We start from the raw sequence: 141,081 nt of genomic DNA, 5'->3' as shown, positions 1-141,081 counted from the left end.
GTTCCGGCTGATTTGTTGGTCCCAAGCCCTATCACAATTCCTCATTCACGCCTACAGCAGGGGTGAGGCTGGTATGGGGTTGGGGGAAAATGGCCTGGCCAGCTACACTCAGAAGCCCTGCAGCCTTAGGCCAGCTTTTCCTCCCCCACTGTCACCCTCCTTCCTAATCACAGGGCTCCGTCAGCACTGCACCCTCCTCCTCCCAGGCCACCGGGTGTCATCGCCTGCCCTATCTTCTTCCTGGAGGTCCACAGTCTGACGTGGGTCTGGGAGGCCGCAAAGAGGGCAGAGCCTACAGCGTCAGACAGATCCGATGCTTCTCACCCAGCCTGGCCTGGTGCCTGTGGTGCGAACCCAGGCGAGTCACTGAACCTCTTTGGATCCCAGTTTATTCATCTGTAAAGTGAGGACGTGAATTCATCCTTCGACACGGTGGTTGCAGAGATTAGATGTGATAATGTACTTAACAAAGTAATTATTAATAAAAGCTAGCTATGATGATGATGATTTCAGAGACAGGAGAGATTCCTCAATGGAGAGTAAGGAGCCCATCCAGAGTGGGTCACTACTCTAGGAAATCTTGAGAAGGACTTTTCTGCGCTGTCCTATATGACAGCTACTAGCCACATATGGCCATTTAAATTAAATTACATAAAATTAAAATTTAGGTCGTTAGTCACACTGGCCATATTTCAAGTGCTCAAAAGACACATGCAGCAAGTGGCTAGAATACTAGACAGATACAGAGCATTTCCATCAACACAGAAAGTTCTATTGGACAACGCTGCTAGACCAAACTCCTAGCAAGGGCCAGATGCCCAAAGCTGCATAGCACGCTGTGCTTGTACCACTCTGCTTGGTACCTTGGTAGCCTGTTCTTGCATCTACCACCCATTTACTCCTTTTTCTACAGGGGCACCAAAAATAAGGGGAATTCTTGGTCCTGAGCAGCCCTTCTAAAACTTGTAACTTTGTCCCTCCAAGTCTCTCTGAGCTGTTTCCTGGTGGAGTTTCCAAGTCTCTGCCCTGCCCTGGCCATCCTCTAGTACGGAAGTGAAGTCCCTGCCCACGTCTGCAGGCGTGGGTCCTGGAGTCTCCTACTGTGGGTGCAGATATAGGGACGGGCTCTGCACTCCCGCCCTTTTCTAGTTAAATGTGTGACCTTGGCAGGTCCTCTCCCCTCAGGGCCTGGCTCCTTTATACGCTCCCTAAGGGTAGGCACCCTGCCACTTTCCTCACCCAGTCCTATAACAGTGGCTGGCACACAGTGAGTACTTGACAGATCTTGTTGAATATGTAACACAAGCCTACTTACTACTTCCTGGTCTTCCTGACCCCGATAAATAGCTACCATCCCATAGCTACTCAGGGCAGAAGTCTCAGCGGCACTTCCCTGCTCCCCACATGCAATCCATCAGCTGGTCAGCTCAATCTCCAAAGGAAATCCTTCTGTCCAGCTCCACTGCTCCCACAGCCTTAGTCAAAGCCACTAACCTAATGCAAATGTGCTGCTCTGGGGTCAGAAATACCTGCATTTGGAAAAATGCTGAGCACACACTGAGCACTCAATAGATGCTAATTCATATTATTATTACTATTAATAATTACATATTATTAACTGATTTGTTAAATAGTTCATTCCCTTTTTCATGGGTGAGGGGCAGATTAAAGACAAACACATGAAATAATTACGAAAGGGGATTAGTATGAAGGAAAGCAAGCATAGAGCTGAGAGCTAGATTAAGTGGTGGGAGGCCTACTTTATTTAGCTTGGGGGAGGTCTCCTGAAGGAGACAACATTTAAGCCAAAACCAAAAGGTCGATAAGGAGGTTTTCTCATCAATGGGGAAGAATCTTCTTGGAAGAGAAAACAGCATGTGCAAAGGCCCTGAGGCAGACAGTAGCAGAGTCAGGGTCAGACAGTGCTAGATCCCTGAGGGGACCCTGTCTGCTTTAGTCTGGCTGGACTCTCCAGGACCTAGAAAAATGTTTGGCACAGAAGAGACACAGAGAATATTACTGCCCTCAGGCCTGCCTTAATAAATGAATGAATGAGAGAGGCACAGGATGAGGCCGGAGGTGCTAGCAGAGCTCTGAGCCCTGAGGTGAGGGCTTTGGATTTGATTTCAAGAGCAATGGGAAGTGCCTGGAGGGTGTTGAGCCTGGAGCGCCAGTCTCGGCTTTCACCAATGTTTGCTCCCTCTCTGCTGATGCAGAGGGGTCTGTGTGCCCCCTGACAGGCTCCAGGGATGGATGAGTGTGGCATAGGAAGTTAGCATGTGAACATGCTGATGGACCTGACTCCAGACACAACTGTTTCCAACTCCCAGGAGTTTCACAACAGAATCTTGAGGGGCCAGACCATGATGATGACTTCCTCCTGACAGGCCAGACACTACTGCTAACAGAGCCATTTTGGACCTTCCGAATGACTCCCTTGGCTCTCAGCAGAATATCTGCCAAAGCGGGGGAGAAAACACTCAACCAAAAACAGCCTTCTGCCACCTTCTAACTGGGTCATTCCTCTTCCCAGCTACATCTGAGAGATGAGGTGTCACATGGAGCTTCTGCCTTGAGAACCAGTTTTAAATAGCCCGGCCCCTGCTGTGCCCTCCCTCCCCCTCCAGGCTCTTATAGCTCTGCCCTGACTGGCCTCCATCCCCATACCCCCCAACCAGGGCTGGAATGTATATGGGGAGGGGGCTCAGGTTCTCATGCCAAGGGTGTTGCTTTACTTGATAGACTCTCCTTAGGCTGTAGTGTCTGGGTTTGAACCCTGCGCTGCTGCATCCCAGCTGTGTGAGCAAGCCACTGGACCCTCTCTAAGCCTCATTCAGTTTATCCGTAAAATGAGGCTACTAACAGATCCTCGCACCTCTTAGAGTTATTATGAGGCTTAGGTGAAATCACCCATGCAAAGTTCTTGGCACAGTGCCAGGCACACGGTAAGGACTCACAATTCTCAGCTTTATCATAAACTCCTACTATGGGCAAGGCATGGTGAGAAGGATGGGACTGATTAGAACTGGTCCTTGAGGGCAAAACAGATGGTGGATAGTAGGGATAAACAAGACAGTCCGTTGCAAATGATGTTAAAACAAGGGCCTGATACAGTGCGGGGAGGGGAGAAACCAAGAGGGGCTTCCAGAGGAGGTGGCCTTGGAGAAGGAGCAGCATTTGAGCTGGTGAAGATGTAAAAGAGGGAAGGGAGGGTAGTTCAGGTTGAGGGACCCAGACTGGAGAGGCAGGGAGTGTGAGATGTGCGCTCAAGTGTACCTACTAAGGACTGGCAGAGATGGTCAGAGGCACCCACGTACTGAGCACCTACTATGTGCCAGGCTCAGGGCTGTGCTTTATAGGTACCATTCCATCAAGGTGCAACCCTATTATCCTAATGTTACAGTGGAAGAAACTGAGGCTCAGAGAAATAATCCAAGTTAATTTGCTTGACGTTAACGCAGCTTCTAACAAAATTGCAATCCTAGTTAAGGCCCAACTCTTAACTGTCCCCAGTAAGCATCTCTATATATCTAGGTAAACTAGTGGGCGAGTGGCTTCAATAGTAGGCTGGGGGCCAGGTATCAAGAGGGCTCTGAATGCCACAGAAACGGAGCTGGATTTTACAGCAATGAAATGGCATAAAATAAAATGGCAGTTCCATGGCAGTGGGGAGCCATGGGGTGCTCTTGAGCAGGGGAATGTGCCTTGAATAGGCAAATCTGGTAGTGGTTTAGAAGACAGCTGGGGTATCAGAGAAAGGCTGAGGATGAGAGGCCAGTCGGGGCAGAGCTATAAGGGTGGCTGTGGCAATGAGCCAAAGGAGAGGGTCTGGAAAGTGGTGGGGAGAGTGGGGTTCATCCCTCCACGGGCCTCAGTTTCTCCATCCGAAAGCTGAAGGCGTTAGACCAAGATCTAAACCCTGCTGCAAAGTATCATTATCTGAGTGAGTATCTCCCTAGCTGTGTGGGACCTTAGCTGTCCCAATGGGCCATTAACCTGTGAAGCACTGCTTCTTCACAAGGAATGGATGCTGAGCCTTCAACAGAAGGATGACTTAGAATCCTTTCCATGAAAACACTGGTATTTATAGATGCGAAGGGGGAAGGCAAAAGAAATAGAACCCCTTGTAGTCATTTCCTACCCTGGCCTGTCAAGCCACAGCAATCACTTGGAACAGGTTAATATTTTGATTATGGAATGAAGGCCAACAGCCTCTCCCTTATCTGCCCCATTTTCACTGACCCCTCCTTAGAATAAAGCTAGGGGCTTAGTCCCAGCCTCAGCTACACCAATCCCCCAGGTGAGGATGGCACTTCACTAACCCAGTGGGGAGAGGGGAGTAACCAGGCTTCTGCCATTGGCATGAGCTGCTTAGCTGGATGGTCATGGGTCCCATCTCCAGGGCTGGGACATCAGAAACCTGTGTCAAAGCAGAGATCTCACCTCTCCTCTCTTCCCCCAGAGTCGCCTTATTGTTCCTCATACTTGCTCTGTTTATTCATTCAACAAAATGTATTGAGCACCTAACTAAATGCCATGCACTAAGCTAGATGTCTGACATATAGTGTTGGGTCAAATAGACATGCTGTGGACCGCATGGGCTTTTACCTTGGCGGGTGGGTGGGGGAACAGACAATACACAAGCAAATCAGCAAGGGAGTAATTGAAAGCAGGGCCAGTGCTCTGAAGGACACATAGCAAAGATTATCGAGGTATAAGGGGAGCCTTCCTCGGAAAATCATGGAAGAGATCTCTGAGGAGGTGAGCATTAAGCTGAGCCCTGAAGGGTAAGAAGGAGCTAGGCCTTACAAAGAGTCAGGGGAAAGAAGTTTCTGGGAAGAGGGAATAACATGTACAAGACCTGCAGTAGGGCATGGCATGTCTGAAACACTGAAAAAAGGCTGGAATGACTAGAGTTTGGTGACCAAGGGGAGAACGGCCTGGGGTGAGGTCAGGGACGCAGGCAGGGGCCAGATGCTGATGTTCTAAAGTCTTGTAGATGTCAAGAAGGAGTGTAGATTTTGCCCTAAATATGATGGGAAACCTTTCAGAAAATTTTAACTGACTCATCCAATATCTATTCCAGTCCAGCCTCCACTTGTCTGAAACTAGAACGTTCCTTAAAGTTTCTGGGCTTCATTCCCCATCTGTATGTCTGGTCTCTAACTGTCCAATTCAGATATTATAGAATGCTAGAGGCTCAGAGGGGAGGAAGAACGGACTGGCCAAGAAGTATGCCTTAAGACCTGGATTGGGGCCAGAGGGGGGTGTGTGGCACGCACTGACCTTCTCTGCCTTCTCTCTGCCATCCGAGAGAACAGCATGCGCTGACACAGGAAACCCCCGAGAGACACTGAAACACTGTCTCTTCACTGCCCAGAAGGAGAAACTGAGGCCAAAGAAGGGAGGGGCTTGGGGAGAATCTGTAACCCCACCCAATTCTACTCCATCTCAGGAGCACGGGTCAGTTAGATGCCTCCTGGGCAGACAGGCAGCTTTCTCACTTCCAGAAAGCCAAGGTTCCTGCCTCCTCGGCAGAATGGGTCTAACCTGGCTCCCGGAGCAGTCGCTTTCCTCAGGCGCCCCCACACCTCCCTTGGCCCTTCCTTCTACTGGGAGTAAAGAGAGAAAGGTCTTTTGCCTTTGGGCAGAGTTACTCCTAGGCCCTTTATTTACCTGGGACCAACAGTTCCCAAATAACTTTTGAGACCAGAAGCTGAGTAGTTGGCCTGGCAGCTCCTGTGGCCAGAAAGGAGGTGATTTGCGTGACTTCACACAGCCTAGAGGTTCCCCCAGGACTCTGCCTGTCCCTCACTGGCCCTCTCTCTCCCCCTCACACAGTGATGGCCTCTCTTCAAGTCCTGCCCCTTGGAGAACCTCCCCATCCATCTCCAATGTCTCCTAATCAGCAGGAAGCAACACCTGGACTAGAGGAGCAGGAAAAGTGGGCTTCCTTCTCCAGGGAACAGACACCGAATTGCAGGAGGGTCAGTCGTCCCAGATACCTTCTCTCATAAAACCTAATTCAGGCTTCTCAACTGGGGTTTATGGATAAAGCTTCTGGGGGCCTCTAGAACCCATGAAATGGTCTGCCATATTCGGCAACACTTTTTTCTAGGGAGAAGACTTGTACTTTCTACTAGATTTTTCAAAGGGGTCCTTTTGTGACTCAAACAAAGGTACAAGACCTTTCCCTTTTATGTCACAGATAGTAAAACTGAGATCCAGAAAAGATGGCTGATGAAGAGAAGCTGTTGTTTAGAGGATTAGAGCTCAGGCTTGGTGGTCAATCTGACAGGGTTCAAGGCCCAGCTTCACCATTTACTGGTTATATGGTCTTGCACACATATTTACCTTCTCAATGCCATAGCTTCTTCTGAAAACTGGGGGTGATAATAGTATCTTTGATAATGTTATAAGAATTAAATGAGTTAATACATGCAAGAGATCTTACTTAGGTCAGTGCCCGATCCATTAGAAAGTGTTCCATAAATGTTAGCTGTCATAATTTAGCCAAGGTCACAGAAACAAGGGGCAGAGCAGGGGCATAAGCTCCAGTCCTCTGAGGCTTCTGTTGGCAGATAGGAGGTTCTGTGTCCTTGGGCCTCCCAAGAAGGTGGTTCTATTACAGCCAGACCTGTAGCTATTGATCAAGCCCTCCCCAGCATCTGCCCCCTGGGTGAGCTGGGCCTGTGTGGAGACACGGGGGTGAAGAAAGAGAGGGGTGGGGAAGTCCCAGGCTCACTCCCAGCTGTGGGAAGGGGAGGGCTGGACATCAAAGGGTGGGCAGGCCAACTTCCCGCCCCCCAGGCCAGGTGGCCTTTGTCAGGACAAGCCTGACACAGTCAGGACAATGGGGTATCATGTTCACTTTCCGGCCAACAGGAGTCACTACCGAGCCACCGCACAGCCTGTTACATGACAAAGGGGGGACCTATAAAGGAGGTCAGGCCGCCCCTCATTAAAGCTGGGCCTTTGTCCTGCCCCCTCCCCTGCCTTTGAAGAGGGTGGATCAGAGAGGCCTGCCTGGGGGCAGGAGGTTCACAGGCTCAGGAGCCAAACAGCAGCCACCTCCCCAACTGCTCCTGCTTTCCCCTCCCCCAGGGTCAAGAGTTCAGGAAAAGGCCCTGGGATAGGAAGGTAGGGAGCCCCCCACCCGCCAATATAACCAAAGAGGGTTCTTTTTCAGTCCAAAGGATATGACCCACCAATCTCTTAGCTGTCAGGATGGGGGGTACTGAGACCTGGAAAGGAAAGTGACCTGACAACGTTCTCCCAATCAGTGCACCGCGCATTCTGGGACGGGTTTGCAGCCTCTGCTTGGGGTTGGGATAGGGGTAGAAGAAACAGATGATGACCAGGGCCAGAGTTGCTAAAAGAGCCCTGGGATAAAAGTCTGGGGATCTGCGTTCTAGTCCCACATTTACCACGCAACCACATAGCGTATCTTCACTTCTCGTGGTCTCAGTTTCCCTACCGAGACAGAAAGGTTGTGCTTACTCAGGCTAGGATTCAGAAGGGGAAGCTGAGAGAACAGTTCCCCAGGGCTAGAGTGGTCAGGGAGGCCACCCTCCGGGAATCCAAGCAGGGCCAGGGCAGAGGTCAGACACCAGGTGGCCGTGGCCTCGCCCTAGCACCTGCGGGCGCCCAGGAGAACCGAGCGGAGGCGCAGGGCCAGGGAAGGGTCCTTACCGCTGCCACCGACGCCTCCGGCTGCCACACTGCGCCGCATCCACTCGTAGGGAGTCCGCCTTTGCGCTCCGGGCGAAGACGGTGCGCCCGGGCCGCCGAGGGGCTGCGCCAGGAGGCCTGGGCCAGGCCCAGGGGGCGCGGGCACCGGGCTAAAGTCCGGAGGGGGCCCGAATGCCAGCGGGACTGGGCTAGCAGCGGGGGCCGCGGGGCCCGGGCCATAGGCGGCCGCCCAGTCGTCCTTGGGCGCAGAGAAGGGTGCGCTCCAGGCCGCAGGGGGCGCCGGGGCCGGCTCCACGTGAGAGTAGCCGGTAAAGTCGGGGTACTGTGGGGGCCCGGGGAGCGGGGGCGGGGGCCCGTAGGCTTGCGTGCCCAGGCCCAGGCTCGGGGGCCTGGCGGGGCCCGGGTACACCGGAGAGTCTTTGTCCAGCACATAGCCCACGTACATGGTGGCCGCAGGGCCCCCCGCGCATGCTGGGCCCTGGAGCCGCCGCTGCCGGCCGCCCCGACGAGCAACAGCTCACCTGAACTCGCCGGCTCGGCCGCGGGGCCGCCCCACCCAGGCCTTTTATAGCCCCAGGCCGCCAGCGGCCCCAGCCGAGGCGGGTTTGCATTTCAAAGCGGGGGGAGCCTCCGGGCCACGAATCAAAGGGGGAAACCCGTCGGGGGCGGGGGTTCAAAAGGAGACAAATTGCCGCCCCAAGCGGGAGGTGGACCGGCCGGGGCCTGGAGGGGTGGGAGCTCGGAGCGCGCTTCCTGGGCGAGCTTCGAGGCACGCTAGGTGTGGGAGTCTCCTGTGAGGTCGGCCCTAGTGGCCCAAACACCTCGTCCTCCCTGGGGAGAAAGGGGATCAGCGGGGATGCAGGGGGGACCCCAGGCCAGTGTCACACAGCCACACAAGTCCTCTGGCACACTCCAAAGTGAGCAGCTTGAGGTGAGGGGGGCAACCTGACTTCAAACAGGATTCCGGTCTGTAAGGTGGAGGGTCCTTAATCTTTTGGGGGCAGGGGTCACGACCCCTCTGAGTCTCCGGTGAAAGCTGTAGATGTTTTTACTAGGAAAACGCACATGTGCACATACACGAGTCTGCATACAGTTGGGGAGTTGGCTTGAGTTGGCTCTCCAGATCAAGGAGAGTTGATCTCTCCTACCCTTAAGGAGGTGGGATAGGAGCATCTTTGAGGGACATTCTAAGGAACTTTTCACAATTCTCTTGCCGATCCCCTACACGCCCCCCCCTTTAATTTTAATGAGAAATTTCAAACATACGCAAAAGTAGAATTGTATGGTGAGCTGCTGTATACTCATCTCCCAACTTCATCTATTATCAAGACTTTGTCACGTATTTCGTCTCCCCCGCTCCTTTTTTTGCTCAAGTATTTTAAAACACACTTCAAACATCATGTCAGTTTACCCCTACGTACTTCAGCATGCATCTCTAAAACACGTGGACAATTTCATTATCACATCCAAAAAATTAACACAAATCCCTGGGTGTTATCTAGCACCCAGTTCATAGTCAAAGTTTTCCAGTTCATTAAAAAATGTCTTTTTAACAGCTGTTTTGCTGGTTTGTGTGAACTAGGATCCTAAAACCCTGATCCATTTATTATAGCTGGGGCCCCCTTGGTATTTTAAATACATTGTACCCCCTCACTGCAATTGAAGTCTGGCAAATATTTCACAGCTACCCAAGTCAGGGGTGGTAAAAGTTGAGGGGCAATGAGTGAACTGGGAATGCAGAGCAAGGTTGAGGGGTTTGGGGAAGAATTCATGAAGAACAGTATTCTGGGTCAGAAAGTGTGGAGGAGATGGGTTCCCTCCCCACAGTGGGTTCAGTGCCAAAGAGCTGCTCAGAAACCCCCTATGGGATTTGATCGTCTGACATTTCTTGGGGCTCCCTAAATGTCCACGGACATGTAGCCCCCAGAGGTAGACAGAATCAGGGGTCTTGGCTGTTCAACCTGTCTCTCCCTTTGGTGACCACATTGGTGGGGGCAGGTCAGCATCATTTCAGGGTTAGACCCATGGGTCAGGATAAGGACACAATTTACAGGGCCAAGTGCAAAACAACAATGTAAGATCCCTTATTAAAAAATGATTCAGAATTTCAAGATGGCAACAGCAGAATGTTCAACCAAGCGCAGGGGCCCTTCTAAATGCTGGGCCCTGTGTGACTGCACAAGTAACCCACCCATGAAGCTGGCCCTAGTCAAAATCTTGCTCTTGGGCTCTGATGGATAGAGTGGGGAACGTAAGCCTAGGGCTCCCCTTCCTGCTCAGAGGAACTCTTTCTATTGTACAGGTAGATGCACCGAGCCCAGAAAGGAAAGAGACAGTCCCCTCCCCTTAGGCCTGCTCTTTCCTGAGCCCTGGGTGTTGGGAAGGGTGGGGCAAACTGGTCCCATTTGCTGGATGAGGAAAGGAAGCACAGAGATGTCCACGTACCTGGCCAAGGTCACATAGGTGAAAGATTGAGCACAGAAGCTGGGTCTCCTGACCCCACTGGTCTTTCTCGCTGTCCAAAGTTCCTAAGGGGTCCTCAGCCCTGTCCCGCTGCTCCTCCCAACCAGCTAGGGGAGGAGAGCAGTGGCATTATAGGTTCCATAGCATACTGACCATGGAAGACCCTTAGAGAGCCAACTCACTCACTTTACAGATAGGGAAACTGAGGCCCAGAAGCCTAAAGAAAGAAAGGTTATTTTTCCCTAAGTTCCCACAGCTGGTCAATGTTGTACTGGAAATAGACCCAGATCTTCTGACACCCAGCTCAGTGCCCTTTGACTATATCTATCTGAGATTGCAGGGTTGAGTCTTTTACCAGTGCAGGAGTAATAACAACTGTTGCATTGCTATTTATTGAGCATTTACTAAGTGTCAGGCCCCATGCCAAGTAGTTTGCGTGTACAGGTATTCCCTCATTTGTTGAAAGTTCGCTTTATGCCACTTTGCTTTTATGAAAGACCTACATTAGTACCTGTTTTCTCTAATAGAAAGAAATCTAAAGGCATTTTTTGCTTTTACAAAAAAAGATGAAAAGCACAAATAGCGTTCAGTGTTTCTTTTGCAGCGAGCCAGGATAGAGGAAGCTTGTTCCCCGATCAGTGAGAATGGCCCCACCAAGCTCCTTCCCCAGGAACAATACTCAGCATCTCAGCATCAAGGCACCGAGTTTGAACTGTGTCTGTATGCATCTGTGCTTTATCTCGACTTATTTTGTGCATCTGTTAGCAAGGTGTGTCCTAAGGTAATTGTTTCTTCGCTTTATGCCATTTTGGCTTATGGAATGTTGGGGGATGGAAGACCTGTATTGCCTCAGTTCACCCTCAGACAGCCCAGTGAGGTAGGGTTGAGTGTTATCTCTATTTTGCGGATGAAGCACCTGGAGTTCAGAGAGGTGAAGTCACCTGCCTGAGGCCACCCAGCAAGTCAGTGGCCTATCTGGAAGTTCTTTTCTTCCAGCTGAGACTGCCTGGGAGGATAGTGAACCTGTGAGTGCCTCTCCCTGAACCTCTACCCCCGGGTTTTGCTTAAACAAATACCTGGCTCTTCTTCCTCCTCTGGCTTCACCATGCAAAAGAGCCTCAGCTCTCTCCTCACCCTCACCCCTAGGTGGATCCCCCCAATCAGAGACCTCAGCCAGCCCTGATGTGACACCCCCAACTTCACCCTCCTGAGGACACCGTAACCTTGTTTTAAAAAGACCCAGGTTCTCCTCCACTTGCCCTTTGACTTGTCCTTGCCTCCCTCAGTGTCCTCATGTGACTGGGTGGCTCAGACACTGGTCCAGTCGTAGCTCTGTGACCATGTGTGAGTAGAGAAGCACCACCACCCTCCGTCCACCACGTCACAGCCTCTTCCTCTCTGACAGCCCCTTATCTCTGGGAGCGGCTGTTTATTGGATCCCTCCTTCCCTCTGGCTCCCTGGGTGGGCCCCTCTCCCCTCTGGAAGTCCTCCCTTTGGGCGGCTCTCACACCCCCCCACCAGGGCCTCGTGGGGTGGGGTGCACAGACGATGGACTCATAAAGATCTTGGTGATAGCTTGGTTTTTAAATCAGGTTTATGGCTCTGTTAGAGAAAAGGTTCTGGACTCAGCTTTCTGTTGGAAGTGGTTTGCGTAAGAGAAGCTGGTGGGCACAGGGGCCAGCCTTAGGCCTACCTAGGCTGTAGCCCAAGGGCTTTGCCTGGACGCCAATCCCAGCCACGCCTCACCCTCACTCTGTGACCTTGGGCAAGGATCTCTCCCTCTCTGAGCTGTTTCTGAGGTGGAAGTGAGGATGGCAATTCCTGCCCTGCCCCATTCCAGGGGGCAAATGTGAGTCTCTCCGGTGGGTGCTTGCGTCAGGTGGCTTTACCTTCCAGACCTCTCTCCCCTCCAGGCACCTTTTCAATTCCTGCCCCTCCAGAGGCTGGGGCCGCCACCTGCTGGCACTGCCAGGGTACTACCAGAGGGCTCATTGGCTGCCTGGTCTCACACCCCTCCCTGTGGGGAGACAGGCCTGGAGGAGGGAGGCAGTTTCTCCACCCCACACACTTGCACACTGCCACTTAGGGAGCAGAGGGGACAAAATGTAATTATCCAAAGAAGCACTGTGTCTGATAGGAGATAGAGAATCCAGGGAAGGAAAGGAAAGTCACACAGTAAGTCAGTGGTCAAGCTCTGGCTGGGGCTCGGAAGTTCCGACTCCCTGTCAGGTGCATTTCTGTAGACTCAGACGGAGAGTCTTGCCCCTGTTAGCCCATTCTCCACAGTGCACCTCAGTGACCTGATCTCATTAGTCACCCGTTTAAAATGCTGGAGTGGTCCCTCCTGACCCTCAGAATAAAAGCCAGAGTCCTCTTGGGCCCCCAGGCCCTGACACCTGGCCCCTGAGTACCTCTCCAGCCTGTACCCACCATGTCCCCTCTCTGGGCTTCAACCATTCCTTTCTTTCTGTTCAAGCACACCAAGCTCTTTCTGGCCTCCATTCTTTTGCGGATGCTCTTTCCTTTACCTAGAACACTGTTCCTGTCCCAGCATTAACCTTGGGTGTCAGTAGAAATATTTCTTCCCTAGAGAAGCCTTAATCTACCTAAACAAGAATCCCCATCTACCCAGCCCATTGTTCTCTTCCTTTCATCAGACATCACAATTTGTTATTATTAATTTGTGGTTTCCTTGGTGTTTGCTTGTGAGCTCTAGCAGGGCAGGGCCCATAGTAGGTGCTCAATGAACTTCTGTTGCGTGGAGAAATGGTGCCAGGAACAGGACGGCCTGGGAGTCAGCGTCAGAGGCCTCATTCCAGACTTGCTATGTGCCTCTGAGCAGGTTCTGGCCTTCTCTGGGATCCAGTGTGTCTGTGCAGAGAGATTTGTGGCTTCTGAGGGTCCTGCCGTTCTGATAATCCTTAAGCCATCTGTGTACCACAAGGGGCACTGAGGCTGTGTTCCCTGGGGCGCTGAGGCTGAGGCCAGCTGGAGGCTGGGGACAGGCCGAGGTAGGTAGAGTCTCGAAGCCCTTATCTCCTGGGACCCTGTCAGGTCTTGGTGGCTATAGTCTGGTCCAGTAAGAGCAGTCCTAGTTATCTAGGGCAGGAATGTGGCCTAAAGGCCTGCCACTAGTCCCTCTGCCCAACTAGACAAACAGCCACTATGCTGAGTGTCCAGGAGGGGGAGGGCAATTCCCACTGTGGGCCTCTTCTGTCTCCCCAGCTGCACGTACAAGGACCTACCTGCTCAAGTGTACAGGGTGGAAGGATACTGAGCCGGGGGTCAGGAGTCCTGCTAACTTTTCTCTCTCTGCTAACCTTGGGCAAGTCCCCTCTGTTCTCTAGGCCTCAGTTTCCATTCCTGTACAATAAACTCACTCTTAGGACTCTTCGGACCATGACATCCAAGATGACCGTGCTGATGATGCCTGGGACATGTGTGCTGCTTCCTCGGCCGGAGCCTGGGAGCCTGGGTGGGGGGGCAGTGCTGGGAGCGTGGGAGAGCCAGATGTGGTGGCCGCTGGCCCTGCCTGAGTGAGAACTGAGCCAGCCTACTGGGAATTCTCCCACTCAGGCGCCCTTTCAGGACCCCTTCTCCCCTCACACCCGCCCCATTGAGAACTGTGGCTTCCGGCTCTGTCAGGCGTGGGTGGGGGTCTGGGGGGTGGTTTCGTTCAGCCTGGTTCCCTCCTCCAGGAAGAGCATGGGCCTGAGAGTCTAGACAAAAACCTCAGTTCCAGTCCTGGTCTTGCAGTCATTTTCCATCACTGGGCCTCAGTCATCCCGGCTGTACAATGAGGGGTTGGCTGAGCTTTCCTCTTGCCCTGATGGAGGACTGCTATGACAGCAGCTCCCAGAGACACCTGAGACTCCGTCACCTTTTGTGGCTCTTTTTGCTCTGCTGCATTCCTTGTATAAAATGCCTTCTGTGCATTACTTATTCACGCCTCTCAACAACTCTGTGAGGTAGGCACATGTATCCCCATTTTATAGCTGAAAACACTGAGGCCGAGAGAGCTCAGATCATGTAATTTGTCCAGGGTCCCACAGCTAGGAAGAGGCAGAGCTGCGTCGGAACTACAGACATCAGAGCTCAGCTTGAACGTGCTGCTACACAGTGGGGAGGAAGTGCTGGACCCCAAGGCACAGAGCGCCCCTCTCCCTCTGCACTATATCCCACTCTACGTCAGGCAGGACTCCCACACTCCATGCTGTGCCCACCCACTCTCAGCCCAGCCTCCTCCAAGACAGGATTGTTTGAGGCTGGACCAGGCTCCCGGCATCTGGGCAGGTGGGAGACTGCTCATGGCAACTCCTGACCATCCCAGAGCAGTGGTGCTGCACTGCCCACTGCCCACCCCTTCAAAGTGCACAGAGGAAAATGAGGTCCAGAGAAGGAGAGCTCAGCCCAGGGGCACACAGTGATGGGGTGCTGCTGGAATGAGGGAAACCCACTATTTCAATCATACACTTCCAGACACTGTACTGAGTAAGCCCTTTAAGTGCATTACATATCGCAACAGTCTTATGAATCATTCCTCGAATTATCCATTTTCCAGAGGAGGAAACTGAGGCTTAGAAGCTTAAATGACTTCCCCAAGGTCACGTAGCTTGGAACTACAGAAGCTAGGATTTGAACCCAGCTTTGTCTCTGGTTCTCAAACCTGCCCTGCCAGTCATGACCCTTTTGTCTCACCTGTCCCGCCCTCGGAGAATGCCCTGTTGTGTCCCACATGGCTCTGCATCCCCCCAGCCCCATCTCAGCTAAAGGGAGGTATAACAGCACTGGTGTCTGCCAAGGGTTAATGGTAGTAGGGCTAAGTGATTCCAGATGGGCCAGCCGGAAGACTGGGCTGGCCGGAAACTGGCGGCCGCCAGCTTCCCGGGGGAGCCACCACCAGCCGCCCCCGCCCCTCTGCTGCATCTCTGGCCCCCAGCTGTCCCCTTGCCCTGGGGCCCACCAGCCTCCTCTTCCTAGCCAGAGTCCAACTCTAAGGAGCTTGCAGACAGAGCATCCCAAGGGCCTTCCAGCACAGTGAATCCTCCCATGTGTACAGATGGGGAAACTGAGGCTCAGGGAGGACAAATACCTATCCAAGGCTACGCAACAAGTTCACAGCTGGGTCTCCTGACTCCCAGACTAGCTTTTGGAAGGACTAGGGATTGCAATGCCTCCTTGCTGCCACAGAGCTGTCTTAGTCCCAGCAGTTGGGCCAAGACTTTGGAGGTGAGTGACCAAAGCAAGTGCTAGGAAGGGACTTGTAAACACCAAACGAGTTTTGGGCACAAGAAATCCCTATATGGCCTGACCCTCTGGGTTCGGAGTCCCCGTATTCCCCTATGACCTTGCCGCTACCAAGCTGGGCCAGCCCCTCTTTTGGGAGGCTCTCATGGCCCCCACCCCTTGCTCTGGGGCCAGTCTGAGAACCGTTATCCCTATGTGGCCCAGCCTAGATGCTCTGCTGTGCAGTCTCCAGGACAAGACCAAGAAATGACTGCCAAGAGAGGTTACTGTGGTTGGCATGAAATCCCAGCTCAAGCAAACCCCCTGCCCTGTGAACAAGGCCCTGGGGGAGGCAAAGATAGAAGCAAAGAAGGGCAAAGACAGAAGGACAGAGGGCAGGATGGAAGGAGCCCTGAGAAGAGTCAGGCTCTGCTCATGTGACCTGGGACACCTTTCTGTCCCTCTCTGGGACTCAGTTTCCCATGTGTACAGTAGTGGGAGCCGGGGGTAACTCAACACTCTTAAGTCCTTTTAAAATGATGGTGCTTGGCATGTAGGGGCCAAGAATTTGTGGCTAGAGACACTTTCTGATCTGAGGATATGAGGATGGGAGGAGTGAGGGATGAGGGTCTGGCCGGGGCCCTGGAGGAGATCCTGGTGGGGAGGGAGGGCAGGAGGGTAGAAATGGAACATAACAGGTACTCGGAAATACCTGTTGAGTGACTGAATGAGAGACAGGAAAAGGGATAACCTAGGAAGAAGGCAGGATAGCAGGGCCAGTCTATACTGAAATGTAGTCCTTCCACTGTGTTGGTTCCACTGTACCACACGAGACCCGATTCTGCTCCAGTTCTGACATTGCTGAGTGAGCTTGGGAAACTCATTTCACTCCTCTGGGCTTCAATTTCCTCATCTATAAAATGGGGAAATAACCCTTTCCTGGGGTGCCAGGGGCTTTAAGATGATAGAAAGAGATCTGTCTGGAAATCTGAAGTATGCTTAGTGACCTTGGGCAAGTCTCTTTTCCTCTCTGAACCAATTCACCGCTGGGCCTTGGTTTCTTCTTCTGCGAAGTGGCTGATAATCTTGGAAGGTCTTTCCATCTCTTCTAAGTCATCTCTTCTCAAAAGTCCTCTCTGATTCCCTCCACCCTCAGTTAGCTGACCCTCTTCACTCCACTCTCAGATGCCTGCCTTCCCTCAAGTGCCTACCTGTGCACTGTCTGTCTCTCCCACCAGCCTGGGCACTTGTGAGGTCAGGGACTGTATCTTACTCACTCTGCATCCCCAACACCCAGTGCAGTGTCTGGCACATAGTAGTTGCTCAACATACTGGTCAATGAATGAATGTTGACTGAATCAACTGTATAAGGGATCAGACCTCCCCTTACAGATGGAGAAACTGAGGCACAGAGAAGGGACCTGCTCCCAGGTGCCAAGGTAAGTGGAGGCTGCTACCTGAGATGGGCATCAGGAGAGTGGGGCTGGGGCACTCTTTAATAAAAGTGACTCAGCGTCTGGCGTGGGCTGTGGAATTTCTAAACATCCCCTCACATCCTGAGAGAGCAGGCGACGGGAGGGAGCAAGCCGAGGGAAAAGAGGAAGAAAAACAAGAAACTTGGGGGGAAAGAAAGAGAGAGGGAAAAAAACTGAAATTGAAAACAGACGCACGCGTCCACCCTCCCCGCCCCACCGCCCCCCTTCTCTCAGCTGGGCCAATCAGAGGCTGCCCTGCAGCCTTTCCCCCAAAGTAGGGGGGGGGCAGGGAAGCCGGCAGTGGTGTGAGCGTTGGGGGCTGCCAGCAGCCCGCAGTCCCTGCCCGCCCCGTCTGGGACCCAGGATCACTCTCTGAGCAACTTGGAGTGGGAGAGGAGGAGGACGAGAAGGAAAGAGCTGGGGCCCCTCTGACCAGCGCTGCAGGGCAGCAGCCTGTGCGGAGCGACACAGACAGCCAGACCCAGGGCGGCCCCTCCTGGCAACCCTGCTCCTCCCGAAGGATGCCTTGGGCGTGAGGCCACTCCTCACCCCTGCAGCCCCCCACTTCCTCCCCTCTCCCAAGGCTCCGGGAACCTACCACGGTCCTTTCTGCTCTCCCACCCAGCTGTTGCCCTCATTTCGGGCCAGCAAAGACTCTCTGATAACTGGAGAGGCAGTGAGGAGGACTTCCTGGAGGGGGTGACAGCCCAGAGCCCGGGACCTTGTGCACATCAAAAAGTATCAGCAGCAAGGTAAGTGCTTGTAGAGTGGGGAACCCCAACTCCTTGTACTGTCCCCAACTCCAGCCTGTGCCTTCTTGGATAGGTCAAAAATGGAAAATATTTTTAACAAAACCAGATGGGAGGAGGCTGGAGGCTATGGGCGGGGGACATCAGCGCTGGAGGGACTAGATTTTTCCTCTCTCCTGCTCAGTCTGCGTCTGGGGAGGGTGGCCCCAGCCTCCTCAACCCTGCTGCCCCCTGCCCTCATCAAACAAACCCCAGAGGTTTCTGGGTGCTGAGTGGGGGCCTCCAAAGCACAGCAGTGCCTGTGGGGGATGGGGAGAGTAGGGAGGGGCATGAGAAGGAAATTGGGAGATGGCAAGCAGGGCACACCAGAAGGGGATCTAGCAGGGGACCGGGAACCTCAGAGCCATAACCCCTGTCCCTGGACCTAAGCCTTGTCCCTAAGAATCTGTCTGGCTCTAGGCCAGTGGCCGCCAGGCAACCTCTGGGGATTTAAATGGATTTGCAAATTTTCCAGATTCCTAAGATGTCCTTCCAAACCCCCAGCGGCTGGGAAAGTGCAAAGGCGAGGGGGCTGGCACTTGGCAGGCCATGTTCATGCAACTAGGGCTGGGGGTCTTGGACCCGGCTGGCCATCAGATCTGGGGGCCCCTCTGTGAAGAAGGGGGGGTCGGCTGCTGGGCCCTTTCTCCCGGTCCCAGGCAGCTGCTCAGGCCTCCTGGCTGTCTCCTTCCTTCTGGACACTGCCCTTTCTCCACTCTATCCTAAAACGTGAATTGGACCATGATTCTTTCTGTGACTCTCCCATGTAGAAAGCCCAACTCCTAACCGCGCTGCCACTGATTGACACTTACTGCATGCCAGGACGGTGCGGAGAGCTTTGTAAGTGTGGTTTCACGTACCGCTCACCAGCAATTCCAGAGGCAGGGACTGATTTTACGCCTGCCTTAGGGGTGGGGAAACTGAGGCTCATAGCAGCCACAAAACTGTACCACACAGGAAGGAAGTGGCAAAGCACGGGGAGGTAGTGATCTCCTTGCCCCCTCACTCCACACTTGGTGCTGTGGTCCTATTCCTTCCAGTCAGATCCCAGGATTCCCAGAAGGAATTTGCATAATCTTGTCTGTGGACTGTGCTCTTCCTCACCACTTCCACTTTCCCTCCCTATTTCACCTCCTCCAAGCAGCCTCCCAGGTTCCCCAAGTGCTCGCCATGCCCTTCGTGCTGGAGGCTTGTTGCTTGGCCCTTTCTTCCTAGTTGTGTTCTGTTTGCAAATCAGAGAATGGTCAGGCCTCTCGCTTCCCCATCTTGTGTTCTGTCCCCAATTTCCCCAGGTGGGCAATGGGGCTGAGAAAATGTGCTGGGGAAGGGAGGAGGGACCCACTGAAGACTTTCTGTTCCCAAGTGTGAGACGAGAACCCAGGCCTTCTGTCGTCCCTCAGAGGCCCTTCCAGAACATTGTGTGGTTCTTCCTGAAGGCATTTTTTTTTTTTTTTATGTCAAGCGTGTCCCTGCCTGCCTCTGTGATCCCTAAGTGCACAGAGGCCTCTAGCGTGATCTTTTGAAGTTAAGAATCCTTCCCTGCCTCCAATCTGGAGGTCCCCGAGTCCACGACACTCGCGGACAGGAGGACCATGTTGGTCATTGTCACTGAGTGCTGACCCTGTGCCAGGTGCAGAACCTGGGACCTCACATGCCTTGGAATCCCCACAGCAGCTCTTTGGAATCAGCATGATTCCCCCTGCTTTGCAGACAAAAGCTCAGAGGCTCAGAGAAGCTAAGTGACTTTCCCAGGGTCACACAGTTAGTAGAGGTGGTATTTAGGTGCCCGGTCTGCCTGGTCATAGGGGAGCGTGACTCCATTCTCCCACATAGCCTGCTCTGCCTCCAGCACGGTCCGAAGCAGAGGGTTCAGTAGCAGCCCGGACCTGCTCCTGGGTCTGCCCGACCCTGGCTCTGTCTGGAGTGGGGAAGAAGCCCATCTGGTCAGCACTCTCCCCTCACCCATGCTCAGGCAGCCCTCCCTCCTCTGTGGGAAGAAGAGTTGAGACTTGTAATTGCCCACAGATGTGGGGCAGCGGAAAGCACCGTGGATTCAGAGTCAGGAGAGCTGGCGCTTGCCCTGGCTTAATTCAAATCCACTGTGTGGCCAGCCTTAGCCCCTCACTTGTTCTTTCTGGGCTGCCTCCGCATCTGGAAGGCAGTGGGTACCGTGGGTAAACAACACCAGGTCTGAGTGTCAGTTGGCCATGAGTTAACCCCCGATTTGACTTCTGTCTGACTGTGTGACCCTGGGCTACTGCTCTGCTCCTCTGGGCATCAGCCCCCAGCTGTGAGCAGCAGGACGCTACGTGGGTCCCATGAGATAACAGGGTAGGTAAGACGCTTAGCACAGTCCCTACATTTCACAGACAGGACCTGATACCATTGGCTAAGAGAGGGCCGCTGCTCTCCTGCCTCCTGCCTCCTGCACAGGACAACTTGGCTGTGAAATTGGTCTGCAACCCATAAAGGACTATGCCCATGGAAGGGGCCTGGCAAACGTGTGTATTCTAAAGCCTCACTTCCATCCTCCAGGTACAGTGGGCTGAAGGAGGGGATTTTGCTCAGCCTGTTGAGTGTGGTGAGGAGGAAGGGAGGATTGAGAAGGTCCCCAAACATCCCTGAAATGCACCTCCTGCCTACCCCATTTTTTGCACACGGTTCAGAACCCTGTGGGTAGTGGACCCTTGGAATGGAGAGAGATCTCCCTCCACTGTTTTCCACAGCCACCCCCCCCCCCCACTCCCGCCCCATCATGCCTCCCCAGGGTCAGAGCTGGTAGCGCCTCAGCTGGAAAGCAGTGTGTGCAGGATGATATAACAGGGACCAGCCCTTTCTGAACACTTCCACTGTGCTTTACGTCCATTACTGCGAAGTTCACTGCTGCATTCCTGTATTCCTCAGCACTTAGAACAGGCCTGGCACTCAGTAAGTGCTTAAATATTTGCTGAACTATTTTCATCATCGCAATAACCTCCAGCAGTAGATATAAACTCTCTGTTTTAAAGCTGAGGAAATGTCCAGAGAGGTTAAGTCAGTTGCCCAAAGTCCCACAGCTAGGAAGTGGTGGAGCCAGAACTTGCACCTGGGTGTTTCTGACTCCAGCGCCCTGAGGAGAGGCTGGGTGGGGCCCGAGCCTCCCCTGGGGATCCAGCATAAGCTCTGAGAATGTGCCTCAGCTATGGGGTCCCCTCAGCATTCCAGAGGCGATCATCAGACCCTGGAGCCCATCCTGTGTGCCTGTGGGCGAGTTAGTCCCTCTCTGGGCCTCAGTTTTCCCATCAGTAAACCAAGGAGGTTGAACGAAATGATCTCTGAGCTCCTTCCAGCCCTAAAACAATTCCAGGATTCCATTCCATACCAGCCCAGATTGGCAGCCGCACAAGCCCTTTTGTGTACTCAGGGATCATGCATATTTAACTTCACAGTGAAAGGATTTTTTTTTCTTACGCTTTTTCTACACACTACAGAAAGCAGTCAAGATCGATGACTACTAATGGAAACCCGTTGCCTGCAATAACGAGGAGGAACTCTGACAATTACAGCAGCCTGTTAATGCTCCCAGTTTCTCAGGGAGCACCGAGGGCATGTTCCCAGAGCCCATATGCCCGTTTTCCTGTGATACTGAGGAAGAAGGGTTGGGAGCTATGCTGTTAGGGGGTGTGTGTGGATGCTGTGGTTCTTTAGGTCCCTTCCAATGCTGCTATTTACTCTTAATGCCTCATATACTCTTACTTCAAGAGAAAGCTAGGCTGTCGCCATGGTAGACGGATGAAAGATGGGGTCCAGAGGGGAGGGAATGGATGCAGAGACCAACCTCTGGTAGGAGGGGAGACGGAATTCACACACTTGTTGCTGCCAGTATAGAAGCCTACTTCAAACCCCTCCCAAGAGTGCTGGCCCAGAGCACTCAGGCAAAAGGCCCTTGCCCCAGGACACCCCTTTCCCAGATGCTTTCCGGGCACTCCACCCCCAGACTAGTGCAGGAGGTTGAAAATCAAAGTGTATTGCTTTAGCTGCATTAATACCCTCTCTTCTCCTCACTTCGGATCAGGGCTATTTGATGTCTCAGGTGCCCGAAACCTTTCATCTGCCAGAGGTACCAGCTTCTCCGCCCTATGATGGAAAGTGTTTTCCCTTGAGAGGTGGGGGCAGCAGAGCCAGGGGTCAGACAGTTCCTGAAGGTCAGAGATGAAAGGACTTTTGGGGCCACCCAGTTCAACTTCCTTAATGTATGGATGGGAAACTGAGGCCCAGAGAGGGAGAGGATGTAGCTCAGGGGGTACAGATCACTAGTGATAGCACTGAGCCCAGGACCCCACTGTAGGCCTGACCTTTCCTCTATGCCACTGCATGTGCTGGCTCTTCACCACCTACCTTTGTCTTCCAGGGCTCAGCTCTCCCTGAGGTGAGGTCACAGGGCAGAGTTTGGGCTGAAGAGGAGAGATGCCATCCTGACAAGGGGTGGGAACCCTCCTGGGTAGTTTTGTGGACCACGGAGCCATTGGTCACCTTGCTTCTCCATTCTGGCCATAATTTCCTTTTATGTGAAGTGGGGGTGAGGTGTGGGAACAGCTCAGTGACCCCAGAGGCTCCATCCAACTCTGCCATTAGCCCCTGAGAGCCCCTGCCAGGCACAGAGAGATGGATAAATAGATTGGTGGATGGATGGATGTTCTCCCCTTTAGTCCAGGGAGCAGGGGTGATTTCATGAGCATCCAACCTGTGCAGTCACAGAGGACCCCATGCTTAAAATCCTTAATAATTTTTTTTAACAAGTGGCCCTGCATTTTCATTTCACACTTGGCCCCACAAATTATATAGCGGGCCCTACCAGGAAGTTCAGGCTGGGTTTGAGATTATTTTATCCCTGAAACTGGTCTCACTGCCTCCACTGTACTCATTCTAATCCATGGCCTCCCACACAATGCCAGTTTACTCCTGTCACTCTCCTTAGTGGAGGCCCCCCCCACCCCATACTGCTTGTAGTTGTGCCATTATTGCTGTCCAGCCAGCAGCTAGCCCCCACCCTCCCAAGCAAATCCCCCAAAATTGGCTTCCTGGTACCTCCCAGGCAAGCCCAAATCCTTATTCAGCACCCCCAATCTTTCCCCAAATGACCGTTGCCCTCCTTCCCTGCCCAGCACCTACCTCTTTGCTGAAGAGTCCCAATTTCTAGCCTAACAGTTCTCTCTCTGCCCTTTCTGCCAGATGCTTTGATATCTCCCACTTCTCTAACTGCTCACACAGAGCCCCTATGGAATACCTTTCCCTGGCATCATCTGCCAAAGAACCCAACTAAACCTGAAGGCCTAGCTCAAGGCCACCCCCTCCCCACTGGACTAATCACAGAATCATAATAGTTATTCTTTACTGAGCCCCTATTATGTATCACGTGCATTTTATCATCATCTCTAACCTTCACAACAATGGGAAAGGGGATCTCTTATGCCATTTTCCAGGAAATTGGGACTCAGGGAAGTTAAACTCAGAGGTTACACAGTTATGAGGGAGTAGGATGGATAGCTGGACCTGGATTAAGTGGCTTCAAGCTGCCCCTGACCTGGCCGGGATCCCATGCACTCTTAGTGAGACGAGCACGGCTCTCCTCAGGTGGCACTGCCATCATTAGGAAAGGAAGGCACCCATTCTGGAGCCGCACACAAGTTGGCAGCTTTGAAAAAGAGAGTTTGGGAGAAGAAGAATTATTACTGACAGCCCAGAGTTTTTCTAAACATACTTTTAATTGATGAGCCCATTACATCCTTTTAGTGTGCCTGAGGCCGTCAGGGTTCCATTTGTCTGTTCTGCTCTCTCACTAGCCTGTCCCATAACCTCCCTGGAAGAAAAGGGTGACCATCACCTACACATCCCAGTTCCCCAACTTAGTGACTTCTGAGTAATTAGGGGGCAGCAGAGGCCCCAAGCCTGAGGACCAGAAGAGCTGACCCTACACAGCCATTTGAGCTCTCATGCTGTGTAAGCATCTATTGGGCACCTATTCTAAGCCTAATCCCTTATTAGGAATTTAGAGACATCCCCCAAAATTGTTAGGCATGTTTTCTCATTTGTGGGAAATCAAATTAAGGGCCTAGGACAAAGGTACAGGAAAGAGCTTGTTGCCAGACGGTGGACTGGGGGTCATTGGACTTGGTTTCTGGCTGGGTGGGCCTCTAAAATCCCTGAATATGCTAGGACACCCTGCCCCCACCCCAGCTGAGCCTGCTAATAACACCAATCACCTTTGGGCAAGGCCTTTCCTGTCATTTCATTTATCATGTGCATCTCTTTGCTGACAAGCCTAGCCTAGCAGGGTCTTGGCTGTACACTCAGGGCCAAGTGAGTAAGCGAGTGAATGAGTTACTCTCCCGTGAGTGAATGAAAACTAATAACGTGACCACTGACTTTGCAGAGGGCTGTGTGCCAGGCCCTACTCTAAGCATTTTACTTGTATTAACTCACGTGAAGGCCTTGATGAGCCCCGACTTACAGATGGGAAAACCAAGGCACAGAGAGTCTGAGTAACAGTAAATGGGAGAATTGGGGGTGAATGACTAAAGAGCGAGGTGCAGGAGCAGATGCTGAGAAAGCAAGAGGGAAATGAAACACGGGAGCTTTCTCTCCTCCAGCTCTGCTGCCCAGGAGGGCTCTGAGGGGAATCTCAATGCTCCATAATTGGCACCAATTAATAGCTAGCTACCCCGGCCCGGTTTGCAGGCTCTGGGCTGGTGGGGGGAGGCGGTGTGCTGGTGGGTCAGTACCAACGGCCCTAGGCCTGCCTGCCCCTGCCCACTTGGCTCTGAGAATCCATTCTATTTGCAGCCCCCACCCCGGCCCAGGGCTGATGTGGGGCTGGCAGCAGCCCGGGGAACAGAAGGTTTGCTTGTCTGCGCCTGCTGCACCCCCCCTCCCCAGCCTCAGCCTGGGACCCCTCTCAGGGGCTCCTTTGGCTGCCAGGGCCTGGCGCTCTCCGTTGCCATGGCATCGCCGGAGATGAGGCTCTGGGGGGTGGGGTGTGAGGCAGGGCAGTAGAGGGATGGTGGAGGCCTGGAACTCTGTAGCTGCAGAGGCCCAGGCCCTCTGTGAACAGTGGAAGGGGTTGTTGGGGCCCCAGCTGGGGGAAGGCCTGGCCCCTGAGCACAGCAGGCCTGTGGCAGAGCTGGCCACACACTTAGCCCGACTCTCTGGATACTCCATCTCAGAGGCCCTTGGGACAGGCCTCAAGGTAGGCCAGAGCCTCTGCTTGGGCACTGCCCCTGTCAGACTCCTCTCCTCAACCTATGTGCTAATCCTCAGCCTCTGCAGTGAAGTTACAGAAAGCTTCTGAGTTAGATTCCTAACTTGATTTTCAAATTCCTGGGTGACCTGGGACAGGCCCCTTGGTCAGTCTGCACCACAGTGAGGAGAGGGAGAAGACTCTGACCTCTGAGGATCCTTCCATCCCGGAGAGCCTGGATTCTGTATGGACCCCATTAGGGTGAATCCACGTGGGAGTTTTTCTCTGTGAACAGACCTGCTTCTGGGCAGGAGACAAACAGTCTAGCATAGTGGTTAAGAATACACCTTTGGAGTGAGACAGGCCAGAGTTCGCATCCCAACTCCATTGCTTATTGGCTGTGTGACCTTGGGTAAGTCACCAAGCCTCTCTGAGACTCAGTTTCTTCCTCTGTGAAATGGGAATAATGATTGTGCCTACCTCACAGGACTGTTGTGAAAAATAAAACAAAACCCCTTAGTTTGCAGAGTGCCTAGTTCCAAATTAGTAGGGGCTTTTATTTGTCTGATTGTGGGCCATTAGTATAATGAATGAGAAGAAAGATGTCCTGGATTGGGGATGAAGGGGAGTGCAGTTGGTAGAAAGAAGCAGGGCCAATGAGTAGAGCATAAAATGAAACAGATGACACTCAATGTAATAAAAATTTTCAAATAGCCTAATCTCTGAGGATCCTGAGCTGGCCAAGAATGGAATGGGCTGCAGGTGATGTAGTGAAATGTCTGTCATGGGAGGTGTACAGTTGTAGGCTGGACAACCCCTTTGTTTGCAGAGAGGGTGGGGGAGATGTGAATAAAGAGCATCTCCCTAAGATCATAGGACTCTGTGAAAGATGGTGTGACTGGCTCCCCCCTAGTTCTGACAGCTTCAGGGTCACCCAACTAAAAGGAAAGAGAGCATCACCTGAAAGGAGAAGTCAGGAAACAGGGTGAAAGAACAAGGCTGGAGATTAGTGTATTGAGCTTGTAATGTGTGCCAGGCACCAGCTTATCATCTTTGCCTCCTGCCTTACAGAGGCTGTCACCTGGGCGTTAAGCCTGTGTGCTCTGGGGTCAGTCTGCCCAGGATTGAGCACTGGCTCTATCACTGGGAAACTCCATAACCTTGGGCAAATGATTTAACCTCTCTGTGCCCCACTTTCCTCATCTGTAAAACGGAGAAGCAACACTGCCTTCACGAATTGCTGAGATCATTCACATAAAGGGCTTAGCCCAGGCTGTGGGTGATATAAATTCAATCACAGGCAGCTATTATTATTCGTGTGGTTAGTTTTAATGCCTTCTAAGTCCTTGTTCTTTTTTGAAAGGGCTGTGGAGGGCCCAGATGGGACCCAGAGGACTCTGGCCTAGGGATCCACTGGGCCTGGGCAAAGCCAGGCCATATGGCCTGGAGGGTGATGGTGGGGACGAGCAGGGAGGCCAGCGAGGCGCCTAAGGAGGCAGGAAGTGCTTGCTCGGCCGGCGGCTGAACAGGGGCATGCAGCTGGCCTCCCTCCCTCACTGCCGTCTTCTCAGGCTGGTTCCCAGCCTCTGTGGGGACCCAGGCCCCCTCCTCTGGGCCCCCAGCGGCCGTGAGGCACACACTGAGTGCTTTCCCACGAACTGTTCCAAGTAGCTGGGCTTGTAAGTCTCCCCTACCCCCAAGCAATCACACTCTGGCGGGTGAGGGGGTGTGCGGCAAGAGAGGGGGCTCACGCTGGGGGGATCAGTCCGTTTTTATCAACCTGGCTCCAATCCAGACAGATGTTTCATTTTATTTTGAACTTCCAAAAAATAGGTCATGTCTTTCCATTGTGTCCCTGGGGAGGCCTCCTGGGGAGAGGAGCACAGAGTGAGTGACGAATGTAGGGGCCTCATCTGGGCCCTGGGGAACTGGGAGGGCAGCGACCTTCCTCCCGCAGTCATGATGAGCTGTCTGCAGGGCCAGAGCAGGAAGGTTCGTAAAGGCTGGGCTAAGGGGCCCACCTCTACGGTAGCCCGCCGTTATCTGAGGGGGACGAGCTCCAAGCGTTCAAGTGGATGCCTGAAACTGCGGATCATACTGAACCCTACACACCCTGTCTTTTCCTACACGTACATACCTACGATAAAGTCTAATGTGTCAGTTAGGCACAGTAAGAGATGAGCAACGAGCAGTAAACGTAAACTAGAACTATAACAATGTGCTGTAATAGAAGTTCTCTCTCTCTGCTAACTGATCTGATAACTGAGACATCTACTAAGTGACTAATGGACAGGTAAAGGGACGGGGTGGGACGCAGGGGGACTGTGCAAAATTTCATCACACTACTCAGAACGGCGCATAATTTAAAACTTAGGAATTGTTTATTTTTGGGATTTTCCAGTTAATATTTTCGGACTGTGGGTAACAAACCATGGAAAGCAAGACGATGACTAAGGGGGACTACTGAACCCAGGAATGAGAGCGAGCCATGGAGGTGCCAGGGAAGGGCATGGCCGGATAGGTACTTCAGAAAGGTTGGGGTGTGAGAACAGGTGGGAGGGGACAGACGAGAGGTGAGGAGACAGGAGGAGGTGGTGAGTGGGGCAGCCAGAGGAACCAAGCTTGTGCTGGAGGGGCAGGGGTCGGGGGATCAGAATGATGGTCCGCGGAACTAGCACTGTCCTAGTCGCTTGGATTTCCAGAACAGTCAGAGCCCGTGCCAGGCCCCCACAGAGTCATCCTTTGCTACTTCGTTTGGGGGACCTGCAGATGCCTGGAAAAGATGAAGGGCCTGTGGATCTAGAAGCACATGGCAGAGAGTCAGGCCTGGGAGATCAAGCTGCCTCACTGTGTGCTTTGGGCCAAGTTGCGCTCCCTCTCTGGCCTCAATGTGATCCTGAGATTTGTGGGGAGATTCACTGTGTCGGGGTAGAATGTTGGGAGCCGTCCCCAACAGATAGATGTGGGGTATAGGACTGAGGGGGACAGGTGGGAGCCCCACATCCCCAGCCTATTCCCAGGTTTCTACCTCCCATCTGTAATTGTCCCCTGCTCAATGGACCCTGCTCTCCTACCTGGCTCCCATGCTGCAAGATCATATCTACATCTCAGCCCACTTGGGATAAGGCCACAGAGGCCACACTCCCTACGACGTCCAGCCTCTGCCGCCATCACTGGCGTCCTCTCCCAGCTGCTGGCTCCAGATGCCTCTTGCCCCCACACACTGCTAGGCCTGGAGCCCGCTGCCTTCTCCCAGCTGACTCATGACATCCTGGCTAGGGCCCCTCCCCAGCACCCCACCCCCACTCCAGCATTCCAACTCCACACAGCTGCCTTCCAGAACAGTCCTGAGAGCCACAGCATGTTAGCCCTGGAAGTGGTTCTGGGACAGCTCTGCCCACCCCATGTATAGATGGGGAAACTGAGGCTCAGAGAGGCGCCGGAATGCACTAGCGGTGGGTGACAGAGCGAGACTAGAACCCATGTCCCCTTACTCCCAGGCAGGGATCTGTCTCCTGAAGTGTGTCCCGGGATCTGTGAAGTACCCCTAGTGTGGAGGAGACAAGACTAGCCTGCCAGTCAGGAGACCTGAGTCTGTGTCCCATTTCTGCCAGCAAATTAACAAGTCACTCCTCTGAGACTCAGTCTCCAATTCCTGCCTGGCTGGGACAGTGCAAGGAAAGTAACTTTGATGTAAAGGTCTATGTACAGCAGGGCAGGAGGTGGGGTGTCCTGAGGGGAGGGAGGGGGCAGCAGCTGTCATCTGAACCCTGGGGCCTTGAGCCACCAGACGCCATCTGAGGCAGGGCTGGAGGCGAGGGCTGCCCAGTCAGGTGAGCTTCAGCTCCCCACTGGCCACCGGAGCGCAGCTTGCCTAAGCCAAAATCCTGGGACCTGTCCCTGTCCTTCTCTAAGGCTCAGCTTCCTCATCTGTATAAGGGGCAGAGGAAGGGGGTTAGATCAGGTAGATGATCCCTGAGGGACATGGAGCTCTGACATTCCAAGACTAACCCCGAGACCCCATGGCCAGGCCTCCTCCTCCCTCTGGCATCTTGTTTATTCAGAGCATCCCTGGCTCAAGACCAAGACTGAGATCGAGATTAAGACCGAGATCGCCTGGCCCAGCACCCCACTCCCTTTGCAGCAGGGCTTCCTCCCACCCCCATCTTGCTGCTATTTCTGCCCAGCCTGTTCCCTGCCTCCAGACTGAGTGTCCCTCTACCCCCTCAGGTGCCCACAGCTCCTCCTCAGTGGCAGCTCTTAATCCTGTTCCTCCACCTCATTTTCATCTCAGAAAACGGCATTGTCCCCAGCATACACACACCAAGCCAGAAATAGGGGTGGGGCTCATTGATGATACTGCCCCCCAGATCAGCCCCCCAGCATCTGATCTCTAGGACCGGGCGTTCTCAGCTAGATCAACCTCAAACCCATCTTTTTCTGTCAGTCTCCACTGCCCTCTCCCCAGCTCAAACCAAGTAAACAGAGAAGTGGCAGCAGAGCGCTCTACCTCGGTTCAACCTCTGCTCTGTTCCTGGGCCATTTCCTCAAGTGTTCTCTGCCTCAGTTTTCCCATCTAAAATGGGAATGATTGTATCTACCTCACGGAGTTGGCTGATGAGCAAGTGAGTCAATACATGTCAAGCGGTTCGAATAGCACCTGGTGTAGCAAATGCACATCACACGCTGGCTTTGTGGCCTGTCTGTGACGCATACGGATGTGTGTTCAGGGGACTTTGGGTCCCTGTGTGCACATGCTGTGTGGGCATAACAGCTTTGTTTGTCCTGGGTACACGTGATTTGCCACACACATGTGCACCTCATATGGTCACGTGGAGAGCTCCCAGGCGGCAGTCTGCTGTGTGTACATGTGCTGGGCACAGTGAGAGCTGCGTCCATGTGTGTTTTGTGTGGGCATGCACATATTGAGTGCCTGCATGAGGGCCGGGCACACATATGGCCTCCTGCACATGGATGTGTTTCAGAGGAGTGTGTGAGCGAGCGCGTAGGCAGGAGTCTGTGCTGTGTGCGCACGTGCTAACCGTGTGCAGGCCCCCCTCCCTGGCCTGCCTGTGTCGTGGGAGCCTCAGGACCCCGAGGGAGGGAAGCTGTTGCCGGCGGATGTGGCCGAGATGGATTGGATTTATTTAGATTAAGGCGGTGGGAAAGGAGTGGAAACTTGTATGTGCTGGAAGGAGGGAAGGCTGGGGCTCTGAGAAAGACTCCCAAGGCACACGTGCACCCCTGGACTTGGCGTCCTCAGTCTGCTCTCCCAAGGAGGTACCTCTGATTTGCTGTGATGAGCTGAATAATTACCCCATCTTTGGACCTCTCTTCCCCTAACCTGGCCAAAATAGGAGGAATGAGGAGGGCTTCCTGGCACACAGTACTTTTCTCATGGGCAAAGGGGGAATCCCTGAGGGTGCCCTTACTTTCTGTTTCAGGGGCCCCCCCAAGTAGGAGAGTAGGCAGGTACAGGGGCGCCTGTTCCCTGACTGTGACACACACCTTGTCCCAGGTGGCTCCTCCTTGGAGCACAGCCCCACCCTTGAAGAAGGGAAGTTGTCACAAGCAAGCCCACCACCCCCAAATCAGCTGCGTGGGCCCCCGGCAGCATCTGGCAAGCCCAAAGAGATCCACAGGGCATTGGGTGGACAGCCGGGGGTGTCAGCAACTCATCCAAGATGGCCCAGGAGGTCATGCCTTGGTGCCCCGTCCACACTCTGGTCCTTCCCAGTCCTGTGGCCTGTTGTCCACACCACTCTTCCCCCGCTACGTCCTGGATTTCCATATCATCAGTTTATTTGTCTGAAAGTCACCGAAAAACTGAGAGAAACAACTTAATAAACTCCACACAGCAAGTCTGTGATGGAATGGTTGGGGAAATTCAATCCATGTAGAGATGGGTTATGGATTCTCCCATGACTCCAGCCTCAGGAATGCAGCCCCCTCCTTCTCATCAGCCTCCACCTCCCCAAACCACTCCAGCAGGAATAACAGTGACTAGAACCTTCTCCCGGCAGTTTCAGAACTGTAATGGCTCTTTGAGATATCCCATCCAAACCTTTGTTTCCCCTGCGTGGATGGGGAAACAAAGTCCCAGAAAGGGCTGGAGACTTACTCAGTCTCATGGTGGGTCTGAGGCCACTTGTGACCAGAGCCAAAAAGCTGATTTCATAAAGAGAGAAGCCAGTCCCAGATCCCTGAGGTCTCTATACTCTCCCTAGGGCATCGGCTACACTCTCCCTCAGCTCCTTTGCCCAGTCTATCCGCTTCCCATAGCCCGATTCTTTTTGCTGTGTGACTCGGCCATGATTCTGTCCATCTCTAGGCCTCTGCTACCTGTTCAAGAAGACCCAGCTGAGAGTCTCAGAGAGTCTAAGCCGCCCCCAGCCCAGCAGGGTCAGGGGCTGCTGTGGAGGTGAGGGGGGCAACCCACTGGGGCCCAGCCTTACTGAGCCAGGCCAGCCCCAGTGCTGTGACCTCCCATCTCCAGGCCAGCCGACCAAATTCCTCCTTTAGAATAATAAACAGTGTGGCCAGCCAGGGAGGCTGGGAGGGGAGGGGCAGGGAGGCTGAAATGACCCCCCTCCCCCCAGCATCGGCTGCTAATGATTTTCTTTGGCTGAGATCTCTGGCAGGAAAGGGGGAGTCAGAGGGGCACCCACCGAGGGTCAGATAGGCCTCTGTGGGGGTTCTTGGCTCCACCATGGCACTGTTTCCTCCTGAGGGAGGAAGCCTGGCATCCAGCTGGAGGGGCTGGGGCAGGAGGGGGCATCAGAAGGGCTGCATTTTCAGTCTAGAGCAATTGGGAGAGGGGAGAAATGAGGGGAATCTCAGGCAGGTTGGTCTGGAGGAATGGGGGGAAGGATGAGGAGAGCTTACTGGGATGCTGGGCAGAGCTTCGACTGGGGGCCCACAGGCTAGGAGCCTTGCCTCTGCCCCACCACTCATGTATGAATGCAGCGTTATAAGTGGTACACTCAGCATCATTCCATTTTTGAGAGCTGGAGACTGAGGCCACAGAGATAGTGATGGCACAGGAGGTAGCCCAGCTGGGGCTTAGACTCGGACCCCAGCCTTGGACTGGAAACTAAAAGGGGTGAGTGGGGGGTGCAGTGGGGTGACCTGGGTGTGGCCTGAGGAGCAGGCCAGGCTGGGCAGCCACTCAGGGAAGTCAGCAGATCCACAGCCCTGGCAGGCTCCTTGTTGCCTGGTCACATGGCTGCTTCCCACATTTCTTGCTCTGTGACTCCCACCCACTTCTGGTCTCCTTCCTGTCCATGCTTCATGCCGATCCCTGAAGCCTGGCTATTGGTAGTTCTTTGGAATCCTTGGATTGGGGACCACAAGCAGGGACAGAACAAACACTCACCCAATTCGGTCTGTCTTTCAGTGTCCCTGCTTCTATCTCTTTCCGCCTCCATCACTGTTTCCTCTCTCTCCATCTCTCTCTGTCTTTGTCTCTCATTACCTCTATCAGTTCACATCTCTCTGTCTCTCTCTCAGACAAGCTCTGCTGTGTGACCTCAGGCAAACTTCCTGTCAGAGCCTTAATTTCCCCATCTGGACATTTGGGGGTGAGGGTAGGGGGCTTGGATTTAGTAGTCTCCAAGGACATTCCAAGGCTTGCTGTGAGGTGGGGCCTCCCCTGGGCCTATCTTCTGGCCCCTCTTCCCTGGGCCTCCCTGTGCAGCTCAGGGCTGAGTAAAGGGGGTCAGGCGTGGGGGTGCCCCCCACATTCCATAGCCCTGACTCCCCCGCTTCCCTTCCCACAGCCGCCTCCACTTCCTGTTGTGCCTGTGGAGCTGTGGGAGTTCTCTGCGTTCTGGCTTACCCCCGCCTTCTCCCCCAGGCCTTTCATCACACTTTCCAAATATTTGTCCTGGCAGATAAGAGCCTGGTATTGGAACTGTCACCCGGAGGACAGGCTGTTAGAGTTGGTGGGCCCCTGGACACCATCCAGCCTGTTCCCCGCCCCCCCACTATATATATAGAGAAACTAAGGCCCAGAGAGAAGGGGGCTCAGTCACCAGAGAGAGAGAGACAGAGTCAAAGCAGGGTCCAGGTTCCTTGAGGCTGAACCCAGTGCAGGGGGAGGGGACCTGTGGGCACGAGGCCCTCTCGGCTATGGGACATGAGGAGTCTTTGACTTCAGCCCCACGGATACGGAGGCTGGGGGGCTGGGGTTCACAATGCAGGACCCAGGTGTGAAGATGGGTCCTGGTACTGCCTCTGCCCGCCCTGGGCCCTGACCCCTGTTTAACTCTGCAGGACACCATGCTGCTTCAGAGTACCATGCCAGCTCCTGTGCTCAAAGGTACGTATACTGGGGCAGAGGGAGGGGTCCCGAGGAGCCACTAAGCAGGACCCTGGAGCCGGCAGGGGTGGTGCATGCTAGCACCAGAGTCTGGGAGCACTGCTGTGCTCGTGAGCTTCAATTTCCCACCTTTCCAGTGGGTCTCAGCCGAGGCCCCTTCCACTGCCCCGCCCTCAGCTCACAAACCTCAGTGGATCCCCTGCTTGTTCAGAGCCATCAGCTCAGATCCTTTGCTTGTCCCTTCCCACCTCATGCCCCCTCACCAGCTGTCCCCACCCCATTCACTAACAGTCACACCATCCTCCCCTTTCTTCTCAGCACTCGCTGGTATCAGTCTGGCCAGGTCTGCTTCCGGTCTGGGCCTCCCCTCCTCTGCCTGGACCCCTCATTGGCTGTGAGCTCCCAAGTTCTGGCTGGGCTTCTCACGGCACACCCTTCCCTCACTCCTGCCCGTTACAAGTACTTGACTCTCTAGGGGCTGGTCAGCTGCTAGGCAATCAATGGTCACTGGCAATCAGTGACCAGGCAAGAGCTTACCTGAGGATGACTGGCTGTGAGCACCTACTGGGCCGGGGGATGTGGTTCATAGAATCCTTCCCCAGGGGATGACAGCAGGGGAAGGGGAATCGCTTGACAATCCCCCAACTCCAGTCCCCTTGAGCCCCAGGGGCTTCGGCACCTCTCCTATCCCAGTCTGCCCCGCTCTCAGCTACTTTGCCCCACCCTCCCCAAGCAGGGCTAACTTTGGGCTTTGGGAGGAACCTGGGTAGCTGGGACAGCTGTCGGGAAGAGGCTCAGAATGTGACCTGGGAAATAATGCAGGAACTGGAGGCTGGGAATTGCTTCCCGAGGATTTCCTGATGCCTTTGTAAGAACATGCCCACAGCCTGAATGCTGCACTGCTAATGGGCTCCAATGCTGGGGGTCGAAAGGCACTGAGATCAGAGGGCCAGGAGGGCAGAAGGAGTCCCTGGGGACCAGGCACGGAGCAAGCAGGCCTCAGCACCACGGGTTCCAATCTGTGTTTGGATTAGGGAGGTGTGTCCTTCAAGGGCTGTGTGTATGTGGCCGCCCTCAGGGTGGCTCTGGGGAGAGGTGTGGAGCTCTGTGCCCTAACGTCTGCTGCCTCCTCTCCCAAAGGCCAGGTCCTGCTGCTGCCCCTACTGTGGTTGCTGGGACCACAGGTCTCCCGCGGTCTGGTCATCACACCCCCAGGGCCAGAGCTTGTCCTCAATGTCTCCAGCACCTTTGTTCTGACCTGCTCGGGTCCAGCTCCGGTGGTGTGGAAACGGATGTCCAAGCAGCCCCCGCAAGAAATGACCGAGACCCAGGAAGGCAATTTCTCCAGCATGCTGACGCTGACCAATGTCACTGGACTAGACACCGGAGAATACTTTTGTGCCTACAATGACTCTCATGGGCTGGAGGATGGTGAGCAAAAACGGCTGTACATCTTTGTGCCAGGTAAGGCCCCTGACCTGTGTGTTCACTCCCTTACTCCTCTTCCCAGCGGCAGGCATCAGGGGAAGCTCAGAGAGTGCTTTAGTGACATCATGAAATACAGCCTGCTTAGACATGCAAACGAATCATGGAATCCCGCCTGGCTCAGTCCAGGAGTATGTTCATTCCCACCCCTTGGTCTGAATATCTATCTGCTCCTGGCCAGCCCACCCCATTCCTGGCTCCCAAGAACTCTGCATTCTCTTCCCCATTTTGTAAGCTCCAGGTACCAGCTGCCTGTCAATGTGTGGCTTATCTTTTTTCCTACCCTGGTGCTGTCCACATCAAATGTTAAAGTGAGATGGGACCTTTGAGAGCATCATTATTCTGTCATGGGAAGACTGAGGGCCAGAAAGGGGAGGAGGCCTATTCCAGGTCACACAGAATTCAGGGGAGAGCCAGAAACCCAGCTCCCCCTGACTCTCATTCTTGCCTCCACCTTTGGCAGATCCCACCATGGGCTTCCTCCCTGTTTTCCCTGAGGAAGTATTCATCTTTCTCACGGAAGTAACCGAGATCACAATTCCATGCCGAGTGACGGATCCACAACTGGTAGTGACACTGCATGAAAAGAAAGTGGATGTCCCATTGCCCATCCCCTATGACCACCAACGTGGCTTCTCTGGGACCTTTGAGGACAAGACTTATGTCTGTAAAACCACCATCGGGGACAGGGAAGTGGATTCTGAAGCCTACTATGTCTACAGCCTCCAGGGTGAGCCCCCTTTCTGGCCTGGTGATCAGCAGAGGCAAGTATGGCCCTTTGCAGAAGTGTAGCCCTTTCCCATTTACAAAGTGTGCAACTCTATTTTTCACTGGATTCTCATCATTACAGCCTTGGAAGGCAGGTCCTGTCTCCCCATTTTACAGATGAGGAAACTGAGGCTCAGAAAGAGGCTAGAGTTTGCCTAAGGTCACGGGATGAGTTAGTGGCAGAGCTGGGCTGTCTACCATGGTGGGCAAAGACACAGGCTCTGGGGCCAGCTAGGTTTGCATCCCAGTTCTGCTACTTTCCACCTGAGCGACTGTACAAGGCACACAATCGCTCTGAGCCTGCTTCTTCTGCTGTAAAATGGGAATAATGACTGCCTACCTCATGGGATTATTGTGGAGATTAAATAAAACAGAAGACGGAGGGTATCTGGTACAGAGTTATGCTCAAAAAATTTCCCCTGTACTTAGATGCACAGAGAGTACTCTGACTTCCAGACTTCCGGCCCTTCTGGAATGTCAGCTCCATGAAGACAGAAATTTTGTCTGTTGTATTTACTGCTAATGCCCCTGTGCCTAGAGTAGTACTTGGCACAGAGTAGCTACTTAATAGATATTTGTTGAATAAATGAATCTTCCACACCAGTCATCCCTTCCCTCTCTGGACACTGACCCCAACCTCAAGTTGAAGTGTTGGTAGCGGTGGTGACTTCCGCAGCCCTAAGCCAGTCTCTCTCCACCAGCGTCGTCCATCAACATCACAATGAATGCCGTGCAGACTGTGGTCCGTCAGGGTGAGAATATCACCATCACATGCATTGTGACTGGGAACGAAGTGGTCAACTTTGAGTGGACATATCCCCGCAAGGAGGTAACGCTGGGCCAGGGGTTGGAGGAAGGGCCAGGCAGGGATGTATATCTTGAGCTGCGGCCTGACTTCTTGGGCCCTTCCTGATTTGGTGGGCTTGCCCCCTACCTGTCTCTACAGAGTGGGCGGCTAGTGGAGCCAGTGACTGACTTTGATACGCCCTCCTACATACGCTCCATTCTGCACATCCCCAGTGTCGAGCTGGGCGACTCAGGGACCTACGTCTGCAATGTATCAGAGAGTGTCTACGACCATCGGGATGAAAAGGCCATCAATGTCACTGTGGTTGGTGCGTGTCTTGGGCTCAGCCCCAATCCTCATTCTGAGCTGGATCCACACCCTGTCACAGCCCTGGGATACTGTCAGCCATATTTCAATCCAGCTCTAGCCTAGCCACAGTGCCAACCAAAGCTCCATTTCCATGATAAACCCAAACCAAAACGCAGTGTCAACCCTAAATCCAACCCAATTACCACCTAGACTTTCCACCTAGCCAGAACCCAGGCCCCAACCCAATTTCTAATCGCAGCCTTCCTCCCAGGCCCAGGCAGGCCCATCCCCAAATTCAGCAAGGCTGCAACTCATCTCTGCCACAATCCTGGGCCAGAACATGTCCAGTGAGAACTACAGCTCCAGTCCAACCTCAAATCCGGCCCCCAGACCAGTATCAGCCCCAAATTCTGCTCGGTTCCATTCCTAGTCCCAACTTCACTGCCAGTTTCAGTTGTTCCTAAAGCTTGAAGCTCTGCCCCTGGAGGCTGGGCTTCTTTGGCATTCACCTGATGCCTCGCCCCCAGAAGCCCCGCCCCTGGGAGGGACTGTCCTATTGGTGGACGGGCATGGCCCCGCCCTGACACCTGCCCCTTTCAGAGAGCGGCTACGTGCGTTTGCTGGAGGAGCTGGACGCTGTACAATTCGCAGAGCTGCACCGAAGCCGGACACTGCAGGTGGTGTTCGAGGCCTACCCACCGCCCACTGTCCTGTGGTTCAAGGACAACCGCACCCTCGGTGATTCCAGTGCCGGCGAGATCGCCCTGTCCACCCGCAATGTATCTGAGACTCGGTGAGCAGCTGCCTGTCACTCCATTCTTGAAGTTATTATCTGCAGCCGCCCGGCAGCCCACAGCCTTCAGCTACTGGACAAACCTAGGCCCACCTTTCCTGAGAGCCTACTATGTGCCAGGCACCCTGCCAGGTGTCATGCCAGGCCCTGGCGATGCTGCCGAGAATAGCACACACAGTTCCATGCCTCCTCCAGTTTCCTGTCGAGGAGGGAAAACACACTGCTCAACCACCCAGATATTTAGTTGTCTTTGTGATTGGTGGAGCCAGCAGGAGGCAGCAGAGGAGAACAAGGTGGGATGATTGGGGAAGAGCGTGCCAGGCCGGCCACTGCCACCTATACATGGGTGGTAGCCCTGAGGCTGGAGAACAGCAGACTGACCTGAGGAGCCTTATGGCAGAATAAAGCAGTGTCAGGCCTTCTTGAAGGAGAAGCGATGTGGAGGAGGAGGGAAACGGTGCTATCCCTTCAACCCGCCCCCATCGCTCTTCACCCTCCCTTTTGGCTCAGTGGAGCAGCCTATGGGTGGGGATTCAGGAGACTAATCCTATGGGTGTGAATCCTGGCTCTGCTACTGACACCTGTGTGATTTTGGCAAGCCCCTTCCCTTCCCTGGGGCTTTTCCCGGCTGTACAAGGAGGGTGGGGTGGGCCGAAAGAGTTCTTCCAGCTCTGACAGCTGGGTCTCCTGGCCTGGCCTGCTCCCCAGGTACGTGTCAGAACTGACACTGGTGCGGGTGAAGGTGGCTGAGGCTGGTCACTACACAATGCGAGCCTTCCACGAGGATGCTGAGGCCCAGCTCTCCTTCCAGCTGCAAATCAATGGTGAGGAGTCCTCCACCCTGCTTACTTTCCCCTGTCCTCCTACCCCCATTTCCTCTCCCTTCCTGCACTGTTCACCCCCCTACAGGAGGAACAAGAGAGGGAGCCCAGGACTCAGGAGACTGGGCTCCAACACTGACCCTCTGCTGTGTGCATACTGCCTCTCTGGGCCTCAGTTTCCCCAGCGAGACAAGTTGGCCATTGGGCTAGACTGGTGTTTCCAAAACCTTAGGCATTCATGGGCCAATGCCATGATTTTTCCTTCTCACATACCACTTATACTAATTAAATAGATATTTACTTAGCAACTACAATATGCCAGGCTGTTCAAGGCTCTTGAAGCTCTGCGTTTGTGCTGCTTGCATCCTAGTGGGGGAAGACAAACACTCAATGGTAGGGATTAAACCCCCTAGTACATTATGAATGTAGAAGCTTAGAAGGTAACAAGTGCTGTGGAAGAAAAAAAAAAATGCTGGGTGGGGAAGATTGACAGTTCCGGGGGCAGTGAGGGTTACATGTTTAAATAGCAGTGATTGGGGGTTGGCCTCACTGAGATGACAGTTGTGTAAAGACTTGAAGAAGGTGAGAGCATTAGTCAAGTGGCTATTTGGGGAAAGGGCATACCGGGCAGCGCAAAGACAGGAGCAACAGCGAAAGGCCTGAGTGTGTGGAGCAGAGAGATGGGAGATGAGGTCAGAACTGAGATGAGGCAGTTAGGGGATGGGGGGTGGGCAGATCCTGAGGGTCCTCATGGGCACTTGTATGGATGTGGGCTTTTACTGTGACTGACAGGAAGGGCCATCGCAGGGTTTTGAGCAGAGGAATGACATAATAGTGACTTAATGTTTTGTCAATGGACTTTCTAAAAATAAATGTATTTTGAAAGAGAATTTAACCTCTCAATTGTAGATGGAAAAATCAGTGTCACATGTCTTATATATAAAGCAATCACCAAAATAAACTCTGAGACAACGAAACAATGCTATTGGATTCTAGCTCCATGCTCTTGCCTTCCCAGGGCTCTGGTCCGGAGGCCTGCTCTCTCTTTGTTGAAAGGGCAGAGTAGCAAGTCTCAGGGAGGTGTGAACGACAGACTAGCACCCTACTGAGGCTTTCCCTTTGAAGTACCCAGAAGGGGAATCCGCCAGTTTTCACACTGTGATTCCTGGCATTTAAGGTTCACCTGAAGTCTGCAGCTCCCCTCCCCGCAGGGGAGACTTGCCAGGTCCTCCCTGAGGGCCTTTCTCCAGGTCTATTCTGACCTCCCCACCTCCTGGCCCCACACCTTCTCCATGCAGTGCCTGTCCGTGTGCTGGAGCTCAGTGAGAGCCACCCTGCCAATGGGGAGCAGACAGTCCGCTGTCGAGGTCGGGGCATGCCCCAGCCGCACCTCACATGGTCTACCTGCAGTGACCTCAAAAGGTGAGCAAAACCCTTGCCTCAGTCTCCCAGGATACTCCCAGTTGGCTGGAAAGACCCATTGAAGGTCATCTAGTCCAGCCTCTTCCTCTAGGCACATTGTTTCAGGCTAGAGCCACATCTTTGAAGATGTGGTTCTTGGAGATAATCTGCATGGTTTAAATTGCCTCTTTTTCTTATCTTGACTCTAAGGGTCAGACAAAGGGAGTGGACTTTGCGAACCAGGTTTCTCAATTCTTGTGTAGGAGCGCCCCCTGCTGGTCAGTTGAGGGACCACAGGAGGAGCCCGCTCAGTGCCAGCAGGAGGTGGGAAGTAGCAGAGATGAGACTCTGCTGGCCCTCTTTCACCACAACCCTGTGGCGCTGCCTGCATTGGCCTCAGTTTCTCTGCCTGCAGAAGGCAGGGATTGGAAGCTGATCTGGCTGGCTCTCCCGGCAGGTGTCCCCGCGAACTGCCTCCCAAGCTGTTGGGGAACAATTCTGAGGAGGAGAACCGGCTGGAGACGAACGTGACGTACTGGGCGGAGGAGCAGGAGTTTGAGGTGGTGAGCACGTTGCGCCTGCGCCACGTGGATCAGCCCCTGTCGGTGCGCTGCACTCTGCGCAACCTGCTGGGCTATGACGTGCAGGAGGTCACCTTGGTGCCACAGTGTGAGTCTTCTAGTCTCAAGCGGCCCCTGATGACCCCTCACCCCCACCTCGAGCCTGCCATACCTGTGACTGCCTGTGCACACACAGCAGGCCAGAGTCGGCATGGCACGTGCACTCGAGAGCATTGTGAAACCCACCAGAGCATGTCCCTACGCCCTTCCACAACACCGTGTTGGCGCACGTGTACATCCCCCAGTATATGTCTATAAACCATGGCTGACTAGGAATAAATAGCACTATCTCCTTACGCCTAGTGTACGTACTCTATGTGTACGCCCTAAGCCATGCACATGAGCATGCCTGATCCTTGAACATGCGTACCAACCCTCCAAATGTAGATGTGCAAACCATGTAACAAAGAATGCACAATCCCCAGATACATGTGTAAAGCTAGTGTATGTACAAGCATGTATGCAAGCATTTATGATGCCTGTCTATGTGTGCAAATCCACAAGTGTATGTCTGTATGCATGTACATGTGGGTGCATCATCTCCATACAAGTGTGCAAACAATACATGTATAATTCCTGTGCATGTGTGCCAACTAGCATAGTTGCATGTATGTAAGCATGGAGAGGAGAGGTGAGCCACAGCCTAGCTGCTAGGAGCTTGCATACAATCTGGAGCTATGGCAGACAGACCGGACTGACCTCTGCAAGGGCTGAAGGGATATGGAGGCCAATAGTGATTTGAGCTGGGGGTAGTTACTGAGGGGCATGGGGTATTTATGGGAGAGGCTGAAGGTGTGGCCCAGAGGGAGAGGCTGAGGGTCTGTGGCGGGGTGGGGGCTGCGCTTCTTTCCCCTGGCAGGATGGGCAGAGAAGGATTTGTGGTACCAGAGGTGGCATGAGGGAAGAGCAGCTGCCAAGCGCCCTATGGACTTATGGCCATCTCTTATCTCTGCCTCCAGCCCTGCCCTTCAAGGTGGTGATAATCTCAGCTATCCTGGCCTTGGTGGTCCTCACGATCATCTCCCTCATCATCCTCATCATGCTCTGGCAGAAGGTAAGCCCACCTGCACCTAATGGGTATAGACTAGCACACCATTGTTTTGCGTGGATTCCTCCCACTACTGTCCTTGAATCCTGCAGGATCTGGCCATGTCTGGGGCCCAGCATGGAGCTCAGGTGTAAAATGATAGAGCGACACTGGATGTTTGAGCTTCCTCTATCCCCAGCAGCCTGGGCCAACAAGGAACTGGTCTAGGCCATCGGGGGTTCCCTGAGTCTGCTGTCCCCCTGTCCAGATCCTGCTCAGACATCATTCCTCCCCATCCCAGCCACAGGGCATGGGACCTTGGATTCTTCCAACTTTCAACCACAGAGACTCCAGGATTCTACTGAGCTGCATTCTAATCCTGTTCCTCTGTCATTTCCATGTTCTTTTCTGAGATGTCATCATTCTGTGCTTCCAACATTTTAAGATTCCTGCCTTAGGATTGCAGTACCCTACAGTCTATCTTTCTAAGATTCCAATCCTGTGATTCCTCATCCAACGGTTTCAACATCCTAAGGTTACATCTTTTGGAGATTTCTGCTGTGACTGACCCAGCATGGGGAGGAGCTGTACACATCAGGCAGAGTGCCCCTGCCTTGTGTCACTTTCCGGGGCTGCTTGCTCCTCTACTTCCATCTGAGGAGCAGCTGAGGCTCTGGAAGAAGCTGGTGAGGAGGTTCTGATGAACTGGACCCTCAGTTGTCACCTGCTCCTCAGCCACTCCCTATCTGGGGCCCCTTGGCATCTGTTCCCACTGAGCTAATGAAGGCCTTGGCTCTATTGATAATTTGCTGTGTGACTTCAGCTATGTCCCTGCCCCTCTCTGGGCCTCTGAGTCTCCTGCCTCAAGGTCTAGACCTCCTCTAACAACCCATCCCTGGTCTCGGTCCTGCAGAAGCCCCGCTATGAGATCCGATGGAAGGTGATTGAATCTGTGAGCTCCGATGGCCATGAGTACATCTATGTGGACCCTATGCAGCTGCCCTATGACTCTACCTGGGAGCTGCCGCGGGACCAGCTTGTGCTTGGTCAGTCCAAGGAAGCCTCATGTGACAGTGTGGGGACTTGAGGCGATGGGAAGACTATCTGAGGTCCAGACCAGACTTGCCATGACTAGCTTTGAGACCTAGGGCCGATATCTTGCCTTCACTGGCCCTCAGTCTCCCCCTCTGTACAATGGGGACAAGATGATCCTTAGGGACTGTCCAGCATTGAGGTCCTATGATCCCATGACTGTGTGAGATGGGACCCCTTTGTGTCGAGAGAGGAACTATTAATTAAGGTCAGGCTTAGTCTAGCTGGGAAGCTGAGGGGTGCAGAGGAGCTGTGCTCTCCTCTGGGGAGGGAGGAAGGCTTCCAGGGATTAAGATGGGCCAGAAAGCAGGTTGGACTTAGATGAGACACCAGGAAAACCCATGAAGCACTGTGATTTTAGGAGCCTCCTTGGGGGGAAACACCTCAAGTCCAGGGTGGTTGAAGGGTGTCTAGGTTGACCTCAGAGAGGGTGGGCTGCAGCTTCCTGGTGGGCCAGGTGGTGAGGAATCATGTCTACCCCAGGACGCACCCTTGGTTCCGGGGCCTTTGGGCAGGTGGTGGAGGCTACAGCTCACGGCCTGAGCCATTCTCAGGCCACAATGAAAGTGGCCGTCAAGATGCTGAAATGTGAGTCATGGGAGTAGCCCCCTCCCACCTCTCCCCTGCCCCCTGCCCACACATTCAGGTATCCCTAGAGCAGGCCAGGCCTGATTCACATTTCCCGAGCATGAGAAGTATAGTCACACTGCAGCCAGTGCCACTCCTGATTCTGCTTTGGAAGTGGGGCATCCTCACCCTGCCCCCATCTCTGGCAGCCTCCTCTCACTCACCCTCACCTCCTTCTCCCTACGGCCTTCCTCCCATCCTCTTTCCCCTCCCCCTGCATGTGGGTTCTTACCACCCTTCGCCACCTGGGTCTTACAGCACAGACTGGGGCAGAAGAGCCAGAATAGGGTTCAGTGGGGCCTCCATGGGGCCTCAGTGATGGGATCAGGCCTGAGGCCCCTTCTCTCCCTTAGCCACAGCCCGAAGCAGTGAGAAGCAAGCTCTTATGTCGGAGCTGAAGATCATGAGTCACCTTGGGCCCCACCTGAACGTGGTCAACCTGCTGGGGGCCTGCACCAAAGGAGGTACCAACCTATTTGCCCAGAGGATTCTAGGAAATGCCAGTGGCTAGGGCCTGGCCCCTCCCCACCCTCTCCTCAGTCCAGCGACAGCAAGACGCTCCAGCTGGAGTATCTGTGCTCATCCTGTCCAGCACACTTCAGAGCCAGATGGCGATGGGATTTTAGAAACGCATAGAATCACAGCGCCGCCAAAGCCAAAGGACTCCGCACGTCACATTTTAATAACTGTAATAAATGATAGCTCATGCAACACTGAGATCAGTTATATCCCCGCCATTGGAGACCACCAGCCTGCTAACTGGGGTCTGTCTTCACTGAGATCATAGAATAAAGTCTCTCTGGCCAAGTGTGTTTATTTGAAGCTCCAATTGCAAGTTAGGCCACAAAAAAATGTCATTGCCAAATTCAGCTGCTTATTGTGAGGTTTGGGATTTTCCACAGTATTGTGCAACCAAAACAAAATACAGAAGTACGTTGCATACATAGGTCAATTTATGTCTACAATGATCACCCATTTCACAATTTTTGTTTTCATTAGTATGTTCAAACTCCCACTGATTGACCTTAAGTAAATGTACTGTATTTGAATTTAAACAGTAACCTGATAATAAATAGTTGCCTCTATTTACTTTATATACTGGGCTCCAAAACAAGCTTTAGTTTGAAAACCTATCGATAACAGCTAACACTGTGTGCTTGCTATGTACCAGGCACTGAGCTGAGCTGACAAAGGCATTATCCCATGAACACTCATGACAGCTATTTGAGGTGGGTAATATTATTAGCCCCATTTAACAGATGGAGAAAGTAAGGCTCATGGTCACAGAGGCAGGAAAAGAACCCAGGTTTGCCTGATGCCAAAGCCTCTTCGCTGTCATACCAAGCTGCTTCTCATGGCCCTGCTAGGAAGCCTGAAGCCTCCCTAGGGACTGTCTCTGAGCCTGTCCCTCCACAGGGCCCATCTACATCATCACTGAGTACTGCCGCTATGGTGACCTGGTGGACTACCTACACCGCAACAAGCACACCTTCCTGCAGCACTGCTCCAACAAAGGCCGCCGGCCCAGTGCTGAGCTCTACAGCAACGCCCTGCCCGTCGGGCTCCCCCTGCCCAGGTACCGGCATGGAGGCAGGGGTCTGAATTTTGGGGAACCCTGAGGAACACCTGCTCAGTCTGTCTTCATCGAGGACAGGAAGCTGACACCAAGGCGGGTAGTCACTCTTGGAACCAGGACTGTTTCAGAAGTTAGTCCCCAGACCCTGGGTTCGGCCACCCCACAGAAGTACATGACAATAATGGTGATAATAATGGTGGGATCGGCTGCCACCTACTGACTATATGCAGTGTGCCAGGCCCTGTGCTAAGCACTCTGCAGATGTGACCCCTTGACTCTTCACAAGGTCCCTGTGTCCTGATACCATCCTCGCCTTCCACAGTGAGTGCTGGAGGCTCTCCAGGCCTGACTCCATGCTCTATTCCTCACTGCAGCTACTACCCCCTCTGCACACCAGTCTCTCTAGTACCCTGAGGTCAACACAACTCCTTTCTCCTTTTCCAAAAATAACATCTTAGTTCTTTTGCTGATTACAAGAGGAATATGTATTTATTTCAGAGACAAGAGTAACTTCAAAAAAGCATTAAGAGACAGTAAATCTTATCCCTATCCTCCCCAACATTTTGATCGCTTTCCTTCCATTTTTTTTGTCCCCTTAGAGACATGCGTATATCGTCCCACAGCTCTCTGGGGAGCTGAGGCTGCAGGCAGAGGCATTAGGGCAATTCATTGCCCCTCTGGGTTGTGGCCAGGCACTCGCGGGGCCTCATGGCTGGATGGTGCTGCAGAGGCCACAGAAAGGTGCCTTGGTACACACCTTTCTTGTAACCCTTGTCCTGGGGTGATGTAATTGCCCATGGGCCTGAGTTCTCTGAGGACACACCCTGGGTCTTATGTCATCTTGGCAGCCGAGGGCCCAGCTCAGGGCCCAACAGGTTGGTCATTCACATGACAGTGACAGATTGGAGGAGGGTGAGTGAGTGAGAGAGAGAAGAAATACATGACTGACAGAGCCTTGCAAGCCCCAGGGGTGAGCAGAGGAGCGGGATGGGGAAGGAAAGGGGAAGCCTGTGGCCTCTCCTTTTGTGACACTCCTCTCATCCTCAGCCACATATCCCTGCCTGGGGAGAGTGACGGTGGCTACATGGACATGAGCAAGGACGAGTCAGTGGACTACGTGCCCATGCTGGACATGAAAGGAGACCTCAAATATGCCGACATCGAGTCCTCCAACTACATGGCTCCTTACGATAACTACGTCCCCTCTGGTGGGTACACAGTGTCCTCACACCTGCATGGCCCTCACACCTGTGCCATGATGCATTCTTTTCAAAGCCTTTCACACTCCCTTGGCAACAGCCTTGGGAGGAAGGTAGCCTTGTGCCCATTTCATAGATGCAGAAACTGAGGGTAGCCACCTGCCCAAAGCTGCTGTGTGGTGGAGCCCCAATACGAACCCTTGTTTCTGGGTCCAGGGGTGTGCACACAGCCCACAGGGAGGGGAAGCAGTAGGGTGCGGGAGTGGGGTTCCTAGCCTCCTAGGCCTTGGGGAAGAGTGGTCTGGCTAGAGCAGCCCCAGGCTGATGTAGTGTCCCTGGAAAGTCCACAGGCCAGGCTGAGCAAAGGGCTCAGCCCAGGGCTAACACTGAAAGGTTTTCTGGCCAGTGAAAGCTCTGGTAAAGTAGGAGAGGTTTGTGTTAGATATTCGGAAATTATTTTTCTCTTGGAAGAAACTTAGAGGATCAGTAGCCCCCTGTCTCAGACATTTAGCCTCCACAAGCCAAAGAGCAGAGGTTCTGTGGGCCTTGGGGAAACACAAGATGGTGGGTGACCTTCTGCTCTCCCCTAGCTCCCGAGAGGACCTGTCGGGCGACTTTGATCAACGAGTCCCCGGTGCTTAGCTACACGGATCTTGTGGGCTTCAGCTACCAGGTGGCCAATGGCATGGAGTTCCTGGCCTCCAAGAATGTACGTGTAGTCACAGTAGGCAGATCAAGGTCATGGGGAGGTGGGTCACCCAGCCAGTCAGGGTCCTCCAAGTACGCAGCCCCACACGGTAGCTACGTCCTGTCTGGTGGGTGAGGACAGCAAATGCCCTCCCACCACATGACTGCTCTCACCTGTGTGGCCCTTCACACCTGGACAGTGAAGAATTTTGCCCAAAGCACTTGACATGGAGGGTCTTGCCCCACAATTGCCCCCAAGGCCTCAGCTCCCATTGCCCCCTCCCCTCCCGGCCCAGTGTGTCCACCGAGACCTGGCAGCCAGGAATGTACTCATCTGTGAGGGAAAGCTGGTCAAGATATGTGACTTCGGCCTGGCTCGTGACATCATGCGGGACTCGAACTATATCTCCAAGGGCAGTGTGAGTACCTTTCCCGCCCCCGTATGCTGCTGACCCTCCTGGTCAGCAGGCTTCAGCTTGTAGGAGATCAGGACAGGGCTCCTTGTGGTCTGACCTGCAGTGACAAGCTCTGCGTGCCTAGCTGTGTGCAGGGACAGGAAGGGAGCCAGCAGCTGTGCACGGGGTGGGAAGGGGCAGACCTGCTGAGGGTGGGGGTGGGCTGGGGACTCAGCTTTGATGGTCATGGTAGGGGCCAAGGAACCCGCTATAATAGGACCTGGGGAGCAGGCCCAGTGTGTTGTCCCAGTGGTGGCAGGGGGCAGAGGAAAAAGCCTAGGTGACAAGCTAAGACAGATGAATGGGTGACAGGCAGTATTTGGTCTAAATATGACCATCCTGCCTCCCACTCAAGTCCCCATTCTTTACATGGGGACAGTGAGCCCCAGAGCTGGCGGGCTGCTAGGCCACACAGAGATCTAAGGCAGCTAGGATGAGAGCTGGGTGGCACATTGGCATGTCCCTGGCTCCCACTTTCCTCTGCCAACTCAGCCAGCGACCTCTCCCAGACTCAGGAAGGGAAGGCTGTTTTGTGAAGAACCTCAGACCCTGGGGCTACCATGTCCCCAGCTTGTGGGAGAAGAAACTTGGCCTCCTGGTCCTCAGGCCAGCACTGGGATGGGCGTGGGAAGCAGAGATGGGCCCTTGGGCACTAGGGGGTGAGAAGGACTTGGGGGTGGGAACCGCGAGGCTTCCTCCCCCCACCCAGGTGCAGAGCAGGGCTCAGCCTCTCCTTGCACTCAGGACATCCTGCCCTCCCGCAGACCTTCCTGCCTCTGAAGTGGATGGCCCCTGAGAGCATCTTTAACAGTCTCTACACCACCCTGAGCGACGTTTGGTCCTTCGGGATCCTACTCTGGGAGATCTTCACCCTGGGTAAATCTTCCTGCTTCCCACAGCCCTCAGCGGCATGGCATGGCCTCCACCCTGACCGCGTACACTTCCAGCCCGGTGGGGTCATGAACAGACTCTGGGGTTGGGGCTCTGGTTCAAGTCACAGCTCTGCTGCTTTCTCACTGCTGTGTGACCTTGGCAAGTCTCTTGCCCTCTCTGGGTCTCTACCTCTCCATCTGAGTATCAAGGGGTTTGGACAGTGACATCAAAAAGCCTGCTTGGCTCTGGTAAGCTCTGGAAGTTTGATTCTGGGGAGGGTTGCAATCTGTCCAGAGCCCTGAAAGAGCCCACATTTCCCAATTCCAAGGCCACTGCCTCCTCACCCATGCCAGGGCTGGAGTACCTCTCCCTGTTTCCATAGAAGAGGGTTCCTACCACTTTTTCAACACCCCTAAGCCTGCGTATCTCTTCTCTTGTTTTTGCTCCCGGACAGGTGGCACCCCTTACCCAGAGCTGCCCATGAACGAGCAGTTCTACAATGCCATCAAGCGGGGTTACCGCATGGCCCAGCCTGCCCATGCCTCCGACGAGATGTGAGTGGCACAATAGATGTCCAACTTTACCAGCCTAAGCCAAAAATAGATTTATTAGTTCAGAGACCTAGAAAACTCTAGGTATAGCTGGATCTAGGTGTATGGATGGTGTCATCAGCAATCTCTCCTTCTACCCCTGGGCTCTGCTTTCCTTTATGCCAGCCTCATATTCAGGCTGGCACTACTCAATGGCTACGTTCTAACTGGCACCATAGTGCCAGCAAAAGGCCTGGAGCTGACCGTCATGGTTTCAGCTGGGGTCACATGCCCATCCAGAACCAGGCGCTGAGCTGAGGGAATTAAAATTCCTACCTGCCAGACCTGCGTCGTGTGCTTCCCAAACCAAACTGTGGTCAGCCCCAGGGAACCACTGAACTGGGGGCAAAGGGAGGGCTTCCCAAGGGAGTATCCAGATGTGATCATGGGAAAACGACACCTAGCTGCCTTCCCTCCCCAAGTCCTTTCGTTGCTCACTTTGTTCTGGAGTGGCAGCCCCCTGCCCCTTGTACCTGACCCGCTGTACCTCTCCCCAGCTACGAGATCATGCAGAAGTGCTGGGAGGAGAAGTTTGAGATTCGGCCCCCCTTCTCCCAGCTGGTGCTGCTTCTCGAGAGACTGTTGGGCGAGGGTTACAAAAAGGTATGTTGAGGCGGGGTGGGGGTGGGAAATGGAGAGTTCTGGTCCAGAAGTCAGACACTCGGTACAAGGCTCTGTGTGACATGCTGGTACTTGGGGGACCACCCGTTACCCTCTCTGGATCTCAGTTTCCCTGCTGGTGCTAGTAAGGAAGGGAGAGGCTAGAGCTATGAGTGTAGTTTATTTTAGCAGCACAGAGAGTTTTGAAATAAAATCCCACGTGGAAGCTGATTGGTTTAATGGGGTGAAGGGAGCCTACAGTCCCCTTCATCCTGCACCCCTCCTCATACTTTTGCACCCGCACCAAATCTTGGGTCTCTTCAGAAGTTTGAACTTCCCCAGGTTAGATGACCACTAAGGACCTGATCACTTGGGCCCCAGCCAGGCTCAGACAAGGCAGATGAAGCCAGCAGCGCCTGAAAGCCCTCCTGCCCACAGTGGGAACTAGAGGGAGGGGGAGGCCCGTCTCCTAGGCCCATTCCTAACCCCCCTCTCAGCCCAGGTCTGGTTATGGCTCAGGGACCAGTCGTGAGTTGGAATAGAGTTGTCACCATTCAGTAGCTAGGGAAACTGAGGTCCCACTGAAGAAGATTGAGGCAGGATGAGAGCCTGTACCTTTCTAGTCCGAAGGGGGCAAATGTTAGCGTCTTGGGTGCCGGTCCGCTGACTGCCCCTTCCCTGGGTGGCCCTAAGCTCACCATGTCTTGTGAGATGCCAGGTGGGAGGGCAGCTCAGCTGTGTGGGCCATTGTCCTTCCTCTCTGAGCACCAGGTGCCAGCATACGAGGGACGGGCTCAGAAGCTAACTGTTGGAGGATCCCTAACGGCTTTTCTGATCTGACCTTCCCTGTTTCTCGGGTTCGCCCTGCCCCTTGGAGCAGAAGTACCAGCAAGTGGATGAGGAGTTTCTGAGGAGTGACCACCCAGCCGTCCTTCGGTCCCAAGCCCGCTTGCCTGGCTTCCATGGCCTCCGATCCCCTCTGGACACCAGCTCGGTTCTCTACACGGCAGTGCAGCCCAACGAGGGTGACAACGACTATATCATCCCCCTGCCCGACCCCAAACCTGAGGTTGCTGATGAGGGCCCACTGGAGGGTTCCCCCAGCCTTGCCAGGTAGCCCCTGTGGTCCAGGACACGCAGTAGTTAGTATACAGAGTGTGTGTATGAGTGCGTGTGCATCCCCATAGCATCAGGCTTTGCTTAGAAGTTACCTAGGCCGAGCACTTCTTCCTGCCACTGAACAGGAGAATGGAACTCATTTGACCTTTGATGCCCTCAGGTGGAAAGGGCAGGCTGATGAGAGGGAATGTGCTGAGACTTAATCTGCAATGTAGCTGTTTCCCTCAAAGGAGCCCCCACAGGCCCTCTGCTCTCTCCCCTCTCTGGGTCCTCTCCCAGCACTAAGAAGAGGAAGAAAACCTAAGTAGCACCCCCAGCACCCCACGGGTTACTCTGGGTCGTCAGCCCCAGGCCTGTGGTCTGTCCTTCAGCACCATGCCCTCAGGGCCCCAGGGAGCCGGCCAAGATATAGGAAGCAGAGGTGCCTACAAGAGCTCAGGCCAGAACTCAGCCTGGGAAGGAGATTTGTACTTTTCTTTGCCTTGGGATGTGAAGTTACAGTGTGGGGAGGGCTTTGGTGGAAGGCCTAGCTTTGCCTAGACTTGATGTTCAGGCAGAGTACCCTCCTTTAACTGGAAAGAAGGACTCCCCATAAGGCCACACCCACTCCCCAAAACAAGACCCACCCTATGGTGGAGTGGCAGGAGCCTCATCTAGGTTCCAACTCCGGCTCTGCTGTGAGACACACCTTCTCTCTCTGTGCATGCTAGGAGCACACACAGGACTTTAAAGCCCCCCCCCCCCAAAAAAAAAAAAACCCTCCCCACCCTGTTTACGCAGCTAATATTCCAAGGCTCCATGTAGAGTGTGCAGAGGAATTAAGCTCAGGGTTCAAACAACTTAGGGTGTGAAAGCTGGCCGTGTTTTGTGCCCTCAAACAAGTTGCTTCCCTTGTCTGAACCACAGTTTCCTCATCTGTAAAACAACAACAATAAGTACAGTTTGGAGGTTGTTGTGAGGATTAAATGAGATAGTATATACCTTCAGGGGTGCAGGAGGTGGAGACATTGATGGGTGAGGAATAAGTGTGGGAGCCCCTGGATCCGCTGTGGAGTCCCAGCTCCTATACCTATCCACTGAGTGATGCAGAACTATATAACCTCTCTGAGCTGCAGTTTCTCACTGTGCCTGCCTTGCATCGTCTTTGTGAAGATTCAATGAGCTGAGGTGTGTAAGGTGCATGCATGGCACAAGGTTAGACACATGGAAAGCTCTTGATTAATGCTGTGATTTTACCATGGTTCCCTCCTAGCCGCTCATGCACTTACCTTCTCCCTCTAGCTCCACCCTGAATGAAGTCAACACCTCCTCTACCATCTCCTGTGACAGCCCCCTGGACCCCCAAGAAGAACCAGAGCCAGAACCCCAGCCTGAGCCCCAGGTGGAGCTGGAGCCAGAGCCGGAGTGGCCGCAGGATTCAAGCTGTCCCGGGCCCCGGGCTGAGGTGGAGGACAGCTTCCTGTAGGGGGCTGGCCCCCACCCTGCCCCGCCTGAACCGACGCTCCCCTTGATCTCTCAATACCCTGCACCTCCTGGCCTGTCCCGGCCCGGCCTCCCATCAGCCAGGCTGCTCCTGTCAGCTGTCCCCTTTTGGAAAGCTTTGGCTCCCAAACCAATGTTGCATCCCAAAGCCTGGGGCTAGCTCAGAAGGCGGGAGAACTGCAGGAGCGATGACCAACCCTCTGCCTCTGGGAAGGCCATGTGACTCTGAGCTGGGGTTCTCCCAAAGGACTCAGCTTCTCCGTATGTAAGATGGGAAAGTTGGGCTTGGTGCCTCATAGCCTGGGATTCTCTCCCTGGCTGACAGGTGAGGAGGTGGGAATCCCTGGGGAGATTCTCAAGGTTCATGAGGTGGTCAGTGAACTTTTTTCTGTTCAGCCAGCTACCCCTCAAGGAGCTGCAGCTTTCTTCTCCCACTTTTATCCGCCCAAAGGGAAGGGGAGGGCCCCTGGCATCCCTGGCTCCTGGCTGAGCTGGGGCCTGGCCTTGGACAGTGTTGCCTCATCCAGAAGCCACCTCCCCTTGATGCCAGTCTTCACTTTCCCAGGCCCGAGCTGGTCTGGGGCCATCCATGCTTAATTAATGCTGGGGCTAAGCCAAGTCCAGGACGTTCTGGCCTGTAGTCCCTGCCCCAGGCACTAGGGGCACACTTCCCCATAAAAAGTGCCCATGTCTGTGTCTTCCTGGTCCCACGTGTCCTGGGGTCTTTTTCTTCATCACTGCCAGTCTTACTCCACCCACCAGAGCCTCCAGGGCCAGACGGACCCAAGTCTATGATGTGTTGACATGACTGCACAAAGTATCCACACGTGTGGACCAGTGTGTGGCCCTTACGTGCATTGGACTCTCTGAGAGAGCTTGCAGGAATTCCTCGCCCTCTCTGGGCCTGTTTTCCCTGTTGAAATATGAGCAGGTTGGACTCATTGACTTCTGGTGCCTGCCAGCCAGGGGTTCCACATTTGCCCAGATGAAATAAAGCCAAATCCCCCAAACCTCCATCCTGAGGGTCAGCTGGATGGAGGTACCAGATCACATATTGCACTCGAGGCATTCAGGAACTGTGGCCCTTCCCTAGGCCCCTGGTAAGTCCCAAAAGGCCAGCTGCCCAGGCCTTGACTTGGAGTGATAGCTAGTGTCCTGAAAAGCCCCAAGCAGCTGCCCCAAGGACGTAAGATCACAGGACCCCTTTCAGCACCCACAATGACCTCTGGAGCTATCCTGGGCCAAAGAGGCAGGGAGAGCAAATCAGACCACCTGATGCAGCCCCCCACTCTAGCACCTGCCGTCCAGGTCTGTGCCGAAGTCTAATGGACAGCGAGGGCCCCTAGGGGGCCCTGGAAAGCACAAGAAGCCTTGGATGGGGAACCTGAGAAAGGGGTACAAGAGGTGGGTACTCTAAGGATTGCCTCTCACCTGCCAGCTGCCCCATTCCTGAGGCAATGCCCCTGGGGTAGGGCTTTGTCACTGTCACGGCCCATTCACCTCACTGCCAGCTGCACCCAAGTCCAGTGGGCACTGAAGTGCCAGGGGAGTGAGGGCTATGGCCAAGACCACTGGCAGGGGGCATGCTGGGAAGGGGAGGAGGGAAGGTCACCCCCTTGGGCACCACCTCCCTGCGCTGGGGCCCCCCGAGCCTGGCTGAGGAGAGGGAGTGGGTTCTCATTACGGTACCAAAGATGTAATCACCTAGGTTTACAATTATTTTTAGGACTCACATTAACTCACATTTATACAACAGAAATGCTATTTTGTATGCCAACAAAATTTCCTATCTGTGTACTTTTTTTAAGGGAAAGATTTTAATATTAAACCTGGTGCTTCTCACTCACAGACTTTGTGGTCTCTTGCGGGTTTGGGTCCCTGTGTCTGGGAGGTGGCAGGAGTGGAGTAGGGCCAATGGGGCTCACCCCAGCCTTAGGGTTCCCACACAGCTCCCTTCAGCTCGGAGTCTGGTTTCCCTTGGTAAGATGGGGATCTTCACACACACACCCCCACCCACCCCACCCCTTGCTACCATGTTTCCCTGCAAATCAGACTTAGCCGGACCATCAGTTCTAATGTGTGTTTTGGAGCAAAAATTATTATAAGACCCGGTTTTATTTTACTACAATATAAAACCAGGTCTTTAAAATATAATATAATATAATATAATATAATATAATATAATATAATATAATATAATACCGGGTCTTATATTAATTTTTGCTCCAAAAGACGCATTAGAGCTGACTGTCCGGCTAGGTCTTATTTTTGGGGAAACACAGCAGTAGCTGGGTGACCAGGACACTGGGCTTTGGTTTTCCAAGTTGGGAAATGAGAAGGTTCTTCTGGCTTTGCAGGCCTTGCCCCGGGTTGGGCAGGACTGTTCACAGGCTCATGTGAACGAGCCTGAGGCCCTCCTGCTGCCCCCACCCCACCCTACCATGTGCTTTGGCTTTGGCTATTGAGCTGGACTCTCCCTGCCCTCTCTCCTCCACTCTGCCTGTGGGCCAGATTGAGGCAGGTTTGGCTCGTGACAGACATCCACTAACACCCAGATTCCAGAAACTGGTGAGTAGTGGCGTGGTCCCAGGTAGGAGCCGGGCAGACCGAGCACCCACGGGGACAGAGGGCTGGAAGAAGTGAGGAGAAAGGGTGCAGGAGAGAGAGGAAGAGGAATGGAGGAAGGTGTGGGGGGAGTGCAGCCAGGGCTAGGCCAGCGGAAGGAAAGGAGCCTGGCTGTGGCTCTCAGGGCAGTCTTGCTAGGCTGGGTAGAGGGGCATAGAACTGGCAGGCTTCCTGCCCTTCACGGCTGCAGCAGCTCAGTGGTGTGGGGCTGGTGTGAGCCAGGTATCGCGGTGCCTGATGGCCAGCTTGGTATTGGCTAGAGGCTCCACTGGCCAGCCCAGGCCTGGGGGACCCTGTCAGCAGCACGGGGCCAAGGGCCATAGAGCTGCCAGGGGCAGGAGGCTGAGTGCAGGGGTCCTGGACCCAGGTTGGGGCTTCCTGGCCCTCTCACCTGTGCCATTTGGAGGGGTCACCTAGGTGGAACCAGGTTTCATTCTGAGATCTGTCACACCTGACTGTGTGACTTGGCCATCCCTTGCTCTCTCTGAACTGGGGAAGGGACATCTCAGTTTGTTGCTGGGGGAGGGGTACCCTGCTTTGGAGCCACAGGTCTCCCTGGACAGTCTCCAGGAGTCTGGGGCTGTGGCTGCCAGTGGGGAGAGGAACAGAGACGTGTGGCAACTCTGACTCAGAGGCCCAGTTGCCAGCTCAGGAGCAGCTGAGCCATGCTAGGGGAAACCCCACCTGCTGCCAGGCCTAGCCATGCCAAGCCCACCCTCCTGGGGTCCTGGCTTCAGAGAACATCCAGCACCCATGACCCCTTCTCTCTTGGCTGTGGTAGAAGATGCATAAGCCAATCCCCAGATCCGCCCTGTAAAGAGGATAAACAACCACATTCCAGACCAGGATTATCCTCACTCATGGGAAAAGCCTCCGTCTAGGTCAGGGGACCTTGGCTGCCTCCACCTCAGGCCTGCTCCATATTGGGCCCTGGGTGGATTACACCACAGCAGGCCTCAATTTCCCCAGCTGTAGGTGGAGCTGATAATGTTACACAGAGATAAAGGATGATAAAACACGGGTATTGAACAGTTACTATGTACCAGGTCTGTCCTGTTGCTTCACACACATTTTCTCATTTGACCCTCACATTAACCCTACAAATCAGGTACCCCTATTGTTCCCATATCACAAAGGAGAAACCAGTTCAGGGAGGATGTGAAGTGACTTGCTCAAAGTCACCTGGTCGGTATGGCAGGGATAGGATCGGGGCCTGGGCCTAGGCAATTCCCAAGCTCAGGGAGGTAAAGCATCCAGCCCAGGTTGTAGGGCCGCAGAGTGGGGAAGCCGAGTCCCAGCCCCTCTCCTGACTCCAGCCCTCTCTGGTGCTGAGTATCTCCAAGAGAACAAGTAGGAAAGTGCTGGTAAGAGGAAAGGGCTAAGTGAATCTGAGGGCTAGATAAAAATAATTAAAAAGAGTTTGGTGGAGGGCTTCGACCTCACAGTCCCCTGTGCAGAGGGGTACGGGAGTTGGGGGAGAGGTTACCTGAGGTCAGCCTCAGCTGGCTCCTGCCTCCCAACCTCGCCACTCAGACAGGCCCAAGGGAACGGCTGAGCTGGAATTTTCCTCCCAGACATGAGCCACTTGGACTACACTATTCTTCCACCATCCTGTTCACAGCCAGGGTCCCTGTTCCTGGAAAAAGAGGGAAAGACGGAAAGAAGCTATTGCTCCTGGGGCCCTTGAACTTCAGCCGATGTGGTACCTCACAACCCTCCATTAATGCCCCTTCTTTGAATTAGGGCACCATCTCTGAAAGGCCAGTCTCATTTTGGGTTCTTATTGAGCTTAATAATAATTAAAAATTACTTCCATAAAAAATTTATGCAGCATTGGCTTTCATTAAAAATATCCATTACCAAAATATATAATATAGAAACTTTTTGTGTATTTCGTATTTTAGACTCCAGACTCCAGTGACATTCCAAATGCTTATCTTTATTCAGCAACTGTGTGTATAGGAATTTATTTCATGGAAAATCATTTAGTTATATTCTTCTAGGTTTCCACCCCTCCTTACATCCATACTAATATTTCTATTTTGTATTTATAGCTATGTATATAGATATGTGATTATAATTTTAAATAAAACTACCACTACCATTTTGCAACGTTTTGTTTCTACTAAATAATACATCATGGATATAGTCACAGGTGAGTTGTACCTACAGATACTAATTCATTCATTTGGACAGCTGCTCATAACTTAAAAGCATGCCTGTGCCATAAAATATTTAACCAATACCGTACTGCTGGACATTTAGTGTTTCAGAGATATAAATTATGCTGGAATGGCCATTGTTTGTGAAGTACATTTATATTTGCACATGTACGTAGGTGTCTTTTTCCATAGGATAAATACCCAGACACAGAGTACCTGAGTAAAGAGAATAACATTTAAAATGTTACTGCTGTCTAAAAGTTGCCTTTTAAAAAACATAAAATCATAGAGTTTCTGGAAGGCAAAGAAAATCAAACATCAAAAATGATGCAAACAACATAATTTAATTCTAGCTAGGTGCTCTGGCCTCCTAGAAGAAGTCTGGAGTCTCTTTCTTCTGTTTGTTGAAAAAAGCCACAAATGAGGGGCAGAAAAGAGTTAAAGACAGACAAGCACCAAGCAGAGACTTTCTGCCTCGAGTAAACAGAAAGGCTTTGAAGACTTGCCGAGGCAGAAACTTGCCCGGGAAGGGAAATTTTCTGCAGGTGGGTTCCCAGCACCCCCATCCAGCGGGGCCATCGCTCTGGGGGGAAACCCAGCATCCCCTCGCTACCCTGGCTCAGCCCTGGTCCCACACAGTTTAGAGAGTGTGTTCCTCCTGGTGGCCCCATGTGATGCTCACAATAAACCTATGAGATAAGCCAAGGGATTAGTTCCAGATGAGGAAGCTGAGGCTTAGAGCCAAGAAATCTGGCCCAAGGTCACACAGAGGGAGGAGGCCCTTGCCGGCCAGGCTGGTGTCCTTGCTACTGCCTTCCTCAGGGAGTCTCTAAATCCAGTTCCTGGACTCAGGGAGCGAGGCAAGCTAGGCCCTGGGGTCAGGGTACCAGCTGCCCATTCAGGATACGGCTCCTGAATTGCCTGGGTGGGGTCCCCCTTGGAGTGGGGTTCTGGGATTTCTCTGGGCTGTGATGCATTGCCACAGCTCAGAATACAATCTGCTAAAGCTGCCTCAGGGGCCTGGGGAAGGGGGCTGGCTCTTCTTAGAATCCAGCAGGGACTCAGGGACATCACAGAAGCCAGACTGTCTCCCTGTGACACCCTTGCACTGGCTCAGCCCCCGCCCCCCCCCCCCCAAGCCCCCTTTGGTCCTCTCCAATGCTCTCCCCTTAGGGCTCCTCTCCTAACGATCTTGGGAGCAGTTTCATACATAGTCTCTTTCTGGTTTGGGGTTTCATGGGTAATCACTGCAAGAAACAAAAAGGTCACAAATACAGGGAAGTTACCAGGCTTCTATAAAATCACAACATTTTCAGAGTGCTGTTCCCCTTCTGTAGGGACAAGATGGAAATTTCCACGCCTGAAAGTTTCTCTTCTTTGCCATTGATCTTCCTGAAGCATTCTATGATCTTGGCTCTCTTGTGCTCAAACACCTTCAGTGTCTCCCCACGGCCCAACAAAGTCCAGACTCCCTAGGGTGGTCTCCCTGACCTGACTCTGACTCTGGCCTCTCCTGCCGCCCCCCCCACATCTGCCCTCTAAAGCTTGTCTACCCCTATGTGGGCCACAAGCCTGCCAACCTTCCAACTGTCTCCACATTCGCGCTGATACTTTTTATCCTTGTCTTTTTGATAGCAGCCATCCTGACAGTGTGAGGTGATAGCTCATTGTGGTTTTTATTTGTGTTTCCTGATTACTATAAATGTTGTGCATCTTTTCATGTACTAATTGTACTAATTGGCTAATTGTATATCTTCTTTGGAAACAAGTCTATTCAATGCACCGGTCCATTTTTTAATTGGACTTTTTTTTTTTGCTATTGAATTCTATGAGTTTCTTATATATTTTGGACAAGAATCCGTAATATATCAGATACATGATTTGCAAATATTTTCTCCCATTCTCTAGGTTGCCGTTTCATTTTGTTGACCATTTCTTCTGCTGTGCAGAAGCCCGGCCTCCACACCTTGGTCGGTGCTGTCTGTACCACTTGGATGTCCAGTGCCCAACCCTCTATGGCTGAAGGACAAACTCTTGCTCTAAATTCCCGCCCAGCACAAAGCCACCTCCTCCAAGAAGCCTTCCTGATCTCTTGGCTGGAAGTGATTTCTCTTCCCGGTCCTTAGTGCCTCTGATGGGCCTTCATGTTTGTTTGACACACTCAGTCCCTGGAGGTTCTATGCACTTGCACCTTGAGGTCTTTAGCATGTGTTTTTCCTGTCTGGAATGTTCCCTACTCCTCCTTGCACCTCCCCCCAATCTTTCTCAGCTTAGGTAGACTCTTCCTTAATGCCCCTCTTCAGTGCTCCCAGGAAGTCCTGCAACACCCAGGCATGCAGGGTGTCGTGCGGGGTCTCTGGTCCCGCTCCCCACATAAGAACTCAGGACATGGTGAGGCCAAACAGGAACACCCACGGAGCCATGGATAGGGGAGTCATACCACTACAGTCTCACTGGTGGCTGGGTTGGAGACGCAGGAAGCAGGAGCCACACAATCTGCAACCTGCCGTCCGCTTTTCTGCCAACCAACCAACCCCACTTACTAGCTGCAATCTGCACTTGCTAGCTCAGCCACCATCTTCTTGCTAGCCCCCATTTGCTGCTAGCATAGCCACGGCAGTTATATTAGTGGCCAATGGCTCACTGGTTACAGCTGATGGCCATCTGATCACAGTTGATGGCCATTTACTACCCGAGTGAGCACCTATCCACGTGAGGGCGAGAGCCTGGAAACTGCACTCCTGGCTCTGTCCCCACACTTCACCCCTACAGGGTCTCGCCTCACAATCTACGCGACAAGTGTCTTCCGCGAGGGGCCCTGTGCGAGGACCCTGGAGGTGAATCCAATATCCTGGACACAGCCAGGGTTTTTCAGGGCACCACCAGTCCTTCTGGGCACAGCCAGACTTCCTGGGCTTCTTAGGTTACCACCAATCTCCCCGGGTACAGCCAACGCCTCTCAGGGCACTGTCACTCTCTCTGGGCACAGCCAGACTTCCTGGACACAGCCAGGGTTCTCACATATTCTCGATGGCAGCTGGTTGAGACACAAAAGCAAACATCTGCCAGTTCCACTACATGGTGGTACGTTCCCAAGCCAACAGCCAAGCAGTCCATTAAATTAGGGATGGAGCCCATTCCCCATAGTCCACAGTCATTCGCCAGGGCTGTGCGTTAGCCTCACAATGTGTGCCCTCTCCACAGGGCGAGGGCTCCAAGTCCTCCCTAACCTGGGGGTGAGGGCCTCAGCAGCACTTCCCAGCCCACAGGGCCGCAAGGACCTTTGCTTTCTCCGGCCTATGCCGGTTGGGGAACCGTCCACATCTTCCCATCCTCTATGCGGGTCTAGCTCTCAGGCAGCTGCTCCTGCTGGTCTTCCTGAGACTGAGTGTTCATATGCACAAACTGCTCCACCGCCCTTTGGAGAGCTTTGGCCGGCACCATACCCTGCTGACTGCGCCATGTGTCATGCAGGGTATCATGCAGGGTCTCTGGTCCCACACCCCACATAAGAACGCAGGACATGATGAGGCCAAACAGGAACACCCACGGAGCCATGGATAGGGGAGTCATACCACTATGGTCTCACTGGCGGCTGGGTTGGAGACACGGGAAGCAGGAGCCACACAATCTGCAACCTGCCGTCCGCTTTTCTGCCAACCAACCAACCCCACTTGCTAGGTGCAATCCGCGCTTGCTACCTCAGCCACCATCTTCTTGCTAGACCCCCATTTTTTGCTAGCGTAGCCAAGGCAGTTATATTAGTGGCCAATGGCTCACTACTTACAGCTGATGGCCATCTGATCACAGTTGATGGCCATTTACTACCCGAGTGAGCACCTATCCACGTGAGGGCGAGAGCCTGGAAACTGCACTCCTGGCTCTGTCCCCACACTTCACCCCTACAGGGTCTCGCCTCACAATCTACGCGACAAGTATCTTCCGCGAGGGGCCCTATGCGAGGACCCTGGAGGTGAACGCAATATCCTGGACACAGCCAGGCTCTCTGGACACAGCCAGGGTTTCTCAGGGCACCATCAGTCCTTCTGGGCACAGCCAGACTTTCTGGGCTTCTTAGGGTACCACCAGTCTCCCCGGGTACAGCCAACGCCTCTCAGGGCACTGCCACTCTCTCTGGGCACATCCCGACTTCCTGGACACAGCCAGGGCCTCTCAGGGCACCGCCACTCTCTCTGGGCTCAGCCAGACTTCCTGGACACAGCCAGGGTTTCTCAGGGTAGTCTTTCTGGGCATAGCCAGACTTTCTGGGCACAGCCAGCGTTCTCACATATTCTTGATGGTGGCCGGTCGAGACACAAAAGCAAACATCTGCCAGTTCCACTACATGGTGGTACGTTCCCAAGCCAACAGCCAAGCGGTCCATTAAATTAAGGATGGAGCCCATTCCCCATAGTCCACAGTCATTCGCCAGGGCTGTGCGTTAGCCTCACAATGTGTGCCCTCTCTGCAGCGGGAGGGCTGCAAGTTCTCCCCAACCTGGGGGTGAGGGCCTCAGCAGCACTTCCCAGCCCACAGGGCCGCAAGGACCTTTGCTTTCTCCAGCCTATGCTGTTTGGGGAACCGTCCACATCTCCCATCCTCCATGCAGGTCCCGCTCTCCGGCAGCTGCTCCTGCTGGTCTTCCTGAGACTGAGTGTTCATACGCACAAACTGCTCCGCCGCCCGTCGCCCTTCGGAGAGCTTTGGCCGGCACCGTACCCTGCTCGCTGCACCATTTGTCATGCAGGGTGTCATGCAGGGTCTCTGGTCCCACACCCCACATAAGAATGCAGAACATGGTGAGGCCAAAAAGGAACACCCACGGAGCAATGGATAGGGGAGTCATACCACTATAGTCTCACTGGCGGCTGGGTTGGAGACGCGGGAAGCAGGAGCCACAGGATCTGCAACTTGCCATCTGCTTTTCTGCCAACCAACCCCACTTTCTAGGTGCAATCTGCGCTTGCTAGCTCAGCCACCATCTTCTTTCTAGACCCCCATTTTCTGCTAGCGTAGCCACGGCAGTTATATTAGTGGCCAATGGCTCACTGCTTACAGCTGACGGCCAACTAGCCACAGCTGATGGCCATCTGATCGCAGTTGATGGCCATTTACTACCCGAGTGAGCACCTTTCCACGTGAGGGCGAGAGCCTGGAAACTGCACTCCTGGCTCTATCCCCACACACCTGCTACCTCCTGGCTCTGCCACGCGGCTGTGAGCTCCAGAGGGGAGGGACCATGCCTGCCATTTTCACCTCTGTGTTTCTAGGGCCAAGCACAGAGGAGACGCTCAAATATTTGTTGAATGCACTTCACCTGCTTTATTTTCTCACTGGATTGGAGTCAATAACTCCTCTCCCATTTTACAAATGAAGAAACTGAGGGTAGGGACCTGTGGTCACACAACTAGGAGTGGGGAATGCAATTTCTGGTCTGTCTGGCTCCAACAGGCCATTCCTCTCTACCTTGACCTTTGAGAGCCTTTGGCTTTGCTGAAGGCAGGTGGTTAAATACATGGGTTCTGGGGCCAAGTTTCTGGGTTCAAATCCAGCTCTGCCACTTATCAGCTGTGTGATCCTGGGCAGGACACTTACTGTCTCTGAGCCAGTCTTTCTTCATCTGTAATGTGGGATAATTACAGCTATCTCCTAAGGTGGTTGTAAGGACCAAATGAAACGATCTGTGCAAAGAGTCCAGTCCAGAAACTGGTGCAAAGAGAGTACCTAATGGACAGGGTGACTCAGAATGGTCCCTCTTTATGCCCCTGAGTTAGTACAATAATTCATAGCACCCTTTTGGTCTCAAAAGTCCCCATTTGGATGATGAAACATGTCAGTATGGACCCATGTCAGTGTTATCACCTGCATTCTAGTCCTACCACCTAGGTGTTTGTCTTACCTCCCAGAATACCGTGTTTCCTCGAAAATAAGACCTAGCTGGACCATCAGCTCTAATGCGTCTTTCGGAGCAAAAATTAATATAAGACCTAGTATTATATTATATCATATCATATTATATATCATATCATATCATATAATATCATATCATATCATATCATATCAAAGACCGGGTCTTATATTAGTTTTTGCTCCAAAAGACGCATTAGAGCTGATGGTCCAGCTAGGTCTGATTTTCGGGGAAACATGGTAGGAAGGGCCCTGCAGCCAGAACAGGGCCCAGCCCATGAAGCATTCACCCAATGTTTTCTGAGCTTGGAGGACGCTTTCTACTCTCTCTTCTTTTGTTCATCCATTTACTCATTTGTTCACACATCCAGCACTGACCAAGTTCCCACCATCTGCCAGGCATGGGGAGTTCCCAGGGCATTAGCTGGGGCTGGGGTTGAGTGGTCAGGAGGGAGGGTTGAGCTGTCTCCGCCATGGGGTCTGGAGTTACCAGGAACCAGGAGCCAGGCAGGGAGATGTGGATCGTGCCCTCAGTATGTACAGAAGCATGACACGGCCCACACGATCCCCTCAGGATTTCCTAATCTTTGAGCTGACATGCAAACCCCTCTCAAATTTCCTCTGCAACAGGAAAGAGTGATGTCAATCTGGGATTCCTGTTTGTCACCATCCCGGCAGCATCGCTGCGGCTTCCTCAGCTGGGGGTCACTGCACTGAACAGGGCACTTCCACCCCACTGGTGGTCAGTATGTTCACAGCTGGGGAGGACCCAGAGTTACCCTGTGCAGCATGGTGGACATTATTAGCAGCCAGCTCTGTCATATGCCAGCTCTAGGACCTTGGACAATTGACCTAACGTCTCTGAGCCTTTGTTTCCTCATCTGCGAAATGGGGATAATTAATAGCACCAGTCTCATGGTTGAGAGGATTAAGTGAAATAAATATGCAAAGAGCCTGGCACGGTGCCTGGCACATAAACAACACTATGTGCCTCCAAATATCACATTCTCAGGAGGACAGAGTTCCTTCCTGCTCACAGAGCTTGGCATTCATTCACTGAGTCATTCAGCCTTCAGATATCAGTGGATCAGAATGGTCAGGTATACGAAAGTCTCAGGAGGCAGAAATAGCCTCACCAGCTGTGTGATCTTGGGGAAATGACTTAACTTCTCTGAGCCTTGGGATAATAACCACATGTATCTGTAGGGTTGAGGATTCAATGAGAAAACTCCAAAGAGCGCTTGGCACACTGCCTAACGCACAGTGACCACATGATCGGCCTTTGAGGCCTGCCGAGTGAGGAAAGTACTGGAATGGGGGTAAGGCCAGGAGGCCTAGGATACGTAGAAAGGACAAGGGCAGGAGCAGGGAGGTCTCCTGCAGGTAGGACATCTGAGGAGCCATAGGAGTTAGCCGGGTGGACAGAAATAACAGCGTGAGCAGCTTCCTCTGATCTTGGGGACAGATGGGTTCTGCTGAGGTGATCTAGGCCACCCCTCAGGGCCACTGTGGCCTCCACCTTCCTTGCCGGCCACATCCCTTCTCTACCTCAACACCCTCCACCAGATGGGGGTCTCTGCCAGCCTGGGTCAGGGACTTTGTGAGAAATGCATGAAAGCTGAGCACCCTGTCCTGAGATGGGACACAAATTCTACCTACATGTTAAAGATTCTTCGGTCTCCTTGAGGCCATCCATGAGCTTTCAAGGGCAGTGGCCTCAGCCATGAGTAAGCATCAGAAGGCCTTAGAGAGCCTCATACCCCTAATTCAGCAGGCCTGGGATGGCCCTGGAATCTGCATGTTAGCAGCTACCACTGCCATCCTGAGACCGGAATCCTTGGAGTGCACTTGGAGGTCCCCACCTCTAGAAGCTCCCACTAAAAACCATGGCCGACAGGACACAGCCTGAGCTCCCCGCCAGGTGTCAGCAACCCTCTGCACCCGAAGCTCACTCCTTCCCACTTGCACCTCCACGCCATTCCTTTGGCTGGCCACAGGGAGCCCTGCTGTTTCCCCCTTTCTGCCCCCATGCTAGTCCCTCTCCTGGATTTCCTTTCTGCTTGGAGGACTCCTCCAAGGCCCAGCTCTAAAACCGCTGCTCAGAAGCCCTGGCAGACTCTCCATCCTCTGTCCCCGCCCCCCCATGGGATCTGATTGTGCCCCTGTCACCACATGAAGGGGCTCCCTCCAAATGGGTTAGACTTGAGAAAGTTAATGTCACTGCACATTGTTAAAGCTCTGATGAGAGGAAAGATGACTCGATGTGTTTGGAAACCAGGTCCTAGGAGGATGGCTAACGGACCAGAGTGTTCAACCTGGAGAAGTGATGTCCCCGAGAACCACAGGGTCCCTCACATCACTGGAGGCCTGCCAAGGGACAGGGGCAGAGTTGTCTGGGCATCCATAATGCAGCACCAGGAGTGACAGGGATGTGCCCCAGGGAAGCAGATCTGTCCCCCTGCAGAGAAGCAAGGACTCCAGCCTTCCAACAACAGGAGGCACGCAGGTGACCTGCCAGGGACGCTGTGTGCTGTCGGGAACGGTATTGGTCCAATGACCCAGGGAGCAGGAAGTGGTGACCTGGGTCTGAGACCCTGAGAATCCCAATTCTGGTTCTGAGTCTTCCCCAAAGTAGCTGTGTGACACGGGATAAGTTACTTAACTTCTCTGACCTTCCCTTTTCTTATCTCTACAGTGAAGATAATTTGCACTTCACTAAGCCCCTGTGGTCCAGGCTTGTATGAGAAAATGGAAATGAAAGTGCCTTACAAACAATAAATGGCTCACCCCTCCTAAGCAAGACACAAAACGCAGAAACCAGAAATGAAAAGACAACAGATTTGACCACAGGCCAAATAAAATCATCTGTGTAAATAAAGACACCAAAAAAGAAAGGTAAAAGAAAGGTGGAAAATGTTTTCAACATATATGGTCATAGGGTTAATAGACATAATACAGAATATAAGTAGTCCCAACAAATTGATAAAAGATAACAAACAGAAAAATGGACAAAAGATATCTGTACAAGAAATCTGTATAGTGAATACACACATAAAAAAATGTTCATTTCATAACTGATCTGGGAAATGCATATTGAAACCTCAAAGAATTAACATTTTTTTCTATCCGATTGGGAAACACTTTAAAGATCAATATCCAATGTCAGCAAGAATATAGTGAGGCTATATTCCCATCGTGGTTTCCCACACACTGTTGGTGGGAGTGCACATTCACACAGCCTTTTTTTGAAGAGCAATTTAATGATGTTCCGCATTTTAATCTACCTACCCTTTGACCCAGCAAACCCTCTTATAGGATTGGCTCCTGCTCGAAGGATGGCACATAGGCACAAAAATTCACGTGGGAGGATGGTCACTGCCATATTGTTTACAAGGGGGGAAAATCTAAAGTAACTAAAGCATCCATTCAGTAGCGGAAGTGGAATGGTGAAATAAATTATGGTACATTCATACCATGAATACAATACAGTAATTTAAAAAGCAATGTAGATCTCCATGTATGGAAAGATTTCTAAGATGTATCGTTGAGTGATAAAACCCAAGCCCCAGTGCAATAAATAGTATAAGATAAAGTATGCATAGATGGATGGATGGATGAATGGATACATGGATGGATACATGGACGAGCCCGTACATGCAAGGCAAACATTGGAAAGCGTACATACATAACTCCTACCAGTGGTTGTTGGGAAAAGGGCTGTGATTGGGAGAAAGATTTGGAGGGACTTCTGTTTGAGATGTCAGATCCTCTTTATGTGTGAGTATTTAACAGTGAGCACTGGTATTGAAAAAAAAAAAAAAGGAGTGGGAAAACAGAACTATAGAATGGCATTTTCTGCTGTATCCTGAAAGAGTTTGTATAGAATTGGTATTATTTATTAATTGCTTGGTAAAATTCACCAGCAAAATCATTGGGCCTGGCTTTTTTTTGGGTGGGGGGGGTTGTTAGAAGATTTTAAAATTAGTTTAATTTCTTTAATAAATTATAGGACTATTAATAGTATATATTTCTTCTTGAGTGAGCTTTGGCAGTTTGTATCTTTCAAGAGGTTTGTCCATTTTATCAAATTTGTTGAATTTATGGAGCTCAAGTTCTTCATAAATATCTCTGTTATCCTTTTAGTGTCAGCAGCATTGGCAGTGAGGTCCACTTTTTCATTCTTGATATTTATAATTTGTGTCTTTCTTATATTTTTCTTGGATAGTTTATTGATTCTTTTTTCAGTGAAACATTTTTTGGTTTTATTGATTTTTCTCGAAATCGTTTTTTTCTGGATTTCATTGATTTCTGCTCTTATCTTTATTTCCTTCCTTACAGACTGCTTTGGGTTTCATTTGTTCTTTGTTTTTCTAATTTATTAAGTGAAACTCACATCATTTATTACTTTTTCATCCAATTCAAAATATTTTCTAATTTTTTCCTTGCGATTTCCTCTTTGATTCATGATTTGTTTACAAATTTGTTGTTCTCCAGATATCTGTCAATAATTTCAAGTTTCATTCTGTTATGGTACAAGAAACAGTTTGTGTAATTTAGTTATTTAAACTTCTTGGTTTTTTTTAATGACCCAGAATATGGTATATCGTGGTGAATGCTCCATGGATCCTTGAAAACAATGTGTATTTTGTTGTCATACATTTTACTTTTACATATGCTATAAACATACAGTACACTACTACTATTTTTGCTTTAAATCAGGGTTTGTCAAGCTAGCGTCCCTGGGCCAAATCCAGCCAGCCACCTGTTTTTGTAAATAAGGCATTATTGGAACCTAGCTACACTCCATGGTTTACATATTGTCTATGGCTGCTTTTGCACTATAATGGCAGAGTTAAGCAGTTGCAAAACAAATTTTATAGCCCCCACAGCCTCAAATATTTACTATCTGGATATTAACAGAAAAATTTTGCAAATGTCCGTTTTAGGCAGTGTTATGTTTTCGAGCATTAAAAAATAAGATAAAGTATTTTTTACATTTACCTGTATTTATTTCATTTTCAGCACTCTGTTTTTATGTGTATATGAAAGTTCTGTCAGGTATCACACTTTTTGACTGAAGAGCTCCTCTTAACATTTTTTCCTTTTCTAGTGTTGATTGGCAGTGACTTCTCTCAGTTTTTGATTTTCTAAGAAAGTCTATCCCTTCTTCTTTTAAAATTGAGGTAAAATTCACATAACGTAAATTTAAACATCAACCATTTTAAAGTGTGCAATTCAGTAGCATTTAGTACATTCACAATGTTTGCAACCATCACCTTGATGTGGTTCCAAGATGCTTCATGACTCCAAAGGAAACATCACACCCATTAAACAGTCACTTCCCATTCCACCCTCCTCCCAGCTTCTGGCAACCACCAGTCTTTCTGTTTTTATGCACTTATCTAATCTGGATGCTTCATATAAACGTAGTCATACAATTGGTGACATTTGGTAGACATACAATTGGTGGCTTCTTTCAGTGAGCATAATGTTTTTGAGGTTCATCCATGTTGTGACATGTGTCAGTACTTCATTCCTTTTTATGGCTGAATAACATTCCATTGCGTGGATATATCCATTTTGGCTATCCATTCATGAAATGTTTCCACCTTTTGGTTATTGTGAATAGTGCTGCACTAAACATTCATTGTCAAGTATTTGTTTGAGTGCCTGTTTTCAATTTTTGGGGGGTATACCCAGGAATGGAACTTTTAGGTTCTATGGTAATTCTATGTTTCACTTTTAGAGGAACTGTCAATCTGATTACCACAACAGCCGCACCATTTTACATTCTTATCAGCGATGTGCAAGGGTCCCAATTTCCCTACATCCTCACCAACACTTGTTATTTTCTGATTTTTTAAAAATTATTGCCAACCTAGTTGTTGTGAGGTGCTAGCTCATCGTAGTTTTGACTTGCATTTCCTTAATAATTAATGATGTTGAGCATCTTTTCATGTGCTTGTTGGTCATTTGTGTATTTTCTTTGGAGAAATGTCTAGTCAACATTTTTGCTCACTTTTAAATTTGAGTTGTTTGTCTTTTTGTTGTTGAGTTTATAGTATATATGAGGGTGTGTGTATATAAATTACACTGTATTAAAATTACACTGATGGTAACCACTTTGAATGTTACAATTTTAATAGTCTTTTCCTTTCTGAAGAGGTGCATACATTTTTTTGGCACTATACACACACACACACACACACACACACACACACACACACACACACAAGGTCTGACAATTAAGTTCACAAACTTGTTGCAACGATGTTGTTAATCTTTTTTGATATCAGAGGGATAATTCATTATGAATTTGTACCAACTGGACAAACAGTTAACCAAGTTGACTATTTGGAAGTGCTGAAAAGGCTGCGTGAAAAAGTTAGACGACCTGAACTTTTCACCAACAATTCATGGCTCTTGCATCACGACAAGGCACCAGCTCACACGGCACTGTCTGTGAGGGAGTTTTTAGCCAGTAAACAAATAACTGTATTGGAACACCCTCCCTGGCCCCCAATGACTTCTCTCTTTACCCAAAGATAAAGGAAATATTGAAAGGAAAACATTTTGATGACATTCAGGACATCAAGGGTAATACGACGACAGCTCTGATGGCCATTCCAGAAAAAGAGTTCCAACATTGCTTTGAAGAGTGGACTAGGCACTGGCGTTGGTGCATAGCTTCCCAAGGGGAGTACTTTGAAGGTGACCGTAGTGATATTTAGCAATGAGGTGTGTAACACTTTTTGTAGGATGAGTTCACAAAGTTAATTGTCACACGTCATATGCCTTTAATCATATTAAGGATGTTACCTTTTATTCCTAGTTTTTTTGATGATCTATCATGACAACATAGCATGTAGATTTTGTCAAAGGCTTTTTTGTGTCAATTGAAATAATCATGTGAAATTTTTTTCATTCTACTAATGTGGTATATTAGATTGATTTTCATGTGTTGAACTATCTTTGCATTTCTGGGATAAATCCCACATGGTCATATGTATAATCATCTTAATATGCTGTTGGATTTGGTTTGCTAGTATTTCATTGAGTATGTTTGCATCTTTATTTATAAGAGATATTGGTCTAGTTTCCTCTCCTGTGATGTCTTTTTCTGGCTTTGGTATCAAGGAAATACTGGCCTCAGAATGAGTTGAAAAGTGTTCCCTTATCTTTCTATTTTTTGAATGAGTTAGAGAAGAATTGGGATTAGTTCTTTTTTAAGTATTTGTAGAACTCACTAATGAAGCTATCTGGTCCTGGACTTTTATTTGTTGGGAGGTTTTTGATTATTGATTTAATCTTTTTGCTAGTTATAAATCTATTCAGATTTTTAAAAATTTTTTCTTGAGTCAGTTTTGGTTGGTATTCATGATTACTAAAGGTTCAAAATAATTCCCCCCCCAAAAAAAAAATAAGTATATATAAATTACATATATCCCAGCACATGGAAAGAATGATAATTTTCCTGGATTAATGTTATATTGGGATTTTTTAGTTTTAGGAAGTAAATTTACAACAATGTTATTTAGAAATAAGAAAGGAAACACTAAGAGTAAACTAAAAGGGATAAAAACAATTGCCTCTAGGAAAGGAGGGGGCAGAGGAATGCTATTTTTTTCTTAAGAAATATGGCAGCACCATTAGGCACTGTTAAAATAAATAAATAAATAATTTAATAAATCCACAAAAAGAAAGTTCTATAGCCAGGCTGCCTGGATCCAAATCCCGCCTCTACCATTTGGAAGCTATGGAATCGTGGACAAATTTAAGTGTTTAATCTCTCTGAACCTCAGTTTTCCCATCTGTGAAATAGGAAGGATAACAGTAACTACCACGTAAACTTTTTGTGGGGACCAAAGTAGGTCATGAATGACAAGGGCTTGGCTGGTGAATATCCTGTAAATGCAAGTTTCTTACTGCTATTCCCAGGCTTTCCCAGACAAACCTAATTTCCCTTTTGGCTTAGCTAGAGCCACCTGGTCACTCTGGAGACCCTACTGACTGACTGACTGACTGACTGACTGCTTGACGTTGGGTGTGTCTCTTCTGCCAGGGGCCTTTAAAGATGGCTTCATAAGGGCCCCAAACTTCTCCAGATCCCCCAGTCTCAGGATGGCCCTGCCCTAGACTCCAACCCCTCCCCTCTGGGGTTCATGGCTTTGTTTTTTTCTAAAGACCCAAGATGTCCAAACTCTGTGGTTTCTTTGCCTAGTAAAAGGGGAAGAAGGGGATCAGCCCGAGGAGGAGGAGGAAGAAGAGGGAAACAAGACAAATAGTTGGTGCAGTGGAGAGGAACGTGTCCAGCCAGTGTTCCTGGTCCCTGCGGAGCTAGCAGCTGGGAGTCCAGTGCTTGCCCACCCTCCAGCCCTGCATTGGCCTGCTGCCTCCCCACTGAGGCCATGGGCCCTGGGGCTCTGCTGGTCCTGCTGGTGGCCACAGCTTGGCATGGTAAGAGCAGAACTGAGGGCCCTGGGCGGAGGTGGGGGGAAATGTGACAGAGAGGGCCCCTGTGTAAGGACTCTGCAAATCCTTTCCCCTCACTGGGTATAGGCACTCGGGGCTTCCATCTCCGCCTGGATAGCAGGTTTGTGGCTATCTGCTCTAAAAAGGCAGTAGAGGGCAAGGAGGGTGTGGGTGGGATGGAAGCAGCCCAGCCAGGGCTGTAGATCAGTCCCAGCTCAGATGTTGACTCGCTGTGTGTCCTGAACCATCCCCAATGCTCTCAGGGCTTCAGTGTCCACATCTATTCAACAATAGGCATTGGGGATGGCGATGATCAGACTAAAACACAGTTTTTCAAATTTTCCCGGGCATGCAAATTACCTGGGGATCTTGTTAAAATGCAGATTCTGACTCAGTAGGTTTCAGGTTCTACCTGAGATTCTGTGTTTTTAACAAGCTCCTAGAAGACACCAGGACTGCTGGTGCATACCTACACTGAGTAGGGAGGCCCTAGAGAGCCCCTAATGGCGCTGCCAGCTCTGCCAGCCTGTGATTCACTGATTCTAGGCAGTACCTTACTTGGGAATGCCCAAAGCGGTAGTGGTCTTTCCCTGGGAGGCTTGGGTAAGGGGTCGGAAGGAGAGCTAAGTGAGTGAGTGGGGCTAGGGTGGGCTGCTGTGAGGGAGTTGGGGGATGAGGTCAGAGCACCCTCGATGGGGGAGAGATTCGCAAAGATCCTGGTCTGAGGAGGGGCTGTGTCCCAGACCCTGGTGTGTGTGTGTGTGTGTGTGTGTGTGTGTGTGTGTGTGTGTGTAGGGAGAGAGGAGCGGAGGCTCAGGGACATCCTGAGGCTGATGATGGAGGGGTCTGTTGGGTAAGTGAGGTGGGGGGAGGTTTGGGGCATGGAGAGAATTGGGGGGCTGAGATGAAAGGATGAAGACTGTACAAGTGCAAAGTGGGGCTTGGTCAGTGTTCATCACCTCTGAGCCCCCACCCCGGGGAGAACAGGGCCAGCCAAGCCAGCACAAGGGAAATTGGGGGCGGACGTTGAGGGGGTCAGCCCTGTCCTGCATGAATATCCGGGACAACAGGACAGGACAAAACAGGACAAATGCCTCTCTCTGACCACATTCCAGGAGGCCGGGGCAGGGGCCAGAGTGACTGGGCAGGGGAGGGGGAGGGAGAGGCGCCTGTGAGTCGGGTGCAGAAGCGGAACACAGAACCCGAGACAATGGGATGTCATGGTCACAGATTCGGACCTTTAAAAGTTAAAAACTTTAGATATCAGAATGTCAGGACCAGAAGGAAGGTGAGAAATGCTGCAATTGAAGCAGTAGGTAGGGGAGGAGCAGCTGATGAGCGAGGAGCTCTGTACCCCCTCACTGAATCCTCCCAGGATCTCTCAGAGGTGGGAACGCAGATTATTCCACTGGACAGAACGTCAGAGAGGTGAAGCCACTACCCAGCTGGTAAAGAAGAACCAAGTTTCAGATTCACATTGGTGTGACCCCACAGTCCAACAACCCCCGAGTCTGGGGCCTGCATCGCTGCAGCTGTAACAGAGCAGCACCAGCTCTGTTGGGATTTGCAGACAGCCTGCCAGAAATCATGCTGCCCCTTTCCCTGGTTGTCACATGGCACAGGATGGCTATACACCCCAGGTGTTGACCTTGGTCGTATCCACCAATTCACTCAATCCTTTACGTTGATTAGAAGCTCAGGTAGAGAGGCTGCATGATGGGTAGAAAATAAAAACATAAATTAAGCCCTCCTGAAATCAATTGACAGAGAAGCTCTTTGTGACTTGGGTCTATGGTGGGGGTGAGGGTGGATAGATTCATTTAAGGAGCTGTGTGCAGGACCTTGGAGAAGCCCTGAATTCATCGGACGCCCTCCAGGCTGGAGTGTGTGTTCCCATCGTCAGAGCCAAGGGATTGCACTCACCAGGGCACACAGTGGGTCAGTGGCAGGGCCAGGCCCCGAAGCCCAGGGTGTTCTGAAGCCCAGCAGGTGGCATTGTCTTTCCTGGGAGTCTCTCTCCTGGAGAGGGGACAGTGGCCAGGAGGCCCAGGAAGCAGAAGTGAGAATATCCCAGGGAGAAGGGCCACAGGCAGAGCGGAAACCGGGGGCCAGGCCAGGCACCAGCAATGTGTTTCCGCCTGCGCTGGCCAGGGCGCCTGGCTGCCCCTTCAAGGCCTTGAATCAGCTCTCACTTCCCTCCTTTGCCCTTATTTTAGGCCCTGGAAAAAATGCTGACACTGCAGAGGCAACGGGCTTTCGTCCCAGAGGCCCTGATATGGTTTTCAAGTTCTCTTTTCTCCTTCAAGAAAATTTTCCTTAAAAGAGATTGGCTCTCCAGTCAACACAGCAGTGCTGGGGTGTAGGGCTGGTCTGCTGAGGTAGACTAGATAATAAACATAATGGCTAACTCTTACTGAGTATTTATGTGGTGGCAGGTGATGTTCTAAAGGCTTTCCATGCGTTTAAACCTCCTGACATCTCAAATGGGTACAATTATTGTCCCCATTTTATAGGTGGGGAAACTGAGGCACAGAGCCTCTGAACCATCCTACTGTGCTACAGACCAGACTTCCAACAGTGGGAGTAGACACACCAGAGTATTGGAACCTTTCTAATTCTGCTGGGCCAAGGTCCTACGCCTCTGTTGCTCTCCCCCAAATAAATTAAGCTGGATGACTTTGCCATGAACACTCCATCTGTCTCTTCCTTTGCTTGTTTGAGGGCCCTGCTTTGATCCAGGCCCTGGGCTTAGCACTAAGGATTCAGCCCACTTCAGGAGGCTGAAGGAATCTACTCCTGGGGAAAAGAATGAGGCAGTCACAGCTGGGAAGACTGAGGCAGGGGGCTGGGGAACACCCACGGGCAGTGGTTGGGTGGGAGGCCGAGAAAGCTCCCCGTGTCTCTTTCTCAGAGGAGGGGCCTGCCGGGCATAAGAGACATTAGTCCATCCCTGAGCAGGTTTGGGGTGCGGGGCGGGGGCTGAGCAAATGACTAGCTAGGGGCAGGGACTTGTTAAAGGTGATCCCGCAAGTCACAGCTGGACCCTAGCACCCACACCACCCCTCCTCAGAGGCAGGGAATGGCCCAGGCGGTGTCACCTCAGGCCTCACTTCTGTCTGTCTTCCCCTTATCAGCTCAAGGGATCCCAGTGATAGAGCCCAGCGGCCCTGAGCTGGTTGTGAAGCCAGGCGCGACAGTGACCCTACGATGTACGGGCAATGGCAGTGTGGAATGGGACGGCCCCATCTCCTCCCCCTACTGGACCCTGGACTCTCATGACCCCTGCAGCATCCTGACCACAAACAATGCCACCTTCCTAAACACGGGGACCTATCGTTGTAGTGAGACTGGAGACCCCCTGGGGGGCAGTGCCACCATCCACCTCTATGTCAAAGGTGAGGACTCGGGGCCCACACCCAAGAGGCCTGGCCCAGCAGGCCCCACTGGGCATGGGCAGGAGGGCTGGGCCTTAATATTACCAAGCACAAAAACCAGGTCCACGTTTTACTGCGTGCCTGCCATGAGCAAGGGACAGTGGCAGTGCTTCTCAGTTAATTTAGTCCTCACAATAACCCTGTGAGGTAGCTTCCATGATTATGCTCATTCTCTACAGGCTCAGATGGGTTGAGTCATTTGCACAAGTTCACACAGCATCAAGTAGTGGGGCTGGACCTGGCTCCAGAGCCCTTACTCCGAAGCATCAGTGAGCTTCACTGTGTGACCTCTGGCAAATGATCAGCATCTCTGAGCCTCCCTGTCACCAACGTCCAGAGATTGCATGGCCAGTGGAGGGAGGGCATTTGTAACCCTGTATCCCCCTCTACCCCAGACCCTGCGCGGCCCTGGAAGTTGCTGGCTGAAGAAGTGACGGTGTGGGAGGGTGAGGATGCACTGCTGCCCTGCCTGCTCACTGACCCGGCACTGGAGGCGGGGGTCTCACTGATGCGAGTGCGTAACCGGCGGGTCTTGCACCAAACCAACTATACCTTCTCACCCCGGCACGGCTTCACTATCCACAACGCCAAGTACGTCGAGAGTCAAGATTACCAATGCAGCGCTCGAGTCGATGGCAGGATGGTGACTTCAATTGGCATCCGGCTTAAAGTGCGGAAAGGTGCGCGAGGCAGGGAGGGGCGGGGAGGCGTGGCAGGGACCGAGGGCTCGCAGCCATGTGAGCGGTGGCGGCTGCCGCCTGATGGGAGGTAACGGGAGTCCCCCTTCTTTCACTTCTTCCTTCTAATTGATGACTACAGTCATCTATGGGGCACCTACTGGGGCAAGACAAGCAAGGTGTGTCATGCAGGGAGACAGACCAGGTGCAAGCAAATAACTAATGGGCAGAATCGCCTCAGATCATGAAACATGCTAGGAAAGCCGTTAAACAAGGTGATGGGATAGAGTGTGTGGGGACAGGGCGAGGGGGAGCCTTGTTGAGAGAGTGACATTTCATTTGTGCTAAAATGTGAATGATGACAAAGAGGTGGCCCTGCAAAGATACCTTCAGATACCTTTGTGCCTTCAGTAGAGGAACCAGCAGGCACAAAGTCACAAGGTAGGAATGTTCTCGGAAAGGAATGAGGGCCCGAAGCTCTCTCACACCCTCAGACGTGGATTTCCCACTCAGTGCCAGCATGGTGCTGGGCACTGGGCACATGAATGAAGGTGGGGCGGTGATGGGGAGGGGGTGCTGGGCATATGGAACAGCTCTCACTCTGGTGGGGCGTGGGGGACACTGCTGGAGCAGTCTCACTCCTTTTCCCTGCTGGGCTGGTGGATGGGATTCTGGTTTCTAGAAGGACTGATGTGAGTAAAGGAGTCCCCAGGCTCAGGACCTGGGCTTGAGACAGGAATCGGGTCCCTGTAATGAGGGCCAGGGTCAGAGCAAGATGGCTGGGCCAAGGCCATGGCCTTGAGGCCACAAAACCTGCCCAGGGAGTCAAAGGACCCCCTACTCTGTGGCACTCAGGTGCTTTCCCCAAATTTCATCTTGTAGAGCCCTGGGCTACCCTGGGCCCTGGTTCTGCCCTGACCCCCTCAGTGACCTAGGGTGAGTCCTTTATTGTCTCTAGACCTTGGAAAACTGAATTAGATCATCTTTGAACAACAGCAATAGTCACGAATATTAATTTAGTGCCTACTGTGTGTCAGGCACTGGGCTAGAGGCTGGGGATATCACCTGCATGGATTTGCCTTCCTGGGGGAGACAGACTAGAGAAAAAGTAAATAACATACCAGTTGTGACAAACAAGAAACCCAGCTGGAGAAAGCTGGATATGTGTGTGAGTTGGGCAGGTTGGGGGGGGGGGGGGAGGCTAGTTCAGCTGAAGTGGTCACAGAAATCCTCTCTAAGGAATGTCTGAGCTAAAGATCTGAAGGGTCCCAACAGGCACCCGTTCAAAGTGGGGGAGAGAGAGCATTCCAGGAGGGAAGTGCAAAGTGTGGCTGCAGTGTGGTGAGCGTAGGGTGGCAGGTGTTTGCGTGGTCAGCGGTTCAGTAACCGGGCCTGGGGATGTGGGAAGGACGTTGGCTTTTAGTCAAGACAGTGACAAGAAACTACCGAATATTGGCACAGGAGAGAGGCGTGATCCAATTCACCTTCCTAAGAGCTCACTGTGGCTGCCGTGAGGGGTCCAGGTGGTAGAGGGGTCAGAGGGGAAGCATGGAGGCCTTCCAGGTGGCTGTTGCAGAGCAGAGTAGAGCAAGAGTCCAGAGCAGAGAATGGCGGTGAGACTGGGGAGAGGTAGCGGTGATGGAGGAAAGTGGGTTTTTCAAGGTCTATTTAGGAGATAAGTCTTGCTATGAGCACTGGGAGGTTGCCTCCCAGGATTTGGGATTGGAGTGTGGTGGGTGTCCTGGTCCATGGCAGGGAGCAGAGCAATAGTTCTGGCCTGACTGCTCATGGGTCCCTTCCCCTGGCCTCAGTCATCCCAGAGCCCCCGACTGTGACACTGGAGCCTAAAGAGCTGGTACGGATTCGAGGAGAGGCTGCCCAGATCGTATGCTCAGCCAGTAACGTTGATGTCCACTTTGACGTCTTCCTCCAACAAGGAAACACCAAGGTCAGTCCCTGGGGAGATAGCAGGGTGAAGTCTGCCCATCCTCCCAGTATGCCAGGCTGTGCACGATGGGGCCCTCAGCCCCACTACAAGCTGGCCGTCTGGACTGCGTGTACAGCCCAGGTCCAGAGAGAAGAGTGGACTTACCCAGGATCTCATTGCCAGTCAGTAGCTGGTCCAAAACCAGGACTCAGGCTCATGTCGCTGAAGCTTGTGGGGGCAGGTGGGGGAGGCTGTACTCTATCCCCTTGACAAATGACCTTTGCTCCAGCCTGTGGACAAGAGCCAGATGTCAGCTCACTTCTGACTTAGCATGGGGTTCTCAGCCACCTTCGAAGCCCAGGGATATAAGGTTATTTCAAAAAGACTTTGGGAGAGACAAACAAAGGAGTATTTTCAGGAGTGAATGGCGTTAGGCTGCTTCTGAGAACCCTCTCCCATCCCACTGTGCCTATTGTGTTCCAGGCACAGCCCTATGCCATTTGCATGCAATATCTCATTTACTCTTCACTGCAGCCCTAGGAGCACAGGGCCAGTATTAGTCCCATTTTACAGATGAAGAAACTGAGGCTCAGAGGTCAGTCCCTTATCCAAGAAAAGGAAGATAATAATCCTTAATAGCTGAGGATTTCAACTCAAATCATTTTAATCCTTAAACAACCGTGGTGTACCATTTCCATTCCTTCTGGCTGCAGCTCACAATCTTGGAACACTCCGACTTCCATCAAAACCGTTACCATAAAGTCCTGATTCTCAACCTTGATCAAGTAGACTTCCAACATGCTGGCAACTACTCCTGTGTGGCTACCAATACCCAGGGTGTCCAGTCCTCTTCCATGGTCTTCCGGGTCGTAGGTGAGCATCAGGGTGGAGGGGTAGGGCTGGCAGGGATCCTGGGGTGAGGGAGACGCGTAAGGGGATTGAGAAGGAGGAAGCTGATGGCAGAGTAGACACTGTTAAGACTACCTCTGCTAGAATCCCTGTATCCTAGACCTGGCTAAGGAGCCAAGTCTCTGGGAGACTTCCCAGATCCTCTCCCAGACGTCCTCTCTCCCGCCTAGGAGCCTCCTACAGAGCTTTGCTAAATTTCTGTTTAGCATCATTTTGTTCCGTTTTGGGATCGACGTCCAGTAGCTTCCTACTGGACTTCACTGTTCATTCATTCATTCATTCATTCATTCATTCATTCATTCATTCATGTCTGGGACACTCATGTCACAGAAACTTGTGAACAGACAATGTTCAGCCAGTGTGATCAGGAGAATCATGAGGTGTCCTGGGGACTTGGGGCCTCTGGGGCTGATCCCTCCTTCTTCTGCTCCTCTTTTCCTCCTCAGACCCCCCACTCCCACCCCCCGCCCCAGAGTAGCTTCATTGTAATTCATGCAAGATTTAATTAGTAGAAACTAGTCAAGTACAGGTAACAGAAACTAATTCAAACTGGCCTAATCAAAAGAGTATTTTATTGGCCTTGTAGCTATAAAGCCCGTGGATAGGAGCTTCAGGTACAGTTAGATCTAACTGTTCAGATAATGGAGCCAAGAATATGTTCCTTCCCAACTTTCAGTTGTACATTTTTTTTGTGGTACCCCTAGCAATGCCAGGCATGGTAACCTCATTGGAATGAGGCCTTCGTTTTCCCAGAGTTCCAACAAAAATCATAGAAATGAGTGTCATGGACTCATTAATTCACAAGCCTACGCCAAACCAGTCACTGGTCCAAAGGGGATACATTACTCTGATTGGCTGGCCTGGGTCACATGCCCATTTTAGAGCTGGTTGTGGAATTTATATTGACTGAACTATTACCAAAGGAAGGGGAAACGGATGGGGGCACATGGAAAAAATAAAGACTTTTTTTTTTACAGCTAAAAGTTTTTTCAAAAGATTATAACCACAGATATATTCAACCTCTTAATTATTCAAATAAGGTATAGGCATCAAAGAAGACAGGGATTTTCTCATGTTCTCTCAGGGACTCAGTGAGGAGAAGAGTTTGGAGCCCTGGGCTTCAGAGAGATGGGAAGAGAGATGTCAGAGGGCAATTCTTGGTTAGGGGTGGTGACTGTGTGCTTGGCACGTAGTAGGCACCAGGAGGGTCCAGCTGAATGACTGACTGGTAGATGACCAAATAAACACAAACCCAGGACATCTTCCCACTAATGCCAGATCTCTGTGTGTTCTGCTTTCCAGAGAGTGCCTACTTGAACTTGACCTCTGAGCAGAACCTCCTCCAGGAGGTGGCTCTGGGTGAGACGCTCAATCTCCAAGTCACAGTGGAGGCCTACCCAAACCTACAAGGTTTTAACTGGACCTACCTGGGACCCTTCTCTTACCGCCAGCCCAAGTTCAATTTTGACACCGACGAGAACATGTACAGGTACCACCTACCAGCTCTCACTGCACAGCCCTGCAGCCAGGTAGGGAATGCTTCAGCCAGGAGTCAGGACACTTGGATTATGTCTCAGCCTTGCTGTGTGACCTGGAGTGGGTTCCTGCCCCTTTCTGGTCCCACTTTCCCTGACTATGTAGAACCTCCATCTCAGTCATCTGTATTTGAGATTTCGATTACATTTGTGTACCCCTCTCTTCCACATCCTCAGGAAATCCAATGCCCTCCTCAAGAATTCTACCATTTCTTGGGAGTGTGCATTCTGATGGTCATTCAAGAACTCTCAATCTAGTCCATTCTCTTCTTTGGTGGCCAACTCACATGTAAAAGAAAATGCCCCATGATTTCCACCCCTAGATACACTCCTAATGAAGATGGCACAGGGTATCCGCCACACACACAGGCTTGGGGTGGGGTAGAGGAAATGAACACCATCCAATCACAGATACATCAAAAAGTGTTTTAAAGGCCTTTGTTCACCCAGCCCTGAGAATTTCTCACTGGCCATTCCTCTCCAGGTTCAAACTCTTCTCATAAAGTGCTACCTGACTACTTCCTCTCTTCTCCCAGAATCCTGATTTCCCCACATGCACAACATTTTAGAAAAGCTCTTTAGCTCTTTTTCCTCTCTCCACAGCCTGGACTCTGTCCTCAGGGTCTTACTTTCCCAACCCAACTGGACTAACCAGGCAGTTTTCTAAACAAGAGATTTTCTGCTCTAAGAGGAACACTGATGCCTCTTTCATAGTAAAAGAGGTTAAAACAATGGTTTCTTTACCTTATTCTATTTGAATGAGAGCGTACAGCTCAATCAAGGACAGCAAACATGTGGTGTCTGTGTGATAACTTCTCTTCCCCCACTCATGACAGGTATCCCTGCGCCACTTTCCTGCAGAGTCTAGACGAGTGCTTCTCAACAGTCTCCAGACAGTATTTCCATCATAACTGGCTCGTGAGAGCAGACCTGTTTGCCATCCCTGGGCTGGCTAATCCCTTAGATACTGTCCAACTCCCATACTCTCTGGGGTTCTCTTTCTAGCTCCTGACGCCCAGACCTCACTGGCTCCTAGACTCTTGCTTGTTGGTCATTAGCATCGACAAGGAGGGTCCCGTATCTTCCTCTTCCTCTTCCCAGTTCCCTTATTCTTTCTGGCCAGGAATTCTAGCTTCCCCTCATCTAAAGCAGAAGTTCTGGAGTCTCCAGAAATCTGGAGTCTGCCGACCCCTGGGAGGGGTCCGGTCCATGGACAGATTTCAGGGGTCCATGAGCAACAGGGACATTGTGGAAAGGAACCAGGGATAACCCCTCAAACACAGCAGTCTGGGGCCATTCATCGCAAGGCAGACAAGCTGGGCACCACAGAGCCACGGAGCCGAGCTTATGAGATGGCGTGACCCTCGTGGTGACTTTGAGTCATTCACGGAAGTTAATTTTTTTTCAATTTAAGAAATTAATGTTAGTTAGCTCAAAAATGACATGTGTAGAGAGGTTCTGTATGCCAAACTCTGAATGAGCTCGCCCTTTGAATACCATGGGTTTTAGTCTGGTGGTGGCTGCATTTTCCAAAGAAGAGCTGGCATTCTGCTATGACTTATTTTTTGAAAAACGTATTTATTACCTAAATGATACGTGTTCCTTATGTATATATTTTAAACTAGAGAGTAAGAAAAGAATTTAAAAAATTATCTGGAATTGGCCAAGGATTACTTTTGTTATTTGCATTTGCTTCTAAGCCTTTCCTGTAATAAAGGGCACCAGTAAATTTAGTGCCTACGCTGAGTCAGGCTTTGTGTCAAACATTCTGCATACATAGCCCTTTAATTCTCAGGTCAAGTCTGTGAATTAATTACCATCATGTCACCCTTACAGAAAAGGAAGCGAAGGATCAGAGAGGTTAAGTACTTATCTAAGGTCACATAGCAAAGAAATGGCAACACCAGGACTTGACCTCTGGTCTCTGTGGACCCCAAGGCTACATCCTGTTTCTCATTCCTCTCACAGTCCCTCTGGGCAGGGTTGGAGCTTTAGGGATGGCAGCTGACCTGAGAGGTAGCATTTTCAGCAAGGATGGCTTTGCCCAGTGATGTTGGTGGAAGCAGGTACATTCAGTGGGGCCTGTGATGTGTCTCCCACTGCTTTATAGGTAAGAGAACCAACGAAGGAAATCGGGTTGGTGGTTTTCCCATGTCTCAGTGGCACCCAGCCTGGGTTCCTGGCTTAGCCAAGGCCTTTGTGCCCTGTACACTTTACCAAATATAAAGCAAAGCCTTTCAGGGTGGTTGTCTGAGCCCGCCATCCTAGTGGGAGAAACAGCGGGCTGGGGCTCACCTCAGATGTCCTTTTCCTCTCATGCAGGTACAACTTCACCCTCTCCCTGCCTCGCCTGAAGGCCTATGAGGCCGGCCGCTACTCCTTCCTGGCTGAAAATGCCCGAGGCAGAGAAGTTCTGACCTTCGAGCTCCACCTTCTATGTGAGTGATGGAGCAGGGCTTGAGAACCTCGGGCCCCCAGGGCTGCCTGGAGAGATGAGCTGGGAGAGGTTGGGAGAGGAAGCTCAGTGCGAGGTGGTCAGCAGGAGACGTGGGGCCCTCGGGCTGACCCCTCCGTCTTCTACTCCTCTTTTCCTCCTAGACTCCCCAGAGGTATGCGTCACGTGGCAACCCACCAATGGCTCTGATGCCCTGCTCTGTGAGGTCTCCGGGTACCCCCAGCCCAACGTGACGTGGGTGCAGTGTGGGGGTCACACTGATAGGTAAGTGGGCTCCTCTTGCCTTCCTCCCCTGGACTGAGGGGTTGGGGCAGGCGGTGGGTACCCTGAAACTCTGAGCCACGCTTTGCTCTTCCCAGATGTGATGAGACCCCAGAGCTGGTCTTCGAGGACCCACACCCCGAGGTCCTGAGCCAGGAGCCCTTCAACAAGGTGACTGTCCACAGCCTGCTGGTCATTGGAACCTTGGAACACAACAGGACGTATGAGTGCAGGGCCCACAACAGGGCAGGGAACGTCTCCCAGGCCTTCTCGCACATCTCTGTAGGTGAGCCTTAACCCTCCCCTCCAGGCTGGGATGTGAGGGTTACCCAGGAAGGTGCTCCAGTTCAGGGAGCCCGAGTTCTAACGTGGAGCAGATCCCAGCTGAACCGAGTCCCACCTCTGTGGGTCCCTCTCCAGGCCCCTCCTGAACAAAGGTCTGAAGCGGCCAGATGGGGGAGTCTAGAACCCTCAGGACTGGAGGTAGGGGGAGAAGAGTGGAGGGGAAGCAGACGTGAGTCCAGAGAGAAAGCAGCATGGAACCAAGCACTGCCTAACTGGCCCCTTTGCTCATATCCCTGCACTTTAACTCATTCATTAATTCACAAGTGTGCATTTGGCATCTTCTGCATACCAGGTACTCAGTGCAGGAGAGCCACGCTGCCATAGAGCCTTGAGTGGTGAGGGAGACAATCAATGACAAGTGGCACAGTCCAACCCCACCCCAGGGCCAACCTTGGTGGCCTTCTCCATCCATCCCTGAACTCATTCCTGCCAGAGACACAGTCCCATCCATTCGGGGCCACTGTCTGAGAGCGGGGCTGACGTCCAGCCCTGGGCACAAATGCAGGCTTCATCTGTCGAGAGGAAGGGACACCTTTCTGTGTGTTGCACAAAGGCTCTGTGGGTAGTTCTCTGATTCTGTGCAGAGGCCCATAGCTTCTGATAGCAGGTCTCAGCACCCGTGTATGCAGGCCTAGCAAGTCTCCCTGGGCCCAGAGAGGACAGAGGGGGAGCTTCTGCCTGACTCACAGGTGGCCCCTCGAGTGTCCCAGCTGCTGGCCTTGGAGCAACTGCTGCCAGGGCCCAACTCCACACACAGCTGCCCATGGCTGTTTTCAGTCTCACTGATGATGGTCGTTTATCAAAAATAACAAAGCCAGCATTTTATTGAATGCTTACGCCATGCCAGGCATTGTGCTAAGCTCTTTACTGGCATTGTCTCAATGAATTCACACACTCTAGGAGGTTAGAACTATTTTCTTTTGACTTTGGAGGTGATGGGCCTAAAGCTGAGGGAGAAGTGACAGGTTCTGTGTCACACACCTCTTAAGTGGCAGAGGTGAGATTTGGCCCCAGACACATGCTGTTGATCTGGGTAAGGCGATGTCCTTCAAAACCTATCGAGAGAACTAGGGTCATTGATTGGGGAAGGGGTCATGGGCCTGGCTTTCAGAGCCTCGGAAGGGCTGCGTGTTTCCAAAAGGCACCCATAGAAGCAGCAGAAACTCTCAGGAAGGCAGATTTTAGCCTAACTTCTAGAAGGTCTTTCTACTTAAGCTGCCCAGAGGTGTAGGCAGTGAACCCCATCACGGGGGAGTTGTGTGCAAGCCAAGGCTGGGCACGAGGCCAGGCTACTGCAGAGGGGCTCCTTGCCCTGGTGGGGGTGACACTGTGTGACCTGAGGGCCTCCCCCAGCCACAAAAGGCTGAGAGTCCAGCAGGGGTTAGAGCTGGGCATGAGCAGAGCAGGAGGGTCTGTCCTCCATGCCCCTGGCTGGGGGAGGGTCTGCAGGAAGGCTCCCTGAGGCTCTGGATACTTTGCTCAGTCATAGCATTTATCGAGTGCCAGCTGTGTTCCAGGCAGTGCACTGGCCTATTCTCAATGAGGGCAGGGGTCACTGAGGCCCCCTCTGCCACTCACTCTCCTGCCCCGCCCCTTCTAGGAGCCAGGGTGCAGCCCCGTGAGGAGCCCTTCTTCACGCCAGTGCTGGTCGCCTGCATGTCCGTCACGGCCTTACTGCTGCTGCTGCTCTTGCTGCTTCTGTACAAGTACAAGCAGGTGAGCCCGGGCAGGGCGGGGTGGCCAGGGGCCCCGGGTGCGCCGGACTCTGGGACAGCAGCGCTAGACCACGCAGGTCCTCCCTTCAGCCCCCGAACACCCACTCATTCTGTCAACAGCTCTTTAGTGGGTGCCTACTGTATGCCAATGTATGCCAAGTGCTGGGTGGGCCAAAACTCACAGCCTCTGAGGCGCTGCCCTCATAGCATTCACTGTGTAGGGGGGAGACAGTCGCTAATCAATTCACCAGGAAAGTGCGGGCGAAAGATGCTCCGGGCAGAGCAATGGGTCCCAGAAGAGTGTAAGCGTGGGATCCTGTCCCGGCCTGGGGCCAGGCCTGTGCCTCACCCTCAGGTGGCAAGTGGTCTACTGGAGGAGGAAGGCTTGACCATCATCAGCCTCTTGGTTATTGAATGTTATTATTCAGAGCTACCGTTTACTGCGTGTTGACGTTTGGTGTGCTGCCTGTCACTTTGAGAGCACAATCAGTGATAGCGATTTTAGGGGCATTTTTAAAATCAATTGTGTTACATACATCCTCTCATTTAATGCCCTCAAAAGTCATGGCATGTAGATATAATAGTATCTATCACTAACCCCATTTTACAGAGTTGGCAGCTGAGGTTCCGAAAGGTTGAGACATTTGCCCTAGATTACAGCGGGTCGATGGCAGAGGCTGGTTTTCAAAAAGCCATGTTTTTTAATCATGATGCAAAACATTGGATTGTCTTATTTTACCCTCACAACACCCAGAGGCAGGGACGGTAGCAGTTGGCATTTTACAATAAAGAAACTGAGGCTCAGGAAGGTTGAAGAACCTGCCCAAGGGTTCCAGGCGCCTCCCATCCCAGGTCCACAGCCCCCACCACCGGGCCTAGCTGCCTCCCTGAATAAAAGACGGTGTCCAGTGTGATCAGATGCTGAGAGGGCCAGGCCAGAGGGCTGTGGATTCCAGCAGTGGAGGGATCTGTTCCACTGGTGGGGAAGGCAGACTGCTTGGAGGAGGCGGCTTGGCATGGGGGCACAGGCCTTGGGGCATGCAGCAAGGAGAGACAAGACCACAGAAAGGGTATTTTTAGGGCAGAGAGTAATGTGTGCAAAGGGTGGGGGGAAGACCAAGGTGAATTCTGGAAATACTAGCACGTAGATGAGGAGGCAGATGGGGGCAGGTTGGGGATCTGAGAACTTGGACCCCATCCTGTAGGCTCAGGGCTGTCAGTGGGTTTGAACAAGGGAGTGATATGATTTAGGGGTGAATCACTTCTTCTCCACACCTATCTTGGGGGCTTTAGTGTGAGAAGAGGACTTGGAGTAGATAGAATGGATGGGATGTGGGGGCACCCCAGGGTCCCATGGGTTTAGCTCTCCATGCTCATGAACAGCATGGGGAGGCAGCTCAGAGTGCAGCCCCCAGGAAACCAGGGCCCCAGGTCAAGACTTGGAGGATCTGGGTCCAGCTCTGATGCAGTTTTGCCATATAACCTTGGCTGACTCACTGCCTCTCTGGGCCTCAGTTTCCCCACCTGTACCATGGGACTGGCGGCTTTTAACAGCCCCCCTCCTAGGACATTCCACGAGCCTACTGTAGATCTGGTTTAAGAGCCAGGGGTTGCTAGTTGGACGGATCTGGATCCGAGTCCTGCTTCTGCCAGTTTCCAGCTATGGGACCCTGGGAAAGTTGATGTCTCTAAGCCTCTGTTTCTCCATCTGTGAAATGGGTTAATAATAGTGGCCACCCCACCAGACTGTCTTGAGGATTCACGATGTAAGGCATGTAGAGGACTCCACCGAGTGCTGAGCACAGACAGTGCTCAAAATGGACGTTGCGTCCTTCGTCCAAGGAGGAAGTTGACTGAGGAACCCGTTAGCTCATGCCTCTTGGGACCGGAGGGGTGTCTGAGGTTGGGCCTCTCCTTGACTACACACCCAAAGTGGTGTTGGGCCCTGCTCGTCCACCTCCAGGCACAGGACCACACTTGTGATCGCCCATTCCTTCTACGAGCAGCTCTGGCTTTCAAGTTCTTCCTTACACAGAAGCTAAAACCGCCTCCCCGAGCCCTGCAGAGCTGCCCAGGACAGACTGCAGAGATTCCAGAGAAGTTCCCAGTTCCCCTCCAGCCCTTTCTGCCTTGCTGTGGGTTAGCCCTTGGCCAGCTGTGGTTTAGGCACCTTACCCTCCCTCCATGGGACCATTTGGGGAACAAGTACTTCCAGTCACCTCATTTCCCATCCAGGAAATTCAACTGCCCCCTGAGCCCACTCAGGGCCAAGAGAAGGAGGGTATCCCAGGGGACAAAACCTTCAGGTGTCAAGATGATCATGCCCCTATCTCAGGGCCTGCAGTCCAATTCTCCTGTTTTGCCCCCTGGGATTCTGAGACTCGCCCCTGCACTGTGGACTCAGCCTGGCCAGTTTGTACTGCCCAGGCCTGGGGTGAGGGTGTCCTCGTCTGCGGGAAGGACTGTTTGTGCCTCAGGCTGAGTCATCACTTTTCTGGCCCCCAGAGAGACCACGGGGGTGGTGGCAAAGGGGGAAGAGAAAGAGCAGGAGTCAGCAGGCAGAAAGGAGGAGGGGCACAGAAAGGAAAGGATGAGGCAGGAGGAGCAAAGGGGATGGGGGGAGAGGCCGGGATTCTGGGGGTCAGAACTGAGCTGTGGGGACTAGCACCAAATTGGGGGAAAATGGGGGTTCTCACGGTATCCTAGGAACTGTTGAGGTCTCTACCTTCCTGAGACAGAACAGCCACCGAGCCAGAACCAGCAGGCCTAGTGGCACTTTGCTGTCTCCTGCCTACCTTGGTTGCCAAGGGGAAGTTGCGGGTGGACATAGGGCCTGAGCCTGTCGTGAGGAATAAATGCGATGACGCACAGTGAGTGTATAGACCTGAACCCTGTTCACAGGAAGTGCTGGAGAAGCATTCACTGATATTAGGAAGTCTGAGGCAGCCCTTCCCAGCCTCCCTGGAAGGGTTCTCCTGTGGAGGAGAAGCCCCTCTGGGTAGAAGCCCCTGGGAGCTACCTATGAGCCCTTTCCAGGGACGGTAGAGGCCCAGGCTTGGGTGGTGTACGTGGAGAACTGGGAGCCGCTTGCTAGGAAGAGGAGTGGGGACGTCTGAATCAGACGGAAGAGAGCTGCCCCCTTCTCCAGGTAGAGTCTGGGATCCAGAAAGCTGAGATTCCAGCCGGACAACCTCTTCTTCCTTCGACGCCCATCCCTTTCTCCAATATCCCCTGCCTGGCTGGGGGCAGCAGTGGGGAGGGGCTGACTCAGGCCCAGCTATAGGAGACAGAGGAAGGAGAAGTGGTGAGGAGACAAACAGGCCTTGGTCACAGAGGCTTCTGGACATGGAAGTGGCTGGGGCTGGGACGGGGGCGTTCAAAGAATCCCCTCCTGGCTCGGTCTCTCTTTTGGGCTGGGAAGGCAGCACAGGAAAGGTTGGAACCCTCTGAGACTCAGGAAGTCCTGCCTCTGTCCCATTTCAGACTCCCCTCCCAAGCCATAACATGGGTATCCTTAAGTTTGCCTGTAGTCTCCCCCACCCCCAAGCAGAACCTGGAAGCCCTTCCTTACGTCTCCCAAAACACCATCTGCAAGGTCTTCCCTGTGGCTATCTGGAGGCTCGTCTCTTAACCCAGCAAGACGTGCAGCCACAGGCCACCCTCCACAACACCCTGTAGCTCCCCCAAGCTGGGTGCCCACGAAGGAGCCCAGCTGCTAAGCACAGCACAGCTGGTCCTCATGCCCAGGGGGCCTGACAGGAAAGAGGCTTGGACTGCTGACCCAAGGCCTCGGTGTTCTCCGCTGCCACAGCCCAGCTTCCACTTTCCACCTAAACTCTGTCTTCCATCAGCACTTCTCAAGGGCAGCCCCTGGCATGATGCCCCCAAGCAGCTGCCACCCGGGCAGGAAAGAGAGAGGCAGCCAGCTGCTCCTCCTCCCTGAAACAGCTCTGCTCCAGCTGGGGGTCGGTAACAGCAGGGGATGCCTGAGAAGGAACTCAGGCCCTCCAGACACTCACTACCTTGTGGGCAGAGAGGGCTTCTCACTTATCTCAGCCCCCCAGACCTTCCTGACTTTGGAACCTCCCCTGCTCCCCTCAAGCCACGTGGCTGAGAACCTTCCAGTCAGTACAAGTCGCCAGGCCCTTTCCCACTGCCAGGCCTCCGCGGGTCTGTTCAGAGCTTGCCCAGGGCTCCCTTCCGTGGTCACATGGCTGGCTCCTTCTCACCTCCTCAGGGGCCCTCCCTCACTTATCTTCAGTTGTACCCACCACTCTCTATCCCATTAGCCCGCTTTATTTTCTTCACCGCACTATTTGAAAATGTCTTACATATATATCTATTTGAGGTGAATGTCTGAGACCAGGATGCAAACTCCATGAGGGCAGGGATTTGGTCTCGCTCAACTGTGAGTCAGTGGGGCCTGGCACAAACGGGCCCCGGGAAGGATTTGGAAGGGCATGTCCGTTAGACTTAAAAAGAGAGGAAATTCTGTCCCATGCTACAACACGGATGAACCTTGAAGACATTATGCTAAGTGAAAGAAGCCAGTCGCAAAGGACAAATACTGCATGACTCCACTTATATGAGGCACGTAGAGTAGTCAGATTCATGAGGTGTGTGGAATGGTGGTGGCCAGGGGCTGGGGGGAGGCGGGGAGGGGGAGGTGTTTAATGAGTATGGAGTTTCAGTTTTGCAAGATGAAAAGAGTTCTGGAATGGGTTGCACAAGAATGTGAATGTACTTAACACTAGTGAACTGTGTTGAGATGGTAAACTTTGTTATGTGTCTCTTACCACAAGTAAAAACAAATAGTATTTAGGTGGGAGGATAGCGGGATGGCTCTCAGGTTCCATCCTCCCTCCTGGCTCAGGAATTACCAAATTTTCAGAGCTATCAAGGCCCTAAGAGGCGATCTGTCCACGTCTCTGAATACATAGGAAGGGGAGGTGAGGCTGGGCAAGGGAAGTCACACAGTGAAGCCAAGCCAAGCCAGGAAGGGCCAGAGCTCTCAGAGCCATGGGCATGAGAAGACCCAGCCCCTCTCACCACATGCATCCCCGGCCATACCCTGCCTCCTCCGGCTGAGAGCCATGGCACTGCCCAGTTCCCCTGCCTTAGGAGTCGGGGATGAGATCCAAGACGCACCAGCCAGGCCCAGCTGACACGTGCTTCCTCTCTCTCCCTCTGCAGAAGCCCAAATACCAGGTGCGCTGGAAAATCATTGAGAGCTATGAGGGCAACAATTACACGTTCATCGATCCCACCCAGCTGCCCTACAATGAAAAGTGGGAGTTCCCCCGTAACAACCTGCAGTTTGGTGAGATGGGACCTCAGCCCACCAGGCCCTCCCACCCCAGGGCAGCATGGGCTGCAGGGACCCCGGGGGCCCCTAGAGAGCGAGCCCTTTGGTGCCCAGGGACCTAAGAGTCTGTGTGTATGTGTGGCAGGTAAGACCCTTGGAGCTGGCGCCTTTGGGAAGGTGGTAGAGGCCACAGCCTTTGGTCTGGGCAAGGAAGATGCTGTCCTGAAGGTGGCGGTGAAGATGCTGAAATGTGAGTGAGAGAAAGGCGTCTGCGGAGTTTGGAGGAGCCAGTGGGAGGTGGTACATGCTGTGGGGGCGAGGCTGCCCTGTGGTCGTAAGAGGCACTGCAGGCATTTTCAGCCCATTTGCGCCTGGGATTGGCGGTGAGCTCCAGGCTCCCTCTAACTTCTGGGTGTGGAGGGGTTTCTGATTGAGCCCCCAAAGAGGCTGGGGTTCACAGAGGCCACCCTGGGCCATGGCCTGGCTACAGCTTGGCTTCCTGTCACCCAAGACCAGCTCAGTGACTGGCCCTATGGCTTCTCTCTGTCTCTCTCCCTAACTCCCATCTGTATGTCGCATTTCTCCTTCTCCCTCTTTTGGCCCCTGGTGGCTTTGGGGCTCTGGGTGCACCCTGCCTGCTCCCCTGGGGGTCTCCCATCTTTGTGGCTCTCCATGCCCTGCCCTCTCCTCATCTGTGGGACCTTGGCCCCATCTCGCAGCCACGGCTCATTCTGACGAGAAGGAGGCCCTCATGTCGGAACTGAAGATCATGAGTCACCTGGGTCAGCACAACAACATAGTCAACCTGCTGGGAGCCTGCACCCATGGAGGTGAGGGGCCCTGGCGGGCACGGGGGCCCACGGCCTGGGGCCCTCTCAGGTGTCTGAGGGCCCCAGGGCCACCTCACTCCATCTCCCACTTTACGTCTTCTCCAAGTGAAGGCAGAACCCCTGTCTCAGTGTCCCTTAAATTCCTGGGCTGGACGCCTGGAGTGGTCAAGCTGCTCGTAGATAGCAGACGGTTCTGGGAGCTCCGAGCAGCGGCTCTCTGACAAAAGTGGGCATCAGTGACTGGGGAGGGAGCTAAGGTAGCAGGTCCCTGGGCCCTGCTCCAAGCGGTCAGATTCTGTGGGTCTGGAGTAAAGCCCCAAATCTACCATTTAAGAAGCTCCCACCCAAAGACATTTGGACACTCACCGTGGGGTCCACAGAGGTGCCCCAGGGCCTGTTGGGATTCCAAGTCCGCTCCATCCTCCTCTATAGGAGCTTTGACCTTTATAAAACTGCCATAGATTTCCTTTGAGGAAATAATTGTTTGGCTACGGTTTTTTTTGTTTGTTTTTTTGAGATTCCTCTGCTTTAGACAGATGCAACTCTGAGTCTCAGTTCAGGATGCCTCATTGCCCCTACCCCATGTTCCTGTTTACGTGGGGAGTGGGTTGTGGGGTGCACTCACCCCACTCTCTTGGCTGCTCTAGGTCCTGTCCTGGTCATCACTGAGTACTGTTGCTATGGCGACCTGCTCAACTTTCTGAGAAGGAAGGCTGAGGCCATGCTGGGACCCAGCCTGAGTCCAGGCCAGGACCCTGGCTACAAGAACATCCACGTGGAAAAGAAATACTCCCGCAGGTAGTACCCCCGCCAGGGACAGGAATGAGGCCACGACTGGGAGGAGGGGGCCCAGGTCTGTCCCCAAAGCTAGCTCAGGGTTGGGTGGCTAGTGGCTTTCACATTCCCATCTGTCATGTGTAATAGCCACCCTAGGTTAGATGGGCAACTCGGTTTCTCTACTACTTATTCTCATCATCCAACAAATATTTGAGCACCTACTACATTCTGGAAATATCAAGGCAAAGATGGGCAGCTTATAGTCTGGTGGAGACAGGCATTAATGAAATCCTTATGTAAAAGTTCAACTAAGACCATTTGGGATGCTAGCCAGAGATGGGAAGATCTTGGGGGTAATCGCCCTGTTTTTCCCATAGCACATGCTGCTGGGGGCTGCAGAGAACCCATTCCACTTAGGAGTAGCCAGTGTCAAGTCCCCACCTCACCACGAAGTGGGGACAGCGTCTGTGGGTTGTTGGGTGAGCAGTGCAAAACGGCATCACTGTAGCAGGTCCCTGGTCCATTTGGGCCTCATTTTCCCCAGGCAAGCCATCAGGGGTTGCACCTCTCAGGGTCTTTCCTGTCATTCTGTATGCTGTGATTCCTGGAAGCCACCCAGAGGCAGATGGACAGAGCCACATGGGGAAGCAGAGAGAGGAAGTGGCCAGTTTCATGACACACACGAGTCAGGGCAGAGGCAAAGCCTGGCCTAGATTCTGCTTTCTTGACTCCTGGTCCAGTACCACACTGCTCTCCTGGAAGTCTCCATCTTGGGGCTTGCGGGGCTTCAGAGCCAGGCTTCTGGCAGCCAGGAAAGGATCAGAATGAGAAGGCTGTACATTGGGCCCCTTTCCTAGCCACCGTCAGCTGCCAAACCTGTGGAGGCAAAAGGAGGAGGAGGCCATTTCACTCCATCCAGTGTCCTCAAATGTGGGGGTTGGCAGGATCTGCTTCCTCTTCTAAGAGGATGGCTCACACTGAGCCTCTGCAGGCTGGAACCTCAGGCCAGATCAAATCAAAATGAGAACCAAAAGTATTATCTCCCATCTTTAAATCTGTAGGTGGGGAAAGGATTCACAGAGTGGGGGTGATTTAAAGGGCAAGTGGCACATGAACCAATCCTGCCAAAGGGATCTCAGGTTACATTATTAGAAGTATAATTTCTAGACCAAGGGAGGGGATAGTTTTGCCATGGTCAACCCATGAATAAAACACTAGGCTCTCTTTCTGGGAACGCTCGAGTATGGACATTGTCAAGATGCACGTCTCTATCACAGAGGGGACAGGAGGATGACAGGTCCAGAACTCATCTGGTTGGGATATTAAATTGGTGCAAAAGTAACTGTGGTTTAAAGGGTTAAAAAAAATTGCAAAAACCACAATTACTTTTGCACTAACCTAATAGAGCAGTGCTTCTCAAACTACCTGCCACTCAAAAGCAGGGCTCATAGGCATCCCTGGAGAGCTGTTAGAAATGCTCAATCTCAGGCCTGCCCAGACCTGCTGAATCAGAATCTGCATTTAAATACGATTCCAGGTGATTCAATGCTCATGAATTAGTTTAAGAAGTACGTCTCTAGACCAGTGGGTCTCAACTCAGGCAGGTTGTACACTGGAATTGCCTGGAGAGGTTTAAAAGTGGTTTAACGGCTGAGTTTTGCCCCTCGAGTTTCTGAAGTCGTCTGGGCATGGGGAGGGAGTGTTAAAAGCTCTGCATGATGATTTTCATGTGAAATCAGGGATGAAAGCCACTGTCTAGACAGAGAGGACTCAAAGAGGCCCTAGGCTATGCTCGGATCCCTGCAGTGCGGTTATGGGGAAGAGGGAGCCTACTTCTCTGTGGCCCTTCAGGGAAGAGCAAGGACCAAGGGAAGGGGAAAATCTCAGGGGTAGACTGGGATTAGGAACAATAAAGAACTTTCTAACAGGCAGAGTTGCCAAAAGAGAACAGGTTATCAGCTCCCTCACTGGATGGTCAAGCAGAGATCAATGATCACTCAGAATGTGATGGGGGCTAGGCGGGTGGTGGTGGGGGGAGGTTCCTTGTCAGACAGTGATGTTCAAGCTGACCCCAAGGTCCCTTCCCTTCCCTGCTGAGTGGCTGGAGGCCAAGGCCTGAGCTGGCTGGTGTGGTGATGGGGACTGACTGGTCCTCGGTCCCCTGTCCTATGTAGGGACAGCGGCTTCTCCAGCCAGGGTGTGGACACCTACGTAGAGATGAGGCCCGTTTCCACTTCTTCTTCAGATGACTCCTTCTCTGAGCAAGGTGAGGAGGTCCCAGGCTGCGGGAAAGGGGAGGGCCACCGGGGGCTGGGCGGGTGGGGCAGGATGTAGCAGGCTGCCCTGACACGTCTCCCCACACCAGACATGGACAAGGACGGGTGGCCGCTGGAGCTGTGGGACCTGCTCCACTTCTCAAGCCAGGTGGCCCAGGGCATGTCCTTCCTTGCTTCTAAGAACGTGAGTTGGAAACCAGATCCCATGTCATCACCTGGGGGACGGGGTGGGAGGGAGCACTGAACACCCATGAGGTTGGAGGAGTGAGGATGAGGAAGAAAGTGGAGCATTTGAAGGGGCAAGGGAGGAGCCAGAGTGCCAGAAAGCAAGTGGGCAGAGGCCACACAGCGTCCGTCCAGGCTGCAGCCTCAAAGGGCTTGGGAGAAAGCTGTGCCCGAGTTCCTCCAGGAGGGCGGGAGCCCCAGCCTGAGCGGTGCCGCTTACCAGCAGTGCAACAGGACCCCATTTCCAAGAGCAGGCATTATTCCTGTTTTGTCAACAGTGTGAACGAGACAACCGTTGTGCCCCCTTGCGAAGGACATGGTCTCATGGGGTAACAGAGCCTCCTGAGTTGACATGAGGCTATGAGATGATATGTGCAATACACGCAGCCCCGGCAGAAGTGCCCTAGCAGTGGGAGCTGTGGCTGTCCTCCTTAGAGCACGACTTGGGGCTTAAGTTTGATTCTTGGCTCTGCCACTTGCTGTGTGCTTTTGAGCAACTACTGACATTCTCTGAGCCCTAGTTTCTATACCCATAACAAGTGGCACAATCCCAGGGTTGAGGGCAAAATGGGATTACAACATGTGCAGATGTTTAAGGAAGGGCATGGCACGGTAGGGCCCTGAAGGGGGCAGCTGCTATCATTAGGAGCCATGTGGGCCAGACACTGCTCAGAGCGCCACGGCTCACTGCTTCTGGGCCCGAGCAACCACCTAGGTCGAAGTCAGCTCCTGCTGCTCAGGGCCAGAGGGCCAGTGGTTTCTAAACACTCGACTGTCCAACTGCGTTCTATTTTCTCAGCCTCAGGGCTGTGCTAGAAGGTAGGATGGGAGTCAGGGTCAGGATCCAAACTGATGCCCTTTCTCCACGGGGACCCCTAGGCCTTCTAGGGCCCTAGCCGTTCCTCCTGCAATTTGGGCTCAGGTAGGGGAGGGCCCAGGACTAACCCTGCAGCACTTCCCCTCAGTGCATCCATCGGGACGTGGCAGCCCGAAACGTTCTGCTGACCAGTGGGCGTGTGGCCAAGATTGGGGACTTTGGGCTGGCTAGGGACATCATGAATGACTCCAACTACATCGTCAAGGGCAATGTGAGTTCTGGAAGGGATGGGCCAGGCTGGGGAGGGCATAGGAGCCAGGGCCAAAAGTGACTGGGGTCTGCTGTGCCAGGCTCGCCTGCCCGTGAAGTGGATGGCTCCAGAGAGCATTTTCGACTGCGTCTACACGGTTCAGAGCGATGTCTGGTCCTACGGAATCCTCCTCTGGGAGATCTTCTCACTCGGTGAGAGGCTGGCCCAGTGCAGGCTCAGCCTGGGGGCTGACCCGTGTCTGGTTACCTGTGGTGTCTTATACCTTAAAGATGCTTGGTGCCCAGGGCGGAGCAAGGGCTGGTGTGAATGGACAGGCAAAGCATCTTAAAACCAGTGTTGCAGTTCCTGTGTGGGCTGGGCAGACCCTCCATTGCGACAAGCATCCCCTCTGGGCTGTTCTGTCTGCTTGTGCTGTTGCTGCTTCCTAGAATGCTATTGTCCCCTTGTCTGAAACGTGCATACCCGTGAAGACGCAGCTCCCAGCTCTGGAGCTCTGGGCACAGGGCCTTGGGTAAAGCCCTTCAATGTACTCCTCTCACCACCTCTCACTGCAAAGCCTGGGCTGGAACTGTGTGGTGGGATGAGGCTGGGTGAAGGTTCTCTACTTCCTAGAGCCTGTGCCCTTCGCAGTGCCTGGCACAGAGTAAACACTAAGAGGAACCTCAGCCTTGCCAAGGTGTGTGGGGTGGGGAAGGGCAAAGGAGCACTGAGCACGGTGTGATCTTGGCCTTTGCAGGGCTGAACCCCTACCCTGGCATCCTGGTGAACAGCAAGTTCTACAAGCTGGTGAAGGATGGGTACCAAATGGCCCAGCCTGCGTTCGCTCCAAAGAGCATGTAAGTGAAGGACCTCCAGGAGGAAGGGCGCCCTGTCTGGTTGAAGAGGATGGAAAGGCGTGTGGCCGTAGTCTCCCTGTCCCCATGTTCCAGGGCCAGGCTTCCTCTCTCCCACAGTGAACAAAATGCCAGGCCCCTTGATCAAGTTCGGGGTTCCCACTGGTTTCTCAGGCAGCATGGAAGATGTGCTCAAAGAGGGCTCTTACGTGGGCTGGCCCTACCTCGAATGATAGATTTTTAACTCCGTGACTGACTGTGACCGCAAGGCAGGCTTCTCATGTCTCCTGTCCTGGCGACCTGTGGAGTTGGTCAGCCACTGGAGCCTTAGCTGCCTCACCACAGCCAGCCCACCAGGCGCGAGCCGCTCACTGGCTCCCTGCCCTCACCACAACTTTTCCACAGGCCAGCTGGCCACGAATTCACCCACTGCTTCTTTCTCCAGTCACGCTCTCGACACAACCTCCCCGTGCCCACCCAGGCACTCACTGCCAGGCACTCACGAGCCAGCTAACCAGACACTCAGCCCCGGCAACCCACCCTGCCTTTAGTCTCTTGCTGTAGCCAGTCAGTCGCTCATTCTTTCCGTCCACCTCTCAAACCTACCTGCAGGTCGCAGGAGCGCCCCTTCTTGTTCTAGGAGCTTGGGCAAGATAGCATCTCTGAGCTTCTTCTCCCCTCAGTTGTCAAAATGGCTGTGATGAAGATACCTTTCTCCAAGGGTTACTGGGAAGATTAAATGAGATAACACACGCCGAGGCCTTAGCTCAGGTCTTGTGCTAAGTTCACTTTGACTAGGTTTCAGGACCTGTGCTGGGCAGGACTCTGGAGGGGGGTGTGTGTGTGTATCACGATCCCAGACCCACAGGCAGCCTCTGTCCTGTCTCAGATACAGCATCATGCAAGCGTGCTGGGCGCTGGAGCCCACTCACAGACCCACCTTCCAGCAGATCTGCTCCCTCCTTCAGGAGCAGGCCCAGGAGAGCAGAGAGCAGGTGAGTGGGGCCAGGCTCACGGTGGGTGGTGCTCCAGCGGGCCAGGCTGGGCCTGACACTCGGACTGACCATGCCCTGGCTCTCCCTCTCTCTCCCTCAGGCCTACACCAACCTGCCGAGCAGCCCCAGCAAGGGTAGCGAGCCAGAGGAGAGCTCTAGCGAGCAGCTGGCCTGCTGTGAGCAGGGGGATATAGTCCAGCCGCTGCTGCAGCCTAACAACTATCAGTTCTGCTGAGGTGACGACAGGGAAGCGCTGTCTCTCGCCTGCTCCAAGATCCAACTTCTCCGTGGATGGGCACCATGGGGGAGAACACAGACTCTGCCCTTCGTCATTTCACTTAACAGCCCGGCCCAGCTCTGAAACTCAGGAATGTGGGACCCACGAGAGGTCGGAGAGGACCCCACTTCCAGAACCTGGGCCATCACTGCCAGTCAGGGGCTGGGGCTGAGCCCCGCCCCTCCCACTGTTCTCAAAGCTGCAGCCACATGTTCACTATGCCAACTGGGAGAACCCCCAGCTCACCCTTTTAACCTTGTTCCCACTTCCAGGAAACCCCTCCGCTACTCCCCTCATGTCTCAATCGACTGGTTTGCATCAAAGGAGTCCCCGGGAGCCACCCCACCATTGAGCAAACAATGCTCCTGGGCCTTAGCAGAGTGGAGGGAGCCTCTCTAACCAAGCAGACAGCAAGAGTGGACAGGTGCTCAGAGCAGTCTGTGCCCAGCTCAGACCCCTTTGAGCAGGGGGACTCCTCTGTAAGAATCGAACTTACCTCCTAGTCTCTGCCCTTTTCTCCACAGCCCCCCCTCCCCCACCCCCCCTGGATCTGGGATGATATGAGTCACGTGGCAGCTAGAATTTCAGGGTTCTGCCCAGTCCCCTGCCCTCCTGAGCTGGAAGACAGGGGACCCGTGTGGCTGGCCACACCAAGCAAGCAGCACGAACTTCCCCAAGTTGAATCACCATAACTAACAGTCACGCTGTGGGATGTCTCTGTCAACATTAAACTAACGACATTAACACAGTCAGCCTCTGGTTCTTGCCGTCTCCCGAGGGCGTTCGGATTCCCTGGAACCTCCTGCCATCCCTCGTTCATGTCAAGTGACTAGCTCAGCACCTCAGAGCTCAACCGCACTGCACCCACACAATGAGCATAGTACTGACTCTTGCTTCACCAAAACCAGATAATTTAATAAACTTTATTCTTGCTGGGGAAAGAGGGAGGAAAACAAAGCCACCTACTCCACTCCTCTCAATAAATTAAATATCACACGGCCGATCCCGTGCCCTAAGCAAACCTCGGGCACTTGAGCCAGTCCTACTCTTCCTTACGGCCCAGTCTGCTTCCCCTTCACAGAAGGGAGTTTTCCTACTGCTGCCAGGCTGTGTCATGCCATGGGCCACATCCCCTCTGTGGTGAGGGTCCAGAGCCCAGAGAGGATGTAGGGTGCAGCAGCAGTGGCCAGGGAAAGAAAGAAAAGGATCCTCTTCCTCAAAGCTCAGGCAGAGGACAGTCCTGGAAGAGCTGTGGCTGCCTGTCTCTCCCTCCTCCGCTTCCCCCAGGCTTGGGTGCAAGAGCAAGAGGGAAGTGCATCCCTCCCCTGGGAGAAACAAGAGCCCACAGGGGCCCTTAGAGCTAAGAGGCCAAGGCCCTGAGTCAAAGGCAACGAGCAAAGGAGCTCGTGTGCTGCAGGGGGCCAGAGACAGCATTCTCAGCGGCAAGAAGAGCCACGTCGGCCGCCTGTCCACCTTGCTGGACTCCCCCTCAGCCCACCCCGGGACCTCCGCCCTGACCCGCAGCAGGCCCCAGGGGAGCCGCCAGCTACTGGCCTTCCCTTAGCCTCCCTTCCCCCGGCTGAACATGCTATGTCCCCTAAGTGCTCTCTCGCGGCTGGTAAGGAGTGTACTGGTGCCTCTCCTGACCCCCCAAACATGGAGAACCAAGGACCCCGCACCCCAGGGTGCTCAGGAAATGGGGGCTCTTTGGTCAGGCCCAGCGTCAGAGGCCCTCCCACAGGTGAATGTGCCACTTGGCCCCTGGGGGATCTGCCTCGGGCAGGGCCTCACTATGGCTTGAGAGAGATGGCGCCGCCCCGGGATTATTCTGCCGCTGCGGCCACCTCCTCCTCCTCACCCTCCTCCTCTGTCTCCGTCTTGATCTGAGCCACCCCAAGGCGGTAAAGGGTGTCCCGGATGACCACCTCGCCAGGCTGGCAGCTCTGCACAATGTCGTGGATCTGCCGGCTGACAATCTCGCGGCTGGTGAGGAAGTCCAGGAGGCGGTTGTAGAGGTAATAGTGAGTGGCGTTGTCGAAGGCGATGGGCCGCTGGCGGACGCTGTGAGGCCTGCTGTCCGTGATGGCGGCCAGGACGGCGGCGTAGGGGAGCAGTTCGGGGCACAGCGCCAAGGAGTGGTGGCCGTCACTGGCGTCACCAGGGCTGGGCTGGGTGCCTGCATGGACGATATGCCGGGTGGCAGTCTTGGTGACCGGGTGCTGGACGGAGTGCTCGGCCTCTGTCACGTCCACGGCGTAATGCTGGTCCAACAGTTCTGGGCAGGACACACTCTAGAAGACAGAAGCCGCTTTGATGAGGGAACGATTAAGGCAGAATCTGTGTGGTGGGCGTGAGTGAAGGCTGTGGGGTCATCAGACCTGTTTAAATCTTCACAGCGGGTCTCATGGGACAAGTCCCCTCTTCTCCCCCTGTGCCTCAGTTTCCTCATGGGTGAAATGGGGACAGAAACTAGAGCAGATGTTGGATTACTGAGCTGCCATTGTTTATTACCACAGAGGCTGCAGGGAAGTGGCAAGGGAGCAGCTCCCACTGAGGCTCAGACGCCTCTCGCAGTGTCCAGACAAGCTCACAGAGCCAGGGAGCCCCAGGGAACAAGGAAAAGGCAACTGATGACAATGACGTTCCCTTCCTATTACCAATCCTAATGTTTCTTCCTGCAAAGGGCACAGTTGGCCTTGGAGGGCACATGCTTCTGGTAAGAAACACTGCCTGGTGCAATGCACCGATACACAGAGACAAGTGCTCTGCCACTAACCTGCTGTGTGACACCGGACAAATCTATTTCCCCCTCTGGGCCTTACTCTCCCCTTTTAAAAGGAGAGGGTTGTATAAGGCCAGTTTTCTAAGCCACTGTGCCTCTAGTTAACAAACATGCCATGTAGTGTATTCACGGTGAAATCCAAGACAGGACTGTTGGGGTCCGTAGTATGTTAGGGTACATGATGACTCTCAAAGGAGTCAATTTTCTAGGCTTATCTGAAAGGCAACCCATTTGACCCCCAAAATAGCTGTGTCTGGGACACCCTGGACACACTAAGTGACAGGCTGTATAGCCTCACAGACCCAGGGGTTGATCAGTAAGTTTGTACAGTAAATGCTGGTTCCAGAGCATCAAGACTAAATACTGATGGAGACAAAAGGCACTGGAGAGCGTTCCCAGAAGGCCTCCCGGGAGAACCAGGGGGTAGACATGGTTCTGTGGGGTTTCTTCCAGGTCCTCAGCAGGAAACTCACCACAGGCGGCTCTGTGGGGCTAGAGAAGCAGCCCTGCTTCCTCCCCCACATCTGGCTGGTCAGCTCTGGGTAGCAGAGGTCAGCACACAGGGCCACTGGTGTGGCCATGTCTACCACGTAGACGGGTGGCCAATGGCGGGAAGAGGCGAGCAGATCCACATGGTCACGGGCACTCTCGCCCCGCACCAGGTACTTGGAGCCGCAGACCACCTGGGGGCGGACATGGGGGGCACACACAGGGTTAAGAAGCCCATCTGCACACACTGAGTCAAGTCTTCGCTGGCTTTTTCCCAGGAAGATGAAAAATCAGGGTTCATGACTGAAGCCACAGTCATCCTGCCAGAGCCCATGACATTCTGCTTCCTGCCTACGTCTGTCCCTAAGTGAAGTCACCAGTTCATCATTGCCCTCCTGAAAGAAGAGTTGGGAGCCCCTGGTCCTCAACTGAGGCTGAAATACCCCCAGGGCATCTGCTCTACCCGCCTCCCCCTCCCATCTCCCTCTACCCAATACCACCGTCTAGCCCAGTGGTTCCCAATCCTGGCTGCACAGCATCGGGAGCTAAGAACTGGTTAGAAATGGAGGTTCCTGGGCCCCACCCCAAACCTGGGCACAGCCTCTGGGGGTGGGGTCTAAGCATCCGTACTCTGAGCAGTTCCCCACCAGCCCTGATGGAGGCTAGTAAACACCTCCACTGACAGGGTCTCCAAGTGCCACTCCATTGCCACGTAGTTCTACATACACTGGAAAGTTCTGCCTCTGCCTCTACCTTCCACCTTTACACCCACGAGGCCTGGCTGTCGCCTCCACGTGATACGGCTCTCCCATCACAGCCCCGAGATCTGTGGCTGTCACAGCTGTCCCTGTGTTGTCAAGTGCTTGTGGTGAGATGGTCCCAGTCACATGAACACGATCTTCTGAGCTGGCTCTGATCTGCCAGGGCGGAGGCCCCAGCATCTCACTCAGACCCAGCTTTTGGTAAAGGAGCTGAAACCCGATGCTCTTTGACAGCCAGGTTGCCTGGCCCACTCCCACACCTCAGTGAACTGACACTCTGCTAAGTGCCCTCTTCCCTCTTAGTACTTGTGCAGGCTGTGCCCCACCCTGGATCTTGCTGGGCCTACTCTGCCACTCAGCACACAGCCTTCCCAGAGCGATGCCGGTGCCCACCCCGTCCAAACCCTCCAGAGGGATCTTCCTAAAAAACCAAAATCAGACCATGTCCACCCCATTTCCCATTCAAAACCATCCAATGGGTCCCCTCTGGCCTACAAAGCTCTACAAGATCTGACCTCTGGTGACCGTTCCAACCTTGCTCCTCTTGGCTCACTAGGCTTCCCCACTCAGGGCTTAGTGGTCACTCTTCCCTCCGCTGGAACAGTCCTTCCCTAGCTCATCAGTGGGGCTCTCAGCCTTTTCTGGCTGCCCCATGGAGAGCAGGTCCCTCCTTCTTACTTCCTATCTTGGGCCCTTGCCTAGTTCCTTCAGAACTACCAACACAAGCAGTTGTGACTTCATTTTCCCACTAAAATGAGGTCAACTAGGGAGGAATGACATTGCTGCTCACCTCTGTACCCTTAACAGCTGAAGAAGGGGCCAGCACATGGTAGGGTGCTGAAAAAATACTAATGATGACCCACAGTCCCTCCCTAGTCCAAAGGGTGGCACCTGACCTGTCAGGAGCTACTCCACAGGCTGCCCAGTGAGCTAAGTACCTGCTCACAGAGGATGAGCTGGATCAATCTGTGCGGGCAAAACACCATGAAGAACAAATTCACCCCACGCTCTTCTTATCTATCTTCTTACCTGATGGGGGCACACCTTGTAGATTTTACCCCCTGTGAGATGAGGCGGGGGCTGTCTAACTCGGGCTCCATTCTGTACAGATTCATAGAGGGCCAACAAGGAGAAGCACAGCTGGTCCTGGAGCAGAAGGACAAGATTAAAAACACACCAGTAAATGGTGCACAGCACCAAATACTTCAATACCTAAAGCAAAAGAATAAACTGTCAAGGCCCGAGTGGGTGGGCCTTTGAGCCTCACCAGCCCAATGTCCTCTAGGTATAGATGGGGACCCTGGGGCCCTAAAAAAGGACCCAGTCACAGACACAGCCAGCCAGACTGATCAAGCTGCCACTCTGTCCAGGCTACTCAGGTCTGGGTTCTTCCTACTTTCTCCAGGGCAGGGCAAGCTTCAAAGAGAAGCTAGCACTTGAGTCTGAACTTAAAGGAAGCATAACATTCTCAACAGCATGTTAGTAGGAAGTAAATAATATATGGATGCAACACTCTCGCTCTCCCTCTCTCTCTGAATTGTAATAGCACTCATTTTCTAAGAGCCTGGAGAGGTGACAATCAGACACTGTACAAAGTGACTTCCTGCCAACAACCTTGTGAGGTTGGTATTTTGGTTATTTCCACTTTGCAAATGAGGAAAATGAGGCTCAGAAACATAAGGTGCTTATCCAAGGTCACATAGTAAGCAGAAGAGCCAGGATTCCCACCCCCAGAGTCTGAACTCACTCCCGTCAATAGAGGAACTGACATGAAAGTCTCGAGCTGGACTAAGGAGCTCCCAGGCCTGACTGCCTGCCTCTGACCAACACAGCACAGCTGCCCAGGCACAGGTATGCGTATCCCTGCCTAGAGGACTCCCAACGTCCCTGACTCCACGGCGGCCCGACACTCACTTTGGAGTCTTCGGCCCCAAAGGGGATGCCACATTGCCTCAGCAGGTGCCGCAGCTCCTCCTCGCTGTAGGAGCCCATCTCCTCTAGCTTGCAGGTGCCCTCCTGCAGCAGCCTCACCAAGACACTGCCATTGCCTGCAAGAGATGATGGCATTGAAGGGAGGGGACTGCCACCAGCCAACAGAGGTGAAAGCAGTCCCTCATGCATGAGGGGAGAACAAGGGGGCTAGGCCTACAGTACAGCAAGGAGTGGAAGCAGGCTCTGCCCTGACACTGTCCGGGGCGCTGGGGGAGGTGGACTCAGGCAGGTCTGTGACTCCTGCAGAGATGTGAAGTCTCTCGGAACTGGCTTTGTGCCCTTAAACATCTAGGGGAGATAGCCAGCAGAGTGCCATTGCAAAGAACCCGAAATGGGTCAGCTTTTAACCTTTTAAGGTCTTTCAGAACCAAGATCTCAGATGCTTACCACAACTGCAGCACCAAGAGAAGCAGCAGCTCCCATTTTAAAAATGCTGTTTATACACTATGTTCCTGAACCTGCTTAATCAATACAACTACCGTGTTTCCCCAAAAATAAGACCTAGCCAGACAATCACTCTAATGCATCTTTTGGAGCAAAAATTAATATAAGACTCAGTCTTATTTTATTATAACATAAGACCTGGTCTTATTTTACTATAAGACGGGGTATAATATAATACCAGGTCTTATATTAATTTTTGTTCCAAAAGACGCGTTAGAGCTGATTGTCCGGCTAGGTGTATTTTTGGGGAAACACGTTATGTGAGGACCTTAAAAAAACAATTCTTGGGCCTTGAAGCTGCAAACAAGAGGTGGGACCTCAGTATCTAATGCTAGGAAGCACTGTTTGAGAACCAGTGGATTACATTTAAATACTTATAAAAATCAATTTAGTGGGTCATAGACAGAATTTAAAAAATGAAATAAAATAGAAAATAGAGTACACTGCACTTGATAAGAAAAAGTACTGTTTTATAAAAGTTTTTAGTTACAAATATACATATATGTATGTACTTATATGAGTATCATGCTAGGTCATGATGCAAAACCTATTTATTGTGAGTTGCAAAAAAAAAAAAGTAGGCGGCTACCACTCTAACTGTATTAGCTCACTTATCTTCAAAACCCAGGAGGTGGGTGACAGTATCATGCTTTCTTTGTAAATGAAGCAACAGAGGCTCAGGGCAATGAAGGGATTTGGTGGAGGTCACATGGCTACTGAGCGGCATAGCTGGGACTCAAATCTGTGTTGTCAGAAACTTAACCCTCTCAACAGCTTGCCCCGGGCATCTACATGTATATCCACAGAGCACCTTCAAAAGCATCTGAAAGACTGTTTAGAAGACAGACTCCCTGGCCTCACTCTCCATACTTACTGATGAGACTGTCTAGGGTTCGAGCCCTATAAGCATTCTCGGACGACTGCCACTGTTCAGGGCAGTGTATCCCAAAGGCTGACGGTGGACTGCATGGATCAGGCCTATACAATACAGCCGGCAGCTCTTCAAAATTCTGCACCGTGCCTTTAATCTCTAGGGGATTGTCAGATTGTCCTATCCTTCCAGAAGAAGCCCTTTGGGCAGGCCTGGCCCCTCTCTGCATTGGTGCTGTCTTGCATTGCACAACGCCCCGGACTCTGGACTGGGCCCTTCCCTGACCCCAGCCAGCACCGGGCGGCCTTACCAGGTACAGGCTGCACATCCAGGCTTTTGTCTTTCTCAGTGTTGACGACCACAGCTCCTCTCATGAGTGGTGGGAAGAAGGGGGCAATGACAGAGGCATCAAACTTGGTGATAGGGATGCTGGCGGGGAAGGCCACCTGCTCAATCACCTCTGTCTCCATCGTGGCCCAAAAGTCCTCCACGTTTACCTCACTAGAGCCCAAGAACTCAGGCCAGGTGAACTAAAAGGTCAGGATAAAAAAGATCAAACTGTAGGAGCCACAGAATATTAGCAACAAAATAGCCTACTGATACACTTGGGACAAGCAAGGCTGGGGTGGGAGGTCTGAGAGGGTGCACTGCTGGGACGCCCCGAGTCTGACAGCTCAGTACCTCACTGCCTTCTGGCCACATTCCTTTCTCCTACACCACAGCACTCCCCAAGACCTGAATAGGTCCCAAGTCCCTGCATCTGTAACTTTATTCATATCATTTCCCCTGCCTTGCAAGGAAAGAAGAGCTGCCATCTGAGTACCTGTTCTGTGCCAGACACTGTCCAATTACTACCATACAAGCCTGGGGTGTCTGAGGTGAGACTACTGGAGTAAGGGACAGAACAGGAATGTGAACAAAGGTCTAGCTCTGAAACCCACACCCTTGATCCCTATACCCAGCTGGCAGGAGTCATCAGAATAAAATTGAGTGACATCCACCCGCTTCCAAGGCCTGTTGATCCTGACCTCCTCCAGAGGACCTCCCAGAATTGCCAGCACACAGCTAATTCCTCTACCTGATGCAGCATTTGCTTATCTGTTGCAGGTATCTAGCACTCGTGCTGTCAATTTGGCCTCTTGTATCCCTCTTACACGGTCCTCAAAGTGTGACCCTGATCCTATTACCTAAAGTTGAATCATTCAGGTTACTTAGCAGTGCTGATACCTGGGCCACGTATCAAATCTGTATGAACTAAATCCCTAAGTTTGCATTTAAAAACAAAAATCCCTATGTGAGCAATTCTCCAAGTGTGGTCCCAGGACCAGCATGACCATCACCCGGGAACCTGGGAGAAAGGCAAATTCTCAGCCCCACTCTAGACCTACGGAATCAGAAACCCTATGCATGGCACTGAGCAAGCCCTCCACACTAAAGAGTTTAGTGTGCAGGTATGTCACGTAGAGGTATGTAAGTGATGTAATTCTTATGCCCACAAAGTCTATGCAAGAATCTGCCCCATCTTACTTCCCCTTCTTTCCCCACCTCACAAGGCACGACTACATGTTTCGAGTAAATGACACAAGTCTCTCAACACAATTTCACAAGATGCTGAGCCCATCCTCTCCACAAAGAACAGGGAACAGGAAATGCCAACAAAGTATGCTGTGTGCATAAAGTGACATGGCTGTTGTCATTAGTCCAGAGAGTCCTCCTCTAGACAGTCCCTGAGGGGAGGGGCCAATCAGACAGTCTCCTCGTGGATAACAGCATATACAAGTTTTGTTCAGTAATTTCCTGTTTTCTTTCAGACTTCAGAATACCTCCCACCCCCTTCTCCCCTGACACACCACTCTGCAAACACAAAAGGGAGAAAATAAAGTAAGTCCTAGTCTCTAGGAAGAAATCCCCAGTACCCTAGAAGGGACAAAACATGCATACTGGCAATGAAGGGACTACTACTCCAGGAGGACAGAGCCTTGATGAGGAAAAGGCAGGTGCCAGGCAGGACCAAAAGACGTGAGCTTTATAGGGAGGTGGGCTTCTGTTTACCCACAAACCACAGAGTCTCTGTAGCCAGATGTGCTTAGAAAAACCAAAGCTCATAGACCCAGGAGGGACTGGTGAGCGTGGCAGTGTCTACAAGCTCTTACTTTGGAGTCAGACAGCCAGACCGAGGTCAAATCCCAGCTCCACCCCTTCCTGGCTGGATGAACTTGGACCAAGTCTCCTGGGCTTCCACCTCTTCATCTACACAAAGCTCAGATGGCTGGGCTGAGCAGTCAGTCATATAGTAAAGTAGTCAGCACAGAGGAAGAACTGGACATATGTAACAAAATACTCCGTAACTCATGGCTGCATTACTATTAATATTACCATTAAGCAAGCAGATCTGAGCGAGTCTGGACTTGCCTCTTGGTGAGGTAACACACAAAAGCAAAATTCTTTTACTGTTCATTTTATCTACAAGGAACATTTAGAAAGCTCTAGGAAGCATGCTTGTTTCCATGTTTTGTTATGCGCCACTGATCAATATACACGTATACCTTTTTTTAATTAGGAAGAAAAGGAAAATATGTATTAAATCCCTAATATGCTCAGCTGGCCATATGAAAATACACCAAAGCTTTTTTCTAGAGATCCTGCACTTCCCCCAATGGTGAACAGGTGAGCTGCAGATTCAGTGCCTAAAGAGTCGCTTTCTGTTCCAGTCCTTTTTGGTCACAACAGTCCAGTTCAGAGATGGAAAGCTCACATCCAGTGTGACTACGCGCATACTCACGCCATACCTACGCCTATGCATGCAGACCAGACCTCTCAGCATTGATCATGGGAAAGAGTTAACCAACCTATGGGATTTGTGGTTCCCTATTATTCCCAGTTTTCTAAGAGTTTTATCATAAACCAGTATTTGAATAATACTGAAAGCCTTTTTTACATTTAATGAAACAAGCATATGGGTTTTCTCCTTTAATCTGTTAAGTAGTACATTACATTAGTGTATTTTCTAATGTTGAAAGAATCTTGCTTTCCTGGGATAAACTTAGTCACGATGGATTACTTTATTCATTGCTAGAGTTGATGTGCTATAATCTTATTCAGGACTTTGGCCATCTATATTCACAAGTAAATCAACCCCAATTCTTTCTCTTACATTAAATGTCTGGTTACATTTTCAAGGTTATATGGCCATACTACAATGAGTTGGGGAAACGTACCAGCCTTTGCTATTCTTCTATAATTGGAATTATGTATTTCTTGGGTTGTTAGAATTAATGTATAAAGCCATCTGAGTTTGGTGGTATCTTTGTGTGAATATTTTTCAGTTAAGAAATTAAGTCAGATCAGTTCCTTAAAATCCTCCAGAGACTCCATTTTACTGCGTGTAAGTCCTTAACCCAGCCCAGGCGACCCCATGTAGTCTGGCCTCCTGCGGCTTCTTGACCCTCACACATCCCACCACTCTCTCCATTGCTCACATACTCCAGCCACACTGGCCTCGATGCTGTCCCTCTCCACACCCAGCACACCCACCGCAGACCCTGTTCTTGCTGCTGCTCCCTTTGCCTGGGCTGTGTCTCCCCGAGAGCTACGTGGGCTTCAGTTTCTATACAAATGCCCCCGATCGGAGAGGCCGTCCCTGACTACCCTCCATAAAACAGGAACTCCCCTTTCCACCACACTGCTGTCTCTTCCTCACCTGTTGTATTGTTACTATGGTGCTCCCAGTTAACACAGTATATATGTAAATATTATATTAATGTAATATACATAAGTATTCATGTTTGTTTCCTGCCTCCCCAAACCAGAATGTGAACTCCATGAGCACACAAACCTTGTGAGTTTTTAAAGTGCTACTTCCCAAGTGTCTAACACGTGCACCTAGTTCATGTTGAATAAATCTGGTGACTGAGTAACAAATGCCTCTATTTCCATCTGACATTCCTTAGATGAAAACCTGGCAGTGGCAGGAAAACAAACTCCTCACATAGGACAGGACTGGAGCCATCTGCCCTTAGGGACATCATGCAGGCAAAGTGTGAGGACAGTTTTAAAGGTCACCCACAGTGCCTGTGAGGCACTTACCTCCACACTCTTCAGTGCCAGCACATTTTCTTCACTCCTCTGGGCCATTTCCACTTTGGGGGCCACGCCACAGATGCCACAAATCATGTCATTGTAGTCTCGGACAGTGAGGCACTCGAAAGCCCAATAGCCATTGCATAGCAGCTCTTGTAGCTGGTTTAGCTCCTCCACAGTCAGCGTCTTCTCTGAAAGAAGAGTAAGAGTTCCAAGTAAGTCAAAGAAAAAAACCCTGAGGCCACTGGGGATGAGTTAGCAAGAACAGCAATTCTGCAAGATGGCTCCTCCCCTAAGAACACCCAAGAGTACTAACCACCCCAAGGGTCAAAGCACCTGGTCCTCAAGTGCTCAGGTGGCAATCAGAGAGCAATTCCAATCAGAGTTTTAGCTGCCCGGACTAAGCACCTACTAGGCACTAGATGCTATTCTAAGAGCTTCAAACAGATTCTCTCATTTAACTCTCCCATCTTTATGAACCATGAGCTATTATTATCTTCATTTGCTAACTGGAGAAACTGAGGCACAGAGAATAACTAGTTCACAATCACATTGCCACTAAGTGGCAGAACCAAGACTCAAACTCAGGCCTGTCTGACTCTAGAACTTTTGCTCTACTCCATCTGACCTCACAGCAGGGAAGGTACAGGGGGACTGGAGTACGTAGGAATGGGATGGAAAAGAACAAACAGAAACAAGTAAGGAAAGCAAGGGGAAAAATAATTTCTAATAGTAAGGAAGGTGATCCCCACACTCAATTCTCAGCATGAACCTTGGGACTGATAGCAGACCTCCAGAAGCTGTTCACTCAAAATGAGTCTGATTAACATGCAGTAAAGCCAAGTCTACCTACGATCAAAGGATGAGCTTCTACAAGTCAGTTTAAACTCAGGCTGAGGGTCCCTGGATGCATAGACAGACTCATGCCTGCCAAAGTTGGTTTGGCCTTGTAAAATTCAAGAGGAGGAATGTGTTAGGGAGCCAAGAATGTTTCCTTTTCCAAATACCAGACTTTCCCCCAAGATGACTATTTCAACAAAGCCCATCACTGAAAATTCCCAGGGAGCTTAGGACTAGAACTGGAAAAGGGAGGGACCCAGCCTTTACCGGTCTGCTCCTGCACTGACTTCAGAAGAGCGCTGATGGACACTCTGGGGTCCTCTCCCAGCTTGATCTGGTTTCGGATTGCAAAAAGCAGGTCCAGACTCACTAGCAGCTTGTTCCCCACATTAAAGAGACCTGCAGGTTAAGGAGAGGCAACAGGGAAATTCACTGTAACATCATCCACAATGGTAAAAAATTGGGAACTAAATACTCAATAGGGGAATAGTTAAACAAATTACAGTACATTCATAAAATAGCAAACTATTCATCATTACAAAGAATAAGGTGGACCTAAATGCTCTGACACAAAGTTGTCTATAATACATTAAATGAAAAAAGCAAGCAATAAAATATATATATAGAATTTTTTTTTTTATGATAAAAAAAGAAATATCTCCCTACCATCCATCTTAGTCTTCTTCCTCTACCTCTCACAGCTGCACCATGGGGAAAGGCCAGGACTATGTTTTAGCCCAGGGATGTATAGGGGATGTGGCAAAGGCTATAAAATCACCCCTATACCAAATTCTGGGATGAAAGATTCAGAGGAATTTAAATGCAGTCAATTTAAGACAAATAAAAAAAGGGGAGTTACATTTGCACAATACATAATGCATAAATCTGCACAAAACAATATTTTAGAATATGTGTTCCCATTAAAGAAGGGTATAAAGGAATGGGGAAGGTCTTTCTAAGCATGATACCAAAGGCATTTTGAAGCTATAAAGGAGGTGAAAGCAATGGTTATATAAAAATTAAAACAAAAACAAAAAGCAAAAAAATACCGTGTTCAAAAAAAATTCACAAATTTAACAACAACAAATAAACTGGGGAAGAACTGTCAATAAAATAACCCCAAAGAAGAATAGAAAAAATTCACAAAGGAGAAAAAAAACACAAAAAGTTAAACAATCTTCCTAATAATCAAAGAAATACAAGTTAAGAAATGACATACCAGTTTTTATCTGTCAAATTGATAAACTTTATATTAATCTACAAAAAATTCCTAAAGCTAATCAGTGCAAGGTCATTGGGTACAAAATCAACAATAATACCCAACTGTATTTCTATACTAGTATTAAGCAGCTAGAAATTGAACCATGTCATTTAGCACTGAACAAAATTAAACAGTTAGGTATAAATCTAACAAAATATGTGCAGGATCTATATGCTATAAAAACTACAAAACACTGATGAAAGAAATATAAGAATACCTAATAAAATGGAGAGAAAGACCATGTTCATGGATGGGACAACTTAATATTTTTAAGTATGTCAAACTCCCCCAAATTGATCTATAAAATCAGTCTGTTAAGAGAGTGAAAAGATGAGCCACAGACCCTAAGGAAATATCTGCAAATCACTTACCTGACAAAAGACTCGTATCCAGAACATATAAAGCACCCTCAAAACTCAACATGAGAACAACCCAGTTAATACAATCCCAATTAAAATTCTAGCAGGATTCTGTAGACACTGACAAGCTGATTCTAAAATTTATATGGAAATGTGAAGGAACTGAAATAGATGAAATGATTCAGGCAAGTACAAGGTTGGAAGACTCACCCTACCTAATTATAAGACTTGCCATAAAGCTATAGTAATCAAGACAGGGTGGTAAACAACATAAACAACATAAACCAATGGAAGAGAATAGAATGCAGAAATAGACTGACACGTGTATGACAAATTGATTTCAACAAAGGAATGAAAGCAATTCACTGGAGAAAGGACTACCTTTCAACAAAAAGATGTACAACAATTGGACATCCACAGGCAAAAAAATAAACTCAATATGGACCTCACACTTTATACAAAAATTAATTCAAAACGGATTACACACCTAAATGTAAAACGTAAAATTATAAAAATTTTAGAATAAAGCACGGGAAAATATTTATGATTTTCTTCCCCAGTAAAGACACTAGATATAACGTCAAATACATAATCCCTAAAAGAAAAAAATTGATGAACTAGTCTTTATCATAATTAAGAACTTTTGCTCTATGATATAGTCTGTTAAGAGAGTGAAAAGATAAGCCACAGATCCTAAGGAAATATCTGTAAATCACTTACCTGACAAAAGCCTTGTATCCAGAACATATAAAGAACCCTCAAAACTCAACATGAGAACAACCCAGTTAATTGGGCAAAAGATGGAACAGATACTTCACCAAAGACGACATATTGATGGCAAATAAATCCAAGAAAAGATGCTCAACCTCACTGGTCATTGAGGAAATACAAATTAAAACCACAATGAGATACCATTACACATACCTATTAGAATGGCTAAAACACAAAAATAAAAAAAAAAGCAATACCAAGTGCTGACAAGTGGAGCAAGCCAGAACTCTCAGCCATTGTTGGAGGGAATGCAAAATGGTACAAATACTTAGGTAAATGGTTTGGCAAGGTCTTATAAAATTAAACATATGCTTACTATATGGCCTGGCAACAATCTGACTCTTAGGAATTTACCAAAAACAAATGGTAATTTACGTTCACCCAAAAGCCTGCACAGGAATGTTTAAAGCAGCTCCCTTCATAACTGCCCCAAACTGGTAAAAACCCCAACACCCTTCAACTTCAACAAATGAACAGATAAACAAATTATGGCACTCTACACACTGCAAAACTACTCAACAAAAAAGAGAAAATTATTGATACGATAATATGGGTGAATCTGTAAGGCATTAGGCTTAGTGATGAAGCCAGATTTAAAATGCTACATACTATGACTGGATTTATATGATATTCTAGAAAGATAAAACTATAGAAATGGAGAGAGTATCAAAGGGTTGCTAGAAGTTAGGGGTGAGGCGTGCATTCGATTACAAAGGGATAGTACAAGAGAACATCCGGGGGTGATGGAACTGTTCTGTATATTGCCTGTGAAATACACAACTCAGTGCATTTGCCAGAACTCAGAACTACACAGCAGTATGTAAATTTAAAAATAAAGTTAAAATTTAAAAATAATTCTCACAGTGGTTGGCACATGGTTAACAGTCAATAAATGCTTGATGTTGACAAATGAATAGAGGACAAACAGGTGAATATACAGCGATTACACTTTTGAGCATTTGTGCAAAGGACATAATTAAGGCTGTACACAAAGATTTAATTATAAAATAGACTCTAAAATGGAGTGCCACACACTTAAAAAAGCCTTATATATTCCCACTTGCTGGCATAGGAAGATGCTCAGGATATACTGCTAAACTTTAAAAAGCATATTTCAAAATAACATTTAGCACAACATTTGGAAAAAAAGCTATAAACCTATAAATTCTTCCATACTTTCTTATATTCTGCACAAATGAATAACACATCTGGAAGACCAGAGAGCACAATGTTTACTAGTTATCTAATGGCAGAAGGATTACTAATGATTTTTTGTTTTCTCTTTTCACTTGTGAGCATTTTCTAGTTTTTGCACAATGAAGATCTGTTATTTTAAAAGTAACTTTGTTTAAAGATCCTAGGTAAGAGCCTAACACTTGAGAGAGAAATGTAATCTTCAGGGGCTGAGAAATCCCTTCTTTCTCAGAAGCCCCAGCACTCAAAGGACCAGAGATCTGACCCCCAGAGGCTGTTCCCAAACTGCTTTGGGGCCCTCTGGGGGAAGGAAGACTGGCACCTACCTGTATAGATGTCCATGAAGCTATGCAGAGCCAGACAGTGGGGATTCAGACACATCTTTACCTGGGCAGTCACCACCTGCAGCCGGCTGGCTGTCAGCAACCAGCACTCCTGGGGCCCGGCCATGGAGCTAGTGTGCAAAACATCAACAAAAACAGAAAGGATGTCAACCTCCAGGGTCCAGTGATGAACAGCAAAATTCTCAAGACTTCAACACAATAGGAAAATGAAGGTGCTGGAGCTTGCGTTCCAAGGTTTTCTAGGCGGATGTTCCGACTTTGTTGGAACCTGGTCTGTGGAATCACCCCGAAAATTAATGTAACTCTCAATTTATTACCCAATGTAACCAATTCCACTGAACTCCCAAATCCAAGCATTACTACTGGGCAGTCCAGACGTAAACTAAATCCTAAATTGGTGACAATCACTTTCAGGCATTTTCAATAGCAATAATGGATAATTACTAATTATTACTTTTATTAATAACTGGCAATTAGAAAAGTAAAGGGAACCTAAGAAGAGCAGAGAATAACATCTGCCAAGGTTACATCTTGGAAGTTGTTTGAAGAAAGGGAAAATATGGACCAAGTGAGACTGGACAGCTAGGTGCAGGGTAGATCTGGAAGGGCTGCTTACTTTTGTCCCCCTTTGAATAATGGGCTGCTACAGAGAAGGCACTGCGTGGACGGAGACTCATAATAATTCGACCAAGAGGTCTGCTCGATGGTGACTGTCTCCTCACTCACGTTGGACAGGATGAGTCGAGAGCTGTTGAGTTCGTGAATCAAGGCGAAGACCTCGGCCAGCTCGGACTCATTCTCAGGAATCTGAAGGACTTTGCGCAGCAGCTGCAGCGTGGACTGGCGCTGGACCTCCCTCTGGGCCGCGCTCAACGGCTCTGTGGCACTCAGCGCATCTGGGAGTGGTGAGCTCGCCTCCTGGGAAGAGAGTAGAGCATCACCAAATGTGCAGGGCACAGACCTAGCCTCAGGCTGTATCATGAGAGACTGAAGAGCAGAGGGATGGGCCCGTGACTGAGAAGTGGCAAACCTAGGCTCCTAACCAGCTCAGCTAATAACTCACTGTGACTCACGGCAGATGCTTTCTCCCTCTGGTGCTCAGTTTCTCCATCAATAAAATGAAAGGACTATATATATAGCCTTCGGTAATCGACTCTAGCGTCAGCGCCCACTCACCACGTATGGGGTTTGGAGGGTAACAGACCTGGGTTTCAGTTCTGGATATGCCACCTCACAGCTGTGTATGTTGTGACCCAAGGCAATTTATTTAATCTTTCTGAGCCTTGAATTTCCTCTACTATGAAATGGAGGATCAAAATACTAGTAATACCCTGGAGTACTTGTATAGAGTAAACCAGATATCACAAGTAAAGCACTTAGCACAGTGCATGGGATGCAATGGAAACTATGCATGGTAGTTTTGATATATAAATAAATATCTGCACTGCTTAAAGTGATTATTTTTAATGCTCTGTGGCTTCTAGTACAAGGGAACTTTATATATTAGTCAGAGGCTTCTAGGAACAAGGTTCTGAAATGCTCACTAAACACTGGTCCTTCTCACGTAGGTCCCTTTTCAGTGGAGGTCCCTCCCTGACCCTTCGTACAAATGCAGCCTGAATAAACCCCTCCTTCATGCTCCCAGAGTCCGCTCCTTTACTGAAGAATGCACTGTTTCACAGTTGGTAAACCAGTCTTGTCTCTTCAGTGAGTAGAGGGTCCCTGCTTATTTACTCAGTCCCAATATTGGCATGAAGCCAGAGTACACAACAGATGTGAACTCATATTTGCTGGGCATATGTACTGCTTTGTAGAAGTTATGTGCTTAATAACAAGGTGCTTTCTATTAATTCTGCATACCTATGACAACTTGTCTCACTGTCTGTAACAGTTTGATTACTTATCATTTTCTTCCACTAGACTGTAAGCTCCTCAAGGGAAGGGGCCCTGTCCCACTGATCTCTGTATCTCCAAAAGCCTGACCCATAGTAAGCATTCAATATATGGTTGCTAAAACAAAGAAAGAATGAATGAATGAATGACACTACAACTGAGTTGCCCTGTGAGATTGTGTGTTCCGTCATGACTATGCTGAACCACAGGCTGGAAGGTCAGTTGGCAGGAATACTATCCTTTGGCTCTGAGCCACATTTAAAAGATGGGAAAGAATGGAGACTGTTCCAGTCCAGAGATGGTGTCTCAATTACAGCCACTGAAAACAAACTGCAGAGAAAATGTATGGCCACCAGGGGGCTCCAAAGAGCAATACACACAAAGGTCCTTTGGGTTTCTGACCTGTTTTTCCTTTGTGGTAAAAATTTCATTTCTCCCAAAATGTAGGAGATTAAAAGGTGAGTGAAAGTCTGAAGATTAAAGTCTGTTGCCACGCAGCAGCCTACCTGTCTGTCTCCTTGTACCTGCCCCTAAAACAAGGAGAGTCTGTATGACGGATCCTTTTAGGGACTTTGCTTCACCTTTGCGCTTGCACCTTACGTCTCCCTGTTTGGCCCCAGAAAGATGGCTGGTCAGCCAATGACGGGTACGACTCCCCACGGGGGGGCAACCTAAGCCAGGCAGAGCAGCATGGGGAATGGGGACCAACAGGAGAATCCACGGGGTTCACAGAGGTGGGGACCCCCCCCACCCCCCAAGGAGAGCCTCTGCCTCTGTGGCTGCATTCCTTCCCACAACCTTCAGGGGAAGAGATTCAATGATGTGCTCTCCATCTATTCATATGGATAAAGGTTTTGTCCCTTGGGGAAGTACATACATCCTGACACTTATGGTTCAGCTGCCTGCAGGCAAGGGTGATTGGCTTGAATCAGTTTCCTATTATAATGTATGGGATTCACAGGTCTTGAGATTGACAACTTTTATCTCCTTTACTTCCTCACCTAACTAATAAAAGTTATGCGTAGGCGGTTTTGGGGCTCAGTTCTTGAGGCTGCAGCCCCTTGGCCCCACTTGCATTCTATTCATAGCTACTGTCTTTTTTTCACCCTGTGCTGCCCTTCGTGCTCCCCACAAGCTCCTGTAGTGCAGGACGTGACAAAAGTCCTGGGGGTAGGCAGCTACCAGTAACCAAAGACTGAAGGACCTAAGAGTAGGCTTTGAAATCAATTGGCAAGAGGTCCCTAGACAATTCCTGCCTGACCTGGAAAGTTAAGTCACCTCATCATCCAAGATCTAGAGACTAATATCCATTTCCATGCTGCAAACGATACCAACAGCTATAGGAGAAAGGAATGTTCAGAGTGTCTACCTACACAGAATGCAAGTTCATCCCATAATTACTGATCAACACACTGTAGTGTATGCAAACCTACGGGTTAGAAGGTATGGGGCAAACATGCATACCTGCCCCCAAAGAAATTAAGTGTCAGGGAGCTAAAAGGAGTGAAGACAGGGTATGGTCAATGCTAGTGAAGAAAAGCAATTAAACATGTGGAGAATCGAGGAAGAACGCTCACGGCCAGCAGAGGGCACCGCAGGGAACAGAAGAATATGATGCAAGCCCGGGACTTGTGCACATGCAATTTCAGGGGTTTACAGATGCCCTGAAGCTCAATTTGGAGTCTTCTTTAGGGCTCACAGCCTTGAAAATAAAATGTCCATGTCTAACCCACCTCTCTTCCTTGCTTTACTGACAGGAAAGCGAAAACTCAGGAGACGGCAAGCTTCCAGCTCAGGGTTGCTCCCAGTCAGACCTCTCCATTCCTAGGCCCACACACTTTAGTTCCACTTCCCTTTCTCGCAAAGATGACAACCTTAGAACACCACCTCAAACACAGAAACAGCCCTGGAGACTAGGAAATGAGATTCCTCTGCCAGAAAGTTCCCCTCTCATACACAAAGAAACCTTGAAGCCTGAAGCAGTTCAGTCCACCTCAGTTCTGTCCACTTCCGTTTAGTCTCCCTTCTCATGTAACCGTCTTCTGGGCCTCTCCTTGGCTCAAGGACATTCAGTGGGACATCAATGTCTGAAAACATAGACTGCCCAGTCTAGCATTAAAGAGCTTGCACGATGTGGCCCTGAGGTGCCTTTCAAGCCTATTTCCATACTCTTCCCCACACCCCCTCTCCTCTCACCAGGGGGGACACCACCGACTCCCTGCCTCATCACTTTTGCTCATGTTTGTCCCTGAGCACAGCACGCCTCCCCCTCTATCCACATCCTGCCCCTTTCGCAAGGTCCAGCTTAGATCTGGAGTGGCTGGGCTCCCCCTTGGATTCTGACCTGTGCCCCCCCTCTTCCCCTACAAGGTAGATCAGTTGACAGTTGTCTAATTACTCTCGTCCTAGTCATTCCATTTGCTGTCTCAGATGCTGTCACTTTCAAAAAAACTCACATGTGAAAAAAACAACAACAATCGACATGTGGAAATTCAGAGGACCTCTGAAAAAGACCAATTTTTCTGGTTCTAATAATAAAAGGTGAGCCTCTAGGAGCCAAGTGGAACGTGTCTTACTATCCAAATAGTTTGGTCCAACTTCAGACAGCAGGTTTGCCAAGACTGATAAAAGTAAAGCTTTGTGATTAGCCAAAAGCACTGCAAGGAACTTGAGAAGCAGCGATCTAATCTACAAAGTCTTGGGGTTGACATTCTCTATTTACCAAAATACTATTTACAGGTCTTCCACCAGGCCTCAGAGCTAAAAAAGATGTAACCCTTCCACCTTCCATCCTGCTCTTCTTCTGAATCCTATTTAAGGCCTGTGTTACCATTCTCTTTGGTGAATGAACTCTTGGTTCATCGGGCCAGAAGGATCTCAGAGATCAATGTATCTGGTCACCCCCCTCACCTTGGCAACGAGGACAAGGAGGCCCAGAGAGAAGCAGCCACTTGTCCACGTTCAGAACCTATAACTTGGTTCCAGTCCTGGTGCCCTAACTACTATCATGTACTAAGAAATCCTTTTATTTCTACTAAAACAGGTCTGCTAACAGAGTCCAACCTAAGGCCAAGGGAAGTGTTTGGGGAAGGAACTCACGAGAGCCTTGGTTTTCTCAGTCCGGTCTTTAGCAAGGTTAAAACCACAGCTGGGACAAATCCGCGGTTTATGCCGGTTGGTGTAGACATAGCTACAAGAAGGATTCTTGCACTTTCCCCGGCCTCTTGATGTAGCCAGGCCCAAATCCTAAAAAAGTAAGACCAACGTTCAATTCTTCAAATGTTGAGTGACCCCTGGGCAGAGCCCAGAACCAGGATGACCACCAGCTATCAGTAAATCAGAGAAGAAAGTGGCAACTGCAAAACCAGATTAAGACTAACTTCCAAAGAGCTTTGAAGCAAGATCCTTTTCTGAAGTAATCTCCTTTCAATCTTAATACAGCCTGTATAATTTTGGCAAGTTATTCGCCAGCTGTGAAACAAGTGAGTTAACTGTCAAAGGCCAGAAATTCAAGTCCCTTCAAGGTCCAGGCAACTGGCAGAGCGAAGCAGGCCTGTTCCAATAGTGCTAGAGACTGGTGAACTAAAGATTCCAAGCCCTGTCTAAAGACAAATTGTAACTTCTGAACTACTTAAGCTCAAAGCTCTGGCATCTAGTATCCCATGACAAACTGCTGTCTAATCAGCCAAAGAGAGGGTTCTGGGCAGGTTCCACCAGACGGTAACCCTAGTGGCCTGCTGTTGCCGAAGGGAGGGGTGATGAGGATATGCATGGCATGCAGAGATGGTAATTAGGTCTTTGGAAAAAGAAATCTGGGCAAATCTCAGGATAAGAGACACCTTCTCCCTCAAGATCAGGCCAGACTAGGTACTGACCCAATATACTCTGCTGTCTTGTTCGCTACTGAACCCCCAGCACAGGGCCTGGCGCAGAGAAGGTGCTCAGTTAGTCTTTTTTTGAATGAATGATTCTTTCTTCACCTGTCTTTATCAGATAAAAATTTCTGAACATCTAGCTGCTCTCTCAAAATATATGCATCTTACTCAACTCAGCCAGAGAACCTGTTAAAAGGTATCTGGACTGGTTGATAGCTTAAGGATCAACAAAATTAGGGAATGTTAAGAGCGAGAGAAGTCCCAACATACTATCTAAACCAATGCAGCATTTTACAAATGATGACAACTGAGGACCAGAGAAGGAAAGAGCCTTGCCCAAGGTCACACAGCATGCTGGCAGCAGAGCTGGAACCACTTTTGGACTAGGTCTTTTGACATCAAGTATTTATTCCACTGCTCCATGCTGCTTACCCTTCAAAAAAAAAAAAAAAAAAAAAAAAAAAATGACCCCAGAGTCACACATTTATTTATTGGGATGTTAATATGTTATGTCAAAAATAAAGGGGGGAGGAGGGAAAACCTTGGTGCGACATGCCAGGCTAAACAAAGTAAGTTGCTTTAGTACAGCACTTCTCCAACCCTTAACACACTAGTATTGAATGTGACTCTGTTTTAGGGAGGAAAAATGTAACATTTCCCAAACTTATCTGTGGAGCATACTTTTGAGGCTAAAAGGTCCAAACACAGTTGAATGCTAAAGCTGGACTGGCTTCTCACCTCCAACTATTTTCTGCACAAATATCCTGATTTCAGCTTTATAGATCTCACCTGGGAAAAACAACAAACAGAGCTGATTCACCGATACCTCTCATGTGGATCAGTAATGGGATCTTCAGAAGCAGTGATCTCTCCTTGAAGCTACTCTCACTCCCAACTACCACTCCCCACCCACCTCAGACGCCTACTCACCCTCAACCACAAAATCAAACCATCTCTGTGTCAACCCATCACCTGACTGCACTTACCAGTGTGACAGTGCAGCTGTACTTATATGGAGGAAACATATCAGGCTTGACCTCTACAACTTTCAACTGAGACGTCCTGTTGGATGAGCCATTTGGTAGCTGTGGACCAGAACAAATGATTTAGTATGTTTGAAACTCAATCCCCTGAGGTCCTGTGACCTGGAAATCGTTTCCCAGGGAACTTGTAGAGCTAGGCTCCAAACGAGTCCTCTGGGATGCTAGTCAGCAGCCCACCAAAGGTTGAGTGTCCCTTCTGAGTTCACGGGTTGCCATACTCTTCTGTGCAGTTTCTAACACTGCATATTAGAAACACCATGAATCAGATTTATAACTACTACCAAGTGAGAAGAGCATATAATAGCTATACATACTACTATGTGGTTGAATAATGTTGGCATAGAAAGAAATCTGATAGATTATTCACTAAAACGCCCCACGGTGAGAAGATAATGATTGTTTCCCTTTTTACCACTATCTATAAAATTTCAAATGTTCTATATGGAATGCACATATTATTTACATAATTAAAAAAGAAATAAAGAAATAAAAGATGAAAAAAGCCTTCTAAATTAAAAGTACTCTGTAACACTGAATTTGATTTTCAGAATATAAGATTTCATGTACTTTACAGGTTTAAGACTAGCAAAAGGGCTTATTTTAACAAATACCAATTTGTCAAATCAAAAGGAAACTATTTATAGAGAAGACTGAGAGTTTACGCAAATGAAGGGAATTTTCAGGGCTGGAAATCTACAAAGTGGTTGAAGCAGACTAATTACCATCCTTCTGTACCCCAAGATTACGCATGCACTTATTAGTGCTGACACCACATCTGGGTGACAATCAGATAAGCCTTCAAAGTAAAAACTGGCTAATATTCTTGTTGTGGCAAATTTAGAACTATCAAACAAAGGAAATTACCTGACACAATGCACATGGCAAAGGAGATGGCAGACCAATTTTCCTGTTCCAATTTGGTCCATGACAGTGCTTTCAAACTACAAGGCACAATCCACTGAGGGGCTGTGAAATTAATTTAATGGGCTGAAACTAACACTTTGAAAAAAGAAATGGAAAATACCAAAGTGACTGCATATAATAAGGGCATGGCTTCATTAAACTTTTACTGTGTAGATCTATGTGTATGTTTACTGGGTTGTGATATAAAAATGTTTCCAATTGAGGGTCATGGTCATAAAAAGTGGTCTGGTAAAAAACTCCGATTTAGGGAATTTAGATCATAACTATTCTAGCTATGTATGGCAAAAGAACTTAAAAAAAAACAACAACCAAAAAACAAAACAAAAGAACACCTAAGAATAAATGTGCTTGAATACATGGAATTTTGACACTTGGGAAATCTTTAATAGCTGTATCATTAAACTAAATGAAGTGTACTGGCTTGTAGCCAGTACATGGAATAACAGCTATGTTTTTTGGTTTAATAAATGATATTAAAAAATAAACAGACACACATGCAGGTAAGGAAGGACCTGAAGGCTAAATGAGCACACACCAAACTGTTAACCGCAGTTAGCTCTGGGTGGCAGGATCACAAGGAACTTACTTTCCTTCTGCCTGACCTGAATTTTCTATATTTTCTAAACAACCATGCATTCATTTCTTTTTAAAGGAAGGTAAAGAGACATGACAACTAAATTCAATATCTAATCTAAGAGTGGACCCTATATTGGAGTGAAAAAATGCTATAAAAGACATAATGGGGAAAACACTGACAAAATTGGAATACAAACGATAAAGTGCTGTATCAATGTTTCAGTAACAGACTGTCCCTATTCTTAGGAAATACACACTGAACCATTAAGGAGTAAAAGGCCACGGGGCTTACCATTAAATCGTGTATATTTTATACATACACACATACACATATATGGGCACAATATAAAGCAAAATGGACTAGTATGTTACCAATAGATGACTCTGGGTAATGAGTGCATGGATGCTCTTTGTTTTAGCCAATTTTCACTCTTGCAACTGTTTTTCTAAGTTTTAAAATATTTCTAAATGAAAAGTTTAAAACCATGCATTTGTTTTATAACAAGAAATTAATTAAAAAGTAGATAACTCATTCATGCTAAACCTCCTCCCAGAGGCCCACCAGTGTAAGAATGAGGGTTTGGTCTTTTTGCCTAGGGCTTTGGGACACTGAATGGAAGCCCTGTTCTTGGAGCAGCCAGCCCCCACAGAGAGCTCCCCTGCTGGGAAGGGAATGGGTCTTACCTTCACCTCACCAGTGCTGGAAGGCTGTTGGATGGGCTGGCCCAGCTGCTTCAGCGTGCTTGGCTTCAGGCCACAAGTCCTCACAGAGGGAGTCTTATCTGAGACAACCAGGAGCCAAACCAGTAACTTAAGTGCATTCAGTCTCCCTATGTCTCTCATCGTCACTCTCAACTCCCAACTCCTGGCCCCTTCCCATTAGATAGCCCCTTCTCCCGGGTCTGTCCCAGCTCTTACCGCTCAGGGGAAAGGCCTGCCTGGCCCTGGGCAGTCCCATGCTGCTGCCTCGTCCCACATTAGCTGGGGCTGGGAGAATTGCTCTCATGGGTCTTGCTGCAGCCAGTAATGAAGGCCTCCCCCGTGCTCTGCCTTTAAGCTCTGGGGCTCTGGGCCCAGGGGTGAGCAGGTCAACTCTGAAAAAAAAAAAAAAACCAAGAAGGAAACTCTCCTAGAAATTCCAGACCAAGGGGAAGAAAACCAAAGTGCAATCTCTAAATAGCACTTTTTGGAGGGATAGTGTAGTGGTTAAACTGTCAGGCTTTAGACAGATAGGGTTCAAATGAAACCTTTAAGGAGCTGTGTGGCCCTGAGCAAGTAATTTCACTCGTCTGTTAACCTCAAGTTCCTAAAATGTAAAATGGGATATAATTACATATACTTCATGGGGGTCATTATGAAGAAACAAAAGTGCAAAACAGTGCCTACAGTATGGAACACCAACAGCTATTGTCGTTATAACATTTAATCTGCCTCTAATTAGAGCAAGTACTTAAAGTGTATCAGTCTCCCACATGAGGGCAGCTTAGAGACCCAGGAGAACAAAGTCTACAGTTTTTTTCATCTTTGTAGTTTCCATGAGCACAGAGCATGCGCCATAGAAGGCCTCAGTACACATGTGGGAAAGTGATTCACTTGCCCAAAACAAAAGGTCTAAAGTACAAAGCTTCATTCTCTAAGGATACAGAACAATCTCCAAGTATACTGTTAAAAAAAGACAAGATGTAGAAATACGTATGCTATGCTACCATTTGTGTAAAAAAAAAGGTAGAAAAAAGTATATACATTATGTATATGCTTAGAATTATCCCTAGAAACACAGGAATTTGGGACTATTGATTGTCTCTGGGAAATGGAAATAGATGACTGAAGATGGGACAGAAGGGAGATTTTTTCAGTGTATATTCCTTGTACCTTATGAGTTTTAACCACGTGAATGTATTTCCTATTTAACAATAGAAATTTTTTAATTATAATAATATAAAACAGAATTTCGAAACCTTGGCAGTATTAACATTTGGAGCTAGACAATTTTTGTTGTTGGGGCTATACTGTACACTGTAGGATACTTACCACATCCCTGGCCTCTACCCACTAGATGCCAGTAGTACCCCTCCTCCCCCACAACCCAGTTTTAACAACCAAAACTGTCTCTAAATATTGCCACAATATCCTGTGGGGGCAAAATTGTTCCCCATTGAGCACCACTGATATAACAAGTAAGAGCCTTCAGTTACAAGACCACAACTGCCTCTGGGAAGGGGGTACGTGGAGAATCCAGTTAAGCCTTTAAAGAGGAAAAGAGGGGGGAAAATAGCCTAGATTTAAGGACCTTCTCCTATCTGCAAGGTACACAATCTTTTCCAGTCTGTATGGTCAATCACTGAGGATGTGATTGTTTCAATACCCAACCCAAGACTGTTCAGAGGCGAGAACTGAAGAGGCACGAAGTGACTATGCACAAGGTCAAAGGGAAGCCGGGGCAGAGGCGCAACCAGAACTGAATTCTCTGACCACCAAAACAGGAATCTTTCTAAGGTGACTTAAGAAGGCTTCTTTTTCCAAATCTAACATTAGGATTGAATACTAGTTTATAATATTGCCCACAGCCTCTACCAGCAAGACCCTGATAACTGTTTTAGGGAGAATGACAGAAGAGATGTCTAAGGAACCTGACAGCAGGGCATGGACAGCAGAGTATAGGAGGAAGGGTAAATCATTCCATGTCTCTAGGCCTTGGTTTCTGTATCTCTAAAATAGGAGCATTAACGGCTCTGCTGCCTCTCAGGAATGCTGTAAAGCTATGGTACAAAACAACCCGGAGGCATTTCCCAAGCTGCGACTCTAAATGCAATCCCACAGTGGTTTACCCTGTAGGCTTTTTAGGAGCAGGGAGCGGACTGGAGGTGCTGCTCCCTTTGACTGGTGGTGGTATGTCTGGTCCAGGACTGTCATTCTCAGCTGTCCTCAGAGAGACCTCAGGCTGCACCCCACTCTTGACCACCGGCGTCTTAGTAACTGCAGTACCACGATTCCCAGGCGATTCCTTGACCAAAATATGGGCATCTGAGATGACCACTTCTTCCCACTCATTCTCCTCACCCACTTCTCTTGGAGGAGCTACACTTAAGAGCTGGCTTACAGCTTCCGAGTTCTCCAGAGTCAGTTTGGAGGAATTTTCCTTAGAGGAATTTTGCTCAGTGGTAACAGGCTGCTGATTTCTTTTAACCACGGAGCCTTTCGAGGAGACACCAGAAGCCAATTCCACTTTGACTTTGGCTGGCTTTTCCTAAAAAAATAAAATAGGAATACCTTGTATGTACATGGCATTTTACAGCTGACAACACATTCACAAACATTTGGTCCTCATGACAATAATGTATGGGTAACAGACAAGGAAGATGAGGCGCAGAGAGCGGAACGAGGCTAACTTACAGCCCATGTGTAAAACGGGCCTGAATCTAAGTCTTCTGACTCGAGGTCCCTTTCACTACAGTATTCAATGCTTGAGTTAGGACAAAGCTGTTCTCCTAACAAATTTCTTATTGTGGCTTTAGGTTTTCTTTAGGTTTCAGCAAACACTGGCATTTTTACCTTGACCTTTGATTGTTCAAAGCCTACTTCTCTATGTCTAGAAAGAGGCTGACCTATTGCCATATTGGGCCTAGAAGTCCTAAGTTGTTTATTTTGGTGGTCCCTTTATGAGATTCAGTTAATTCCAATGTGGTCACCATTTCACAGGGACAGACTCAAAGCTTCCAACTCTGTTCGGGAAAATTCTATCACTTTTCCCAGATTCTTTCAGGTGAGTCTTAAGGCAGACTTACACATATGCCAAACTTTTCACTGGGTCAAATTAACTCACACATATTTAATTATGTGCTGGAAAATATTCAAACTCACTTAAAACACCAGCTGCTATCTGAGACCTACTTAAAAAAATTCTTTGTTGCCTTAGCTTTTATCCAATGAGCACTGCTGTGGAAACATAGTATTATTTATAGATACACATACTTGTATACATACATACGTTTATATATACACACACTTAAAAAAACTTTTTTAAATAGTGGTTGTCTCCAGGATAGGTCTCAGAGAGGTTTTTTTCTTTCATGCGTATAGTGAAAGGCACTTTAAACTAGGAGACATAAAACAAAAGCTGGGTTCTATCTAGGCTCAGCTTCACTCCTAATTATTTAAGTGACCCAAGGTAAGCTTCATCTGAACACTCATTTTCCCATTATGAAATAAGAGAGAGTTAGGCTCTCAGCGTTTGTCAACAGCAGCAAGATGGCCTTTTGAGTGACCCAATTCTTCATGGTGCAGGACCCCCCCATCCCATCTATGGCTGTCATTAAATGTCAGTATTATCTCCCAGTCACTGACCATCAAAACCCCCTTACCTTTCCAAAGCCTCCCAGGCAGCATGCTGCCTCTAGTTAAGAACCAGTATAGACGACCTTTAAGAAATCTCCAGTAAAGTATCCTCAGATTCTAAAAGCCAGTAGCCCATGAGGATGAGTAAATATATAGAGGAAAATACCAACCCCCCCCCAAAAAAAAACAACAACAACACACAGGGCTTATTGACTGCTAAAGAGGGAAACATCAGCTGAAAACCAGAGACAAGTTAAACTAAACCCGAGATGAGATCTTTGAGCAAAACACTGCCCACTTATGTAGGCTATTTTAGACAAAAATCCTTTGCAGGAAGACGAGATAATTTAAGCAATCAGAGCAAAAACTCTAGCTGGTGATGTCACATTTCCTTAACTCAGCCTACCCTTTTTAGATGTCACCTTTCTTTCAAGATAGAAGGCAAATATTACCAATGCCCACTCAGAGAGCCCTCAATTACCTGTGAAGGAGCCCTGAGCTAAAGAGCCTCATATACCATCTTTTGTTCCATCCTACTCACTGGGAACTGTGCAACTTTCTTGGCTAATTTTAGCCAGTATGAACTCTAGAACAATATAAGAAAAAGTGAGTCATTTCCTGACTGGCATGGACATATCTGGAGCTTTCAGAAACTATTTATACTGCTTCAAAAATCAGTACTCAAGAAATATTTTAAGATTCTGCAGCTAAACAGCACAGCAATGCCTGAAAAGTGTGGTTTAGCGGAAAAGGTGCTGGCATAATGAGTGGACATAAGTCATTTCTCTTGAATCTGTTTTTCCTCAGCTAGAAACTTGGAGTTGAACTAGCTGACAATGAAAGTCACTTTTATCTGTTATTCTGAGTTCATTAATGCTAAAATGTTACGCTTTTTCTTCTCACACTCACTTATTCTGTGCCTATGAGATTTAAAATCATAGTATCTACTCTTTACATAGTAATTCTTGCAAAAACCTTTGGGAAAAAAATTGATTTAGCAAGTCAAGATGGGGGACAAGTAGCTAAGAAAAAAAGTTGTTTTCATGTCATGAGTTTGATCTCAGAAAGGGAAACATGGCTCAAAAGTTATTTCAATCAAATGGGGGAAAAATATATAAAATGAAAAAGAAGGCCAAAATAAAAACACAGTCTGAAGGAGTCAAAGACACAGGATCAATTACTCTTGCACGTAAAAGCACAGGAACAAGGTCAGACAGACCTGCTGTGCATGAGTGAAGGGCCAAGGAGGGTTCTGACTAGTATCCAATCTGCCTACTGCAGCTGGGAAAGGACATTTTGGGGAGAAGAATTAGGATGGGAATAAACTGAATGGCTGCAGAGGCACACCAGAGGCGGGCACAAGAAACCTGACAAAACCTCCTGAGAGATACTAGTACTAGGTCCTTCCTGCCCCTTGAAGTGATTGTGTTAATAGTAATAATAGACATAATCATTATACTGATGCCACTAATGACAGCAGTGAACCCTCACTGAGGATTAAATACATGCCAGGAATGGACCATCTACTTCACATGGATAATCTCACTTGACCTCTCCAACTGCCCTAATGGAGTAGGTACTATTGTTAACTTCCATTTACATATGAAATGAAACCTAAATCAAGAACAGAGACATAAAATGACTTGTCCAAGGCAAAGTTACATAGCTAAAAACTTGGGAAGCAGGGGTTTGAACTGAGGAAGCTAAAGCTGATCCAGAACTGTGTTCTTAATTATTATACTACCCTGCCTCCTGCAATTGGTGCAACCCTGACCTCCAATACTCAGTCCGGGTAAAAGTCACGATCCCAGTATTTCTCAAAGAGGTGGCCTGTGGAAATGGCCCTAGAGAAACTTCATTAGTACACTACTATATAAGTTTTCTCTACACAAATAAATTTGGACCATGCTGAGTTAAACACATGACAAACACAATCATAATCTAAGCCATTATCACAAAAACAATGCCCTCTTTCCTTTTCTATCTACCCAAATTCTACTGATCCATCAAGACTATCTCTTCTTTAAAATTATCCTGGACTATTCTAAATAATTTATATTCTCAAATAAAAATGTGGTAAGTATGTATAATTTATATAGTCAATGCCAAGCATAAAATAGTTGACAAAAAACTTGTGTTGAACTGAATTTCACGGGGGTACAGTTCTGATGCTCATTTATTTAGTGAGAGAAAGAGAGAGGTACACATTTGGAAAGTTAGTCTATCAAAGACCTTGAATGTTAGGTTAAGGACCTCCACTTTTAATAGGAGCTATAGGAGACTGAAAGGACTTTGAGCTAAGGAATGAGACGATGTGAGCTATACATCTGAATAACTACGCAGTGTGCAGAATGTATCATTAAAAATTTAACCCTAACAGGAAATGAATAAGTTAACATGGAATAGTCATTCATGGGAAATTATGCAGCAATTAATGTTTTTGAAGAAAACATTTAATGGCGTGATACATTAAATGAAAAAAAGGCAAGATACAGAACTTATACAATCACTGGAAAAAACACCAAAATGTTAACTAATAATGGCTTTTCTTTGGATGGCGTAGATTACAGATAACATTTTATTCTTTTGTTTTTTAAACAGTCTACAATGAAATTGACTGACTTACTTGAATAGTCAGAAAATAAAAATAAACATTAATTTTTAAAGTTATCTGTTCTTAAGAGGAATGGGAAGCCTACTTTGTGAGGCTTCCAAAGCAGCAATGGCCAATGGATCTTACCTTTGGGATCCACTTTCCTCCTAGGAAGTTACCACAGGTAGGGCACTTAGGTGGTTTGTGCCTGGTGACATATGTAAAGGAGCAACCTGGGCTGGTGCATGTTCCATGGCCCCGGCGGGTGTATGTAGTGGTCTGTAAGGAAAAGAATGGGTCAGAATCAACACCATAGTCTGCCCTCTCTCATATCCTAAAGACCATTAAAACCACAACAATGCCAGGAGGATACCAGCTTGTAGAAGGATAAGCAATTCACAGTTATCATAAAAGCTCAGAGTTAAAAAGGTCCTAAGATACAACTAGTCCAATTTTTAGAAATAGGGAAACTTAGTTCCAATGAGAAAAGACAGCTGTTACCCAGTTAAGGTACCAGAAAAAGAAAGATAGTAATAGCTGCTATTTTATTGAGATATAACTGACATATATTAGTTTCAGGTATACAACATAATGATCAGTATTTGTATATACTGTGGAATGATCACCACACATAATTACTTTTTCTTGTGATGAGAGTAGTTGCAATTAAGTGGGGTACCACACAGAGCTGAACACTTTATGTAACATCTCATTTAACGCTCTCAGCAAAGCTATGAGGTAGGTATTACTACTACTGAGGTTCAGAGTGGTTAAATGCTTTGCTTAAATTGTAGTGACTCAAGGGCAGAGCTAGACCTAGAAACCAGATCTCTCTCTGACTCTTGGTTCATGATTCTTTCCATTTACCCAGCTGTACCTTAGAGCTCTGAATACTTCAAAAAATGTGCTTCATCTTTATTCTCATTAGTTAAACATCAGAAAACATTGGGTTCAGAGATTTAAAAAAAAATAGACTGACCATGGTCAGTACAAAAATGACAGAGAACTCTAGGAGAAACCAGGTCCTTTGACACTGAACAGATTACTATTTTCGACCCCTGGTTGGGAATCCAAGTATGCTTAAGGGTGAACTTGTTTAAGTTGTACATAGATTTTCAACTACGCACGTGGTTGTCACCCCTAGCCCCCTACTGTTCAAGGTCAAGTGTATTTGCATATGATTATAGTCAGCTACTGGCTCTCACCATCTCTGACGTCCCTTTGAACAGAATGCATTTCAATGGGTTATTGCATTTCAGCTACAAATAGAAATTAGCCATGATCCAATTCTAGATTAATGCTGGAAAGAAAACATTTCCCTGTCATATTTGTTCTGTCACCTATGAAATGTTTACTCAGCTATTAATCCCAGCTTTCCTACCCTGGCCAAGAAGCAAAAACCTCCCTTGAAGAAACACCAAGTTTAAGAAAAGATGATATAGGAACATTTGCAACAACATGGATGGATCTGGAGAGAGTAATGCTGAGTGAAATAAGTCAGACAGAAAAAGCAGAGAACCATGTGATTTCACTGATATGTGGTATATAAACCAAAAACAACAAAAGAACAAGACAAACAAATGAGAAACAGAAACTCATAAACACAGACAATAGTTTAGTGGTTGCCAGAGGGTAAGAGGGTAAGAGGGGTGGGGGGTGGGGGGTGGGAGATGAGGGTAAGGGGGATCGAATATATGGTGATGGAAGGAGAACTGACTCTGGGTGATGAACACACAATGGGATTTATAGATGATGTAATACAGAATTGTACACCTGAAATCTATGTAATTTTACTAATAATTGTCACCCCAATAAATTTAATAAAATAAACTTAAAGAAAAAAAGAAACACCAAGTTGCCACTAAGACCACCTCTTTCAGGAATCCTAAGGAAAAAGGTGATTATGATAGAGATAGCAGGTCAAGGATGAGTGTGGACTGGTGTAGCCCCAGGGAAAAAGACCAGAAGGGTTCCAGCTTTACCAATGATACACTGAATGACTGGGAATAAGTCACATTAGTCTTGGGCCTTGGGTTTCCTCCTTTGTAAAATCATCTGCTCTTCCTATTTCATGGATATATACTGAGGAGCAAATGAAGTAAGAAATGAGGAACATGTCACTTAATAAATTATAAAAGATTCTACAGGTTTGTGAAAGACTATAATTAATGGGACATAAAATATCTTTTATCTTTTCTCAAACTGTGGCTCCATACAGAAGAGTCATTCTGAAAACCCTCAGAAAGCAGAGTAAAAATTTAAGTTAGGTTAGTTCTATAAACAAATAACCATGAACCTGGAAATATTCCTATGTAGCAGCTTATAGAAATGACTTTAGAAAAAAATGCTGGTGTTCAAGGCCAATGTTTCAATCTTAAGTATTACTTTTCTAGAAAAGCTTGGTTGACACTTATCAGACCATGAAAGAATAGGAATTTCCAGGAGAACAAAGGCTCAGGAGAAATAAGCAGTTTCTTCATGAATCAGGTTGCAGTGGTTGTTCCTGTTCTAAGACACTACAACTTCTTACCTAAAAATATATTGTTTATCCATAGGAGGGGTTTTAGAAGATAGACTGTGATAAGCTAAGGATGTGTAGTATTAATCTTAAAGAACCCACTAAAACAACCAAAACAAAGGTAATAGCTAATAAGCCAATAAAGGAGATAAAATGGACTCATAAAAAACATTCAATTAATTCAAAACAAAGCGGAACAGAACAAATAGCACAAAAAGAAAACAAATAGTAAGTCGATAGGTTTAAACCTAACCATATGAATAATTACTTCAAATATAAATGGCCTAAATACCACAATTAAAAGGCAGAGGTTGTTAGCGGGTTCTTACTCTTAGATCCAAACTATATGCTGCCTACAAAAAAAGTACTTTAAATACAAAGATATAAGTAAGTTAAAAGGCTGGAAATATATATACCTTGCTTATAACAACAATGAAAAGAAAGCTGAATATCAAAGTAGTTTTCATAGGAAAGAATATTGACAGAGATAAAGAAGGTCATTTCATTATGATAAAGGAGTCAATTTATCAAAAGGAAATAACAACCCCAAATGTTTATATACAGAATAACAGAATCAAAAACATGACACAAAACTAACAGGATTGCAAACAGAAATAGATAAGTCTACAATGTACTTAGGAACTATCTCATAAAGAATTCTTTGGGCCTTTTCCCTAATCTGTACAATAACAGGACTGAATGAGATCAGTGGCCCCTCAATTTTTCTAAATTACGTACGCTTTTGAAAATTTGATAAAAGCCACGGAACCTATACCAGAAAAATGCTCTCAAGGAGAAAAGTTTGTATGTAAGTTGAGGGGTTCTTGGATCCTGTGCAGCTCCATTCACAGACCCACCCATCCCTCTCCCAGTTAGGAATACCGGGACCAGACAATCTCTTGAGAACGTTGTCAGTCCCAGTGTCCTAAGGTTCTAAGACTTCTAGAAAACTACCTGGATGAGAATTCTTACAGAGCCCTGATCTCCATCAACTCCCCAACACTGACCAGTTTGATGGAGGTGGGATTTTCCACAACCGAGTAGGCAGGAAGTGGCACCATGATGAACTGTGTGGCTGGCGCGCTGGAGCTACTCTCACTGGCATCCTGGGCACAAATGGAGAGAACAGTTTTATTGACATAACGTGAAAAACACCCAGGCCCTCCCCCAACACTGGAAGATCAGATCAAGTCCAATAACCAAAATGTGCCTATCATAAAAAATGATTCTACAATTAATTACCTCAGAACAAAAAGTTCAATTAAGAGCAAATAAAGAGAGAAAAACCATTACCACAGGGAATGTGCTACCTTCATTTTACAGATGAGAAAACAGAGGTTCTAACAGACTTAGGATTCCTAAGATCACATGAACAGTTAGTGAAAGAACCCAACCCTTCTGACCCTGTCAAATGTTCTTAGCACCCTGTCAACCTGCCTTAACTTGGCCAGTGGCATGCTTCATTATCATAAACAGCACTGAGGCAACAAACAATAAAATGGGTTTAGGCCTGACATGGATTCTTTCGCAGGGGTACCTGCTCTCATCTGTCCAGGCCACAGGGACTGGTCCTCTCAGAACTCCTACCTCTCTAAGGATGCCATCCTATCCAGGGTGATACAGGGCATGGTGGCAACTCCCCACTTCCAGGACCAGGCTGTGGGATCACTGCAACTGCTTTCCCCCCTCAAATGGGCATGATACTTAAGCTCTGGAGAGAGACTTCCCTTTTCTTTCTCAGTTGTTAGTGTCATTGAACTGGTCTTGAAGAGAACTTCCTTCTTTCCACCTACTCTGTTCCCCCAAAAAAAACCATTAGAAAATAATTCTCCCATAGAGTTCAAGGTGCCATGTGTTTGTTGAAACAACCTTCAGGGAACATAAAATCCTGACTAATACTAATAACCTGACAGACCCCAGCTTTAACTCACGGATAGCCCAAATATTATTTCCATCCCTCTTGCTAAAATATTATGGACTATCTCACGTGAAGAAAATTCCACCTATGCTGGACAAGAGGAGCTGGTGAGAGTGCCTGAGAAATTGAAAATAACTCTGGAGCAAGCCCAGGGACAACAAGGTTCAAGAGGACTGAGTCCTCCGAGAAGGGCCCCATCAGCAGCACTCTGAATTCCCACTGCTCCAGGAGCTCACTGCACGCTGCGAGCTGCCTTTTTAGTAAATCCAGAGAAGTAGCAAAGCCACTTACCCTCATGACTGTTACCACCGACAAGCTCTCCCCCACCTGGGGGTGAGGCACAGCCAGGCTTCCTGTGGGGAGGTCTGGGGAGCTGTTCACTAAGGTCTCTTCGATCACCAGGCTTGTCTGGTAAGGCTGGTGGCTCTCCCCGACCTCCAGGGAAGCTTCCTCCAGGAGCACATCCTGGCTGAGGATCTCCGACGTGGTGATCTCCTGTACAGCACCTGGCTGGACAAGGGCTCCCACCTCCTCAGCGAGGGCCTCCACTGCCACGCATTGCTCTGCCATGCCTGCATGGCTGGGCACTGTCTCCAGGGCAGTGTTGGATACGAGAGACGGTCCTTTAGGGGACACCTGGTTCTGGGCCATACACAGCTCTAGCTGCGGGCAGCTCCGATCCTCCTGCAGGCTGTTCTTGGGGATGATGATGTAATCTGAGCGGGGGAGGATCTTGCGGAAACCTGGGATGTCCGGAACCACAGCGGACAGTGCAGAGAGCTTCGCGTTCTAAAGATGAGGAGGCCAGGAAAGGGGAGACAAGCAGAGAGAAATGGAGTAAGGCCACATGGATACACATTTCTAAGGCGGTTTCTTTTTTTTTTCCTGCAAAGAGAACCAGAGACTCAATTCTCTTGACCTAAGACTTAGATATGGTCAGCCTGTGGAACAGCAATGTCATATTCATTTAAATCACACTTTAGCCAATGTAGCTTCCTCGCTCATTCACACAGGAGACAGATCATGTGGATTAGACTCTGCAAAGGGTACTGACCTTGGCATCTAAAGCTATGAGTGGGAACCCCAGATGTGCCATAGTCGGGAGCAAATCCTTTCACCTTTTTAGGACTAGCTGTCCTAACTGTAAAATGAGGGAGCTGAATCTGGCTATTTATGAGTTCCTTTCCAGCTGATACGTGAGGATTCCAAAGTAACAGAAGACTTAAACTCCAGAATGTATAATGTGCAATAAAAAACCAAAAAGCCTAAATTACAGGTCAACAGGCCAAGTTGGATCTCAAGGCAGCAAGAATTCAGACATTCCTGGTTTCTCCCAGACTTACAAAGAAGATGAACAGGTCACGAAGCACACTGCATGCTGCGAGCTGTCTTTTTAGTAAATCTAGAGAAGCACGAACGATACCAGCACCAAAGCCACTTACCCTCAGGACTGTTACCACGGACAAGCTCTCCCCCACCCAGGGGTGAGGCACAGCCAGGCTTCCTGTGGGGAGGTCTGGGGAGCTGTTCACTAAGGTCTCTTCGTGAGAGAATGTGCATTTGGGAGGGGTTATCTGACAAGGGCCTAAATGTATTAGATTGGTTTGGGGAGCAAAGAATATAAATATTAATACTGACCTAGGATCTTGAGGTTTAGAAAATAATTTCCTAACCTTGAAAACAACACTATTAAGTTAGGGACTGTTATCACTCCCATTTGACAATGAAGGAATCAAAGCTGAGGGAGGTCAACTTTCCTAAAACACAAGATTAGTAAGCAGCAAAGCTGGGGCACCAGGCCAGGTCTACTAAGATGCAGGGAGACAAGGTACGAGAAGCACAATCCTGCACGGCTCATTGGCACCAAGAAACAAAGTGTTTCTGTGGGTTTTATTCCAATTTAAACTAAAAGTTACCCAGTAAGGAAAAGAGAAAAGTGAACAGTTAAATGGAACAAGAAATAATTTCAGAAGCATCTTTTAAAAGGAACACTAAGTCAATTACAAAAGGATCCTTAAATAAATCAAAAGCAAGTAGTCGATGAGTCTACTTAGGGTACAAAGGAAACACTCAGATGAAACATGAAAGCAGACAGACCAAATCCTTTCTGGAGTCTTTACTGAAGAGATAATGGAGAAAATGGCATTCTCAAGTCACCTTTGAAGCAGACAGGCTAGGAGAACAAAGCTAAATGATGGCAAATGCACAGGATGGTCTGGACTTCATCAACAGATCCAAGCACAGAGAAACCACGACGGCCTAAGTGACATTCATCTTACAGACTGGGAGGAATAACACTGGAACCATGAGCCCTGCCACTTGGCAGGAGACCTGAGGGGCTGCTGAGGTGACGGCCTGCCATAAGGACTCTGACGGGCTCCCAAAGAATGCAGGCAGGAGGGTCTCATCTTCACACCAGGCAATCTGGGAGAGGCCAAACAGCACATAAAGCCTCGCCTGGCATATTCCAGATGCTCGTTAAATGCCACCTTTTCTTATTATATGGTCACTGGATAGTTAATCTACTAAAAAGTGATATTTACTGACCAAGTCAGTATGTGCCAAGAACTTAGCTAGGTGCTTTGCATTACCTATTTAAACACTGTGAGTAGATACTACGACCTCCATTTTACAAGTGAGGAAACAAATTCTCAAAGGTTAGTATCAGAGCTAATCTATTCATGTTCTTGGTGGTAGTGGTAAAATGATGGTAGCTATAAATTTACAATGGACAAGGAAGAATTATTGCAGAGGATTATTTTTTTAAAAAAAAAGTCTTAATTAGGACCTACGTTAGTGCCTCGCTTTAAAAACCATATCACTCCAGGGTTAGGTAAAATTTTCTGTTATCATGGGCAAAAATATTGCTGACTTTATAACGGGAAAACCAAAGGAAGTATGTGTACTTCTAGACTCCACCTCCTTTCCCCCACAAGTATTGTTCCCCAGACTCACAGTTTATAAACAAATCATCCGGAGGAGGGAGTACACAGTGGCATCTCCAAGACTGTAGGTAACACAGAGTTATTCCGGGAAGAGGAATGCCAAGCCAGTAAGGACAAAATCTAAATGGCAGTGGCAGACTGGCTTCACTAAGGGAAAAATACAGCCTGTTCTGCTATAACATAATTGTTGCATTCCTGAGGAACTTTTGCTCTACATTATTAAAAAAGAAGTTAGAGACAAATGTTTCAATTGAAAAATGGAGTTAAGGTTAAAGCATTTCAACTTGGCAATAACAAGGTTATTTTGCTGCAGGAATTTCAGTTTAAAAAAATACAGCGCTGTTTAGTTGTCAGTGCATTTTGTCATTGTGAACTAGAATAACAAAATGGCTGACAGACACAAACCTAAATGTTTCCTTGCTTATTCTTTAATCCATACACTTAAAGCTTCAGTTTCCTCCATCATCCTTGGCTTTAACCTTGCATTTTGGCGTCTAGAGTAGTTCACAACCACCAGTGGGGGCAAAAGAATGTGACAATATACGAAGCAATTGTATCTACCCCTAAACGCAAAGCCTAATTGCTGATTATGTTATAACTGACAGTAGTAGCACAAATTAATTACATCTATAACATGAAAATTCACGATGTAGGAGAAATGCCTAAATAAGCTACTATATTAAAGGAAAATAAGATTAACTACCCACAAGGATAAAGGGACTCCAAGATATGCTAAGACTCAGAAAAGGAATCTAAGACTCACTGCAGGTAACTCAGAAAATGTCAGCTCCGTGTGCTGCTGCCACCAAAGGGGACAGGAGAGTGCAGGGCATCCGCCAATTAAAAAAACAGTAGCAGACTCAAGAAAGAAAAATAACTCAAAGTTTTCCCAAGAAAAGAAAACAGGAGAACAGGGGTGTTGGTCTCCCCGGCCTTCACCACTGAGCCAATGGAGAAGTTAGTGGGGAAAAAAAAAGCTTTACTTACAGGATCCAAGCCTTCTTTCTCTAGTTTGGCTTTCTCCAAGTAGTAACTCCTTTCAGCCACACTGAGAAGCCGCCAACTCTCGCTAATCTTCTTATTGATCTCAGACTGAGGGAGGTGCGGGAGCTCCTGCTGCACTTTCAGGTAGATGTCATAATAGTACAGAAGGTAAGCCGACCTGAGGAAGCAAGCACTTCTTCAAGTTTTCCCTCATTCAATCAGTACATGCTACAATGTTAGTGTTTGGGTGGTGAAGACCTAGATATAAAGCTCAGCTTTTCATTTCAAATCATTTAACTAAGTAGGAACTGGAGCAAAGACACATTTAAATAACGCCCCCAGATGATGTATGGGAGGTTTCTCCCTTCAGAAACCCGGAAGCAAAGGCTTGTCTGGTTTTCTTTTCCATGAACCACCCTTTCTGCAGGGATGCTTGGCAATACGAGCAAAGCTAGATACAGGCGCCTGTCTGAAAGGTTCCTTAGGGGACTGACTACAGCCCGCTGATCACTCCCACTCTTTATTCCTCCACACAGACTCGGTCATCTCCCGGGTCAACAGCTCCTTCCCAAGGCTAACAGAGGGAAGCAAGGAGAGCTAGCAGAGGAACCCAAACCTGGCAGCCACAGGAAGTCTGCAGTGTTCACAGTTAGGAGAACAGGGTTACAATTTGGATATTCTTTGTAGATATCATTGGTACTATTTATAATTCAATATTTTCACTAATGCCCTATTTTAAATATTTAAATAACCACAATGGTAATAATAAATAACACAGTTCTTTTGTACAGTAAGTCTTCACGTAACATTGTCAATAGGTTCTTGGACTTGTGGCAAAACAATGTATAATTAAACCAATTTTACCATAGGCTAATTAATATAAACAAGAGTTAAGTTCCTATAACATTTCATCAACGTTATAATGAAATGATGTTGAAAAAAAATCGATGTTATTTGAGGACTTGCTGTACATAGCGTCCACCATTTGTATGGTACAATTTCCTGACAGCCTGGAAATGTGACCAAGATCTGGCCAGGAATGGCAAACGCTGGCATCAATCTGTCACTTCCCACACCCCATCTCCCTCTCGCTAACCCCATCTCCCTCTCGCTAACCCCATCTCCCTCTCGCTAACCCCATCTCCCTCTCGCTAACCCCGATGCGCACCCAGAGACTTCAGCAACTGACATGGCACTCTCAGTGAGTCTGGACGCAAATTTAGTCTCCTCAACACAGCTCTCCAAGCAGCTACTGTTTATAAATACCAGATACCAAAACATGTGTGCTGACCTGGGTTTCTTGGCCTTTTCTCCATGTATTTTATACTTTTTCTTCTTCTTGGGTGGCCCAGGGGAGGTGTAACAGTAGGATTCCTCAATTTCCTCCATCACAACAGTTACCTCAGTACCATCATATGATGCATCCATGGCTAGAAGAAAATCAAACACAAACATGTTGCAAGAATCCACACTAAAAGGAACAGCAGATGACCCCTTATCTCTGTCAGGGCCTTAAGGCTGAGTCATTTCCCAAACTCAGCAGTTCCTGAGAAGTACCTGGGGGGTACTTATTAGCTAGAGATCCCAGGGTTCCAGCAGCCCTTCTGAATCAGAAACTCGAAAGCGCAGGGAAATTTGCATGCTTACCAAATGCCCCAGGTGATTCCTTTGACTAGGCAAATGCAGGAACACTAGCTTAGACAGCCCTTTTGCTTATATTCACACATGGGATACTCACAGTACTCTTTCAACTCAAAGATTTATTAGTCCCACATCACAAGAATTCCATATAGTAACATTTAAAAAGAATACTTGGCCAGAGTCAGAAGTTCTGGCCCCTCCCTCATGTTTCATCACCTTAAGCAAACTTCATTGATTCATTTAGTCATTCATTCAAACATACAGTAAGTGCCTATATACAAGAGATTTCTTTACACTCTGCCAACTTGTGTGACTTTGGGCAGGTCCTTTTGCTGCTTTAGGTTCAATTTCCTCATGTATGAAAAAAGAGATTGCTCACCCACTTCCTCACAGATTTATAGTGGCAAGGCTCAAGGATATCACAGGCCTAACTATGTGAGAATAGTCAAGTGACCAAAGAAAGGATTCATTATGAGAGATGAATAATCTGTGGCTGAGATGCCTAACGACCTGCCCAAGGCCACCACACCAAATAGGGACTTCAATGACAGATTTTTAATTCAAAAATGCAACTTTCTGAGCCTTCTTTCATTATACTACACTGCTCATCTCCACTGGCAAGTGTCTAAACCAGCACTGTTCAATAAACTTCCTGCAATGATGAAAATGTTCTATTATCTGTGCTCTCCAATATGGCAGCCACGTATGGCTACTGATCACCTGAAACATGGCTAGTGAGATTAAAAAACTGAACTAATTTTGATTAAATACTCACATATGGCTAGTGACTACCTATTGGGTAGCACAGGTGTAAACAATAATCTGACAAGCCGATTTTAGCTCTCCGCCACTGGAACTCTACTAACAGCTTTTCCTGAGAAAAGGAAGGTATAAACAACTGAATGACCAGCTCAAGAAGAGTTAACTTGTGGCCACGTTCTAAGTTGGAGTTTTACTCACGAGACTCAATCCTTGGTGGGAGAAAGGTCTCAGAAACCACTTGAATTTTATAAGAGGAAAATAAGATGCTTGCTCCTAAAAATTTGTCAAGTTTTTGAGAGAATCTAGGATTCTAGGGAGAGGGAGTTGTGGTAGCAAACTCAGGACTGAGCTGTATATCACAAAGCCCACTCGCATCTCATTAGACCTACACAAACGATAAGCTACCTGAAGGGGTATGATGAGAAAAAGAGCACTGCATGTTGAGTCAGAAGACCTGGATCCAAGCCTAAACTCTAACCATGTAACCCCTGGCAAGTCTATTCCCCACCCTAAATTTCAGTTGTTCCTCAAGTAAGATGAAGAGGCTGAAATTAGTGGCGCCTATCTTTTTGGGAGGCAAGAACCTCTTTGACAATGTTGTGAAAGCTAAAAACCCTCCCCCAGAAAATGCAGACAAAAAAAATATTTCCTATAATTTTAAAGATATACTCTGGATAAGAACACATTATTCCCAAGGTTACTTCCAGTTCTGTGTCATCTCTATATGATTTCCCTTCCCATTATACACACACACACACACCCTCTATTCTGTCACAGTGCAACGCTAGGAGAGAAGATAACCCACAACTTGACTGGGTAAATAAGACGCCAGTGCCTTCACTGGGTTAACGGAAGCTAGAGTTCAAATCAAGGCTATATGAAGACTGCGTTTTTTTGCCCTTAATAATTGACTTCTCAGCCCTTCACAGTCTTGCAGAGAAAAGCAGTAACTGCAGGAGAGCATCTGTAAAGAATGGCATATAAGGTTTTAGCACCCAAAGCAAAACAAATTAGGAAACAAAATCATTACAGCCACCTGGGGGTAGGTGCAGGAAGAGACTAACCTGGGTTTTTGTTTGTTAGTCTACCCCGTTTTAAGCCTGGGTCCAAGATTGCTTTCAGATCCCTGGACTCAATACAGCAATGCAAAAAAAAAAAAAAAAAAGGGCAGGACAACACAAAGATTAAAACCAAGGGCTCTGGATGGCAGAAGATCAGGGTTCTAATTTAAGTTACTCATTTTAACAGCACCCGCAGAGCTCTATGACCTTGAGCAATCTTCTTACTCAAAGTCTGTTTTCTCATCTGTAAAGCAGCGTTAAGGGGAGTACTTGAAATTTGAGAGACATTTTCACTGTCCCATCAGATCTTCCTTGTGACCTCAAGGGATGGCCTTTGACGGCTCAGCTATGGGCCACAGTTTGACTCTGGGCTAGTTCCATTCCCTCTATGGCTCTCAGATGTCCCCAAGGTACCGAGTGCGGGAGGAAACTAGGGCTCACTGCTTCTACTTTGTAACAGGGCTCAGAGAGCCGCAGCACCCAGCTCGAGGTCGCGCAGCTGTCGCGACGCGGTGCGACGCGGCGCTCGAGGGAGAGACTTACCCGGAGGAGCGTGCAAGTCGCGCGGCTCACATTCCCCGAGGCGCCCCGCCCGGGGGCTTGACAAGGAGGCTGGCCTGCGCACTTGCGCTCCCCGCTGTCGGCGAGAGGCGGCTCCAGTCGTGACACTGGCAACAAGGAAGTGGAGGCGAGGGCTCGCGCGCGCATCCCGGGGGCTGGAGGAGCCCCGGCCCCGCGGCCCCGCCCGGCGACACACGGTGCGGAGTCGCGACAGCCCCTCTCGCTCCCCCGCCCTTAGAGTCGCGATATGGGGTCTTGGAGGGCGGGTGTGGGACCACGAGTTCGCTCCGCAGGCTCTTCACCAACGCCTGCCGAGGGCCCCGGGGGTCAAGCCCCGGGGAGCCCGATAAAGACTGCAGAGACACGGGCGTAGCCGCGGCACCGGTAGTGGTTCGGTAGTAGCAGCAGCAGCAGCACCAGCAGCACACCTCAAATCGCCTGGGAGACCCGTCCCAGCGGCCCTCGCGCTGCACCGGAAGCGGCCTGCGGCCCGTGACTGCGCGCGACTCTTTGCGCACGCGCAATAGTCCAGCCCCAGCTGAGGGGCGGGCCCAGAGGTACTGCTTAGAAACTTAGATAGGGGCTGGAAAGGCAGACGGACTGCTTCCGGCCAGAAGTTTCGGGAGGAGGAGGAACGTGCGGCGTCCGCGGTAGAACGCCCCGGCCGCTCAGCCCTGGGGCATTGACGTAGGGCGCTCAGGTAACTGGGGCGGGGCTGTGCCGAGCGTGATGGGTCGAGGCC

General features: G+C 50.0%; 4 protein-coding genes across 10 annotated transcripts in view; 2 read left to right on the top strand and 2 right to left on the bottom strand.

The window, feature by feature from the left end:
- CDX1 (caudal type homeobox 1) overlaps positions 1–8,217 on the bottom strand; it is a 16,318-nt gene extending 8,101 nt beyond the window's left edge. The window contains exon 1 of the mRNA XM_019734303.2: positions 7,693–8,217. Within this exon, the coding sequence (XP_019589862.2) occupies positions 7,693–8,137 (445 nt within the window). The 5' untranslated portion in view covers positions 8,138–8,217. The remainder of the gene's footprint in view (positions 1–7,692) is intronic.
- Positions 8,218–17,156: 8,939 nt separating this feature from the next.
- Positions 17,157–53,338, top strand: PDGFRB (platelet derived growth factor receptor beta). Of its 4 annotated transcripts, none has more exons than XM_019734376.2 (24): positions 17,157–17,609; positions 20,015–20,180; positions 33,136–33,181; positions 34,322–34,645; positions 35,130–35,396; positions 36,136–36,263; positions 36,381–36,549; positions 37,131–37,323; positions 38,032–38,147; positions 39,443–39,566; positions 40,003–40,214; positions 41,125–41,219; positions 42,106–42,238; positions 42,768–42,872; positions 43,265–43,375; positions 44,328–44,487; positions 45,535–45,695; positions 46,277–46,395; positions 46,670–46,792; positions 47,593–47,704; positions 48,156–48,255; positions 48,789–48,894; positions 49,772–50,004; positions 51,292–53,338. In XM_019734376.2, the coding sequence occupies exons 3-24, from the start codon at positions 33,142–33,144 to the stop codon at positions 51,473–51,475; spliced, it is 3,315 nt and encodes a 1,104-aa protein (XP_019589935.1). In that variant the 5' UTR covers positions 17,157–17,609; positions 20,015–20,180; positions 33,136–33,141; the 3' UTR covers positions 51,476–53,338. The 4 variants fall into 4 exon arrangements, with proteins under 4 accessions (XP_019589935.1, XP_019589934.1, XP_019589936.1 ...); XM_019734377.2 differs by having other exon boundaries at positions 17,232–17,609; positions 20,015–20,146; XM_019734375.2 differs by lacking the exon at positions 20,015–20,180 and having other exon boundaries at positions 17,192–17,609.
- Positions 53,339–68,802: 15,464 nt separating this feature from the next.
- On the top strand, positions 68,803–97,270 carry CSF1R (colony stimulating factor 1 receptor). Of its 2 annotated transcripts, XM_074313750.1 has the most exons (22): positions 68,803–68,924; positions 70,408–70,643; positions 73,793–74,053; positions 74,488–74,772; positions 76,581–76,717; positions 77,410–77,569; positions 78,908–79,094; positions 81,463–81,578; positions 81,739–81,859; positions 81,955–82,142; positions 83,802–83,917; positions 89,110–89,236; positions 89,367–89,471; positions 89,941–90,051; positions 90,699–90,849; positions 93,003–93,094; positions 93,194–93,288; positions 94,295–94,417; positions 94,497–94,608; positions 95,154–95,253; positions 96,140–96,245; positions 96,346–97,270. In XM_074313750.1, the coding sequence occupies exons 2-22, from the start codon at positions 70,595–70,597 to the stop codon at positions 96,478–96,480; spliced, it is 2,877 nt and encodes a 958-aa protein (XP_074169851.1). In that variant the 5' UTR covers positions 68,803–68,924; positions 70,408–70,594; the 3' UTR covers positions 96,481–97,270. The 2 variants fall into 2 exon arrangements, with proteins under 2 accessions (XP_074169851.1, XP_019589866.2); XM_019734307.2 differs by lacking the exon at positions 68,803–68,924 and having other exon boundaries at positions 70,382–70,643.
- A 146-nt stretch (positions 97,271–97,416) lies between these two features.
- On the bottom strand, positions 97,417–140,832 carry HMGXB3 (HMG-box containing 3). 3 transcript variants are annotated; one of them, XM_019734306.2, is made up of 21 exons: positions 140,322–140,832; positions 137,606–137,744; positions 136,318–136,492; positions 132,677–133,174; positions 131,475–131,573; positions 128,097–128,228; positions 124,122–124,268; positions 123,850–124,025; positions 121,940–122,115; positions 121,706–121,803; positions 119,465–119,563; positions 117,703–117,849; positions 113,327–113,628; positions 112,693–112,820; positions 109,049–109,180; positions 107,948–108,132; positions 104,172–104,391; positions 102,469–102,602; positions 101,584–101,700; positions 99,778–99,987; positions 97,417–98,813 (listed from the first exon to the last, which is right to left on the bottom strand). In XM_019734306.2, the coding sequence occupies exons 2-21, from the start codon at positions 137,740–137,742 to the stop codon at positions 98,346–98,348; spliced, it is 3,780 nt and encodes a 1,259-aa protein (XP_019589865.2). In that variant the 5' UTR covers positions 137,743–137,744; positions 140,322–140,832; the 3' UTR covers positions 97,417–98,345. The 3 variants fall into 3 exon arrangements, with proteins under 3 accessions (XP_019589865.2, XP_019589864.2, XP_074169850.1); XM_019734305.2 differs by having other exon boundaries at positions 123,850–124,268; positions 140,322–140,830; XM_074313749.1 differs by lacking the exon at positions 140,322–140,832 and having other exon boundaries at positions 123,850–124,268; positions 137,606–137,769.
- Between the last annotated feature and the right edge of the window lie 249 nt (positions 140,833–141,081).

This window comes from Rhinolophus sinicus, linkage group LG10 (genome assembly GCF_036562045.2).
Source record: "Rhinolophus sinicus isolate RSC01 linkage group LG10, ASM3656204v1, whole genome shotgun sequence".
NCBI classification, from domain to species: Eukaryota; Metazoa; Chordata; class Mammalia; order Chiroptera; family Rhinolophidae; genus Rhinolophus; species Rhinolophus sinicus.
Note: the sequence above shows the minus strand (reverse complement) of the source record. Positions and strands in the feature narration are given on the sequence as shown.

Bases quoted from the DNA above. Each gene is read 5' to 3' on its own strand.
- PDGFRB (XM_019734376.2), top strand. From the start codon at position 33,142: ATGCTGCTTCAGAGTACCATGCCAGCTCCTGTGCTCAAAG. The intron at 38,148-39,442 runs GTGAGGAGTCCT...TTCTCCATGCAG, and splicing joins CTTCCAGCTGCAAATCAATG to TGCCTGTCCGTGTGCTGGAG. The intron at 46,793-47,592 runs GTGAGTACCTTT...GCCCTCCCGCAG, and splicing joins ACTATATCTCCAAGGGCAGT to ACCTTCCTGCCTCTGAAGTG.
- CSF1R (XM_074313750.1), top strand. From the start codon at position 70,595: ATGGGCCCTGGGGCTCTGCTGGTCCTGCTGGTGGCCACAGCTTGGCAT. The intron at 83,918-89,109 runs GTGAGCCCGGGC...CTCCCTCTGCAG, and splicing joins TTCTGTACAAGTACAAGCAG to AAGCCCAAATACCAGGTGCG. The intron at 89,472-89,940 runs GTGAGTGAGAGA...CCCATCTCGCAG, and splicing joins GGCGGTGAAGATGCTGAAAT to CCACGGCTCATTCTGACGAG.
- HMGXB3 (XM_074313749.1), bottom strand. From the start codon at position 137,769: ATGTTTGTGTTTGATTTTCTTCTAGCCATGGATGCATCATATGATGGT. The intron at 101,701-102,468 runs GTGAGTGTCGGG...CTTCTGCTCCAG, and splicing joins TTGGGGCCGAAGACTCCAAA to GACCAGCTGTGCTTCTCCTT. The intron at 98,814-99,777 runs GTGAGTTTCCTG...TCTGTCTTCTAG, and splicing joins GCCCCACAGAGCCGCCTGTG to AGTGTGTCCTGCCCAGAACT.